The sequence below is a fragment of the Magnolia sinica genome, chromosome 6, assembly GCF_029962835.1.
Source record: "Magnolia sinica isolate HGM2019 chromosome 6, MsV1, whole genome shotgun sequence".
Classification (NCBI taxonomy): domain Eukaryota; kingdom Viridiplantae; phylum Streptophyta; class Magnoliopsida; order Magnoliales; family Magnoliaceae; genus Magnolia; species Magnolia sinica.
The window spans coordinates 97,579,500-97,701,395 of record NC_080578.1 but is presented as its reverse complement, the minus strand read 5'-3'; the positions used below and the strand labels follow the sequence as shown (position 1 = coordinate 97,701,395).

The following is a 121,896-nucleotide window of genomic DNA, read 5'->3' as shown; positions in this document are numbered from 1 at the left end:
ATAGCTCTATCTTAAGAGTAACAATAATCTTTAACAGTAATGCTTTGTTGTAATCCAAGTATACGCTCTTACACGGGACTATTTCCAATTCCAGTACAAACAAATTTACTTTTAAAAAAGGTATATTGTAGTTGCTCCCTATGACCAATTGTAAGTATTTCCTTTATGTTTGACAGATATCGTAATTAAAAAGTGCTTTCGTACAGAAGGCAGGTTGTAACCCATCTCTGGAAGAGGAACTCCACCCTCCCACAATCACCTTATCACCTCATAACAATCTTTGCATGAGTGGCTGAATAGGTGACCGTTCTTTTAAAGTCTATATCATATATGATCGCATCTGACACATATACATATCTCGACGTTTAGGGTCAAAGTTGTTCGGTTTGAATCGAGCCGCACAATCAGTTATGGCATGCTTGCACAAACCACACGTGACAAAAAACAAACTGAGAGAACAATTTTTTGTATGTTCGATGGGAATAAAAACTACTTGATTGTCATAAATATTTATCGTGCACCGGTGTAATATGAGTCAAAAAGGCCATAACACTTCTAGTACTACCGAACCACATGCACGAGAAGAGAACACATATACAACCAATGCTCGAAATGTTGCCAAATGTGGCACCCAATCCTTCAAATCAGGGCATAACATCTTTATCTCGAACTGATCCTCTTGATATAATGTCTGGGCTATGCGATATGCAAATGGGGGTTTAGCATATTGCCAAGAAGTCACGAGCTCAAGCCTAGCAGTCATGAATTCAGGATGAAACCTTTAACATGTGGATGACCAGTTAGACTAAAAGCCTGAACGGGATGATGTCTATCTTTGCTGAAAGAATGCATGATATCCATCAACAATTTATGCCTCGACCAATTATTGATACTAGTTCTGTCAGAAATTCGGCACCAGTATCTCCAGTGCCGCAGTTGTTTGGTCCACAACGGAACACACATCCTGCTTTAATACAGGAAGTGTGGAATGTTTCTCTACCTCCTTTTGTTCAAGAAGTGCGGAATATCCCTCAACCTGTTAAGGTCAGGCAACCTAAATAAGAGAATATAAATTATATTCCTAACGTTATGAATCAGAAAATACCTGTGGGGCAACCCTTTTATATAAATATTCATCACGATGGAGAACAATACCCGAGAGTTCTTGAGCCACTTCTTGCAACTGAACCTTGCCATTTGGACTCGCAATCAAGTGTTACCATTAGCTCAATAAGTGTTAGGCCAAGTTCTGGACCATATTACTAACCCGATCTATCAAAAGCCATCTCCGGAAGGGATTAACCAACAATCCCATTGCCGCGGCCCAATTTGATGTTTTTACTCAAGATAGCTCAGTTCAACAAAGATGGCTAACTTTGATGTTTTTCAATTAAGATGGCCGAGTTCGACAATGGCGGACGACTTTGATGTTTTTTGGACCAAGATGGTCGAGTTTAACCAAGGCAGCCGAATTTGATGTGTTTTTGTTTAAGATGGTTGAGTTCGACTAAGATGGTCGACTTTGATGTGTTTTCGACCAAGATGACAGAGTTTGACTAAGGTGGTCGAATTTGATAATTTTTCAATAAAGATGTCCGAGTTCGACCAATGTGGCCGACTTTGATATTTTTCAATTAAGATTGTTAAGTTCAACCAAGATGGTCAACTTTGATGTATTTCAATCGAGATGGTCGAGTTCAACCAAGATGGTCGAATTTGATGTTTTTGATCAGCTGAACTGTCACTTTTATTACGCTGAACGAGAAACCAACATTGCTTTCACTTTTTTTACTAGAGGCGAAGTGACGTCGGGGTAATGTTGTACCATATTTCTTACCATTCCTTAATAGCCAATAAGAGAATGACAACTGCTATTGCATAAATATGATATAACATGCGGTAAGATCTTCAAAGATATTTGGAACACTTCTTATGTTTCCACAATTGGCGTTGAGCTGGATAGTACATATCATCTAATGACAGCGCACGGGATGACCGAAAAGTCCAATAGGTGGAAAACGATCAAGAGAAGAGGAATGGTTAGAAGAATACAAAGAGGCAGAATGATATGAAAGACTAACATGACAACGATTTAATTGTCATAGTGACGAAAGTAAAGAACAGAAACAGATACATAGTATCTGCGTAGTAAAGAACCTCATAAATAGATGGTGAAATCAACAGAACAAATCGTCTCATACCAACCAAATAAACCAAATAATTTATATTTCCTTATCATAACTCTTGCTTTATTTTATGAGTAACAATAATATTTAATGGTAATCTTTAGCTCTATCTGAGTTTACACTATAACGTTGGACTATTTTCGGGTCTAATACAAACATTTATACTTTTAGAAAGGCATCTTGCAATTGCTCCCTATGATTGGTTGTGAGTATTTCCTTTGTGTATAGAAGATCTCGTAATTAAAGTCTATTCGTACGAAAGTCAAGTTGCAACTAGTCTTCGGAGGAAGAACCCCACCCTTCGACAATTGCCTGATCGCCTCGTAACAATCTTGCATGAGTGGCTGAATAGGTGATCGATCTTCTCAAGTCTCAGTCATATACGATCACATTTGCCGTATCTGCCTATTTTAACATTTGGGGTCAAACTTATTCAGTTTGAATCGAGCTATACAATCAATTCTGGCATGCCCACACCCATCACACGTGATAAAAAATAAACTGAGTGACAACAAATTTTAGCACGCCCGGTGAGACTAAAATCTACTCGATTCCCATAAATATTTATTATGCACCGATATCATATGAGCCAAAGAGGTCATAACAGTTTTAGCACTACAGAATCTCCTGCATAAGAAGAGTAAATGCAGATATAGCTAGTGCATGAGATGTTGTTGAACCCAACACTTAATCCCGTGTCTTCATCTCGGACGGATCCTCTCGAGATAATGTTGGTTGAATTATGTGATATGCAAATGGAGATTCAACATATTATAAAATAGTTATGAGTTCAAGCTGGTCAGTAACGAATTTAAGCCGAAACCTTTAGCAAGTGGGGCTCACCTTATGCTCATATTAGATTGTATGAAAATAACATGGCATAACATATGTTAGAAAACAATGAACAACCACTTAAAAATCTCTAAGAAGTAGAGGTCCATGTAATGGTTAGATGTGCCTAATTAATGAGGTAACTTAATTTCATAATGTCAAACTCTCTCTAATTGAATTTAAAGCCATACAAATACCAAGGTGGCCACATCTACAATAATAATTATATGGTAAACTTAGTTAAAAATAATTGCAGTGCAGTTAAAGTGATTTGTTTTTAAGTAACTTTCTTTTTTAATTTTCAAACTCACTAATTTTTTGTGGCTGATGGTGCACTCTAAATCTAATGCCATACAACCGCTTCTAGCGATGGAACAGATCAGGTTAGACCCTGGCGTCACCTAAGATGGTATGACCCTTACTGTAGGGCAACCTTCACGAATGTAATATGTATCCATCCTATTGGTCCATTTTTCCAATATCATTCCAAAAATAAAATAAATCCAATAATCAGGTGATTCATACCATAGAAAACAATGGCGATGGAATGCCCTGCAATTAAAAACTTCTTAGGATGTACCTTAATGTTTAGGTAGTGTTTATTTTCCATCCAATCTGCTGATAAGATCACGTAAGCCTGGATAAAGGAAAAAATCAAATATCATCTTGATTCAGAGCTTTCATGGCTCATTAATGACCAATCACCACTGGCCTATGGTATGGTCCGGATCTGCTTCATTTTTGAGATAATACCCTAAAATGACCCGTAGAATGTAGAATGGTCGGTGTGGATACGGAATAAATACATCAATTTTTATTTATTTATTTTTTAAAATTACACACGCACACACACCCCATGTACTCATGCCGTAGTGGAATTTCACCACCTATGGAAACGGATTGGCTACTCCCCCTGCCACCAGCCAGTGGCTGATGGTCGGTGCTCCGTGGGTCCCACCATGATGTACGTGTTTCATCCACTCCGTCCATATGTTTTTTCAGTTAATTATATGCTATAAGACAAAAAATGAGGTATATGCCAATCTCAAATGGACCACATTAAAGGAAACAGTGTTGAATGAGCGTGGACCATTAAAAACCTCTTGGGGGCCATAAAAGTTTTGGATCAAGCTGATATTTGGTTTTTCCCTTCATATGGTCGTTTATGACCTAATCAACAGATTGGATGTCAAATAAACAGTACAGTGGGCCTTAGGAGGATTTTAATGGTGGATATTCACTCACCATTGTTTTCCTGTGGTGTGGTCCACCTGAGATTTATATCCCTATCTTTTTTTTTGTACAAAACTCTAAAATAATCTGTAAAAATGGATAAACGGAATTGATGAAACACATACATCATAATGGGGCCCACAGAGCACCGACCATCAGCCACAGGGCTGGTGGCAGGGGGAGTAGCCAATCCATTTCCTAACCAGGCGTTGAAATTCCTGCGAGTCTACCACCGAATAAGAGTAAGGACCACCGTTTTGGGTGAGTCATCTGCTCCCCCGTAAGCGGTGGAGATTGGTTCACGTTGCAGAGGATTCGGCCTCATCCTAGCCACCCAATTTTATCGTACTTTCTAGCGGTCATTCTTGGACCGTCGATCACAATCTAAAGGTCTTCTAACGCGGGCGGGAGGTCTGCACGTCATCACCCCATCTGCGGTGTCAGACCAACGGTTCGGATGAAGGAATCTTAGTCCGTTGCACAGCGTACTGATTGCTCCCCGAGCTTAGACCTTCATGCACGCCTGCACGTGTACAGGAATAGAGCTGCCACAACTTTGAAATAAGATATGAGCCAAACGCACATTTTAAAATGAAACGCCTCTCTCCTATTCAACGGACAGGACTCCAGCGATGCGTAACCACGATTTGAAAATGGTGGTGACTCTTTGATCTCACATGTGGCGATCTCATACGGGTATCCGGACCGTCCATACTGTGAGATACATTATGGATTGAGCATATCTACAAAAATGAGTTATATCGCAATTCTGATCACCCAGAAAATGGCTATTCAATGGACGGTCTATATTCCAAGTCTAAAATCAGATGGCTACTATAGTATTCTAGCTGTAAGATTGCGGAATATGCTCCATCCACAGCCGTCCAAGAATTTGCTGTGGATATCCGTACAGCTACGACACGTGCATAGTTGAAGAGTGACCATTATTTTTAAATGGTGGTGAACTAGCAGAGGAGTCTGGAACTCCTCTTCCTTTACGACACTGCGTATATTCCATGGCTCGATTCGCTCCGCAATACCAGAAATCATGACCAGAGAAAAAGAAAAAAATTAAGAAACAGAAATAAAACTCTCTCAATTCTCTCTCTCTCTCTCTCTCGTTAGCTCGCTGAAATCTGAGGTGAATTTTCTACTATTTTCTCTATCTTTCAATTCATTTGCATCATCCTCATTCACGTCGTTCACATCTGTCTGCATCTCTCTCTATCATTTTTGGGCGTTTCTCGATTGGGTTTTGGAGGAATTCCTCGAAGGGCGTGATTATGGGTGCTGATTTCTGATCCATTTCTTGTGTTCTAAGACATTTTTTTTTCACTTGGATTTTTGATTCTGGTGCCAAAGATACGTTCTTGGGGGCTTTCTCCTCCTTTCGGTTGAAAATTTGGGATTTTTTTGTGGTCTACTGGAAGAAATTGGGTTTATGATGATTGATATCTTGCATTTCTGGATCTGGGTTTTGCAATTTGGGAGCAGATTCGTAACTCTGGGTAGGAATCTACTCTGCATTTTCTGTCGGTTGCTTGCTTGTAATTTCGTCTTTTGATGAATGTTGAAAATGGGGACTGATTTTATCAATTGATGAGATGGGTGGTGATTTCTTGTTCTGTGGATGGCTCCGATTTGGCGATCCAAGCCGTTGTTCTAAGTTTGCCTTCTTGCAGAAGTATATGATCTGTTGAGCGAGTGTATGCATTGTGTCTTGGGTGGGTGCTTGTTTTGGTGATCCAAGCTGTTGGTTTGATGGGACCTGCTATATCTAGACCATACTCCAAAATTTTCTAAGATCCGAAGACCCTAGCCTTTAAACCTTCAGTGATTATTTCTGTTGATGTTACCTGTTGCTGTGATGTTTTCCTTATAAATCGCACACTACCCGTCTGCCCCGTGCATAATATTTTTGGGGCATCCCCAATTCATAGTGGCCCTATCAGATCAAAGGTCTGGAGGATATTTTCATAGCACAGCGGATATCCAAAGAGAAGATTCACATCAAACCACATGATGAATACAATGCTTGTAGTTTTGTATTGTAATGGAATACATCATGTGATGTGTATAGAATGCTACATTACTTGGTCCAGCCTACAGCTTGTGATGCTGTTGTCTAACGTTGGATGTGGGCCAATGTGGGGCTATCCATGCAAGTGGCCCTGTGTTCATCTAGAGTCTGTACAGAAGTCCTTTTGGTTTTCTGTTTATGGAGGTATTTTTGTCCGTTGCCATATATATGAGAAATAATAGAGAGAGAAATGAAAAGAAATGATGAATGGAAAAAGTCAAGAGAGAGTGGGCATGCTAGCTTCCCGTCACATCTCATCCATTGATCAAGGGGGTCTCTGCTCGACTTCCATCTACACCATTGACTTTGAGGGTGAAGTTCGTCATTTCTTTCCTTTTTGATTGGATGTGGATGGTTTTGTGGCCCAAGTCGATTGTTGTTGTGGACACATAGGAACTTATTGGGTTGCGTATCAGTTCCTGTGCCCAAAGTTCGTAATGCCTACTAACTTAGCACCAATAACTCAGTTGTAGGTATGCAGTTCCTTAGCCTTCATTTAGATGTTACTATATTTGGTTGAAATTATATGACACATTTAATGAAATTTCCATTGATTGATGTATGGTTATAAACTATATAATGTGGTCGTAACAATGGGGATCCAAATAAAGACAAATCTAACTTCTGTTCCAATCCAAGTGCACTTCTCCAAGGAAAAAAAATCTGATAGTAGTATAAAGACCTTTTCATATCTAGAATATGAAAAAGCATTAATAGATTATCTCTTCATTTTGAACTCACCAAATCTCATCCAATCCACATGCAAAATGAATATTGAAGCAAGGGAATTAAAGAAGATTAGTTTTGTGGGTCTCATTGCAAAGAAAACGACCCTAAGGAGCCTCATCTTTAGGGCTAGTTTGGATATTTGGGAAAAGAAAAGTGTAATAATCATCCAATGATGATGTCCCATGGATTCCAAGAGCACCATTCAATCTGTATGGCACTTGCTACGCCTATGAGAATTTATTCTGGAAAAGGCAAATGATTGCTTCGTGTGTTTCCTTTGCTATCCAAACAAGCTCTTGAATCCATGGTAAATCATCATTGGATAATTATTATAATTTTTTTTTTCTTTTCTTTTCCCACTATCCAATCCGGCCCTTAGGGTTCTAGAAGAGTCTCACTTATAGAATTTAGCTCGATTGAAGGAACCTAAATAGTGGGTATCTCGTTCAATCTGATAACTTGCATATTGCGTTCTTTTCATCCATAGGGTAATGGCTGTATGCCCCCTTCTTTGCATGATAATTTTCAAGTAAGAAGACACTTCTACTCAAAAGCTATTGACTCAACTCTAACTCAATCTTTCTAATTGGAAGTTACAGTAAAAGAAGGGAGAGAGAATAAATAAAGAAACTAACCTAGAAAAGACTCAAAACATTATAAAATACCATGTATTTGAAGCTGTGTTCGAATTTGGCTTTTCTTGGGAAGTAGCTGTGGCATTTCAGTAGTAAAGAGGGAAGGCTTTGAAAGGAGATTATTGCTAGCAAATATGGGGTGGAGGGGGGGTTTGGGAACTGAAGAGTTCTTCTTTATACCATGCTTCTAGTATTTGGAAAGTGATTGTGTTGGTCAGGCATTTATTCAACAAAGGGGTCTCCTTCTCCTTGGGGGTTGGAAATCACATTTGCTTTTGGACAAATATTTGGTGTGGAGATCGAACGCTTCTAGAAGAGTTCCCCAGTTTAGCCCATATTTCTTCTAAAAGATTCATTAATATGGATAGATGCTACTCGATTGTTGGTGGGATTGTTGTGTGGGCTTCTCCGTGCCTTAGGAATTTGACTAAGGAGGAAATCTTGGAGTTGGCTGAATTGTTGTCTTGCTTGGAAAATGTGATTGCTTCGACTCATGATGATTCCTTAGTATGTCGAGCCATGCTTCGGGTCACTTTCCCGTTCGATACCTCTTCACCTGATATATGGCTTACCACATTAATGTAGGGAAATTTTCACACCGGGCTCGAGTGGGGTAACCTGTGGAATGCGGGGACACTCAGGGTGGGTGATCCATGTGAAACGGAACCCACGTGAATTGGGGCCCATGAGGGGGTTCGACCGAGGTCCTAACCCTTGCGATGTGGGGCCTGAGCTATGAGATAAAGGGATTGATTTGTCACTCTCTATCAGTTAGAGTTTTTAGAGCAAGTTGTTAATTGTCCTGCATCAAAGTGTATTAATGTAGGGGCATTTTCACATCGGGCTTGAGTGGGGTAACCTGTGGGATGCAGAGACACACTTGGAGTGGCCCGTGTGAAGCGGAACCTATGTGAAGTGGGGCCCACGAGGGGGTTTGGCCGAGGTCCTAACCCATGCGATGTGGGGCCTGGGCTATGAGATAAAGGGATTGATTCACCATTCTCTATCAGTTTGAGCTTTTAGAGCAAGTGGCTAGTTGTCCTACATCAAAGTGGTATCAGAACGGGAGGTCGTGTTTGAGACTCCTTAGTAGGGGTGATTAATGCATGGGCATTTTCATACCGGGCTCGAGTGGGGTAGCTTGTGGGATGCGGGGACACTCGGGGTGTGTGGCCCATGTGAAGCAGAACCCATGCGAAGTGGGGCCCACAAGGGGGGTTTGGTGGAGGTCCTAACCCATGCGATGTGGGGCCTGAGCTATGAGATAAAGGGATTGATTCGCCACTCTCTATCAGTTCGAGCTTTTAGAGCAAGTGGCTAGTTGTCTTGCATCACTCATCATCATCCCTTCCCGTTTCATTTGTGGTTGTATGAAACCTCCTCTCGGGTGGCGGCTTTCGTTTGGTTAGTGAGGATAAAGAGAGTGCTAATTGTTGATAATTTACAAAGAAGATTTGTTATTCTCTCAAGTATTTGTCTGATGTGCATGGGAGATGCAAAGTCGATCAATCACCTCTTTCTTCATTGCACATTTGCTCCAAAGGTGTGGGACCACTTTCTAAATGTTATCTACATCGCTTGGGTATTGCTGAAGTCTGTGACGGTTCTCTAGCTGGGCATGGAGGTGGGGTGGGAAAAACCGGAAAGGTTCTATGGTGATTGCTTATTTTTGCAGTTTTGTGGTCCATATGGGGGGATTGCAATAGGTGATGCTTTTGAAGTAGGAGTTCTTCATCTCACAAGGTTATCAGGGATATTAAAATGTAATGTGTTGGGTTGAGCCTCTTATCTGGCCTCTTATCTAAAGGTAGTTAAATCTGCCATTCTCTCTCTCTCTCTCTCTTGAGTTGTAGAGTTGGGTTGTATTCTTTTTACGCCTTTGGTATGCTTCTAATAAATTTCAGCTCTCTCTCTCTCTCTCTCAAAAAAAAAAAAAAGTATTACCCAGACTCTGTATAGGCAAAAGGTGCCAATGTCACGTGCGTTACCAAGTGTTTCAACATGTATGTTCTCGTATTGGTGTTTGATGTATGCCATAGATAAAGTACATCGACATATTTTATATTGCAGAAAAGACAAGGGCTGCAAAAATGCTAGAACGTGTTTATTCCAGTTTGCCTGTTTGGGTCACGTACTTACTAGGAGATTGAACATGTGGGTTTCTTTTTCTCATGTTTGGTTTCTTCTCTTAGATGTTTCTTCATCTGTTCTTTTCTTCTATCTTATATTTCTATGAATCCTAGCGATAAGAGCACGAATTTATGTAATCTTTTTTCCCGCTTTCCATAAATGGCTTTATCAGATTCATGTTCTATAGCGCTTCTTTACTCTTCTGAATTAATTGTGTGCTGACAGAAGAAGTTACAGATGCAAGGCACCTGTTAAACAAAGGGGGGTCACGACAGCTGTAGCTTCGTTTGCACCTTGGGATTTCTTGATGTCGAGGGGTTTCCAGTTTGGCAATCTCCTCCATGAATTGTGATGGGGGTTTGCAAATGGCTCCTGCAGTTGGCTCGGTTTTACAGCATGGAGGCAGATGACGATGGTGGTTTTGCATCAGTATTTCAACAACTAGACTAACATGGGTTCTTTGTGTGCTGATACCTAACAAGTACTTCCTACTGTAAGTATTTAACATGGATTAATCTTGGCTAAATTTCCCAAGAGCCAGAGCTACTTGCATTGTCCATTGCCTTTGGCTAATAGCATATGGGTTTTGAAAGGTCTGGCTCTTGATATTCTCTGGTAAAGCAAATCCAAAAAGTTCTGGTATAGTTGTAGTTTCAATATTTATGGAGGGTTTGGGATTGGGCCTGGGGTCTGTAAAGCAGTCAGCAGCACGCAAACTAAACTCCAGCAGCTTTCAGAAAGACTTGTGGTTCATTGCACGAGAAGGTTCATTAACTGATTTAGATGCTGCGTTGTTGCTGCTGAAGAAGAACGGCGGAAATATTAATTCGAGGAATGCGTTTGGCCTCACTCCTCTTCACATTGCTATATGGAGAAATAATGTGCCTATTGTGAGGAGGCTACTTGCTACCGGTGCTGATCCTGATGCCAGGGTGTGTTAGTTGTATATTCCGTCATATCAATGTCGTGTTTTCTCCTTGTTCAGTAATTCTGTAAAATTGTTTCTGGCTAGGTGCTGGCTCATCATCCATACCTCTTTTTTCAATGAATCAAGTTTTTTTTTTTCCCCTACAATGTTACTTAGAGCATGGGTACTGGTATCGAGTACGGCAAGGATTGAGTTTGGGGATTCCTCAAAAACCCAATTGTCAGGACATGGGTGTGGCAAAGATTGGTCACTCCTGGCAAGTATGATCATGTAAAAAATACTTCCTAACAACATCACTAGCTGAATTTGCTGCCCGGTTGGGATGATTCACTACAAAAATAAATAACTGATGTTTTTACTGTTCATATCTCAATTAAATGTGGATTTCAAGTCTGTGGGAAGCATATATCCTATCCTTGTCCCAGTGCCAAGTATCATTTATTCCTTGTTGCCCTCCCTTTGTTGAGAAACACTCCAGTGCTTTCAGAGCACTATAAGTTCTAGTGCCTTTGGTTGCATTGGGTCATTTGGACAGTCCAAGCAATTGGTCTGAACTGTCCGTTAAGTACAAAACACATTTCATGGGCTATCCTGCAAAAAACACACTGATCCAATGATCCAATCCATCCTAAATTTGGCCTTAATTTTCGTAGTCTCTCTCTCTCTGTTTTTTTTTTTTTTTTAATTTTTTTAATTTTTATTTTTAAAATTATAAATTATGCCATGAATGGGATGGTTAGGATTCCCAAACAAAAGTGATCCTTTCCATGATGGCCCTGACAAATACATGGATCAAATGTTGATTTAACCTATTTTTGTGTAACAATATTAATTTTTTTTTTCAGAGTTAACAAATTTTATTGAAAGAACTCACAAAGCAAGAAAACAAAACAAAGCGCTAAACAGCCAAACAAAAATCTACAGGAGAGTAGCAGCCGGGGTAGTCTCTACATAACCCGCCCACTCTTTGACTAAAGAAGAAATCCTAGCAATCACGACATCTACCCCCTCCACATTTCGGAAGCATCTCCCATTTCTAGAGCCCCAAATAGCCCACAACATGGCCAAAAGAAGTAAACGCCAATAAGCTTAAGACTGTCATGAAATGAGTATTGAACCTAATTAACTGTATAGCTTAATACAGTCATATGCTTAAGACTGTCAAATTGATGAGATGTTTGAATGATGGCCCATGAAATGCGTGTTGAACCTAATTAACAGTTTAAATCAATGGATTAGATCGTCTGTGTCCCAATGCAACTGGGAGCACTGAAGTTTTCTCCCCTTTTTTAGTTCCCCCCCCCCCCCCCTCCCCCTTTGATTATCTGAAGCATGTTTATTTTTCTACATGTTCAGGAAGAGCTTGCTGTGTTTTGATTAACTGGAAACTTCATTCTAGTTTTATTAGATTTGATGTTAGCTCCATTAGGCACAGAAGAACAAATGTTGCTTTGTATCAACTCATCACAGCAAGCATTACTTGGTGACCAAAAGCTAACGCGTGCATGCACACACATGAACATATATATGCATACATGCACATGCATATGCATACACTCATACGCAGGGATGCATATGTGTGCATGCATAAATGCACACACGTGCATATACATGAGGATCATGAAATTCTTATGTAACACAACAAATGGAATGAGTGCGAGGCTTAACCTAGTAAATATAAAACATAACATTAATAAAAAGGAAAACCAAATGTTTAGCTTTGAAGTTGACTCCCTAATTTCCATGAAGATAAAAACACGCCTCCAAAGTTCCTTTGGTTTGTTACAGGTCCAAATAGTAAATATTCTCGGAACTACTTCTATCACTAAAGGACCGGAATTCGACGTGGCAAAAAAGGTGAAGCACTTCGCAAGTGGCTCTAGCTTCCCCTTTTACACTATCCCATTCCTGCGAGGCTAGAGAATGAGAAAAGAAAATTCCTTTTCAAATCTATTTATGGCACCCAAACCACAAGGACCAGGTTTTTTGTAACCTTTCAAAAAGAAAAAAAGAAAAAAAAAGAAGACCTGGGTTTCTGGAAGAGTGGCCTCTGAGATGAAGCTTCAGAACTCCCATTGATGGTGGGCTAGACAAAGAAATTTTTTTCCCTCACGCCATTGCTTGTGTTGATCCTCAATGTCCAACTCAAAAAGGGATCTGAAGACAATATACTCACAAATTCTTTGCATGCAAGAGCCTGGTAATTAGAGATCTTCAAAGATACCATGCAAACTTGCAAAGGCTTTCCTTGTTCTCAAAGATCCATTTATTCCATTCCTTCCAAATACCCCACAAGATGACAGAAAGAAGCAATTGCAAAGTAATTCCCTTGACTTAGATGGATACTAGTCCAAATACTAAAAATATTTGGTCACCGATCCTTGGAGCACCCAAGAGATCTTGAAAAGCTCAAAGAATTCACGCTTATAAATGGTCTCATGCCACAATAAAAAAGATGCTGTAATATGTATGACTGCTAAATCTCTGTGGATATTATAGTTCTGTTAAAATTTAGTATGTTGGACTCAGTACTGTAGAATGGGTGTGACCTTTGAATTCATATGACTAAAATGTGGATAGCATGCTATGATCTGTATCGCTGTCTCAAACTCTTGGAAATGATTCTCCCGTTCCCAGCATCATGTCTGTATCAATGACCATATCTGGGCATAACACACATATCAGGTGCTGCATTTCTAATGCTTTTGAGATTGTGAGGTATATAGCTGCGCACTTTGCTATTTTTGGAGGAACCATGCTTCTTAGTTTTATTATAAGTTTCTCATACATTTTGTTTTTTTCTGAAAGAGGTCTCACATTAGTATGGCTATATATACTTGTATGATGAAAATAAGGTCATTTAAACAAGTGACCCACTTTTCTCTTCCAGGATGGAGAATCAGGATGGAGCAGCCTACACAGGGCTCTCCATTTTGGTCATCTTGCTGTGGCAAGTGCTCTTCTCCAGGCTGGTGCATCCCTTACATTGGAGGATTCCAAGTGTCGCACCCCTGTTGATCTCCTTTCTGGACCTGTGCTACAGGTTGTTGGAAATGGACATAATTCAGGTATATTATCAAATTTTGTTTAGTGCATGATTTTGAGGACAATAAACTAAGCGCCTGTTGGGATAATAGGGAATGGGCATAGAGGAATTGTATGATTCCCAACATGAGGATATGCATAGTATGCTCACTTCAGTATGTACAAATGGGGTCCGCTGTTCATTATCCAGACTATTGATCTGATAAGCCCTGTTGTGGATGGACTATGCATTAATTTTCTTCTATGGGACAATTGTGACCCTTGTGTTGGTGGCCTGCACATAGACAACCAAATTAAAAAGCAGCAGCAGGTCTTATTCAGTAGAGAAAATGCAGAAATTTGGATGGGTACAAGCTTCAGTCTAGGAGATCTTTTGGGCATAGACGATACTGTTGGGGCCTCTCACTTCAATGGTCCAGGTCATTTGAACATTGGTTCCACTTGTACAAACTGAAGACCCAAGGCTACTGTGCATATTTATGGGCCGAAAATCATATAATTCCATATGGGCATAAGCAAACGCACACCATAGAGGTTTTTTTAATTTTTTTTTTTTTTTAAATTTGTCTGCTTATATTTCACATGTCAATGCTCATGAATCACATAAGCATGTATGCATTCACGTGTATTTGGGGGTGGGCCACCTTCGTGGGGATGTTAGCGGTGTTGCCAAGCTTCTAAATGACATGTGGAACATTCAATATTCAATCTGGATTATCCACCCATTACATACCACTATTGGCAGGACTGACGAAAAATCACACTGGTCAGATGATCCTAACCATTTAATCAGTGGCATGAAAATGGACCTTCAAGATTGTAGAGAACAAAATAGGTCCAATCATCATCTGGAAACATCCATTTCAATAAGTCTCACCATGGATTGCTTATGATGGCAAAGAAGCACTTTGGTTAGATGATTCTAACCATCCACTATAGGCTTGTAAAGGAACATAAGGTTATAAAAAATGGTCAATGTTGTGATTGGCTTTTTTTTTTTCTTTTCCTGCATCAAGTTGCCCCTAGTGGTACATGGGCTGGGTAGATTGATAATGGACTGTCTGACAAGTCAATTTAAAGTTTTGGTGATGGTCTCTTCTATCAAATTCTATTTTTCTTCCGTTTTTAATTTAATCCCGTTGCTTTTAAAATTTTATTTTATTTTTTTTAAAGTTTTGGTGACACACTGACATTGCTAACAATCCAATGAAGGTGGTCTTTTTATGTCATACATCTATACTCCTGCCATCCTGATTTCCAATCTCCTTTTCAGTTGCCACGGAAGTCTTCAGTTGGGGAAGTGGCACAAACTATCAACTTGGTACTGGAAATGCACACATACAGAAGCTTCCTGGCAAAGTTGATGCACTTCAAGGTTCTTATACTAAGATAGTTGCTGCTGCGAAGTTTCATAGCGTAGCAGTTGGTGCTAGTGGTGAACTGTACACTTGGGGATTTGGAAGGGGAGGTCGCCTTGGGCACCCTGACTTCGATATCCACAGGTTTGAAAATGCTGCATCTCTTAAAACCTGCTTCTGCATCTTTTGGCGCATGTAAAGATCGGTGGCAATGCTTGTCTACTTGCAATTTTCTTATCAGGACAATTACTCTTTTCATACATGTCGGAGTGCTGATGTGTGTGTGCATGCATGTGTTTGTGTGTGTGTGTATATATCCCTTTATCTGAGTGCAGGTCCCTGGATGTTACATCCTTAACGCTATGAAGTTCATCAAGCAATCAAAATAGAATAGCTTAATGGTAGACAGGAGTTGTTGGGTTTGAGCCCAGATTACCTAAATACCTATACAACGCAATTAAAATAGAAGAAAAAAAGAAGAAGAAGCACTTCTGCAATCAATTTGAAATAATATCAGTCCTTTCTGATGGCATATGAATGATCCTTCAAAATAGCTTTGTAAGGCCCGTGGACTCTAGGCTTTTACAATTATAAGGAGAATGACCGAATGTCCCAAAAAGGTTTTTCAGTGATACGCAAAAGCAGATGAACTGCAAAATAAGAAAACTGAAGTGGGTTACGGCAGGAAAGCCTTCTAGTATGAGCTCAAACAATTTTAACATTGCACATGCGTGACTTGCATAATTTGGAGTGTTGATTCGGGAGTGGTTTTTCCCTCTCTTCTGCAGCCAGCAACCATTTAGAACAGACAACATCAAGAACTAACAATGATTGATTTCTTGCTCAAAAAAAAGAAAAAGAAAAGCACTAAGGATAATATTTGAAAGCTAACGTAGAAAAGATGAATGGATTTCTTGTTAATTGTTTTGTTTTTTGTTTTTCAGGAACACCATTCTGCCCCACACTGAAGGTGGGCTTTTGGTGTGGACATGAAGCAGCTAGAAATGTTATGTTTATTCTCCCACTTGACGTCAAAAGTGATTGGCATTACAGATTAACTGTATTCAAACTGAGAAATAGTTTAGTAGTTGAATAAAATATACTTATGTTTCTTCTTGCTCCCTTTTTCCGTCATTTACAGGTTTCATTTGCATTTAAAGATAATTGTGCATGCTGTGACTGGCTGCTGACTTTAGGGGCATTGCCTAGTATTTGTCATTTCTAGTTTTAAGCTTCAGAAGTCCGGTCCGAGTTAGTCTATTTGTTTGAAATCAAGCATGTTCATCGTTTTAAGACTCATTTGAGTCTGGTGCAACTTGTCAACTTGTCATTTGAGTCTCTTCTTTTGAAATCAAGCATGTTCATCGTTTTAAGACTTGTTTGAGTCTGGTGCAACTCAGACGAGTCAGCTCGGACACCCCCCCCCTCTCTTTTGAATGAGAGCAGATTAGGGGAGACCCTGGCCTCAACCCCACCTTGATGTATCTATGCTGCCCATCCGCATTTCTAGATCATTTTAGGGTATTATCCCAAAAAAGAAGCAGATCCAATTATCAGGTGGACCATACCATAAGAAAAAGTGGTGATTGACCGTCCTACCATTAAAAACTTCTTCAGGCGCACCTTAATGTTCCTCTAGTGTTCATTTACCATCCAATATGTTGATAAATTCAGATAAGCCTGGACGAAGGGGAAAAAATATCAGCTTGATCCAAAACTTTTGTGGCCCATTAATGGTCAATCACCACTGTTTCTTATAGTATGGTCCACCTGATAATTGGATCTGTTTCATTTTTGGAATAATTCCCTAAAACGGTCCAAAAAAATGGATGGACAGTGTGGATACATAATACATACATCAAGGTGGGCCCCACGGTAACCCCACAGTAAGGGTCGCACCGTCTTGGGTGAGGCCGGGGTCTCACCTACTCCCTGTGAATCACCCATGACCTGGGCGAGTCATGATTCGACTCGAGAACAAGTCGATCCGAGTTTCTGAGTGATAAAGCCACGAGCATGGTCCATCTAGTGCTTGTCATGGCCAAGGTATTCACTAACAGTAATGGTGGCCATAACAGCATGGCTCATTTACTGCTTGTTATGGCTGTTACGATACAGGCCTTATGGCTCTATAATGGTCAAGATTATTTTTTTTTCCCCTTTCAGAAAGGGGTTATAGCCCTGTATTGCGTAATGGCTCCCACTGTTGCCATTACATAACAGCATGGTTCATTTGCTGCTTGTTATGGCTGTTACGATACAGGCCTTATGGCTCTATAATGGTCAAGATTTTTTGCTTTTCTTTCAGAAAGGGATTACAGCCCCGTATTGTGTAATGGCTCCCACCGTTGCCGTTACATAACAGCCATTATGTAATTGTGTTTTAATACCTTGGTGATGGTCCACCAAAATTTCTCAACGCTGATCGCTAGATTACCTAGCATGGCCTGTGGCAAGTGGAATTGCTACTCTGATGTTATTTGAGCATGCTCTATTGATGTCAGTGTTTGCTTTGCATGCTCATAGGAATGTTTATATTGTTGGTTGGAGAAGAGAGCTGGCAGGCAGATATAGGACTGTGAATGCTTGTGGTAGGTTGTCTTTTCAAGTACTTATGGGTGTTCCCATATTAGCAGGTTTGTGGTTGTAGCAGGCATTTAAATGCTGATATAGATATTCATGTCAATCAGTTGTGGGTCAGCAAGAAACATTTGATACCTCTGAGCTTGTTACGTGTAAAAATCACATAACATAGGAAGTGTTTTGATTCTCCATTATTTACTGTCTCGGCACCCATGCACTATTTCAAAGGGCATTTTGTTCTTGACATGGTGACTGTTTTCCTGTTTATACTTTTCTTTTCATGAATTGTTTCGCATGCCTTTTGCAGCTTTATAGGAGAATAGCTGTTTCGCTATCTCAGCGGTTCAGCTCTCTCCTTGTTCTGTTTTTCTTTTGCATTTAATAAAGTCTACATCATTTTTCAAAAAAAAAAGAAGAGTAGTTCTTCTTTGTGAAGACTTCTCTCCCGCTAAAATACATTGGCATGTTTCTTGTTCCTGTGTTGCAATATTCGAGAGTTGTGAGGAGTAGCTGCTCTCCATATTGGAGGTGCTAATTTGCAATTGTTTGCAGTGGTCAAGCTGCAGTTATCACTCCTCGGCAGGTGACCCTTGGGTTAGGATCTCGCCGAGTTAAGGCTATTGCAGCAGCCAAACATCATACCATCATTGCAACAGAGGGCGGGGAAGTGTTTACTTGGGGGTCAAATCGAGGTAATCTTTGGTATTTTACATCTACACATGTCTAATATGCTGACAGCATACTGTGATTCTTCTGAAGATTTGGTCCAACTCGAATTTTTGGTGGCCAGAGAATCTTATATTTAAACCGATTGACATTCTACGTACGTAACATTGGATGCACATCCAATAATATCTGCCTGTTTGGCAATGATAGCCTGATTGTCTGTCATCATCATCATCATCATAGCCTTATCCCTGCTATAGTCTAGTTTCTCTGCCAGTACAGAATAAGAGCCTTGCTAATGGGCTTCTTTGAGGCACACGTGCTAGCATAGCACATATGTGAGAGATCCAGTCTGTTCATCAGGTGGTCTGCTAGGTTGGTTGGCTCATCCAATTGGTCTCACGTATAAAATAAAGATGCACTGATAAAAAAAATTGGCCAACTGTCCACATTTAATGTACACGTAACGTTTTTTAAATAGTGAATAGCTTGTAGCATAGCATTCACACCTTCAAAGAGTGATGTGTTAGTTATGCAGCTTGTAGTAGGAAAAATAGGGCAAGGAGTAAGTACAAAGAAATAATAACAATATCCATAAAAAAGGAAGATAAAAATAACAACCGAACTGATTTGTTACTGTTGCTCATATTATTTCTCTAAAGTCGTTGCAAGAACTAACTATTTTTTTTTTTTTTATTATTTATTTATACTGAAAATAGCAAGATGTAATAACTCATTGAAAACATTATTTGATTTTACTGTTTTAGTGAAAAATAGTATATAGCACATATTTAAAAAAGAAAAAAAGGGGGAAAAAGAAGAAAATGTAGTTGACTATGTAACTTATAAGGGAGGCTGCATGGTGTGTAGCATATGCTACTAAATGTGTACCATACCATTTGCTACATGTGACTTAAGCTAGTTTTATGTGCTGCATAGGATAGGCTATTTAAAACACTGGTTCCTCCTACCTGATGCATGCACTGGTCTGATGTGCTTGCATAACACGCACATGAGAGATCTGGTCTGTTCATCAGTTGGCCCACACTGTGTAGTAGGTGCCTTGGCTCAAAATGCAGGTCGGTCAGCGTACCTGGTCAGTCTCACATATATTGTAAGGATGAAATACTGAAACATATTGATAACAGTCCACATATTGAAACATATTTATAGTCATGTTGCAAAGAATTCTCCTTCTATTGAAGAGGAATCGGCCTATCAGATTTGGAAATACCAAGTTCCTCCAAAGATAGCTACTTTCGGTTGGTTGGTTTGTAAGAAAAAGGTCCTGACAGTGGACAATCTGAGGAAAAGGGGCATGTACATCACAAATATCTGTCTATGTTGCATGGAAAATGAAGAAACAGTGGACCATCTCTTTATCCACTGTCCTTTCACATATCGGATATGGACTGAAATTCTGCTCCGCTTTAAGATTCAATGGACTTTTCCAGAATCTGTTCGAGGATTGCAGCAGGCATGGCATGGTGTAAGCTGTGGAAAGCATAGGTCAAAGCTGTGGAGAATGTCTCTTTTGGCAGTATGGTAGGCTGTGTGGGAAGAAAGAAATGGGAGGTGTTTTAATGACATGTCTAAATCTTTAGAGGCTACTGTCAATAGGGTGATTCACTTTTTAGTTGAGTGGGCTTATGCTGTTGATAAACTAAAGGGCTGTAATCTTCCTTTTCTAGGGAGTAGCTGAGTCGCTATCCCATCTCTTCAGCTCTCCTTTTGTGTTGTTTCTTTTGCTTTCGTTTCAATAAAATTATGACGCAGGACAGCCCTAATTATGATGCATGCTCATGGAGATAATTAAACAGCGGAAATAAAAGGAATAAATGATCTAAAATTCTAACAATAATCATCAGAACTGAGAAAATCATAAAGGAAACATGCAATGGAGCGGGCCATCACTACAACCATGGAGTATGGAATTCAATTACTACTTAGGTTGGATCCGGCGAGGGATGAGACCTCCCGATCTTGCATGGTCACACCCAATCGATCAATGAAGATCACTAGTCCGAAGAACCAAGAAGTTTCTCGGATTAGGGATTTGAGAATTTGGAGATTTAGGGTTTAGATCGGTTCTCAAGATTTTGATCGAAGAGGAATTAGCCAAAACAAAAAAAAATAGAAGAAAGAAAGTTATTACCTTGAGGAAGTTGGAGGGGCACAAGAAGAAATTAGAAGAAGAAGATCAAGGGGAGAGAAGAAGCACCATTAGAGAGAAGAGAGAAAGGAGGCAACCAAAGGGTTTGCTTTTCATTCATCAATAGTTCAAATTCGTGTTTAGGGCTTTATCCCACTTAAATAAGCACATAAAGACATAAAATTACTAAAATACCCCTAGGATAAGCAAATAAAGATATAAGATTACTAAAAGACCGCTAACTAAGTCAAAAAACGTGCAAATAACATAAGTATGAGAAAGTTTGGGCGCTCGGTCCTCTTTCTCCAATCTTCCTTCACATGTGTCTTCCCTAAGTGGGGTCTTCTATATGTCTAATCACATGTGAAAGGTCTTCAGCTCCTCAATATTCGCCTATCCACAAGGACGGCACTTGTGGTTGGCGCTTTCTTCGTTGGTACACCTTGAATGCACCTGTGTCGCAATCAATTCCCCTCGGGTGAGAAAACTCGACCCCGACGAGTTGAAACTTTTGTAACGCTCAAGTAGATCTGGATCAATACCCTGCAATGCGTCGCCCGACAGCCACGTAGATTCAGACGATGGTTTGTTCTTCCACTTGACAAGATACCTTTGGAAACCCCCATCTCTCGTGGATACTATCTCGTCATCCAAGATTTCCTCAATTGCTTCTTTATGGGTAATGGGTGGAGGAGGGGGTGGAAGGGGTTTGGGTAGCAAACTTAGAAAAAGGCCATGAAAGGGATGATGTATCAACAATGGGAGTATGGGCACGGACTAGATCTTCCACATTAAAAGTTGGATTAATGCTCATTTCAGATGGAAGGTCAACCCGATACGCGTTGGACCCAACCTTTTGTAATATCTTGAATGGTCCAGCACTACGCTCTTGTAATTTCTTTGCAGATCCTTGAGAGAATCGCTCTGGCCTTATTCGCACCATTACATAGTCTCCTTCTTGAAATTCTTGCACTCTACGATGAGAATCAGCTAAAACTTTATAATCATCATTGCTCTTATTTGACCGCTGTCTAATATGTGTATGCAAATCATGAATATGGCGTGCGAATGCATCGGCTGACTCAGAAGACCTTTGGGTAACAGACATAGGTAAGAGATCTATGGGCATTCTAGGTTTATAACCACTTACAATTTCAAAAGGACTCAACCCTGTAGATCTATTAACTGGCCCATTATAAGCAAGTTCAGCAGTTGGTAAAATTAGGTCCCAAGTCTTAACATGTTCACACACTAGACAACGTAGAAGATTTCCAAGGCTACGGTTTACCACTTCAGTTTGACCATCTGTTTGTGGGTGGTAAGCAGTAGAAAATTGCAAATGAGTTCCCATAATGTGCCACAGTGTCTTCCAAAAATAGCTAGTAAATCGAACATCACGATCAGACACTATGGTTTTAGGTAACCCATGGAGACGCACCACACCATCAAAAAAAAGACGAGCAACATGAGACGCATCTGACGTCTTCGAACATGGGAGGAAATGCGCCATTTTAGAAAAACGGTCCACAACGACAAAAATGGAATCGTGCTTTTTTATAGTCTTGGGAAGCCCGAGCACGAAGTCCATACTAATGTCCTGCCACGGAGCATGTGGCACTGGCAATGGCGTGTACAACCCGGTATTTTTCTTTCTTTGTTTTGCCAGCTGATATGTTCGACACTGTCCTAAAACTTTGGCTAGTCTCGCTTGAGGTTTGGCCAATAGAAACGATCTTCCACGAGGGCAATGGTCTTATCACGACCAAAATGGCTAGCTATCCCTCCTGAATGAAGCTCCCAGATGAGGAATTCACGAAGGGACATACGGGGAATACAAAGTTTGTCTCCCTTGAAAAGAAAGTCATCTTTAAGAACATATTCACCCATAATATGCTGGTCACTAGAGAACGACGTGTAAGTACCCCCAAAATCAGGACATATGGGGTATTCATCTTTCAGTTGCTCAAATCTGACTACCTCTATACTCAAGGAGTTGAGCAACGCCACTCTCCTACTGAGGGCATTCGCTGGTTTGTTTTTAACCCCGACCTTATGTTTCAAAATAAACGAATATTCCTGAAGAAATGCTACCCACTTAGCATGCCTTGGGTTGAGTTTCTTCTGAGAATGCAAATATCTCAAAGCCTCATGGTCATAAAACAAAACGAATTCTTGCGGTAGGAGGTAGTGTCGCCAATGTCTCATGGATTGCACTACCGCATAAACTTCTGTGTCGTAAGTTGAGTATTATTGTTTTGCCTCAGTCAGCTTCTTCACCGAAATAGGCCACTGGGTGTCCTTCTTGACTCAACACTCCACCTATACCGACACCAGACGCATCGCACGCTACTGCAAAGACTGTAGAAAAGTCAGGTAGACTCATGACAGGAGCTTCCACCATCTTGCCCTTAATTTTTTTAAAAGCCTTGACGGCGGCTTTAGACCACACGAACTCTCCCTTTTTCATGCACTCGGTAATGGGAGACATGATCGTGCTAAAACCCCTAATGAACCGACGATAAAAAGTTGCTAGGCCGTGAAAACTTCACACCTCATGAATGTTCCTTGGTTCTGGCCACTCAACTATGGCCCTGACTTTTTCAGGGTCTGCCCGCATCCCTTCAGATGACACTATAAATCCTAAGAACACAACTTGGTTAGACATGAATGCACATTTCTTAAGATTAGCGTACAAACCTTCTTTAAATGTTCAAGGTGTGATTCCTTAGTGGTACTATAAATAAGAATATCGTCAAAGTACACCACTAGGAATTTTTCAATGAACGGCCTCAAAGTTTGTGTCATCACCCGCATGAAAGTACTGGGTGCGTTAGTCAAGCCGAAGGGCATGACCAACTACTCATACAACCCATCTTTCGTCTTAAACGCCGTCTTCCACTCATCTCCTGGGCGTATATGAATTTGGTGATATCTACTCTTGAGGTCTATCTTAGAGAATATAGTGGACCTGACCATCATGTCAAGCATATCATCAAGTCTAGGTATAGGGAACCTATACTTGACAATAATTTTGTTTATGGCACGGCTGTCCACACACATGTGCCACGTGTCGTCTTTCTTTGGCGTCAACAATGCAGGCACGGCACACGGGCTCATACTCTCTTGGATGAAACCCTTTTGCAGAAGCTCATCAACTTGCTTCTTCAACTCTGCATGCGCTGCAGGGTTCATCCTGTGGTGAGGAAGGTTCGGTAGAGTAGACCCTGGGACAAGATCAATGGCATGCTGTATGTCCCTCATAGGTGGCAACTCATTCGGTAAGTCTTCAGGAAATACATCACTGTATTCCTTCAGGACCGAGGTCACCTCACAGGGCAACTCTGATGGAACCTCAGGTGTAATTTCTCTAGCCACAAGGGCATACACCATAGAATCCTCCTTAGCCTCTTTTTCAAACTCTCTTGCGCTGATTATATGTAAAGACTTAGGTTTGGATTTCCCCATTTCTCTAGGCTCACTTGCCTTCTCATCCTTCTTTCCTAGTGTATTCTCAGGTGGCATGGGATTAAGTTTGATCTTTTTACCATTATACATAAAAGTACACGCATTCGAACGGCCAAAGATCGTGACATCATTATCGAATAGCCACGGTCTACCTAGGATAACATGCCCCACATCCATAGGTAAAACATCACACCACAGGGACTCTTTGTATGACCCAAACTCGATGGGGACTAGACATTGCTGGGTGACAGGTAGGGATGTCTTGTTAACCCAAGAAACTTTATACGGGTCTGGATGAGGTGTGGATTTCAGTTTTAAGTGATCTAAGGTGCTAGTGGAAATCACATTCTGACAACTTCCACTGTCCACTATCACCTTACAATTCTTTTTACCACACTTGGCAATAGTGTAGAAGATAGTGCTTCGACGCCAGTCAGCACTACTTCTAGACTGAGCTAACACACGCCTGACTACTGCAAGCGTTGCTTCTCCATCCACTTCTTCTTCATCAGTAAGTCCTCCTTCAGGGTGATACTCTTCAACTTCATAATCACCCTGGTCATCTCCACCCTCGTGGGATTCGCCTATAACTAAGGCTCTCCCACGGCTCTTCGTAGGACGCTGATTAGACGTGTGGCCAAGGTTGCCACACTCATAGCACCTCACTTGGCTCATGTTACTAGGACCGGCACCAAGAACCCCTTTGCCCTTGTCCTCCCTAGGCCTAGGCGGAATGGTCGCCTGTGCCCTAGGTTGATTACCAATATTAGGTCTAGTTCCTTGGGAACTAGATCTAGTATTGGAGTCTCGGGACTCAAAACGACGAACAACAGGAGCCTTAAGATCTTGCTCTAACTCCTGCACGACTTGATATGCTTCATCTAAGTCCGTTAAGGGCCGAGTAATAAGCTCGTGCTGAAGATCCGCACAAAGGCCCGTCTTGAAACGCGAGAGCGTTACTAGAGGATCTTCTCGGATATCACATCGCATCACATACTCTTAAAATTTAGCGATGTAGTCACCGGCAGACATTGACCCTTGGCGTAAGGATTGCCATTGGTCAAGGAGCTTCTGACGGTATGAGAGAGGAAGGTACTTCTCCTTCAACTTCTCTTTCATCTCATACCAATGTGTGATAGGGGCTCTACCAACTCTCTCTACCCTACGCTCAGTGTTGGTCCAGAAGAGCTTGGCTTGACCCACAAGCTTCATCTTAGCAAACCGCATTTGACGGTTTTCCGACATGCCATACCACTCAAAGTAGTGGTCCATGTCAGCAACCCAGTCAAGGAATGCCTTGGGATCCAAGCGTCCATCAAAACTCGGGGCCTCAACTCTCACACTCTTCATCGCACGCTCATCTAGATCATAACGGTCTTGATAACCACATGTGGTTCGTGCCTCTCGCACCACACCACGACCGTTACCACGATCTCTATCCTCACTACCACCACGTGTGGCAGCACGTTCTTCAATGATTCCTTCCACTTGGGAGTGCGCATCTTCCCCTACAGCGGGGTTTTCCTTTTGGGACGCCTCTAGTTGCTCCACCTTAGTCATGGTGGTGGTAATTTGGTTCTCAAGGCGGGCAAACTCACGCCTTTGACTCGCTTCTAGGGCGGTTATCTTTTGTATCAATTGAGCAAGTTGCTCAGATAACTGCTCGTTATTCATGGTAGGTTGAAGTCCGAAACCTCTACCTCTTCTCGTGGGCATATAATGAAGACTTGAACCAAACTCTACCTAACTAGACTACTAGGTGTTATGACTTTCAAGATGAATGCGATGAATGCAAAACTACTATGAACTGACACAATTAAGTTGAAACAAGAAACAACTCAAATCTGAAAATTTTCCAGATTACAAACTTTCTAAAATTGGAAAGTTTCGAAAATTGAAAACTTTCTAAACTTGAAACTTTCCCAAGTTAAACCTAAAAATCAAAACCCTAATTTGATAACTCGATCTAGACAAAAACCATGCAAGCCTAGGCTTTGATACCAAATTTGACGCAGGACAGCCCTAATTATGATGCATGCTCATGGAGATAATTAAACAGTGGAAATAAAAGGAATAAATGATCTAAAATTCTAACAATAATCATCATAACTGAGAAAATCATAAAGGAAACATGCAATGGAGCGGGCCATCACTACAACCATGGAGTATGGAATTCAATTACTACTTAGGTTGGATCCGGCGAGGGATGAGACCTCCCGATCTTGCATGGTCACACCCAATCGATCAATGAAGATCACTAGTCCGAAGAACCAAGAAGTTTCTCGGATTAGGGATTTGAGAATTTGGAGATTTAGGGTTTAGATCGGTTCTCAAGATTTTGATCGAAGAGGAATTAGCCAAAACAAAAAAAAATAGAAGAAAGAAAGTTATTACCTTGAGGAAGTTGGAGGGGCACAAGAAGAAATTAGAAGAAGAAGATCAAGGGGAGAGAAGAAGCACCATTAGAGAGAAGAGAGAAAGGAGGCAACCAAAGGGTTTGCTTTTCATTCATCAATAGTTCAAATTCGTGTTTAGGGCTTTACCCCACTTAAATAAGCACATAAAGACATAAAATTACTAAAATACCCCTAGGATAAGCAAATAAAGATATAAGATTACTAAAAGACCGCTAACTAAGTCAAAAAACGTGCAAATAACATAAGTATGGGAAAGTTTGGGCGCTCGGTCCTCTTTCTCCAATCTTCCTTCACATGTGTCTTCCCTAAGTGGGGTCTTTTATATGTCCAATCACATGTGAAAGGTCTTCAGCTCCTCAATATTCGCCTATCCACAAGGACGGCACTTGTGGTTGGCGCTTTTTTCGTTGGTACACCTTGAATGCACCTGTGTCCGCATCAAATTATCTGTTACTCGTTAAAAAAAAAAAAAACAGTCAGCTTGTGACTATTTTCATGGTCTCGGGCATGTTCATGGTGGGGCCTAGAGTGGGAGTCTGTTATGCATTTCACTATGAAACAAATTTCATGCTCTCATCCTTGGTATTTCAGTTCAGCTTGTGACTATTTTCAGGCTACAATAAAGAAGGGGCCAACCTTTTTCAAACCATTAACGCAATACCACTTTTATGGCTGCTAAATACCTTAGTGACTTCTTAAACCTTATGTGCAGAGGGTCAACTTGGTTATACTTCTGTGGATTCCCAACCCACACCACGACGTGTGAGTTCACTCAGGACAAAAATAGTTGCTGTTGCTGCTGCAAACAAACATACTGCTGCAGTTTCCGAGTCTGGTGAAGTTTTTACATGGGGCTGCAACAAGGAAGGTCAGCTTGGATATGGCACCTCCAACTCGGCCTCAAACTACACTCCACGGGTGGTTGAATATCTGAAAGGCAAAGTCTTAATTGGAGTTTCGGCAGCAAAGTATCATACAATTGTACTAGGAGCAGATGGGGAGGTAAACTTAAGCAGAAGTTGTTGGTTGATTTGATTACTGTAACTTACCCAGCTGCTGATTTTCGAATGCTATGGTTTTGATAAACTCCAAGTTTCGTTTGGTAGGCATTCGAACTGATGTGTTGTTTATTACATGGCTTCTCTAGGACATTTTAGAAACTTTCTATATTTGTTTTCATGCTTTTATTGGTTGTAGGCCTTCTTTTAATCATTGTCATGTAGCTCCGTTTAGAAAACTCGAAGCATTCAAAAAATTTGCTGAGTTGACTGAATTCAATCAAGACTTGAGTTGACTTAAAGGGATAGGTTGGAAAAAAAAAAAGAGATAGGGTACTTGAGAAACTCAATTAGATTCTTTTAGAACTGAGCAGAGGAATCAAACTGCAACGTTAGCTTCTTTATTTTTATTCATTTATTTTTTATTTTCTTCTTTATCTTTTTCAGTTGAGTTTCTCAAGTTCGAAAAAAAACTTTAGCTTCTGAAACAAGAAATTTCAGTTGAATACTTGAGAGTGTTTTGAAGAAGCTCGGAGTCGGGCCCTCATCAAGTCCAAGCAGAATTATTGGTTTTAGAACCTTACTGTATAGGTTTCAAACATCATTAAAGCTGATTTGTTCCTGTTGAAATAGCGATGCTTCATGTCAATCCATTTCAGCGTTTCCTCGTTCACATTAAGAATGCTGGAATAACCTTGGACGTGGTGTATCTCGTTCCACAAGAAAACTTATTTCTACCTTCTTAGCTACTAGGTCCGTCAATGGGCCGGACCTAGAGTGGCTTGTGCCCATATTTTGAACTGTCCGGGGCCTATTCAAAATCTTGATTTTGCTTGGCCCGAGCCTGGCCCACTATCCTTGGATGCAGAAATCTTTTATTGACATACCACTCCTGACCTAATCTAGCTTCAGAATCTTTTTTTTTTTTTTTTGAACAATGATATGATATATTATAAAAAGACCGAAGCCAAAGCATACAAATATACAAAAGTACAACACTCCCTAGCAAAAGCCCCCTCAAATGCAAGAAGAGAAGATTGAAAAATCTAAGCTTTCACCCTATCCTTCAAATTAAGAGTTGCCCTATTGAAAACTTGCACCAGGCTTCTCAATTTGTTGTTGAAGCAGCACTGATTTCTTTCCCACCATAAAAACCGAAGGGTTGCTAGCAAACTTAATTGCCACACCCTTTTTCTTTCTTTCCCCATCCCCCCACCATGCCATGCAATGAGAAATTCCTCTATTGTTTTCGGGAACCTTAGAACCCCGAAGCATTGGAGAAGAAGACCCCATACTTCCCTAGAAAATACACAGTGAATGAATAAGTGACCCATTGATTCCAAGCATTTACATGCATTTGCATTTCCTGAGATTTTGGGAATATCCACTTCCCTTCTTTTGTATCCGAATGTGCTCCTGCTGCTGCTAACGCTTTTGTGCAATTCAGTAGCAAAATTTTCTGCCAGTATGCATCTACTTTGGATTACTTTGGTATATATGTGATGCTTTTGTAACTTGGTGAATTCGATTTTAATGACTTTGCAGGTATTTACTTGGGGTCACCGACTTGTCACCCCAAGGCGTGTCGTTGTTGCTCGAAATATAAAGAAAAGTGGGACTGCACCATTGAAGTTCCATCGGATGGAACGGCTTCATGTTGTCTCGATTGCAGCGGGAATGATTCATAGCACAGTTCTCACAGAAGATGGTGCTCTATTTTATTGGATTTCCTCTGATCCTGATCTCAGATGCCTACAAGTATGATTTGATTGATAATTTCTCCCCAATTCCTTTGTTTTTCCATTTTCGTACTTCTATTTTTAGCTGCCCAAACCGTGGAATATGTTGAGAGAAACTATTTTGTTCTCCGCCTTTCATCTTCCTCCTTTTATTAACAAGAAAGTGACTGTGAGAGTAGCATTTCAAATCCTACTCCCAACATGGCAATGTGGCATATGTGCACCTTGCTGTCATTCATCAGGTTGCCCGCCATGCACATTTCTGTGGTTGTCGTCATGCGTCTCACATGATGACCATATACACATTTGACATCCATGCATTGCTAATGATGGCTGTTCGGCCACATTTTCAGACACATATTGGCTGGGTCATACCTACTGAATTGACTGGATCTTCCTACATGGCATCTTGGCATGTTTGAGGAAGTACGGTTTGAAACCCAATCTTTTAAGTAGCCTTCTGCTGGGCTCTTCATTAAATTCTGGCTTATCTTGATGGCTCTTTCCTGTAGCTGTATTCACTGTGTGGGAGGAATCTGGTGAGCATTTCCGCTGGTAAGTACTGGACTGCAGCAGTTACAGAGACGGGAGATGCTTACATGTGGGATGGGAAGAAATATAAGAATGAGACTCCCATTGCTACTCGCTTACATGGTGTTAAGCGTGCCACCTCAGTTTCTGTCGGTGAAACGCATTTGCTGGTGGTTTGTGCGCTTTACCATCCTGTTTACCCCCCTAAATTGGTTGAAATTCCTAAGAAACAAAGGTTAGATGATGGCGATGAATTGGAGTTAGATGAGGATTTTATTTTTAATGATACGGAAAAAGATAGTAAAAAGGCATCTGCCATGCACAAGGATGATTCAGTTAATAGATCCGTGCCAAGTCTGAAAAGCCTTTGTGAGAAAGTGGTGGCAGAGTTTCTGGTGGAGCCGAGGAATTCTATACAACTTTTGGAAATTGCAGATTCTCTGGAAGCTGATGATCTTCGGACGCACTGCGAGGTAATCATTTAACTTCCATTACAATGACCTGCATCACAAGTACTGTATTTCCTTGTTTCCATGATGATCTGATTTTAGGGTAGGGGTGCAACTCTGGTGGGTTGGATCAGCTTGATGGTCAACCCGAGCCCGACCCTACCCAACCCAAATTCCAACCTGAACCCAACATGAATTCCTATATACTGGACCCAACTTGACCCAACCCGACCCGACCCAAATACATGTGATTATTCCAAATCCCATCCAACCAGACCTGAATTTGCTCATCATAATCCCAACCTGATTTCAAAAATAGGACTGAGGTTTTCCAACCCTATCCCAAACCGGGGACCTTGACAACTTGACCCAATTGGACCCGAACTCGGGTTTGGCCAAGTTGCAACCCTAGTTTAGAGTGCATTTGTATGCACCCACGTGAGCAGGAAAAGATATTTTTGGTGGAATGAATAATATCAGCTCCGCCATGCATTTAGGTTGTTAATGAAGATGTGAACCACATTTGGTAGGTACCATTTTCCTCTCCTCTCTGCCAAAGCGACATGTGGAACATTTCCAATCCTACCTGAACCATAATGGATACCGTGTTTGGTGGAAAAACATTATTATCACCCTCAAATGTGGCTCTACGATGTGATTGGTCAATTTTTTGTATTTAGCACCCCCAAGGACCAATGTTTAAAGCTTATTTGCACGATCCTTTTAACTAGGTCCAGCTTTGGCTTCAATTGTGCTTTGGACTAGTGCACCCACTTCCACTTCCTAGCTGTTTATACTTGCTAACATTTTGAAATGGATGCTTCCCGACCCCCACACCTGAATCTCTTGCCACTTTTCTTCACTCTTCGTGCAACACCATAGTTTTAAAGATCACCTATATGCATGGTACCCTAACTTCCAGTACCGTACCAGCTTTCCTTCTGACATCAGCACTAGCTGTGTCAGACATCAGCACCATGAAAGTGGTAGACCTCACCATGAAGATAACCTGGTATGAGGTCCACTCATCAGGTAGGCAACACATTTGGAATTTGTGGAGAACTAATGTTCTGGCTCAGCATAAAGGTCTGGCCCACCTAGTGGATGGGTCAGTTTGACTTTTGAGAAGTGATTTCTACACTTTCATGGAACTGATGTTGTGCATACATGACATGTTTGTGGGACAGATAATACAGTACGAAAAAGTTGTCTCTGTTGCCTCTAGGTGCTCCGTTCTCATGTTTAAAGCGGCACAAGATGAGAATTCCTCTTTTGATATTCAAGTTTGATGTGGTGGGTCAATGAAAAAACAACTGTTTCTTTGTAAAGTCAAGAGTTTGGTCCTATTTAATGGAGCCTACCCAAACCATGTTGTCTCAGCGTGATTCCATATCGATGTTGATGATCTGATTGGGTTGTAAAATCGTCAGGGTGAAACAAATTGAATTGTAATTCATGATACCATTTTTAAGTTTTAGAAAATTAACAAAAGTAGGAAAGCTTTTAGAAATAGAACATTAATCATGCAAGAATCAACCATTTGCCAATATTCGACGTCTAAATCTAGCTGGAAGAATCAACCATTAGATGGATCCCCTAAGATTGCGGGGTTGAATGTAGAACATATGATCAAGATATTTTAGCCATTTGGAAAGATCTTTTAAGGTTTAGAATATTTTTTTAATTGGTATTTTCCTTTTTGGTTTTGAAATTTAGATGTCAATTGTTAGGATATGATATAGATCTAAAATCAGTAAAGTCTGGAATTGAAAGAGAGATCTTTATCTTTTGTACTTATAAAAACCTCTAAGGCCATATGTATTATATGGTGTAGGTGGATGAGATTGGAATAAAAAGTGTGAATTTTTGGAGGTCTTTGTTGTTGTTGTTGAGAACTGACGATATTTATTAAAGGGGAAAAGCAAAAATAGAGGCAAACAACAAACACTCAAGGTCCCTTAGCTTGACCAACAAACCAAATCCCCCAGTAGAACAATTAGCCAAGACCTTAAGCCATGAAACCTTAGCTATTACATTCAGCTTTGCCTTCCTAAACACTTTGTATGGAAGCCTGTAACGATTATTGAAACATCTGCCATGGTGCTACACCCAAATGGCCCACAAGCTGGCTAAAAGAGCAAGCTTCCACAACACTTCCTTTATGACCAACGGTCCCCTCATGCCAAGGAAGGAAAAAGTAACCAATCAATCCTAGCATCATCCATCATCATTGGTAAGGGTCGACAAACTGGTCTGAAATGGCCCTGGCAAAGATACAATGCAAGAATTAAATGATCCACTGATTCCACTCTCCCATGCACATTAAGCACACATTAGGGATGATCATGTTCCTTTTCTACAAATAATCCACCATGAGCATCCTCTTTCCTGCAGTGGGAGAAACTCCAAAAAACAACCAACATGTGTGCAAAAATCTGACATTTTCCTCTTCTTTCTCATCTATCTTGCTGCGTGTCATGCACATAGGACCCTTGCTTTTTGGGCTTCAGTTTTGATCCAAAAATTTGGGGGGCATGGTATATTAGGTTAAGGGGAAATAAAACCTCATTTTGGAGGGTTTTCTATTGTTCTTTATACTTCTACATAGCAGGAACTCTCAAATTGTCTTTTCGTTGGACATAGTCATCGTGAAAATGACTAACTATAGTTGCATGAAGCGTGAAATATTGAGACAATAAATTCTGGTTTGGGTGCGGTGAAGCATCTGTTTTGAAATGTTAGCAAGTATAAACAGCTAGGAAGCAGAGAGGAGGAGTGTGAGTCCAAAGCATGATTCGAAGCGGGAGCGCCACCTTGTTAGAAGGATCCTGCAACTAAGTGACAAACTATGTAAATATGTGTATTTGTGTATGTTCTGCTTCAAGATTCCCATATCTCAAAAGAAAAATCATATATTTGCCTTTTCTGGGACCTGCTAAATTCTACTTGTTCTCATCTGTTTGTTTTCCACTGATTGAAAGGTTAGGATCTTCTAGTCTGTTTGACGCTCTTCCATCCAAATGGAGCCTATCACATACACATGTAATGGTGGTACCTTACAGCTGTGGGGTCCACATGATGGATTCACATAATCCAACCCGTTCATCAGACGTGTTGGCTCATGTTGCCTTTAAGGCTGAAAAATCAGGCCAATCCATGAATCAAGTGGGCCACAAAACAGGGGACAAGATGGGAGAGAACACCCATCCTTAAGTGGCTTTTAAGGAATCTTCCATCTACAGTGGCCCAACTGCATGGAACGACAGCATTGGGATACTTTTTGTATCCTGATGCATCAGCACTAAATGATTCCTCTCAAATAACTGGGTAGGACTCTTAGCGCTGCTTATGATTGAAGCTAATGATATTGATTATGCAGGAGATGGCTATTCGGAACCTTGACTACATTTTCACAGTCTCGGCACCAGCAGTTGCAAGTGCATCACCAGAAATCCTAGCAAGGCTAGAGAAGTCACTGGATGCATGGTCCTCTGAGACATGGAGTTATCGTCGGTTGCCCACTCCCACAGCTACTTTTCCTGCTGTTATTAACAGTGAAGAGGAGGATAGTGAGAGTGGATACCATAGGCTGCGTGCCAATCATGAGAAACCTATGTTAAACAATTACAGAGACCAAAGAGCGGATGGTTTTCTACAACCTCAAAATGCCGCTGACGAAGCCATCTCCAAACAAGTCAGAGCGCTGCGGAAGAAGCTGCAGCAGATAGAGATGCTTGAGGATAAGCAATCTAGTGGTCATCTTCTTGATGACCAGCAAATAGCAAAACTCCAAACCAGGTTCACTCTTGAAAGTGCACTCGTTGAGCTTGGTTCTCCACTCGAGACGCAAGACAAAGCACCATCTTTGATCTCATCGGATGGGAAAGGAAGTAAGAAGTTGGAGACACCCAGAAAGCAAAGGAGAAAGAATAAGCAGAGGGCGTCACAGCCAGAACCGCACACTGGAAAGCACGAAATCTGTGCTGAACTAAACTCGATCAAGGGGTTCCCAGATGTCAAAACCCCTCAATTTTCTAAAGAAAAGGTCAGTCTTGCAAGCTTTTATCTCCTGTTATCTAGAAGTGTAGGTTTATTCCATGCCTTGAGTAGATTTTCACTGTTTTTTTTTGTCCTTGTTGTCATTGTTTTGTTTGCATCTCGTAATGGTTTCAGGCTTTTAATTTTTATTTTATTTTTGATGTCTATCCCTGGAAGCTACAACATTTAACTTAATTTTATTTTTCCTTTCCTATTTTGTTATGGCAATCCCAAAACTATTGATACCTGATTTTTCATTCTTTTATCACAATATCGTGTTCTCCTTTAAGTTTTAGAAATCAGATAACGTTGTTCTGCTCAGTGAACTAAACCATTGGGGAATTTATACATATGGTCATTGGTCATATTGTTCAAATGGAATGTCTGTTTTAATAAAAAACTACGATTTGTTAAAAGATAAAAATAGAGGCAGTATCCTTTAAGGCAATAGATGAGTTCCACAACCATATGAAGACTCTCATTATACCTTTTGCCAAACAATCAGCCAAGGAATCAGCTCCGTTGTCTCGAATTGTAAATCATGTTTCTTCATTCATCGTTGTCATCATCATAATAGCCTATTTCTCTCCAAAGGAGGGGGAAAAGAAATAAATTCATCATGGCCTTCACTTAGCTATTTGGGTTTGGCTTTTGAATCCTGTTTCATCAATCATTCCATCGAAGGCCCTATCCATGATAAACGAACATGATTTTATGCCCCTTATAGTTCTTCATAACTTTTTCTTTGATAAATTATGTAATATAAAGATAATTATAACATATTAAAAATAGCACCGATCCAAAATTCTTTTGCTCTACTTCAAAATTTAATGAATTTCTAGCATTTTGTGTGTGTGTGTGTGTATGTGTGTGTGTGTGTGTGCGTGTGCGTGTGTGTGTGTGTGTGTGTGTGTGAGAGAGAGAGAGAGAGAGAGAGAGAGAGAGAGAGAGAGCTTCTCTCCTCTTTCCTCTTACGGGCACACGTCCACATGTAGCCCATTGTGCATCTTACGGGCACACGTCCACATGTAGCCCATTGTGCATGTCACTCTCTTGGCGCGGCCTAGCCCTTCTCTAGGGCTTTATGAATAGGCTTTCCTCCCCTCATCTGGGATATATTTGGTGACAACATTCTGCTTGGATCCGTTGTGGATGTATGAACAGTTTTTTACATTAGCAATCAAAGGTATGATAAATCTAGAAGTTTTTAATACATGGGCATTTTCACACTGGGCTCGAGTGGGTGGCTTGTGGGATGCAGGGGCACACTCGGGGTGGGAGGGTGTAGGGTGTTTCGATTCGTCATGCTTTATCAGTTCGAGCTTTTAAAGCAAGTGGTTGGTTGTCTTGCGTCAGTTTTGTTTTAAAATAATAATAGAAACTTGATGATATTGTCTCCTGCTTGTTAGATGAACTCACAGAGATAGTGTTGCATGTGTGAGTGATCTTTTTGTGAAAGGCAATACTATTATTGAAGCACAACAAATAACAAACAAGGAAAAAACTACAAAGGAAACTGCTCCCCAACAACAAAAAACTAAAAAATCTAGGAGCCCAATCTCCAAAAGAAACTAACTCTAGAAAACACCCCTGCAGCCGAAGATGAGCTATTTCTGAAGCAACGATTGTTACGCTCAGCCCAGATAGCCCAGAACACAGCCAAAAGAATGATCCTCCACCTTCTTTTTCTTAGGGATCCTCCTAAATCCGTGTGCCATCCACAAAGGAGGTCTTCTGTACCACTAGGCATGACCCAAGAGATCCCGGCAAGCTTAAGGATGCTCGACTAGATGTCAGAAGAGAAGGGGCAGTGAAGCAGCAAGTGATCCACCAACTCTTCAGCCTTGAGACACAGAGGGCAAGCATTCGGGATCTGCATACCACGCTTCTTCAAGTTATCAATCGTCAAAATTCATTTCCTTCCTTTGAGCCATCCGAACACAACAGCTTTGGGCGGCACTCCATAGAACCAGACAACTGGTATGACAGGGGGAAGAGAAAGAGGAAGCCGAGAGGGACTTGTAGAAGGACCGCACTGAAAACAGACCTAAGGGCAACAGAGACCATCTTATGGAATCCTTCGGCAAACAGGGAAGGGGAATAGGAGCATCCTACAAGATAGAAAGAAGGGAAATAAATTCCTGAAATTCAAAATCTGCAAGATTCCTATGGAACAGGGGATTCCAAGACCCTCCACCACCATCAGAGGAGAAACAATCTTTAACAAGGAAATGAGGGTCCAAGGCAATAATGAACAGGGCAGGGAAAGATTCCGCTAAATATCGATTTTCTAGCCAAATGTCCACCCAGAATCTGATATTGGCTCCATTACCCAAAGAAAATGAGATTTTGTCAAACATAGGCATGGCAGAATTGGCGATTCCTTTCCAGAATCTCAGCTAGTCAAAGGCTTCCATGTGATTTAACAGAAAACCACCGAGTTTCTTTTGTCCTTGTCTTCCAGACGGATATAACTAGCTGAGACTTCCTGCAGCAGAGATGACAGAGAATCAGCCTCACTATCCTTCAAGCTTCGACAGAACGTAGGGCACACCAGACTACATTCTCCCCTACCCTCTGATAGCAGGCATTCACATCACACTTCCTTTTCAGGAATGTACTCAACACACATTGCAAGCCTCATCAGGTGTACCTTACATACATGTGCTGGCACAAAAATTAGCTGGTTCGCTCATCAGGTATTCCATGTATAAAAAAAGGGATATGAATGGATGTTTTTCCATTGTGTGAAAACTGGAAATATCAGCATTGCTGGTTAATTTCCATTGCAGTCTTCTTCTGCAGCAATAAACTGTTTCTAAGTCATGTTTGCGAGTGCAATTTTGAGGTACTGAGAACTCAAGCATCCCAATGTGGCACAAGTGTGTGAGAATCAATCCACTTATCAGGTGGGCGTACAATGGGATGAGATGGCGCAGATATCAGGTTGGTCAGGTAGGCCAGATCTGTAAAAAGGACATGGATGGTTAAAATGCTACCGACTAGTGTTGCTCGCCAGGCGTGGCCATTTGACTAGCCTGATTTTTGGGAGGATCTACTTGGTGTGGTGGACCTGAAGAGCATGGTATGTATATCGCAAACATGCACTTTGGGCATGCGTGAGCCACAAGTACCTGCAAGGTGTACTTTTGCACTTTGCACTTCTCCCATGTCGATAGGATCAAAGAATGGTGAGGTTGTCAACTTTGTATCCTTTTGATGTTCATCGTTTGATTGCAGATTACAAGTTCATATTTTTCTATTTTTCAGTGAATCTTTCTTTGTTACTATTGCATAGTTCTGCTGAAATTCTATAAGCTGGCAGTTTCTTAATATGGTGGCCTATCATGCATTTTAATAGGGAGGTTTGATTGCACATTACAAGTTTTACCTTTTTCTATTTTTCAGTGAATCTTTCTTTGTTAGTATTGCATAATTCTGCTGAAATTCTATAAGCTGGCACTTTTCTTAATATAGTGGCCTATCATGCATTTTGATAGGGAGACATGGATGGGAAAGAAACTAGTGACAGTCACACCATCGAAGAGAGCAATTTTCATAGTCCAAAAGATATTCTTGACTCCCCGCATAATAGTAAGAGTTCCCGATCAACTCCGTCTAAGAAGAAGAACAAGAAAGGTGGTCTGTCAATGTTTTTGAGTGGCGCTCTTGATGATGCTCCAAAAGAGGTTGCTCCACCACCAACACCCAAAACACCCAAAAGTGAGGGCCCTGCATGGGGTGGGGCCAAGATTTCAAAGGGACCCACTTCTCTCCGTGACATTCAGAATGAGCAGAGTAAAACAAAGGACAGTCAGCCAAATAGGAGGACGAGGGAGCGAGTTGAGGATTTTGCTGAGGGAGGAAATGGTGGACAAATTCATTTGAGTTCATTTCTTTCAGGGGTACCGTCGAGCCCAATAGCTGTGGTCCCAGCCCGGGTGTCGCCAGTATCTGATGGAGAGAAGAGCACTCCACCTTGGGTTACTTCAGGGACTTCGCCCGTCTTAAGTCGGCCGTCTTTGAGAGACATTCAAATGCAGCAGGTATGTAAATGTAGTGTCACCATCTTATAACATTCTCAGGGCTTTGTTAACCGAGCGGAATGCCATTTGCAGTTGGAAATGCCTGACATGTGTGCAAGGTCTCCACCGTTTATCAGGCAGATCCACTATTAGTATGCCCTGGCTTAATATCAGGCATGTCCACTCATCAGGTGGGCCATGCTTGTATGCTCACTGTGGATTGTTGATTATCCCTTTTTAAGACCACTTCTTCATGCAAATGCCATCCACTTTATGAGTGGATCCAGCTGATTTTTCTGCTGGGCCTATGTAACAACGACAGCACATTTTGAAATGGTGCTGTCTACACGTGTTGTTGCATTTCTGACACTCCTAAGACATGGCTCGTATAAAAGAACTCCTTGCTTCACATGTTGTTTTCTGCATTTCCGACAATTCAAGAGATGGCTCACATAAAAGAAACTCTGTGTTTAATTATTATGTTCTTTTATTTTTAATTTTTTGATTTTTCGAAGATGGTTCATTTATTTTTGTGAAACATTTTTACCTCTAAGAAATTGACTTTTAGGGTTTGTGAAAAGATTGGGTGTGCACAGCGTGCACTGAGAGCCAGCGTGCACATATATCCCACCATCAATAAATGGCGGGCGGAAATCTTGACACATTTCAATGTGGGAGATCTATGTCGACCGACTCTCTCTGTCTGCATTGTGTGCATCCAAGTTGCCCCCCATACTAGAGTTAATATTTTTTTGGTTTTCATATAAATAATCTAATATATGGTCAGTAAAATATATTACTTTCACGTTTTAAATATTTGTATGAATTTGTTGGTCAATCTGACTTTTAAAATCACCTTTTTCGACATTGCATACCTTGTAACCTTGTCTGTCACCAATACATGTGTCTGTGTCCAATTTTCAGTGGCCAAGGTACATAGGCTTGGGCACATTAAAGATGGGCCTGGCCTGATGAGCGGCCTGGATCTTGCACATGTACCCCAATGGCATGTGAGGGGGATTGTATTTCGAAACTGCATGTGAGCCACTGCAAATACCATTCCTTATTAACTGACAAGTGATGATGATAATGTTAAACTGACACGTATCACTATTTACTTGTGTGTGTGCGTGTCTCCATAAAGTGCTGTGGTTGTAAATGTTCCAGTCCTTTTTCCATGATTTGCATGATTGGGCAAAACTATATATATATAAAATATGAAAATCAATTTTCATTTTGGCATGTAATCTAAGAGTGTCATCAAATGCCCTTGCTATTACAGGCCTTTTCATTCATGTCAGCACTCAGTGCATTCAGGGCCCATTTTCAGCAATTCACACCATTCATTGGTGAGTGCCACCCTGAATAGGTGGACCTAAATCTTCCCCACTTTAGAATAGCTCCAGCTGCCATGTTATCAGGCATCTTCCCATTTCCATTTGGACCATCAGCAGGTTTTCGATTAACCTGTCTACTCGCAGCCAATTTTGGATGGTTAGGATTTTCTGATGCAGGAGTTCTTTGCTGCGGTACCCATCTATGTAGGGCCCACAGCCCACTAGATGAACAGTTTGGATTGCGGAAACGTGGGGCCCCTTGCATGTGAAATGCCAGCCTTAAAATTAAAGGTTCAATTTTTGGGGCCAGCGATGACAAACCCATGTTTGTTTAGATCCTTTGCAATTAGATTGAGTGGAGATGCCTCGTTTCAACACTTGAGGTCCTGGTAATCGATCCCTAGTGGGGGTGGCTAACAGCGGAATGTGTGTATTGACATGGGTGTGTACTAACAAGCTAACCCAAAAAAAGGAAAAGAGAGAGAGATCCTTTGCAATGTTCTTTTCTGAGTGGTGAAGCAAATGCCAGAGCAATAATCTATTCTACATCTACACAATCTCTACTTAACTGGGTTCTGTTCTTCTGTTGCTCTTAAGCAGGAAAAACACCACCTGAGCATTTCTCACAGCCCCAAAACGAGGACTGCAGGTTTCTCTGTCACTTCATCTAGCCAGGGTTCTCCATCAGAATCCAACGGCCCCAGTCGCTGGTTCAGGCCAGAGGTGGATGCACCCTCTTCAATCCGCTCCATTCAGATTGAGGAGAGGGCGATGAAAGACCTGAAGCGCTTCTACAGCAGTGTCAAGCTGGTGCGGAACCAGACTCAAGTGCCGTGATGTCTTCTCCGATCATCCTAAGGTGTAGGAAATTAGAGATTTTATTTCAGAGTTCTAGTTGGTTCTGTAAATTCCGACTGTACAGATTTCTGTAAATTCATTTATGTATTTATAGCTTAGATTTCTCTCCTCCTTGACTTTGTTTCTCTTAGGCTATCCTTGATGTCCATATTTTTGTGTATTTTTAGCTTATAGATTTTCTAGTTGCAGTAGTTCCGTTCTCTTTTGCATACTGGAACTTGATTTGCATATGGCACATTTGGTCCTTCTCTTTCTTGGATTCAGGGATCCTTTGTGCACACCCTCCGAAGGGGCTTTTGGGGCTGAAACGCTATTTTGATCTAAATGATGGTGGTTGTTGTGCGTTTGGTTGCACTTTGCGAACCTCCATCTCTACCACTGGACAAAATAGGCACCAAAACGTAGGCAGAAACCAATCCAATTGGATTTGCCGAGACGACTAAAGCAGGCGTGAGACCTAGGAAATACTAGAGATTAGTGAGGTGTTGATGTGGTGAGATTTGATTAGGTCATGTGCTGCTGTTAGAGATGGTTAATGTAGAGTGTGTTTGAAAGTGATTCCGTTGAGTATGTGCTTAAATGACATTACATGTGAGCTCGAATCAATCACATCTTGTCATGTTAGGGCCTCGCCTTGCTAAACTTAGTGTTTCACAGCCTTTGCAGATCTGCTTCCACTTCCGTGGGAAATCCCCTCCTGAGGACATTCGTCCACTCGGGCCATTAGCCCTTCAGTTCTGGCTATGAAAGAGGAAACCCCTTCCCATTTTAATTACTGTAAATAATTTCCTCTTTTTTGCAACACTGTAAGGAAATAGTCATTGGAGGTAAATGGGAAATGAAATTGGAAGAAATGCATTTGAAATCCAAATATTCCATTTGGGGAGTACATGGGAGGAATCAAAATGCATTGGAAATTTTCAATATATTCACGAGAACATGTGTGATATAATAAATTAACTTTAACATCTCAAATTAGTGTATATATATGATATTTAACAGAATGATTGTAATAAATCCATTGGAATATATACTTAGGCAAAAATGAGGAAATTTTGAACCTCAGGTGGTCGCAAACGTATGGATCATAAACATTTAATCGTCCAATTATATGGCCAACTTTTGAACAATTTGGATGATTTTATCTGTGATTTTAGTGATGTAGCTGATAATTGGATTATTTCTGTGTATGAGTGGCACTTCACCCGATGTACTGTGAATCTTCTCTCAAGGAGAGGATTTAATTTACTGGCCCATTTATTTCCACTTCATTTTCATGCATTTACTTCCATCCTAACATCCCTTTAATGCCATTTATCTCAATTTACTCCCTATTCCCCCATTTACCTCCATTTTCTCCCATCAAAAACCCCCTAAATGAAAATTAGGTTAATGTATGTTTTGATATCTGGCCAATACCATTGATTTCCATGTTAATGGAAACTTTTTGGATATTCAAAATTTTCTGGCTATTCTATTATTTTTATGGAGACTTATTGGAACCATTCAAATTTGAAACCTTTTGGACATTTACAATTTTCCGACTATCTATTTTCTTTAAGGAGATTGACTGGAACCATTCAAATTCAAAACTTCTTTTGTCCAGTGTATCAATTTTCTTCAAGACCTCCATTTGATCGAACAATTATACCGAGCAGATCTTTACACATGCCTAAATTGCTGAGAAAATGATGCTTTGAGCTGATTTGGCTACTACTGGGCCCATGTGGTGGTGATTTGGACTTACATCTAATGTATTAGTAGTAAATTCTTGCACGAAAGGGAGTGTTTGGATTGTAAGCTACTTTAGATAAGTTGCTTATGCCACAAGTAGTTTATCTTGGTTTCTAATTAATCAACAAATAAGTGTGATTAGTAAAAAACATATTTATTAACTAAAAAGTGGAAAAGCATGTTTGTTTTTCAACATGATAAGTTTTTATCCCTCAAGTGTGCTTGGTCCCCTTTACATCCACCATCTATCATGTGGGACCAACCTTTGATGTGGATCATTCATTGTGTGGGCCCCACCTTTGACGTGGGCTGTTGTAACACCCTGGCCCTCCGATACTTGGTTTTCGGATGTCCTTAGGTGTTACCTAGATAATTTTTTGAATAAGCATTTAGCCACATGTGTGTGAGCACGTGCAAGCCCGAAACGTAGAAGAATTTAGTGTAACCCTAAATTTAGGAGCTCGAACTTAAGTGAAGTTTGTGCACAACTCATCGATAGAATGAGACCAGTTATGGATTACCAGATCCTTAGTCCATTAATCTAGATATTGAATATTCAGCTCAAAGGTTAACCTATGAGATGCATACGACCAGTCCCTAGTGTCCGGTCAATCGAAATCTTCACTCAAATTTGACAAAGACTATAACCATCGAGTCTAGAATTGGTGATGAACCACCTCACTCAACCATTTAGACCCAAGAATAGTGACCTAGGAACAATACTGGATAATTTAGGTCTTGTTTATCCAACTGGCTAGGTGTCGGTTCCTATCGGTTCAACTGACAGCGCGCATTAACTTAGAATTTTAGAAAAAAAATATTTGGGGGTATAAATAACACCTATCCCTTTCGTTTCATTCCTTCATTCCAGGCCAAAGAGAGAGGAGCATTGGATCTCGGTGCTCCGTTCCATTCCTCTACAATCGCACAGTGTGAGTTGTTCCACATTCTCCCTGTCAAAAGATCTTTCAAATAGTTGAGGCAAGTCGTTTTCTAGCCGTTTTTATGAGTCTTTCTGCGAACTCCTATCCCCTTTTGGGTTTGAGCCCTTTTGATAGGTTCTTCTCGAGCCCTAAAATACCACCTCGTCGACACGTGCATAACGGGTTTCAGGTCTTAATAGTTGATTGGATGTGACCCATGCCCATATGAGAGTTGTGTTTGGGAAATGACGTCATGTGGGCCTCGGGATCATGTCGAATCCCGCCGACCTAGCCAATCATTGGATCATTAAGGTGAGTTAACCCTTTGAATCTCTAATCAAACCCTAACTTGGAAAAATTAATATAATTGCACCGAATTGAAGTTGTGATTTGAGTTTTCTTCAATTTTCAGCCCTAGGAACCATCTCAATCGAATCGCACCGTGATCAATGTGGTAGAATCGAGAAATCCTACCCCTAAGGTGATGAAATGCCCTTCAAGCTTTCCTTACACATTTTTAGTCTAATGATAACCTTAATATTTGAATAATCATGTCAATTAACCTTTGAATTCATGTAATAATCCTTGTAATCATCTTACATGCGTTAAATCTAGGCTGAATTGCTAGAACCCATAATATACTTAGCTCCTTGCTAGAATTCATAACAAGCTTATAATCCTACATATGATCACATAGCATGCTTAATTCTTGGATAGGTGATTTATACATGCGTATTCCTTAACATGCTCCAACACACTTGAATATGTTCCTTATCTTGTATGATTTACATGAACATGTATTATAACATGCTATGGCAGATTGTGAATGGGATTTAGAGGACCGAATTGCCTCACTTTTGACATTGTGGAAGCTGCATTTATATTGAAAAGGCAATATCAAACTTGTGATTATGTGGTTGTATCACATACTTGATCTTGTACCTTGAACAATTGGCCATCCTACCTTGGATTAAATGTAATTTCTAGTTGTATACTTACCATCACCATGGATCATTATGTCATTGTTGGCTTTGTTCCGATGGAATCTTGTTGTTGTCCTTTAATGAACTTAGTGCTTGGTAGGCTTTGTTGGGAGGACCCATTTTGTTGAGATTATATATAAGTTTGTGATGGTAAGGTCCGCTCATTGGACCAGGATGGGCCACTAGTTGCAAAGGCTTTGTATAATTGTGTTGTTTATGAATCAAACTAATAAAGGTTGGACTAATCATGCATTTATGACATACGGGCGCTATCGGGTGCCTAGTTGTTGTTAATGCATATACCTATAGATACTTTCGCTAGGGACTAGTGTATTAAATGAGTGACCCTTTGGTGGCGTTATTGGGGGATTATTTTCACTGGTTCATAGTCGACTGCTTGAACAACCCATTTGTGGGTAGATATTGTGGTAGCACGTACTTTCAGGTATTTTCGTTGGTTCCTAGCAACTATTACTGTGGGTGGGTAGTCATTGATAAGTCACACGCATAGAGGTATTTTCATTGGTGGCTACCCTAAAAGCGAGCTGGATGTATATCCCTAAGCTGATATGCATTCACACATTCATGCATTTAAACAAAATTGCATTGTAACAGTTATTATATTATACGTTTTCATTTATAAAACTATACTTAATTAATACATCATTGTGTAATCTTAGAGAGATTTATCATTGAGATGACTACTCGCATCTGTATGTGCAATTACACCCAACCATACAGATAACGCGGTGTAGATCAAGGCGAGTTCAAGCCGAGGGTGTCTGGTAAGAGTGGTGCGGAGCTAGCTGGCAAGGAGCCTTTACTAGCGTGGTTGAGTTGTGCAAGCCCAACCAATAGACTTTAGTTCTCTTTGTTATTTTTGACTTATGTATATTTGGATATTATGGTTTGTATAGTTCTCATCTGGGCAGATATTGCTTTTAAACTTGTATACTTTTAGATATTAACCAGCATTTTCATGGGTTTAATTATCTCGAATTATCTTTGATGTTGTTAATTAAATGCTACTTTGATTATTAATTTAGGAATGAATGATGAATGCAATTCAAGTTAAGAATCCATTCATCATTCAATTAACACTCTCGAATTCAGGATCCGAGCCTTCGTACTTAGGCCAGGTTTTGGGGCGTTATGTATGTCCATCATGTAAGTCCCCCTTAGAAGTGGGCCATTCATTATTAGAAGCCAACCTATAATGTGCACCATCCATTATATAGGGCACATCTTTGATGTTGGTCATCCATCATGTAGGGCCCATCATCGACATTATTGTCGGACGTGGATTGCGTACTAACCCACCCGTCTCTAGCCACGAATGGGCAACTCTATGGGTGGGCCCACTCTGATGTATCTATTTATCCACACCATCCATCCCTTCTCTCATATCATTTTAAAGGTATGTACACAAAAATGAGGCAGATCCAATGCTCAAGCGGACCACACCAAATAATAGGCTTGGGTTGCATTAAATGCAAGTCATCCGTGGTGTGGTCCACTTGAATGTTGGAACTGCCTTATTTCTGTGCTCATACCTTATAATAATCTGAGAAAAGGGATGGACGGAATGGATAAACAGATACATCACGGTGGGCCCACCCATGGAACTGCCCGTTCATCGCTAGAGATGGGGGGGGGGCGACGTAATCCCCTTATTGTCCATCATGTGGGGCCCACCTTCAATATCCATTGGCCATCATGTAAAGTCCCCTTTGATGTGGACCGTCCTCATGTGGGCCCCATATCTGATGTGGGTTGTCCATCATGTGGGCCCACTTGAATATGAGCCACTCATCATTAGAGTCGACCTTTGGTGTGGATTGTCCATCATATGGGGCCCACCTTGATGTGGCTGGCCCCACCTTTGAAGTGGGTTGTCCATCATACCCACTCATTTTGGATGTGGGATATTTATTATTTGAGGCCTGCCTTTGATGTGGACCACCCATTATGTAGGCCCACGTTAATATGTGTGATCCATCAAATGAGCCCCACCTTTGATGTGTACAGTAACAGAGATTAAATAGAACAGTGGAAAGTTAAAAAAGCTAAAGAAAGAATCTCACGGGATAACGAGCAAAGGTGGCTACACCATACTTGTTCTTTAGCTCCACCATATATGTCTATAAACTACAAGTCCAATTCAGGTATTCCCACAGCCAACTCCTATTTATCAGAACCTAGAGGTCCTGCTTGGAAATCAGCCAATGGTTTGGAACAAAGGCATTTTGAGAAATGTCCATTTATGTTTTGTTATTTTGTGTGGTTCTTATGTTTAAGGAATTTGTACATGGAGATACTTACCCTTTATATATACAGCTCATCATCAAACATTTGTTCTATCTTTTAACAGTGAAACATCCTTGGATTCTCAGAGATGACAGAAGTCAATCCATCTTTATACACATGCACACTAGAATGGAAGTAGAATGACATTTACACACACTTAACATTACTCCAAAGTCTTAAATCTTCGTAAAGCATCTGAAGACAGTGAATATACAACCCAACCAGAAAACCAATTTCATTGATGAGAAAGCAAGGTTTGTAAGTACCTCTCCACATTGTCCAGCCCACAAAGCTCCTTGACCACGGGCATGGTGGCTGGGACCTGCAATTGAAATGTGAATGAGGACCCATCATGGCCACTGCAAGAAAGGAGCTCTTTTCTGGCTTCTTTAATGGCTTCTCTTGTTGCACAATAAACTGAGGCTGCCAGAAGCAATGGGGGCTCCCCAGAAGCTGCAAAAGACAATTGGTTACTAATAATCACCATGTAACTTTTAAAGATCTCGCCCCATCTTGACAACAGGAAAAATAATTATAGGTATTCAGAAAAAAATCTGATCAAAATGACGCACCGAGAGAATCTTAATCTATTTTCTTTTGTTTCTGGAATTATTTGTAGAGGAAATAATCAAGAGAAAAAAAATCCACAAAGGAAGCTCACCAAGGGAGAACCAACATATAGCCAGGCACATAATAATTAGGCTAAAGATTTGTTTATATTAAAACCAGATAACTAAATGTTTTAATATTAAGTATTCTTGATTGATGGCAAGTTGCAGTGACAGATAATTTCCTACAATTGATCAAAGAAATTTTGGAGATTTAAGAGTGACAGCTTTAGCCATTTTACGTGTGGCTCTTTTAGGAGTATTTTGGTAATTCCATGATGGGGGAATCAACTGCATTTATTTAAATCAGAATGCAGATTGGACTGCCTTAATCTTATTTATCCTCTCCCCATTGAGAAGGCAATCGATTCATACTAAACAGTTATCCTGCTCAGGCATGTTTGGATATGTGAAAACCATGCAAAAGCAGGGAAAAGGAAAAGGTTTTTAATTGAAGTGGCCTTCTTTGTTGTTAGGATAGCATAGAAAATAGTGGATTCCAAGAAGTAATCATTAAAATTTTCCATAGTTAGGATTCTCTAGCACAAGATATGAAGTGACCTCATTCTAACAAATATGATATTTCCACTTGCTATCTAAACAATACTCACTTCAAAGTGGAACCAGTTTTTCCCTTTGATTCCATGTATCCAAGCATGCCTTTCACCTCAACAATCATTCTTCTTTAACATGCATTCTAGATGATTGTTAATTATGGAATGAACTGTTAAGAACCTAACCAATATGCCAAAAGCTCCAGGACTGAGCGAAGGCATCATCTTAGGCTATTAAATCTTTGGGATTGTAACATTCCACCATGCTTCGCAGCTAACGTCCACGGTGGCCCACTTTGTGGCAGCACCCACTCTGGCCTCTTTTATAGGTAGCCCTTTCCACACTCGGCAACTACACTCTGGTCGTCCAGGTAGCCCTCTCCACATCATGGTGGCCTTCATGCTGGTCCAAGTTGCCCTTTCCATAGGTCGCATCTTCTGTGACTTGAATATAGGACATGGTGTTAGCTCTGATACCAGTTGTTAAGAACCTAACCAATACGCCAAAAGCCCCAGGACTGATGGAACACATCAAGTTAGGCTATTAAACCTTTGGGATCGTAATCTAAAACCATAAAGGGAATGGAGTAACTGTAGAGGTCTTTTGCATTGTTGAAAACGTAAGCGAGGGAGATGGTCACTACACTGACTTTTTGGGGAGCTGGTGGGATCAGGTGAGGCCTACTTCCAGTCATGGTACAATCTTAATGGATATGCATAGTGTACTCAGATTTTCAATTTGTAGCAATGGGGCCATGGTTCATTGATACGAACCATTGTCTTGTTGAATAGATTGTGGATGTATCTTGCTGAGACATTGCTGGCCACCTAGCCCTATCCAGACACGAAATAACCACTTTCCAGTGATGCTTTAGCATTCTTTTGAAAAAGCCTTAGAGAGCTTTGCTAATGTCTCCAGTCGACCATTTCTAGGACTTGCCCAAAGATCTCCTTCATGCTATTTTTCAGGCATTCGGTTTTTCTTTCCTTTAAAAAAAAAAAAAGGATATCAAAGTAAGGAGATGCTCTCCACGAAGACAATGGATAGCAACCTCCAATTAAAGGGAAGTCTAAAGGGCACCATCTGTGGCAAGAACACCTGCTATGGAATTATAGTCTGACAAGAAGTTAGCCTAAAACCACCGCTGCTTGAAATTGTACGCACATGCTGAGACAGTCTTTGAACCAAACCTTGTTCTCTTCAGAATCCTCTGCATCCTGAGTGGAGGATGGTTCATCGCTCAAGCCAAGTGTTTTTTATCTCATCCTTTTACCAGACCTGCTATGTTCCCGATTTCCATCCACACCTTCACAATCCAAAATCTTCCAACATGACTAAATCTTCAACTGTCATGTGCACAGAAGTAGGTGTTGCTTTCTTCAAATTTCTACTACCGGTTGATCCTTGGGCAGTCTTCAGTGTATTCACTGTAGGTGGTATCTGCATTGGAGAAGAAGCTGAAGCTTTGCTAACGGCAAACGCCACAGAACAATCTTGATCCTTTAAAAAAAAAAAAAAACATTGATAATTTTATTGATATGAGGCTGAAGCCTAAAGAATACATACACCCACAGACTGCAAAAAATTATAGCTCAAGCCAACTACTTGGAAACTAAGCTATAACTTTTGCTGCTAACGCCCACTCCATTACATATGATTTAGCCCTCCAAAATACCTCCATTACTCGACTTTGACAATTCCTGGAACAACTCTCATTCCTTTCCTTCCATATGGGCCAAATCCCTGATAATAGGCTTAACCGCCAAACTTTCATACCAATTTCCCCTTTACCTCCACCATGCCACATCAATAATAAGCCATCAATAGTACACGGCATCGCCCATGCTACACCGAAGAAAATGAAGAAACTATCCCATAGCCTTGTTGCAAATGAACAATGCAAAAAAAAAAAAGATGGTTTGCCAATTCCTCGCCTCGATAACATAGTACGGAGACATTCGGAAGAATCATCGTTCTCTTTTGGAGATTATCCATGGTTAGCACCTTCTTCCTCCCCACTAGCCAAGCAAGCGCTGCAACCTTTGGTGGAGCACCATAACCCCATACAAATGTTGTAGGACTGATCTCCTCACCAACTCTCACCCTCATAACATCCTGTAACAAGATTTAACTGAAAATTTGCTGGATATGTTGTTAAGTCGTCTCATCAAATCTGATTCAGAAATCACAAGATTCGCATTGGACAACAACTCAAGATGACCAATAAACTCTTTGAACTGTACCTCATTTAAATTCCTTCAACATGGCAGGGCCCAACAAACTTCCTCACCTTGAATAGAGAGGCATCCATACGCCCTCAAATCTGCTTCACTTGCCACCCCCGCCAAATGTGGAAATACTACGCTTAATTTTTTTATTTTTTATTTTTATTTTTCATATATCTCCCAGCCATTTATCCTCCCAAAACTTAATCTTTTTTCCATCACCCAAAAAGAAACCTATCTCTAACCAAATTTTGCTTTTAACCGACTTGACCCTTGGCCACTTAAAATATTTATACTCTCAAGAGCACCGACTCTAGATAATTTGTAAAAGCCGACAAAATAGGAACGAAATGTTGGCAAACAGTCAAATGTGATTAGAAGAAGCTAGAGATGCTTGAAACTGCAGGGAGTCTTGAGTGTGACAAAATCATCCCAAGCTGTCAATGTAGAGAAAGGACTGCCATTCGAATCAAACACAGGAGGGTCATCCTCGTCTTTCAACTAGAATGAAGAAATAGGTGAACCAACATATCCTTGAACGCAGCAGAACTACTGTGAGAATCAGCTACAGAGATGAGGAGTCAAACATACATGCATACTCTAGGCGATCATAGACCAAGGTGATTGGCTGGATATGTCAACCACTCCTTGTCCATACCAGTAAGCGATGAACCTACATTGTCGACAATCCTTGCCAGAGATGCCGAAATAGAAAAGGGCACCATATTCAATTTCAGTTTGTGATAATACCACATGATAATGCATGCCTCTTGCATGCATATTGAGACACCATTCTAACTGGCTAATCGCATTATAAAAGGACCACCAACTCTTACAGTCCTCAATCTGTGGAGCTCCAAACAATGGTATACATGCCAGGCATAGGGAAAATGAGAAGGGTAAACATCATTCTGACTCATGCCATTATCTAAGAGTGGGCCACCATAGGATTTCTAAAAGTTGGATGCAAATCTATGAAATTAGTGTAACATTTTCCCGCCCGCAATTCCTCATTCGATGAGGAATTGAGTAAGGGCGGACTAAACTAAAGCATATCCTAGGGAAGCTAAGAGCTCAGATCGGAGCTAAGAGCTCAGATCGGAGCTCTGATCATATCATATCCGAGGTAAAGGAGCTAATAGGCCACTTTTCTTTAATAATATCGTTAATTAAGATTGAGATGATAGATAGTACTTCAGAGAATCTTATCTTAAGATTCTCTGTACTAACATCTACATGGGAACAATAGGGCAACCAGCCCCCCATAGGGGAGGGCGGGTTGCCAGCTCTATTCTTCCACCGGGATACTGTATGGAGGTGCTTTCTGTTTCTACAGGTTTGTGTTAAGTGTCAAAAATGGCTTGAAAAGCTTTATTTTGAGAAGCGAGCGTAGGGCTTCCCGGAGAGAGAAGCCCGAGCAGAGCGCTTAACAAAGTAATGTGCAAGCGAGCCGCAGCGAGCGCTAACCTGGTCGGACTCCGGATAATAATAAATCTCCGGGCCCCGCAGGGTCTGTAACTCAGTCCGCCGAAGGCGCTTCCCCATTCGCGCGCGCGCGCGCGAGCACACGTGTACGCGCGCGCGTATATAGTACGCGTGCACGTACGCCCGCGCGTAAGCGCGTACGCCCGCGCGCGTAGATAGTACGCGCGCCTGTCCAGAAAAAAAATATTTAATGCTGGCACAAAGCATTTTATTTTTTTTTTGAAGGCAAGCTGTTGGCATGTGGGCCAGATGGTTTCTGACTGAGGTGTCACACAGCCACATTGTCTAGTATGTGGCTAGTTCATATGGAGTACCTCGATTGGTCTGCCCCTCTTTACAGTGATGACTACAGGGGATTCAAATCCTCAATTTGACTGCTCTGATGGTGCAGTAGGTGTATTGTTGATGGTGCTGAGCTCATGGTTACATTAGCACTTAGCAGATGTCTTTGCCTTTGGGCTGTACTTGGAAACCCACTCAGTGCACTTGATACAGCTGCCGACCTTAGCCTTCTTGGCAAGGTCAGACCACCTTAAATAAACATTCACGAATGTCATCAGAAACGGGAGTCCCAACTGCTCCACCTCTTCAACAGTTGAGATGTCTCCAGAAATTGGCAGAACAGTGATGCCTTTTAACTCCAAAAGCGAAAACCCAGTTCACCATTTGTGACAATGCAAGCATGGGAGTCAAGAGAAAAGTTTCCAGCCCCTATCCCATGCTCAAAAGGCACCATTTGTGACAATGCAAGTGTGGGAGTCAAGAGAAAAGTTTCCAGCCCCTATCCCATGACTCAAAAGGCAAGTGGGCAGTTGGAGAAGCGCCGGATGTAGAAGCAACTTTCTTGACATAGGGCAAGAGAAAGAGAAAACTAGTCAAAATAGAACATGTACAAAGGACTTGAAGAAACAGCTCAGCATGCTGTGTCGCACAGGTTGTGTCGTGTTACATGTTGCGGTGATACAGGGCCAGGCTGGCAACTTGTTGTGACAACATCAGCCCTGTCATGGAGCACATGTTGTCGAAGACACAAGCTGTATTGCAGATATTCTGTCATGCCAGACTAACCTTGCCACAGACTATGTCACCCCTGGTCAATCCCATTGTGCAGAGTTTCCCCGCAACAGCAACACAGCAAAATGAGAATTTTGGGGAAGATAAAAGATCTTGCAACAAATTCCTCACGCAAAAAATCCCCTCATCAACTTCAGCCTCCCAACAAGCTAGACAGATCCCTGTACATGGGATAAGGCCAAAAAGCCATTGAATTCAAGCATATACCCCTTTTGCTGCAGCATAAACCTGCCCTAAACACTGCAGCTGAAAGATACAGCTGACAAAAATCATGGCTGCCAAAAAAGAAGAAAAAAAAAAGGGAGGAAAAGGGGGGTGTATTACCCTTTGCCATTGCCGAAAATTCAGGGAGGATTGTTGGGAATTGAAGACAGCTCAAGTGAGCAAGAAAAAGAGGCTTGAACTCTTAAGGTTTTGAGAAAAAAGAATTTCACACTTTTTTTATAGACAAATGAATGGTTAAAAGACTCCCAAACAATTTGAAACTCAAGGACAATCTCAGTAGGAGAAAACATTCATAAAATCCGGAGAATTGAGATTGTCGGTCAGATACAAACAGGTCATGCATGCTTAAATTGTGTTGTGGGAGGTTTAAAAAAATCCAGCAACAAAGATGGCTGCGAGAGGCTTTGGGTTCTGTGACACCCATCAGCATCCTGCAATAGGCAACCTGTGACATCTGTTCTGCTTCACCGATGCCCATGCTGTGACTGACATTTGGCATATGCCTGCCCTGACTGAGATCTTTGGGGATGATACGATACTACAGTTCAGCCAAAATCTTTATGATTTTCATCCACGATAGCATCCAAAGACTTCTTTAAGGTTTCAAAGTTCTCCCAGCAAACCAGAACAACCTGTTCAAGAATGATGGCTGTAGAGAAGCCTTAGCCACCCTTCCTTGAAGGGAGCATTTGTTGACAAGTAAAATTACACTAACCCTTGATACAAACATTCTACAGTTTCCAGATCACTTCTTTTCACATGCAAGATTTCATGCATTAGCAGATCAGGAGCAAGTCAAGCTTCAATGATCACTAATAACAGCTATTAATCCCCACTAGCTTAGATGGTTAATTAGATAGTTCATCATCACACCATGGACTATCTCAACCCCAATTGTAAGTAGATGGAGGTTTTAAGCACCCAGTCATGTGTCCTTGATGAGTTAGGGCTCTAGCAAAGTACCAAAACAGCCTCCGCGGCACCAGTGAGCTCTCTAGTTCATCTTCTGCAGCGCCCACGGTCCATCCGGATTCAAAAGTACACCAAGGAGGTCCCCACATCAAGTGCACATGTGAAAGAAGGAAAATGAAAAATAAAAAATAAAAAAATCAGGCATTTCAGCCGCTGCTGCAACATAGCGATCTTGGCGATACAAGACCTATCAAGATAGGGGGTGTTGCCGGTGACATGCTGTCAACAAAACCTAAATAGTCTCTGCGACAACTAGTTATAACCGCCTACTAGGAACGAGAAAACATGACCGCCTACTAGGAACGAGCAAACATGATTTGTATTCCTTCCAATGGTCTTTGAGGCCTATAAATAGGAGCGAAAACAACTAGAAAGGCATCAACAATGTGCCAAAATCTATTACTCTGCCACAATAACATCTTGAATGTCTGCGACATCCACATCGGACCACAACATCCAACTTCTTGTCCATGACACAACCTGCAACAACACTCCAATCCAACTGTTTTTCCTTTGCTTTCTTCGTTGCAATTACATATAAAACTTAGGAATGTCCACAAGGTGCAATCCAATACTGACTTTAGTGAGTAGCTAGAGTGAGGGTTCTTTTTCTTCTTTTTTTTTTCCTTCTGAGTGGTAATGCCCACAAAAATAAGGGTTGGAACCATGTAATTGTGCTTTATTTCAAGTTGAATAAAGTCAAAGAGTTTGCTGCTTTGCAACCTGAAGTGTGTGCTTACAGCAGTGTTTTGAATAGCACCCATAGCGTTAGCAAATAGCTAAATTCCCTACAGCATACGCTACAAGGGTTGTAACATATGTAGCGTCGTAGCGTACATTACATTTTTATTTTTATTTTATTATATATAAATGGTATTTGTATTTTGAATTTTGTACTTCATACTCGCAACTTGTGAGATTTTAATTCCTTTTCATACCTGTGACTTGTGGTTTCAATTAGACATTATTAATTAAAGCGGTTTGCTTGGAAAGTTTTTGATGTGACAATGATTTGATTTTGTTTATATGTGATTGGCTTTTGATAAATGATAATTAATAACTTGTTCGAAACACACACACACATGCACGCGCGTGCACACACATGTTTGTGTGTGTTTTTTTTCCTTACTATTTATCATATTTTTCTTATTTTAAAATAAAAAATAGAAGTATCATGTAGCTTACGTTACACGTTACAGAGTTGAATGGTACACAACACGCTACCACTATTTTAAACACTGGCTTGCAGTGGCACTCTCTAAAATGGTTTGTGAACCAGCAAGCTGTGTGCATTGAAGTTGTGCTCATTCATTATCATATAACTGCACTAGTACATAGGCATGTTGGGTTTTCCAGTATGACCATGTCCAACAACTCATGTCTGTGGTTGAAACCAGGCCATGTTTGCATCTATTTAGAGTAATTTATGCTCATTTTGAACATGCAGACCTAGAATGAGGCTGCATGTGGATGCACCAGCGATTGAACTGCGAACTTTCAGTTTAATCAAGAAAAAATGATTTTTTATCTTTGATGTTTCCTGATAATAATGAGTAGCCCTCAAATTGCAATTTGGTTATTTTCTCCTTCATAGACCAACAATTGCAATTCAATTCAATAGTGCATTCAAATGCTTCCTAACTAAACATAAAAGAGGAAAAGGAAAAAATACCTTTGGAGGAGAGAACACGTTTTTTGTGATGACCACTATTGAGTAACTCAACGTTGAATTCTTTTGGGATGGTATCAACACTCGGGATCTTGTATGTCCATGTTCCATCTGAAATAACCAATCCGTCTGAGTTCGTCACACATTCTTCGAGCATGAAAAATCCAATTCCTTGGACAAAAGATCCTTCAATCTGTAAGAAGTTAATTCAAAGGTGAGGTGTCCGGCTATTTACATGGATCTGCTACAGACAAGAATTGCTACAGAAGCAAGAAAGGGTAGAACCTAAGTGCAATTAGAAGATTGTAATGGCAACTAAGAAGAGGAAGTTCTGTGCTCATTAATCATTGATGCATTGACATGCATGCAGGCTTTCGTTATGAATCTTTAAGCACAGCCAGATAGCCCACCTACAAACACAACCTTCACATGTAATCTGTGGAGAAATGTATATGCACAGATGCATCCCATTTGAAGTATGCAACATCGCCAATGCAAATTGATGATGGGAGATCATGTTCGTCAATGCACCGATATGTACACATTTTTTAAAACCATACGTAGTGTGTGCAGTATCGATAGTATCGCCCAATACTATCAGCATTGGGGCTGGCCAATATGAACAGCCTGGAAGTCTATGGACTTCCAGGCATCGCACTAAATATCGTCAAATATTGCATTGTATCAGTGATATGTCAATACAATGTGATATTTTAAAAATATAGATATTATATGCAACTTGGTATTGATGTTACCTTTGATGGTGTTGTTGATACTTTCCTAACCGATAGCCCCCTTTCATTTTATATATATATATATATATATAAACCCTAAAAATCTCATTTTTCTTCAAATCTTTTACTTGTAATCCATTCTTGAGGTAATTTCGACCAACCTTCTTTCATTCTTTGGAGAAACAACCAGATTTTTGTGTGTAAATCGAGATCGGACAGCGGGTGAGCCTGATTTTCAAATGCTGAGATTTTTTTTAAATCCTTTAAAAAAAAAAACTGTAAATCACTTGGAATCACTAGAATTAAGATGAGTATTCATGATTTTGCATGTTTTGCATGGTCAGTCATGATTTCAACATCTGATTTGTGGATTTGGGGATCTGGGGGAAATTTGGAATTTAAAAATAAAAAATAAAAAATCCCATTTCTTTTTTTGAACGATGATAGTATTATAACTAAAAGGCCAAAGCCAAAAAAAAAAAAAAAAAATCATAATGGACCTTGATTTGCAAGTTATGAGTGTTGGCCTGTTGGGTGATCTTCATATTAATTACACTCTAATTTGTGAATTTGGAAAAAAAAAATGGAATTGGAGAAGATCCAATTTCACCCCTTTAAATTGCAATATGGAAAAATCACATTGGACATGTTGGAGGCCAATCTACAAATTGAAGCAGGTTTTTGGATTTTTTGAAATTAAAACATATTAAATGTGTATTTCAACTTCTTCTTTGGCTTTCAAATGTATTGCTTTTGTTTTCATAAATGTCTTCTTAGATTTATAAATGCTACTAATTGATTTTGAATATAGTTGTATCACTTTTGTCAGACAACACACAATTTAAGACCCTATACGAATAAACTTATTATGTGCATTGTTTTTTGTGATCTTTTGATTTCTAAGTATGTAATGATGTCTTTTTTAACATCCAATGAAGTGTCATTGAAAGATTCGAGCAATTTCCCAATATTTCCCAATGTTTTCCAAAAACAGTGATACATTATGCGATACATGAGATATTTCCCATGCGATACCTGATATGTTTCCGTATCCTGAGGGTGTGATACATCCGTTATTACCCGACACTGAAAACATTGATCATATGTAGGCAGCATATTCACTAAAACTACATCTAAATGCATCTTCATGTGTGTATATGGGATCCATGCACATGCAGAATTGTATTGCTTCAAACAAGACATGCATCTCCAGGCACACATACATTGAGGCCACTTTCACTGATGCACCAAGAGCATGTGTGCTTTTATGATGTGCCTTCAAGACACCCTGATAGCCCATCTATTATCACTTCCTTGAAATGCACTTGCATGCATGTGTGTGCGCACTTTGGAGGGACAGAAATGCACATGCTTATCACAAATTATAAGAACAAAAAGTGCATCTTTGGAGTGGATGCCATAGCTTGCAGACTAGATAGAAAAAAGTAAAAAGAAATAAAAAACTAAAGCAGGGTCAGTAACTAGCAGTGATGTCAAGCTGACCTGTCCCAAATCCACGGCAGGGTTTAGGCTCTGTCCACAGTCATAAATGATATCTGTTCGCAAAATTGATGTAGCACCTGTAAGAAGATCTATCTCCACCTGGGATACAACATCGGAGTTTAGTATTCGATGATGCAACTTAGATGTTTGGAGCGACTAGGATTCCCTGTGTGTGTGTGGCCCACCGACAGTGGATTGACCTGATTTTTGCACCAAGTGATCTTCAAGGCGAGGCCAACCCTTTCAATAGCTTGGATGTCGTGTGAACATGACAACTTGGTGGTATGTACCAAGCCCATTGCCAGCCCTACTCATTGGGTGGTTGGCAACAACATATTCAGCGATGCGACACCCTAGTTGTTGTGGCAATCCATTTGTTTCCTACACTACAGGCTGCATGATGAGTAAATCAACCCAATTATTAGACCCAGCCATTGATGGTTGGAGCACACAGATCGTTTGTATCTGTCACGTGTGCCACATTGGTACATGAGGAAGCATGTAGAGGTGAATGCAGAGGTGAATGCACACAGGACCATACTCAGATGCATTGGAGTCACTCAAGCTGAACGATTAAAGATCTAACCATTAGAATGCACATCAGGCCCACTAGAGGGTCATGATCAACAATCTAGCCATGGTTTTAAATATAATTTTATATGACTCAGTTTATCACCTTTTGTTCTGGATGATACGAGTCACACAATGGTACGGGGCCAAAACAGAAACGATGTTGACCAGGCAAGTCGCACTCCGAAACCGGTACTTAAATCCATGGATCTAGCAGATCTGGCAATCCAGCTTTAATATCTGACCTTCCAACCTTGACCACATCAACGATCTGTATTGACCTGATCAACCTCTGGAACAGATCCATGTATTTACTTAAGGAAATAATCATTACCCGAATTGGAAAATCAAATGGGCCTTTAAGGAAAGTTGGTGGTTGAATAACAATCCAAGTTCAATCCCTAGTGGTTTTGCCTTTAAAAAAATGACAATGTACAAAAAGCTATTAGTGAGAAACATTCATGTTTCAAAGATTGGTGAGGGACTAGAAATGATGAAAAGCTTGACCAATATAGAAATGCCAAAAAGATTGGTAAGAAGGACTAAGCAACTTAAGGTTATGATGACCTTTAAATAGAATAGGGCCAGAAAGATGTCTTCAAACTAGCAAAATGAGAGTGAGGAAGGGTAAGGATCTAGATCATGTTAGATGCATTAAGAGAGATGAGTAGAGGTAAGTAATCAAGGACAACAAAATCAATGAAAGGTGGAGAAGCTATTTTCAGAACTTGTTAAATGACAACTATATGAAGGGAGAATATATGTAATTTTTGTGTGTACATAATTCTTTGTACACTTGCAGAGTATGTTATCATTTACATTAATAAATTATTGTCATGTGTGTGTGTGTGTGTGTGTTGGTCATGTAATCTAACATAATATTATACGAAGGAACTCTAGATCGATCACTATTCTTCTCCTCCACGGCGACTCTGGACCTTCGTGCTTATTCGGATGCTGATTAGGCCGGTTGCGCTCTCACACGAAGATCTACCACTGGCTACTGTGTTTTTCTCGGCACTTCTCTCATCTTTTGGAAGTATAAGAAGCAGGCCACTGTTTCCAAATCAAGCATAGAAGCCGAGTATCGGGCGATGTCCGCTGCGTGTAGTGAGCTTGTCTGGTTACGTGGACTTCTTTCCGACTTGGGCGTTCCTCTACAGAATCCTACTCCACTCCATGTTGATAATCTAAGTGCCATTCAGATTGCCTCTAACCCGGTTTTTCATGAACGGACGAAGCAATTGAAATTGACTGTCACTTTATCTGCGAGAAATTTCAGTCTGGGCTTATTTCTCTTCCACATGTTGCATCCCATGATCAGATTGCCGACATTCTCACCAAGTCCCTCACTTCTGCACGTCACTCATTTCTAGTTGGCAAACTATTACTTGTCGATGACCAGCATTAGTTTGAGGGGGGATGTTAGACAGGCTCACATACCTTGTATAGCTAGTATACCTTGTATAGTTCGTTTCCATAGGTAGAAGATTCTGATTTTATTATTTTCCTTGTATAGATGACTATAATCTCTATATATTCAACCCATTTTGGTTGTCTCAAATACAGAAAAGCTTTCATCTCCTCTTGGGTTTTCACCCCTCTCATCTCTTCTCTACCTTCTATGTTCTTCTCTAAATCTCTTCTATTCTCTCGCTATCAGAGCAGAAATTTTCACATTGATCATTGCCACAGGTTCTTGCTAACATCAGCAACTGTACAACCAACGTCATAACATGTACACTCTGTACAGACAGTTTTCGATCAAGAAAAGTATGGATTGATGAAGCTTGATTTTAGAAGATTTGTCATGATTTTTGTGGCATTTTTCGGGCTGATATGAGGTACATTTGGACCATTTTTTGCATCCAACAGAAAAACCCTAGATTCATGTTTTTTTAGATTCCTTCCAAATCGACTATTATTTTTTAGATATTCCTTCGTAAGGTGGATTGGTTTGACCTTATTGGGCTATCCATAGCCTTATTTTCAATCAGTTGGGGTTTTTTGGTGATCATTTGGTGAATATAGCGGATCGGCTCCACCATTCTTGGGTCCTGGAGTCCTTGACTATATATCATAAGCCTCATTGTATATTCCAATTACATGTGAAGGTGTCTATGCATAGATTCAATCAAGTTGGAGATGTGCAATGCTGGGATTAAATCTGTGATGCTATTTTGGACCTTTGAGCTGTAGAGGACCATAGACCATATGTAGTGCTTGAACTAAAGTTATGTGCCCTTTGAGTACTTTATTTTGTAGAAAAAGGTGTTACATATGAGGTTTTTTAATATGGGTACCAATATGGAGGACATTTTTTCATCTTGGTCCATTATGGGGCCTTCAAAATCCCATACTTCGTTGATTATGACTGTCAAGTTGAATAGTAATAATTATCTACAATGGGCTCAATCAGTTGAGTTGTTTTAAAGAGATAGAGGCAGACTTACATGTATATTAAATAAAGCTCCCGATCCTACAGATAGAGATTTTAAAACTTGGACTAAGGAAAACTACCAAGTTAAGGCTTGGTTACTCAATAGTATGGAATCCTTTGTGAGTAACTCTATTATGTTTTTTTACCTCCGCCAAAAAGATAACATACTCCAGAGGTGTACAAAGAACTAGGCACATGCACACGTAAATTGCATATATTCTCCCTTCCCATAACAAACACTTTGAAAGCATAGGATAAAAGTAAACACAAACTTAGATAACATCGGAAACCAAACCATAAATACTTTGGTAGAGGATATTTGTAGTGAAAGAAGCTTTGAGAAAGATCAAAACAAGGCAGGCCCTTGGACCAGATGGTATATCAATAGAGGTTTAGAAGTATATGCTAGATACTGGGTAATTTTGGTTGACAAAGTTATTTAACAAGATTGGAAGATCGAAGAAAATGCCGAATCAATAAAGGAAAAGTACCATGGTACCTATTTATAAGAATAAAGGAGACAACTGCACTAACTATTGTGGGACTACACTTATGTGCAATACTATGAAACCTTGGGAGAGAGTCATTGAACAAAGACTATGGCATGAGACGAATGTATCAAAATTTAGTTTGGTTTCGTGCATGGTAAGTCGAACGTTGAACTTCTTTTCCTACTTGGACAAATGATAGAGAAATATAGAGATAAATGATCTTCACTTGGTCTTTATTGACTTAGAGATAGCATATGATAGGGTCCCCAGAGAGTTAATCTGGTAGGTGTTGGGAAAGAAAGAAGTTTCAAGAGGATATATTAACATGATTAAGGATATGTATGAGGGAGTGGTAACAAATGTGACGACCATTAGTGGAGAGACAAGTAAGCTCCCAATTACTGCAGACTTATGCTAGGGGTTGGCATTGGGCCTGTACATTTTTGCATTGGTTATGGACAAGTGGACAAGGATGAGGGAGGGCATAAAGCTTGATTATGGATGGGTTTCTTAGAATCTAAAGGATTTAAAATTAGTTGGACTAAAACAAAGTATATGGAGTGCAATTTTAGTAACAATAGGAGAGGAAACGAGAAATTAGTTAATATTGTTGACCAAAACTTTCCCAAAATGATCACTTTTGGTATCGTAGGTTGATAATTCATGAATGGAGAGATTGAGAAGGATGTCATCCATAGAATTCACATATTGTGGAATAAATGGAAATGTTCCTCTAGAGTTTTATGTGATCATTGTGTACCACTCCAATTGAAAGGGAAATTTTATAGGATTGCTATAAGACTAGACATGCTTTATGGGAAACAATGGTGGGCAGTTCACGAACAACATGTTCATAGGATGAGTGCAGCTGAAATGAGGACGTTGAGATGGATGAGTGGCAAGATGGGGAAGAAAAAAATGAATGGATTCAAGATAATTGAGTAGTAGCACCGTTAGGTAATAAGACAAGGGAAGTAGGCTTAGATGGTTTGATCATTGCGACGGAGACCAAGAACTATGCTGGTTAGGAGTGCGTTGGTACAAATTGAAGGCTCTAAAAGTAAAAGGACAGGGGGAAGGCCCAAAACGATGTAAGAAGGTATTCCGTAATGGTAGAAGTGGCCATAATGGTCACCACCATTGCCTTTACGATACAGGCTGTAACAGCTGTTACGACTCCCATAATGACCATTACGGTCTCTTTTTTTAATTTCAAAAAATATGAAAAACCTGTATCTGCCCTATAAGGGACTATTACGGGTCATTACAGCCTTTATAGGGGGCGTAACGGGCCGTTACAACCTTTTCGTCCGGGGGGGGGGTTATAATGGGCCATTATGGGAGTTGTACTGGCTATCACGAGTCATTATTTAACGGCTATTGCGACCCCATAACGTGTAATGGTTGCCACTGTTACCTTTACATAGCCGTTATAGCACACCATGGACATGATTGGAGGTTGTTAGAAATGACTTGATGACCTATGGTTTAAATGAAGTTATGGTTCTTGATAGAGTGGAATGGTGGATAAGGCTTAGATGATGATGATGTGATGATGATATGGCCTGTGAGGCGATAATCAAAGTTCTAAAGGTTGATCTTTCGAGCCTCAAAGAGATTAAAACAAGAGCTAAGGCCTGGGGTTGTACAGAAAAATGCAGACACGGACGAGTCGAAATGCACCAACTTCATACCGTCCAAGGATGATTTGTAACTGACAATTGGTTAGGAAATCAATGTTCTGACTTCGACTTCCGAGTTCAACTAGGCCTTTTCTTCAAACTTGATGTTTTGGCCAAGCCCATGAAGAAAAAACCAATATATATCTATAGGGTTAGTAATGAGAAAATAAAACAACAAAGCCATGACCTGCATTGCAAGAATATAATGGTTAAAAAGATGGGTGGGTTATAGTCAGGCTTTGGGAGAAACAAGAATAGGCAAATGGAAGAATAAAATTGTTTCTTTTTGTAATCTTGGATGGATAAGGTTGATTTTGACAAGGAATACAAAGAACATCTTTGAAAGAGAGTTTCAAAATCAAAGAATCACCTTGTCCACAGCCATAGATATAGTGTCCTTTTGGCAACCATGCCTTACATGCAGCCACATGGTTTCATGAGCCAGAGTACTGGGCCCCACCATGATGGACCATACCCCAAGCCCCCACCATGATGGACCATGCCCCAAGCATCTCCCTGGTTGGACAATCCTAATCCTTCAATTGGTGGCTTGCAATTAGATGGCTATGAAAATATAGAAACAGCACACGTTCTCGTAAAATATGCCAAGATCAGATGGTTAGGATCTTCCAATCTGGGAGATCCTGGTTAATGGACATAGGGTCAATCCAGACTGGGCCCATCAGGTCAATAGCCTGGATAATCAAACCATGAGCCTGCTTATAAAAATGATGTGTGGAGGGATCATATATTCCTCTTAAAATCAATTACCACTAAAATTTGAATTTGAGGGTTGTCCAGAAATAGACTTTCAGATTCATCCTTTAATAAAATTGGCCATGTTTGTGAAAGAAAAAACTTAAATAGATGAGTTGATCATCAGCCCAACATAGACTATTTCATTAGAACCCCAAGAAACCAGTGATTTTTCGGATTAGTTGCTCAATGCCAAGCTATACTAGTCAACTTGACCACGTAATGAATCAGATTGTTGGGATCTCTAAACAGCAATAACAAATAAATGGGCCATGAGTTCACCTCGCTCACTGCAGCACCATAATTAAGATATTTGGCAGACTTATGTTCAGGAACCCACAAAGTACTTGCTGATAAGTTCACTGCCTGGAGATTCGCCTGCAAATTAAAATAGAGAAGGAGACATCAATAAGTTCACTGATTGGAGATTAGCCTCACAAATGTAAAAAGGGACACAAAATGACAGGCAGGTTTTATATATATATATATATATATATATATCCAAAGGAAAATTGCCCTTATGGTTGAAAAGGTAACATTACTCATGGCTTAGACAATGAAACACAGACATGTAAAAAAATATTGTCATTATTATATCATTTTTTATATTGTTTAAAAATAATTATAACATGCTATCATTTTTTGTTATTTTAAATATTTGTGGACACATTGGCAAATTGACTTTTAAAAACCAATATGCACACCCATATCTGTATCCAACTGAAAGCAAAGAGCAAACGATGTAGGCTAAGAGAAACGATTCCCTTTTTGATTTTCTGTGTATTTGAGACAACCCTAAAGGGTTGAATATATAGATCTTTACAACGTCAATACAAGGTAAATATTAAATACAGAATCATCTATCTAAGGAAATTAGCTATACATCATCTATCTATAGAAATGAGCTATACAAGGCATGTGGCGTGTCTAACATCCCCCCTCAAACTAATGCTAGTCATCAACAAGTAATAGTTTGCCTACTAGAAATGAGTGACGTACAGAAGTGAAGGACTTGTTGAGAATGTGAACTTCTCTTGGATGAAGTGAAATGAGCCAGACTGATCATGGGATGCGACATGTGGAAGAGAAATGAGCCCAGACTGAAACTTCTCACGGATGAAGTGACAGTTAACTTCAATATGCTTGTTCCGTTCATGAAAAACCGGGTTAGAGGCAATTTGAATGGCACTCAGATTATCGACATGTAATGGAGTAGGATTCTGTAGATGAATGCCCAAGTCAGAAAGAAGTCCAAAGTCAAGAAACCAATAGACTGAATGGGTAGTTTAGTGTCATCCGCAGTAGAAATAGCCTGATTGCCAGTGTAGGGACAAATGTCGCGAAGATGGGAGACGGCACTGTTGAGGTCAGATATTGCATATCGGACCCCAGTTATTGCCTGGATTTACGAACATGGTATTGTTTAACGGCCCGATTTAATCGTGTTTGTGCTGCAAGGTGTATTTACGAGCTTAGACTGAAACAGGGTGCTGAAAGCACGGATTTAATGCTCTAAAGTCACCAAGTCAAGGGACGGACCTCAGGAGACTAAGATCGACGGATTTACACGCCAGATATCCGAGAAAATCGAAAAACTGAACATGTTGAATTTTAGCTCCCGGATCCCTGCGGAAGTGGGTAAAATGACAGATCAGCCCATAAAATCTTGATTTGGGGCCCACCTGATCTTTGGATACGCTTCGATTTTGGTTTCAACCCCGGGGTGGAAAAACAGATGAATGGAATGGATCTATCATACATATCTCAAGTGGCCCCACTGGCCGTGCCTATGCACAGTGCACAGTTTTCGCATAGTGGGCCCCACACATTATCCATATGGACAATCCAAACCGTCCATGAGATTCACGAGGACCCTATCACTCAGACCTAGGAGGTGAATTTCAAAATTCATTGGAGATCCGTTTTTAATCGTCCAAAAGCAAGAACAGACGGTGAGAAGATCTGGTACAATGGGCCACGCCAAACTTGAAACAAACCCACTTTTCTTGACTGGTTTTTCGGTTGGAATCAAATGGACGGCGTGGATTTCTTATTAGAACCCGATCGAGGACCCCACCAAAGATCAGCGCAAGCCCTGTTACGCGGACGTCCGAGAACTCTGGGCGATCTGATGCGTTGCACATCAAACCCATACATCAAGACGATGATCCAGACCGTTTATAAGCTTTATATGAGGATTTATACCGTCCCTACGTGATCGGATTGCTTAAGTGGAGCAATCTGTCTTCCCAAGAAAGAATTAAACGCAGCTGTTCGTGCGTTTTCTTGCACAGAAATAGAGTCCTGTTTGGCCGCGAACTGCAAAAGCTTTACGCATGAGTTCCGCACCGACTCCACCATTCCCACCAGCCGACCGACCCCTGTTGTTCACCATCGTCTCTTGGACATGGTCGGATGACAGTACCCTTTCTAACCTTCATATCATGTCGATTGGTTGTTAATTAGTTTTATTCTGTTGTTTGCTTTGTCTCCTGGGCAGGGTTTGGTGATGGAATCCATTCGAATTCATATATCTTTCATCAATTGAAAACTATATCAAAGAAAGTTCAGTTCGATTTTCATGATGGGACTCCAAGTCTAGTTGGGTTCTTGAAGCAGGCATAAGATCTCCCTGATCTCTACAAGTGGATCTTCTGAATCCCTAGTTTCCTACCTCTGAATTCTTTAAGTTTTAGATTAATAATTCACCATTATTATTGCCAATGTAGGGATGAATGTCGCGAAGATGGGAGATGACACCAGTCATATGATTGGAAGCACCTGAATCGAAGAACCATGGAGAAGATGAGGATATACCTGACATACCGGCCGCAGAAAGGGCCTGCATGATCTACTGTAGCATGGTAGGAGTCAAAGGTGAAGAAAGACCTTCAGCAGAAACAGTAGATGCAATATCACCAACAGACGGCTTGGAAGAACTGTCGCAGAAGTAGCAGAAAGAGCACGACCACGGCCATGACCTCGATCACCACGTCTACGGCCGAATGAGGATGCATAGGCACGTGAACAGCAATCCTGAATACCATGACCAGTCCATCGACAGTGAGCGCACTAATCTTTGCACTAAGTAAGAACCTGTCCCACTTTGTTACATCCACGACAAGTTAAAGGAGTGGAACCACGGTTTGGGGTAGAGGTGGATACAGCGAGTGCCAGGTCAGATGGTTCCTGAGATGGTCCTTGAGAGAGGACTTGCAGTCGTTGTTCCTCAGCTAATAGATCATTAATAACCAAATTCATTGAAGGAGTTGGGCTATGGTTCAGGAGAGCAGCCCTACAATGCTCAAATTCTGGACGCAGCTTCATAAGAAACTGTCAAACTCGCGCACTATCGCACATTGTTTGGAAAATCTTAAAGATATTAGGGAATTCAGGATCCATCATAGCCATCTCTTTCCAAATTATAACCATTGTAGAGTAAAATGTTTGAATACTTTTGTCACCCTGAGTAAGGTGAACCAGATCTTGTTCCAGGCGGTATAACCTAGCTGCATTACTCTGTTGATAAATAGTCTGGAGATGCTCCCACATTGCCTTAGCAGTGCGATGTGGCATGAGGCCAACAGCAATTGACTGATCGACCGAATCGAGAATCCAGGTAATAATCCGTCCATTTTTTATTTCCCACTCAGCCACTTTGTCGGCATCTATGGAAGTAGGGATAGGAACAGACTCATCAATTAGTCCCCACAAACCACGACCCTTGAGAAAACTCTGAAAGTGGATGGCCCGTAGATTGTAGTTGGTACCATCAAAACTACATCGTGGGGCCTTTGTACGAGATTCTTTGTCTATAGTTAGGAAGAAGGTACCTCGCAGCAGGATATCCGATTGCAGTGACAGGCAATAGATTAGAGATGTGCGCAGATCAGCAGGGATGGAGCAGGGACGTGCGCAGCAGTAGGGACGCAACAAAGACGTGCGTCGCAACAGGGGCACAGCAGGGACGCAGTAGGGAGGGGGCATGCGGGCGTGCACAGCAGGGAGGCAGCCGAGGCATGCGATCGGATACGCCTAGAGAGATTGGACAGGTGTGGGGAGATCGGATGGGGGTTGGGAATGGTCAGACGGATCTATTGACGCAGCAGGGATGCAAAAGGAGTGCAGGGGTGGTTCGGAGCAGGGTTTTCTGACGCAGGAGGGGCTGGATCTGGCAGGAGGTGGTGCCGGTGATGAAAGAGGTGCCGGATCAGGATCGATATGGCTTTGATACCATGAAAGCAAAGAGCAAACGATGTAGGCTAAGAGAAACGATTCCCTTTTTGATTTTCTGTGTATTTGAGACAACCCTAAAGGGTTGAATATATAGATCTTTACAATGTCAATACAAGGTAAATATTAAATATAGAATCATCTATCTAAGGAAATTAGCTATACACCATCTATTTATATAAATGAGCTATACAAGGCATGTGGCCTGTCTAACACCAACACCAATAGATATGTCCCTTTTTAGATCCAACAGATCATGATGGTACAGAAAGAAGCAATAAACAAAAAGCAAAACGTACAAAACATGGATTTATGCGGTTCATCGTGGTGTATGAATATGACCACAGGCGAAAATTGCAAAGATTTCACCACAAAAAGTTTTTATAGTACCATTGAAAACCACAAATAAATGAGCTGTTTTATCCACTTAACCCTAATCCCGATCAAAAGAGGTTACATCATATTGACTGAAACTATTGAACAAATTGAATCACCAGCGAAATTTTGGCAAGAATATTATTAATGGCTGTGGATGTGGGCTGTAACATGGTAAAGCTCACCTAGCCTTTGTTTTGTCATTTCTTTTGTTATTAAGGGCATGTTTGTTTTTCCAATTACCTCAGTGAATGAAAGGAAATGGGCAAAAATTACAATTTACTTGTTGGAGGATGTCATCTACATTTGACCACAATAATGACATGTTTTCATTGTTTGTTTTAGCTATGAAATATTGTATGGATTAAGATTTTATAATGTAAAATTGGAATGATTACAAATGCATTAACCTCTACGCTATCGCGTATGCATATGACCCTCATTTTATGTGCCCTAATACTAATTCAAACAAACATTGGGAAATAATGATGGTGGCCCACTTACATCACCGTGGAATTCGACAAAACAAACAGGCCATAAGGGTAGATTTGTCTTCTTCTCTTGTTATAAGGGTGCTTTTGTCTCTTCTTTTTTCTTTTTTTTGTTTTTTTTAATTAATATATATAAAGAGGAGGTGTGGACGTCCATACCAGAACAACCCTAACTCCATCTCTCTTTTTTTCTCTCTCTCTCTCTCTCTCTCTCTCTCTCTCTCTCTCTCTCTCCCTCTTCTTTTCTTTTCTTTCCCTTCAATCTACAAAGTTACATGGTATCAAAGCTACCTGTCACTTATTTAATCAATCTTGTATCCTTCTATCCTTCTTTTCTTCTCTTATTTTTTGGCCTTCTCATCCCTCTTGTGCTGAAAAGTTTTTAAGAATCTCTTTTTTGTTCTGCCCAGCGGCCCAGCCTTTGTAATGGTTTGTCCATGCAAAGGTGGATGATGTGTTCATGGTTATCATCTCTAGTGTGTGAAATCAAAACGTGTGAATGTGTGGGCTGTTTACTCTAATTAGATGCCGTATTCGTGATCAATTGTAATATGTGGACATATGGGCTGGTTCTTTTCTCAAGTAGTGTGCACACCGTGTGAAGCATGCAAGTTGGGTATTCGTTTATCACAGAAGGTCAGCCCGTGTTTGTGTAAGTTTGCAATATCTATTCTAATTCCTTGTTCCAATGGAGATGAATGATGATTCAAGAACTAGATTCATAAATCCACCCGATTTTGTAGGGATCCAAATAACCTCTATTAAATTAAATGGAACAAATTATCTTCAGTGGTTAAAATCCATTTAAGTGTTTCTAACCACCAAGGGCAAATTAAAATATTTGACTATCGAAAAGCCCGACGAAAGTGCTAGTATGTATGATCAATGGATCGAGGAATTTATGACATGGTTGTGGAAAAGTATGGAAACATCCATTAGTGCGAATGTAATGTTTTTGGATACTGTAAAGGAAGTGTGGGATGCATTATGAGAGATGTATTCCTCTGACAAAAAAATATCTCGAACGTATCAGTTATTTGAAGAAATATCTGAGTTTCGGCAAGGAGATAAATCACTAGGTAAATATTACTCTAAACTTGAAGGAATGTCGAATGTAGATCAACCTTTTACTACTGACTTGGAGAAACAACATCATCAATGAGAAAAATTTCGTGTAGCCAAGTTTTTTTTAGGTTTGAAGCATTAATATAAGCCAGTTCATGCACAAATGTTGGACGGTAAAGATATGCAATATCTGAATGAGGTGTATGCTCACCACCAACATGTATCTCTTAGCTCTTCAAGGAAAGACAACAACAACTCTGCTTTAGCCTTCTTTTTTGGCCGAAGCTGAGATGGTGTCCGTGATGGTAGAAGTAATCAAGGTAGTCATGGTGAAATGGGGAGAGGTCGTGGACCTAGGAAGTTCTCCCATTGTGGACTTATTAACCATTCTATTGAAAAATATTGGGATCTCCATGAAAAGACAACATCAACTAATTAAGCATCTTACGTTGGAGAGAGCAATGGCCCACATTCAGCTAGTTCTACTTCTGCAACTCAACAATCACATGTCTAGGTAGACTATTACGCTCACTCAAGATCAAGGTGTTCTGTATCCATTATGATTTGCCTGTAAAGGCAGATACGTATAGGTAACAGCCATGACCGTTACACAATACAGGGGTGAAATGGGTCAGTTGGCTTTTTGGGACCGTATCGGCCATTACAGTGGTCGTAAAGGCTGTAAAGGCCATTATTTTTCTCATTTCAAAAACTTTCCTAGATCATTTTACCATAGATTTCGACCACTCTTACTACAATTTTTAAGATTAAAATCGTAGATTGAAGTGATTTGAGCAAATAGAAGCTCCGAGGACCTTTTTTTTCAAAAAATTGAAATATTTATGCCTTTTTTTATGATTTCAAGTTCTAATGCTCGATTATGATGTGTAAACATTAGAGACATGTGATCATGTTGAGAAATTCACTCGACAACCCGATACAACACACTCACCAAAGAGTGGACCATTAAACTACCATAAGCATGTTCAAAACAAAAAATGAACACATATTTGGAATATTTACATTATTCTGGATTTTATAGATATTTTTTCAGAAATTTTCAGGTAAAAGAAAATTTTCAACCGTTACAAGGGTCATAATGGTTGTTACGCCCTCGTATCGGCCGTTACGGCCGATACCCATATTGGTGACCATTATGGCCACCGTTACCCATGCGGAATACCTTGCTCAAGAAGAATATTCCAAGTTTTTAAAAATCTTTAGAACCAGCCTACTCTTGCTGCTACGTCCACTCCTACGATTACATTCGTGACCTCAAGTATCTCTTGATTAGGATCTAAGAGCCCCTTGCTCCATAGTTATTGATTTTAGAGCATCTGACCATATAACTGGCGTGTCTTAGTGTGTTTTCCTCACTTAATACATCAATAACGGGTTCATATATTAATTTGGCAGATGGTACCCAGTCCAACATATGTGGCATGGGTACGGTTCTTCCAAGCTCTTCCCTTTCACTATCATCTGTTTATGTCCGTAAATTTCCTTTAAGTTATTTGTTTGTTAGCAAGTTCACTAACATCCTTAACATTGTGTATTCCAAGATCTAAAGATAAAGAAGGGAATTGGTGGAGGACATGAACATGATGGGTTACACCATCTTGATCGTGATGTTGTTGGCACAACAACGCAAAAAGGACATCTCTCCTTATCAGTGGCACTACTGTTTCGGTCATCTGCCCTTGAAGATTCTCAAACTAGTTATTTCTTTGAGTTCAGCAAACATCATCGTGTTACTTTTCTACCATGTACGGAAAAGTATATTTTGTTCCTTTCTCTTTAGTTCATTCGAATCAATTACCATTTCTTTGTTATCAGAGTTAGTTTTAAAGTGTGAAGTATGTGAGTTGAGTAAACATCACCGTGTTACTTTTCTACCATGTATGGAAAAAAGTAGTTTAGTTCCTTTCTCCTTAGTTCATTCAGATGTTTGGGGACCGGTTAGAATTTCTATTATGTCATGGTATAAGTTGCATTTATTGATGATTTTTTATGAATGACTTGGATTATTTAATGACAGACAAATTTAAACTATTTTCTATTTTTAAGACCTTTCATAGGGAATTACAAAATCAATTTCATTCAAGGGCCTGTTTGATTTTCCATGATCCAAGTAAATCCTAGTAAATAAGTAATTATTACTTTTTCACCTAGTTTGAAAATGTGAGAGTAATTCCACCTCGAAAATCGATACAAAAGTGTTGACTTAAATCTGTGGACCCCACCGTAATGTATATGATCTATCCACACCGTTAATCCATTTTATTAGAACATTTTGGGGCATGAGCCGAAAAATTAGGCAGATCCAACACTCAAATGGCCCACACAAAGGTAAACAATGGCCTTAATTCGTCCACCGTTGAAAGTTGTTTCCTTCACTGGGCCTAAATTGAGGTTTTTTCATCATCTAACCCATTCATAGGGTCACACGAACATGGATAAGGGGAAAACACAAATATCAACTTGATTCTAAACTTTTAAGGGCCCCAAGAAGTTTTTAGTAGTAGGCATTTGATTCTTGTTGCTTCTTGTGGTGTGTTCTACTTGAGCTTTGGATCTGCCTCATTTTTTTGCTCATGCCCTAAATTTAGTTGACATAACAAATGAGCGGTGTGGATAAGTCACATACATCACGATGGGCCCCACATTGATTTTGTAAATTTCTCGATTTAAGTGTTAAAAAAGTAAGTTGTCACATCTACATTGGGAAAATTGTGGTAATTACCTAGGTAAATAATTATTGCCCATTTACATGGTAATTACAATTGAGCCCAAAAATCAAACAGGCAATGTCTGTGTTTTATTCAAATAATGCTAATGAATATATGTCTTAATCCTTTAGTCGGTATTTTAAAAAAAATAAATAAGTATACTACATCAAACTTCGTGTGCCCACACCCCCACAATGAGATGGTGTTTATAGAAAGGAAAAATTGTCGCCAACTTGAGGTGATTTGTGTTTTATTAATTCACATGGATGTTCTCAAGAATTTTTGAAATGATACAGTAGTCATGACATATTTTCCAATAAATTGAATAGATCGTCTTTTTTAATGGGTCAATTACCTCATGAAGTTTTGTTTTCAGATACTCTGTTATTTCCTTTGCCTCCAAAGTTTTTGGATGTGATTGTTTTGTTTATCAATTGGAATCGGAGGATGCCAAATTAGATCTTAGAGCCACTAATGTGTTTTTCTTAGGAACTCCTGAACACAATCCTTCAATTCAAAGACAACATGAATTTGTAGATGTTACTTTTTTTTAGTCCACTCTCTTTTTTCTCAATGGATAGTAAATCTCTTGACATGGAAGCTACGTCTGTACCTATTGCAATTGAAGAAGACATAATGTCATCTTTGCCCTTTATTGTTGACTCATCCATTATTACCGTGCCTCGGTTGAAAGTCTACTCACGATGAAAACAAGGAAATAGCGCAGCCACTCACGATATGCCATACAATATATCTTCTTCTAAGCCTAGTGATCCAGTGAATTTTGCAGATAGGTGTAATGGTCCTATTGCCTTGAGAAAAGGTAAGTGTGTGTATTCCAATTATCCTATCTCCAAATATGTCTCTCTCCAATGCTTATCTCCCACTTCTCAAAGATTTTCCCAGCCTTGTCCTCTCATTCCATCCCTGAGTCATACTAGGAAACACTGTTGCAGAAAATGAAGAAAAAAATTTAAGGAGATATTGAGCTGTCATGGAGAAGTAATTCTCTCAATACTACTCCAGCTAACTTACGGATTTAGAATTTAGTGTTGGAAACTGATGAAGGGTGTAGGACATGTTATCTTTAAAAGTCAGACTTTCCAACACATTCATAAATTTAAGTATATAAAATTATCAGTTTAATAGTTTATTTTAACTATTTATATGCAAAAGAGAAACCACAAAATGAAACAATTGCATTGAGTTTCAGAATTTTGAATCATCACCTGGAGGATTAGATTGTCCCATGAAAGTGCACTGGTTTGCTCTTGCAGCCTTTGCTTGAGAGGCATAAGCCTTTCCACCAACATATCACAAGCAAGCCGAACCGCTTCACAGCTTGATTCAGATGTGGTGCTGCCTGCAGTGATTCCCCCTTGTACCAAACTCAACGTATCGGCCTGAATGACCCGCACTCGCTCCAAAAGGTCTTGACTTCCATCACTCCACAACCGACCAAGAGCAAACGCTGTCACTTGGTTCACTTTCGTCCAGAGCCCCTGTCCTAACTCAATCCCTCCGACTTCAACGACAATTGAACCATCATTAAGAACACTCACCTTCCCAGGCGTTGGCCTCACTGCCACCCCATACATGGCAGGTATGCAACTAATTCCCCGTTTCCTCCATTTGTTACAACCATTGAACTGCTTGATCATTTCTGCCCTGTGGTGAAAGCTTGAAGTTAAAACCAACTTATCCAAAATCGAAGGTAAGGTATACTCGGCACGTTCTCCTTCGCTACCTTCATAAAATAGCTTTAGGCTTTCGAACGTGTGCAGATTCTTTTTCCTAACAGAATCAGCTTCCATACAAAGAGTTGACGCAACATGCTCGATTATGGCTTCAGCGATAAAAGAACCCTGTACCTCTCCCGGACCCCGCATGGCTGACTTGCTTGAAAAATTTGTCTTGCACAGCTTAATATCGAAAGAGAAAGCTCCCCAGTTGTACTTCTTCAGTGCATCGATAACTTTCATTGGAATGATTGGGCTTACATCTTCAGAAAACCCTGCATCGATTAATATATCGGTGTGTAGAGCTGTAATCTTCCCATCGGATTTGAAACCCACAGTGTAGTTTATCTTCATTGGATGCCGTCCTCCTGACATTATCATGTCAGTCTTGCGATCCAAGTAAGCACGAACAGGACGGCGTAACTTGTATGCTGCAAGTGCACATGCAGTTGCAACCTGAACATTGCACGAGTCTGTTGATTGTGAGGTCATGACGGGAACCAAAAAAAAAATCATTCTTAACCTAATTGTATCATTTGCGATAAAAGAGGAATGCCTCATGGGACTAGGATTTTAAATATACTCTACCAGGACATGTCCATATGATGTGCATGTGCGAGATCCAGTCTATATCTGGTGGCGAACACTATGCTGGCCTATAGCCCAAATTTTAGGTCATTTTGGTCATCAAGTGGACAAATGTGCGGGAAGAATTGGAGGGTTGGAAAGTTTGGGGGTAGACATAACCAGCGTTCGAAATATCGGTATCGTGTTACGTATCGCACCCTTAGGATACAGATATGTATCAGTTATTGCATGGGATATATCGGTTGTATCACATAATGTATCGTTGTTGTTGGAAACATGGGGAAATATTGGAAATTGTGGAATTTTTCAATGACATTTCAGTGATTGTTAAAAAAGACATCAATACACACTTACAAATCAAAACATTACAAAAAAACAAGTGTACATAATAGGTTTTCTTTGTATGGGGTCCTAATCTATGCGTTGTCTAACTGAATTGATGCAAGTATATTCAAAGTTTACTCATATAATTTATAAATGGAAGACGTGTGAAAACGCAAGCAATACATTAAAAAGCAAAAGAAGAATCACTAGATCAAGTTACGTACATGTTTGATTTTATTTTTGGACATACAGATTGCAACTGATTTGCGAGAAATTGGAAATTTTTATTTTTTTTTCAATTTTCCACAACTCGGTCATTTTCCTCCAAATCTCAAAATCGAAGCTCCCAATCCATGATTTTTCATGAAAAACATGAAAAATCATTGATTTGTAACAATTTCACACTGATTTAACATAATTTACTAGAAAAAAAAAATGAATGGAAATATAAAAAAAAATGCTCACCAGATCAAACATGTGGGATATATCCCACTACTTCTGCGTTTCGTATCGCACAGGTGGGATATAAGATATATCGTGGGATATATCGGCCGATATCGTCGATATTTAAAACACTAGACATAACCCACCCCAGGTCACCAGAATCAGCATAATTTTTGGGCCACAATAATACATGCAAGGCCTGCCAGCTGAACAGCTAGGATCTTGCAGATATGCAGCCCATTGCTTAGTGTGGGAGATACTGTTTGAAATCTTAATCTCATGAATATCCATGGAACGGATGTAGAGCAAAATTTGTTGGATTGACCATTTTGGAGAAGCTCATGCAAACAAATGCCTTTATTGCTTATTTACAAAACACCAGTCATAATCCTATGCATTACCCAATTTTTTCAGTTTAGCTCTGAAAATTTGTGGATTTGGATCTCTCGACATCGAGGAAAAAAATGACATATTTGTAAAATCCAATTCTAGAAATTTCTTGCCCACTGAAAATTATACAAAATTGATACTCACCGGTAATGATCTTCGCCCCTTCCCACCAAATCCACCACCAACCCTTCTTGTAATCACACGGACATTATGGTGAGGGATGCCGAGGCATTTCGAGATGACCACTTGTGCATTCTCAGGGCACTGAGTCGAACTATAGACGACAATGCAGTTATCTTCGTCAGGTATTGCAAGTGCTGTTTGTGTCTCCATATAGAAGTAGTATTGAGACCCAAGTTCAATCTGAAAACCATCACTGCATATTAGTTGGTCTTCAGTAACATGTTTATAAACAACTTAGTAGCTTCTTTTACCAGAGATTTCCATGAGCCCAAACGCATGATGCACATCTATGCGTGGCTACAGTACTGAACTGGCAAGTATGTGGGACATCCAAACCATGAATCAGATGGCCCCCACCTTCTAGATGGCCTGGCCAAATTTCAGGCTGCTCCATTCATCAGGCAGGCCACACATGTAGGTTGAATGTGCACCATTGCAATTTTTTAACCATCCACTGTTTTCTGTACATGTGGCTCACCTCATGCTTTGACCAGCCTTATTTTTGGGCTAGATTAACTGCATAGTGGGGCCCATAAGATGGATGCCCTAGATGAACATCTCTCTCTCTCTCTCTCTCTCTCTCTCTCTCTCTCTCTCATGGTACTAGAGGCTAGCCGTTGTTCAATCAAAAATTTGAAATGCCTTGATTGCAAGTGTGGGTTTGGTAATCATTATGAATTAAAATGGTGCGGCTCCCACTTCGTCTACTTCTTTAATAATGAATTGCAATTCAGTCTATTGAGCATGGAAACACAGTCAGCTTTTTAAAGATGGAAATGTACTTTAAAGTTTTAACTGGAGTTTTGAGCCTATAGATACTTAGACCCTCATCGAGTTCCAGGTCTTGTTTTGGATTTCAGATCTTGGAAGCAAAGAGAAATAGAACTATATGAGTACCTTGGCTGAGGGAATCTTGTGATCAGCTTCCGCCATTCCTTTTGAGAAATCCCCAACCTGTTTCGGGCTCGGGCTGAGGAAAGAAGGGACCTCAAAGAAGCTGGATCTTTCAACAGCTTCTTCTACTGATAAAATGGGAGGATCAAGATTTTCCATGTCATAATCAACTGTAGCCTGATTAGCAGCCATGTCGGCATATCTTTGTGTTTCTGCAATCTAAACCAGCCATTCCATTAACTATGTTTTTCAAGAGGAATTGTAGAGAATGAGCCTCAAGGAATAATCAATTTTCTGAGGCTTCCAGTTCCATACATGTGGGTCTATGACTCAGTGACCCAGACCTTTGATCTGATGGTTCTCACTGTAGTTGGAGATGGCCCAAGGGCCTCCCAGATGGAGGATATAAGCCCATAGAGTGGTGGAGAAAAATACAATAAAAATCACTATCCTGAAGTTTTAAAAAAATCTGGGAGGTTTGGTAGGAATCAATCCATCAATGGTGGGGCCCATCAGATCAACAGTTTGGATCCCAAACTCATGTATAATGATTGGGAGCTTTAGAAAACCGTACAATTACTGAGGCTCAGTGCACTGCAATGCCTCATTTGTGGAACTCTAAAAAGACAAAATAAATAAAAATATGAGCCATAAAATCATATCCAAGATTACCGAGAGGAAATCCCATGTGGTAATTCAGAAACTGCCCATTAAAATTAAGAAACTGAAACTGAGAGAAGAAATATTAATTTACCACGAAACCAAGTGGTTGACCTGCATACTCAGTAAGATCATCAGCAAATAGAGGTTCACCAACAACCAAACCCTTACATCCTATGTTCATCCCTCCTCTCGGAATGTCTTTGACGGAAATAACAGTAAGGATTCTTTCAGATGCTGATGTAGACTTGAATTGAATCCCTTTTACGCGTGCCAAAGGCTTCATGCTACGAACGAATGCTCCATGAAGACAGTCCTTAGGAGAAGGAATGTCGTCTACATAAACTGCTTCACCTGCATGATTTGATCATGAGATTCAAGAACACGTCTTGCAAACTTGGATAAAGGCTTTTTTCATCATGTGACCTTTTGCAGCCTGTTGAAATATATACTACTGAAGATGAAAGTTTTCTAACATTAGATGAAAACAAATGTCTCCTGGGATTTTCACTTAAGGACCCATGGATTTCAAACAAAGAAGGAGAAATGTGATGGTTTACTCGTGAGGGTACAAATACCGTGGTTCTACCATGAGTAGGATGCTGAATAGATTGCTCTATGAATTGGTCACGATAGAAAGTTCCTACCGATTTCACAGTTTTAACCATCTGATTAATGACCAACATTATGCACGGTAAAAAAAAAAAAAAAAGGGAAGTGGTCAGCATTGAATGGGAAAAGGTCCACCAATGAATATATAAGATCATAAAATCCATGTGGTTTGGGCAGAGCCGTCCATCCACATTGGACCACCCAATGAATGGTCTGGATCATGTACCATCACATCATGTGCCCAATTTAAGACAGAGCATCATGCTCGGGTTAGATTTCCCTATAAATAATACAGAAAATAAGAGAATACAATTAAGTATTTCCATAATAGAAGCACCAATGTCTCCAACATATACATCCAACATAGGCAAATTTTCAAAATAAGGGTTTGATCCTAACCAGTGTACGAAATATCGGCATCACGTTATGTATCACATCCTTGGGAAACAGATACATATCGGTTATCGCACGGAATATATCGTTTGTATTGGGTAATTTATCACACTTTTTGGGAAACATGTGGAAACATTGGGAAATAGTTGAATTTTTCATTGAAACTTCAGGTATTGTTAAAAAGGACCTTAATACACACTTTTAAATTATAACATCTATAATAGGCTTCTTTTGTATAGGGTCCTAAGCTATGTGTTGTTTGACTAAACTAATGCAACTATATTCAAATTGAATGCATAACATTTAAAGTGTATGTGATGATTATTTCATCAAACACTCCTAAATTAATTTTATTTTTCGAAAATTGACAAGGACATAACAAATGAGTAGATCAGTCCTCATACATGCTTGATTTCATGTTTAGAGTGAAACATTACAAGCAATTTGGGAGAAATTGGAGAAATTTCGAATTTTCCCCAAATCGAACCACCTACACTCAAATTTCGAAATTAGAGTGTATGTGATGATCATTTCATCAAATACTCCTAAATACTTCGAAATTAGTCTCAATTGACAGCTGGTTGAAGGAAATTTTTGGGAAAAAAAAAAAACATGGAGAACCAATGGATATCAAAATCAAAGCTCTTAACTTCATGATTTTTCATGTAAAACATGAAGAACCAATGAATTTATAACCATTTGATGCTAATTTAACATAATTTCAAAAAAAGAAAAAAGAAAAAAGGAGGGGATCTAAAATTGAAAATGCTAGTTGGATCAAACATGTCGGATGTATCAGCACTACCTGTCCGTTTCGTATCGCATAGGTGGGATACAAGATATATTGTGGGATATATCAGCTGATATCGTCGATGTTTAAAATATTGATACTAACTACAATGTGGAATACTGTCTACACAATTTTACATGAAGCACAAAATATTATGAGAGGTGGATGATAAGAAACAATATAATGTACCAGAAGCTTGGATTGTGGCCCCTGCTTTTTCAGTAGGCTCACCAACCGGATGATACTCTTGGCTGGTTTCCACCACTTGCTTTGCTGATAATAGTGAATCAGGTCTCTCCAAATGATCACCACAATGATTACCATTTTCAGAAGCCTTGTGTGCCAATGAATTTGAGTGTCCATTGAGGTGACCATTGAAAATTTCAGCGCCACTGATAACATTAGAGATCTTTGGTTCCATCGAGTGTTCAACAAAGGGGCGAAGAAAATCAAAAAGAAACCCAACAGCCAAACTTGATCTATAAGGAATCAAAGTGCCTTCTTCAGGTACCATGGTTGCTCGTAGTATTCCAATTGCCTCAAGCAGAACAGCTGCAGTAATATGTTTCCCAGCTAAAAATTCCTCAACCTTCCTTGTCCGGATGGCATGTTTAGTCCCAAATGCTCCAAAAGCCAATTGTAGGTTGTCTAAAATGACATGCTCGGACATTTCATCGGTAGAAGCCTGAGCTAAGAAAGCGGCATTAAGATAAGCCACTGCATTTCCTAAGGGACGTGGTGCAGCTCTATAGGTCTCAAACAGCAGTCTGGAATTGGAGGAAGAGTTTCTTACTGGCTCCCAGATGGGGATATGAATGCTTAAAAGTAGAGTTCTAGAATCGCATGGAGGCCTCTTAAGAAAATCCTCTAGTCTAAGCAGTACAGTTTCAGAACCTGTATGTATGCTGACAGATGAACCAGCTGCAAGAAGAACTGTAGCAATATCAGAGGGGAACTCGTTTCTTTGTGCCAGGATTAAGTTACCACCCAAACTAGCAGTATTTCGGACGAATTGCGATGCGACCTTATTCATATGATCAGCAATTTTCATGAACACCAGTTTTCCTCTCGATCCAGACAAAGTATTTTCTTCTTCCTTCAGTGCTTCAATTGCCTTGGAAATCGAAACGGCAGCTCCAATTTCAATCCCCGTGCTATCCCTTCTAATCACCAGAAGCTCAGGAATTCCTCTTATATCAATGTATTCATCAATGTCATTGTATTCCTTGCAAATACCAGCACCAGTATTACCAGCAACGAGTTTCACTCGTTTTTCAACCTCAGATTCTTCAGACTTCAATAGGTTCTGAAGCTCTTCAACACTGACAGGACTGTACCAATTAAATGCGGGTTCCACTTCAGCACTTCTCAAATCATCTGAATTACTCAGTGGAAAGTGAGAAAAACTGTCCATGGATGATTTAATTTCATTTTTCAAAAACTCAGGAAATGTACAAATCCCATCATGACCGTAAATGGGTAATCTACTTGCATTTGCATTCTCCCCCTTTTTCCAAAAGGAATTCAAACCCAGATCCTCCATATCAACATCATTTGCAAAACTTTTGCAGACATCAACAATGGGTCGATAGCCCGTGCATCGACAGAGATTGCCTGCAGTAGCCTTCTCAGCTTCCGACACTGTAATCTTGGAAAACCCGTCAGGAGGGGTAGGCCTTTCAGTTTTGTTGGCATTAATAAGTGCTGAAAAAAGAGACATGCACATGCCAGGAGTACAGAAACCACACTGAGAAGCATGGAAACCCGAAAACCTCTGATGAATAGAATGGAAACCATCTTTGCTGTTCCCTAGGCCTTCAGTTGTTGTAATTGAGCAGCCATTTATGCTGCAAAGAAGAGTCAGACACGAACTCACTGTAAATTCTTCAACTTGTTCTTTTATAGGATCATACTTCGACAAAAGAACGACACAAGCTCCACAACCACCTGCAAAAAAATAAAATTTAAATTTGAAAGTAAAAAAAATTTAAAAAAAAAAAAAACGAAAAGGGAATAAAGAAAGGAAAAAAATACAACTTAAAACTTTTAATGCACAATTTTTTTTCTGTAATCCACCTAACCTGTCCTCCATTAAAGTAACCAGATTATATTAGAAATTTGTACTCTTACAATATATGTATCCAGAAAATTCCAACTAAAAACCATTAACTAACATTGCAAGGAATAACAATTTAAACAAATTCTCCATGCAGTGAAACTTACACAAGTTAAATCCAAACCATAACACAGAGCTCAAAATCCATCCACTCATGAAGACTGAAAAAAAAAAGAAGAACTTTTAAAGATAATGATATCACTATAAAGAACTTAATATACCAAACCCTTCCAAATACAAACTGAAAAATTCATATTATAAAGATAGACTCCAAGAGCAATAAAAATCCGTAAGAGATTTGGGAAATTACTGCTGAGCGAGTTCACCTCATGCATACTCCTGCAGAGCACTATACAGACTATATGCACCTTCTTTCTGTGTTTCCCAAATGGACCATAACTGTACTATACCTTGCATTCACATTTGTTCTTATCATGTATTTACTAGTCCTTATTTTGTATTCCCTAAAGATCATAGTCCTCTCTCTATATATAGGTTATCCTCTTCTTGAGAAATGAATCAGAACTTTATGGTATCTTTTCAGAAAAATCCACCTTAAAGGCTAAAATACATACAGTAACATCCGAGAAATCACAATTCTAAATTAGAAACTAAAACTGATCACTCTAGAACCATGGCCATTATTTGTTGTATTTCCATGAGACAGCTTTCTTCATGATGACAAACACCTTTAAGAAGTGAGAGGATATCATGACCAAGAATTGGAACTAGAAATTATTCTACTCATAGATATAATGATTTTTAAAGTATTCCCTTTGATCTTCAACACTCCTGCAGAAGCAAGGAAGGAGTGATGGTGATCTAATTCCTTCCGCATACTCTGCAAAACTGCATACTTCTCTCCAGAAGATTTCTCCCCCTGCCGCTGGCTAGCAATATGTGTATAAAATTGATAGTCTCGCGGTATTGTATCATTGACGTTATTTTTTTAAACAAGTATGTTGATTAACCAAGTATACTGATCTATGTGTCTATTTAATTGTGTTGGCTGATCCAATGTTTTCCATGTTGTTATTGCGTAATGTATCGCACCCTTGGGATACAGATACATACCCGTTATTGCATGGGATGTATCAGTTGTATCGCGTAATTTATCACTATTGTTGGGAAACATTGGGAAATTGGTCAAATTTTTCAATGAAACTTCAGGGATTATTAAAAAAGACCCAATACACACTTAGAAATTTTTAAATAATAATAATAATCACAAAAAAGAAGTGCACATAATAGGTTTCCTTTGTATATGGTCCTAATCTATGCGTTGTCTAACTGAACTGATGCAATTGCATTCAAAGTCAATTCATAAAATTTAAAAATATAAGAAGATATGTATGGAAACACAAGCATTACATTCAAAAGCAAAAGGAGTAGAAAATTAGAAATATACCTATTTATTTCGAATATATATATATATATATATATATATATATATATATATATATATATATATATATATATATATATATATTTTAACATTGAGCAGTTTTGTTTGCTTTGTCTTTATAATTTTTCCATATATAAAAAAATAAAATAAAATAAAATAAACCCCAAATTTCCAAAAATGTGTAGATCAAGTTATATACATGTTTGATTTCATGTTTGGACACTAAGATTGCAAACAATTTGGGAAATTTTTGAGAACTTTTGATTTTCCTCAATTTTCCGCACTAAATCCATAATTTTTCATGCAAAACATGACGAATTATGGATTTATCACCACTTGACACCTTTTACAACATATAAAAATGAAAAAAAAAAGAATCAACAACTCAAAAATGCGCACCTTTTAGAATCCAGTTCCAAGAAGCTTCCAACAACAATTTTGAAGAAATTTCGAAGATTTTCTTCTAACAAACTAGAGTGGACCAGCTGAAACCACCTTACAATGTACTAGGAAAAAAAAAAATTGAAAAAAAAAAATATGATTTTTGTGAGTTTTTGAGGATTTTCCTGAGAAAACAACACCAAATTTCTTTTTATCCCTTTCAATATCACACTTTCTATCAATATATTGCACGATACATTGAGAATTTATAAAGGAGTGTGGATATATCGCGATATATTGCATGATACCATGAAAAATGGATATTAAAGTTGGGTTTTGTATCGCCCAGTTGGGATAACCGATATTTCATGGGATTTATCGATGATGATATTGCAAGATACTGAAAACATTGGGTTGATTTACATATCAACCACACTTTTTTATTTTTTCATATATGAAAAATAAGTTTATAAAAAATAAATAAATATAATTTTAAATTTATATATATATATATATATGCACTATATTATAGATTTCGTGTAGCTAAAAAATTGTACTGTTTGTACTTTGACACTTGTATAGTATAATTTATGATTAATATAAACTCGATTTGGATATGATTGCCTTATTTCTATCAAACAACACATAGTTTAAGACCCCATACAAAGGAAACTTAGTATCAATTCTAGTTTTTACAATTTATGAGTTTTAAATGTGCAATCATGTCTTTTAACATTTCCTTAAGTTTCATTGAAAAATTCCTTCATTTCCCCAGTGTTTTCCTCATAGTGAGATATATTCCCCAACACATACGATATTTCCCAATGTTTCCAATATTTTTGTATCCCAAGGGTGTTATACATTCTTCGATGCCGAAATGAAAAACAATGGAAATAAAATATTCTTTAGCTGTCCGATGAAACAATGGATCAAGACATACAGGCTTTTCAACTGAGAGATTTCTCCTATATATAGAGACCTAAAGGCTTTACAACTGAGAGATCTCGTTTAATACAATTTCTACATCTCACTTTGATTTGGAGGTATTGAAATTGCGACATGGGCTTGCTAAAACAATGTCAAGGCTTTATCATCCCATCACTGAAAAGATAAAAAATGCACTTATTTAAACACGCAATTATACTCTCCATGTTGACACCAACTGTTCTATAATTGATACAAGAGCCCATATTTAACACACACTGATGAGCATGATTGTCGAACAGATCTATTCGCATATCTCGAGTCAATGATAAAATTCAACATTAACTGAGCAGTGATAGTCATCACCAATGGATGATCATGGGAACAAAAACTGAGAAATCTCCTTCAAATCATCCAAATTACAAATAACACACCCCTAGAACCTTGTAATTCATCTAGCCTGGCAAACACAAATCATATCAAGTGAAATCACAATTTTTTTCCCCTAAAATGGAGCAAGCATGACCATACCATGGTTTTAAATATCATTCAATCGTTTTTGGTGGGAACCGGTCCAATTCAGACCACCTATATAAGTTAAAGTTGGGGACTCGATTTAGAGTTGACTTGACTCATTCTGAATTGGACTAGTTGCACCGTATGGACCAAGTCAGACTGTTACAAACTGATACAGACCAATTCACACTGATATGGACCAAGTTGGATGGATATGAACAGAGTCGGGACTGATACAAACCAAATCAGGACCAATATGGACCAAATTAGTCTCAAACTTTTTTTTCTTTCTTTCTTTCTTTCTTTTTTTTTTTTTTAATTGGTTCAGGAAACTCATCTTGTATCAGATGAGACCCGTATCAGTATTAGTGGTATGACTTGGTTTGATACCGAGACGAGTCGCACTTTGAAACTGAGTTTTAAAATCTTAGAACATCAAGGACGACGCCAATTGTTACCTTTCAAAAAAAAAGGATGACGCCAATCGTGCAGTCAGGGAAGATGGTGTTTTCAATTTACATTAACCATCTTATCCCTTAAAAAGTGGCCTTGATTCCAAGTTGAATAAAGTAAGAAAAATAGAAAAGATACAAAACAAAGAAAAGAAGGAAGAGAATAAGGGAAGCATTTAGGTTTTTGGTGTGTTAAACATTGAGGCTGTTAACGGCTCAAGCTTGAGTTGGGTATTGGCACATCCGCATACAGACCCAAGTAAGAGAGTGAGGTTCAGGTCTTGTCAAGTTTGGGTAATGGTGCAAATTTTGAGGTACCAGAACCAAACCCAATTGTATTTGGTTACCTGTTGGGAAGATTACTGGCATGCGCCATTAAGTGAATTGGCAACAGCAATGACAGAACGAGAAGTAGTGGAAACAAACAATTAGAGCGAACGGGACTGTGTTAGTAGTCAATATTAGCAATGTATTAAACCTATATTATACGATGTATACTATTATCATACATATCATTCAGGTACCCAATTAGATATCCAGTTATATAGATTCAGCCCTTAACCAATGAACCCAACACCAACCCGACTACTAAACAGGTCATCCTGGTTCATTTGGGTACTAGCGGACCTGAATACCCATTGACAGCCATATCAAACAGTCTACACCCAATAAATCTATCACGTTAAAGAAACATTACATGAATGCCGAGTCAAACAAAAGAAAAGGAGGAATTAGTTCAGATAATACCATATTTCAAAACAAAGTAACAAAACTATCACTGCCTCGGTACCATAGGCTTTCCCATGCTGCTATTTCTTTTTCCTACCCAAGTATCACTCGTGTTTGACATCAAAAGGTTAGCCATGTCAGGAATAAGACCTGCCATGAAAATCAGGCCGATCCAGCCATCGGGTAGGCCACATCATCAAAATCAATGAATGAACAATGATCAGGCCCAAAATACAAGTTCGGCCCACATGATGAGTGAATTGGACTAATCATCATGCCTGATAATGTCCCATTGTGATTTACTTCCCCATTGTTCATGCCGAGAGACTTTCTCCAAACTACAATTATGTTACTTTCAGGTGGGACTCGAAAGAAACACAAGGAGAATTGATCACACATGAATTTTGTAGTCTTAACTTAGCAAGCAACCCCATCTTTCCCGTCAACGTGTCCCTTGGCTAGAATATTTTATCCATGTACACTAAGGCCCATATGAAGATCACCTATCACGAAAACCAGGCAGTCCACTCATCAGGCAGCCCACGCCATGGAAATCAATCGATGATCCATGGTCTGACTCAGGATACAAGTGTGGCCCACCTAATGAGTGGATGAGAGCATTTCTTGAGATAGGTGATATTCATGGTGGGGCCCACCATTTACATGGCCCCGACATCGACAGGGCTGCGTGAACATGAAAGGAAGCATAATTAACTAGTGCTGCTTCCTCTTGTTTAAACTAAACATAATCGTTCGTGATTCAATTCACTTCCACAACCAAACGCACGCTAACGACAATTATAAATTTCATCAAAATTCTAGTTTAGAAAACCAAAATAATTGCAATTTGAATCGATAGTGCATCCAAACACATGCGGCGACTAATCCTCCCTACTTTCCTAAACCAACATTCAAAACAAAAACAACGTAAAAGAGAGAGAAAATTCACCTTCTCCGCATCCGAGCTTGACTCCTTTGAAGCGGGTTTTCGTCCTGAGGAATTCAAGTAGAGTAATCGACGGATCCTCGACAGTTGAGAGCTCAAATCGCTCCCCATTCACTGCAAATACCAGCTTCTTCATCAAATGCTGTTGTTGTTTCCACTCCATCTCACTCACTCAGAGCAGATAAACAATCTATCTTCTATACTTTCTTTCTTTAAATGGAAGGAGATGAATTGCAGGATCCTCGGCCGAGGATTCTAACAAGTATATTCTTCCCTTATGGTGCAATAGGTGGGGCCCTTGCTTCAATGGTCCGGATTACCGTTCGTCTTCTGGGCCACATCATCGTTGATAGACCATTTCATTAAAATTTCCGTACGGCAAAGCTACCCACCCTTCCCAAATGAAGAAACGCCCAAGATTGGGGAATCCACTCCGTCCATCAGTTTCGTCAGATCATGTTATGATGAGAACCCAAAAAATTAACCAGATCCAAGACTCAAGTGGGCCACACCATAAGAAACAGTGGGGACTGAACGACCACCATTGAAAGCTTATTGGGGCCCAAGGAAGTTTTGGATCAGGCTGATATTTGTATATTCCCTTCATCCTGGTGGGAACCACCATATGAACGGTTTAGATAGTAAATCAACACCACGTTGAGTCCCAGGAAGGTTTCAATGGTGTTCGTTTCCTTCCCAACTGTTTCCTGTGGTGTGGCCCATTTGACCATTGGATCTAACTCGTTTTCAGAATAATAGCTAAGATGAGCTCGCCAAACTGATGGACGGAGTGGATTTTTCATGGACATCTTGGTGGGCCCCGCAGGGCTTCATGTTGCAGGAACTCCCTATAACAGCTGTGGTAGGAAACTCGCCTCCCAATCCTGGTGATGACTGTCTTGCGATTTGAGAAAAGATTTGGATCGTGGGCCATAATCAGTCAGATGCAGCTGATCAATGGTCTGGATCATTTGAACCGTGGGCCCCACTTGCTAGAACTGAAAACCCGAGTACGCGGAGTAGAGCGATGGAGGTTGGAGAAGGCCGTTTGTATTGTCCGTCAGAAATCAAATCCCATCATTTTCAGAGGTCGCAGACGAAGAAGATAGGTTTATTACCATACGTCTCTGACGTATTGTTTTAGGATGCATCCGCATTGTATCCGCTATTCCTTGGGTCGTTTTTCAGTGATCTAAACCGTTTATGCGGTGGGCCTCTCTTTTTATCGGTACATATAACCATTAATTTCATACTATATTATTTCAATGCTTCCATCCTTTAAATATTTTTTCATTGAATATAGACTGTAAACTTCAACCGTTGTTTTGTGATGCATTGAGTGAAGGGTGAGGATCTAAAAATCTTCGACTTCGGGGGAAGTGGCCATCAAACGGACTCGGACTCGGCAGCCACCCACCAATACCTTGTCGGTACTGATGAGCGCTCCGTGGGCTCCACCATGATACATGTGTTCCATCCTTTCTTCGTTTCGCCGGTTGATTTTGGAGCACGTGCCCAAGAACAAGGCATATCCAAATCGCAGGTGGACTAGACGAAACAGTGGTAACTGAAAGACCACGTTAAAAACTTTATAAGACAACAAAAGTTTGGGATCAAGATTTTCCCTTCATCCATACTTGTATGTAGAGGCGTACATGAGTCGAACTAAGCTCGGCCACTTGCTGACCTAGCTCGAACTCGGCTCGGCTCGGTCCTCGAGCCTGATTGGCCAACTCCACTCGGTTCGGTCAATAGCTTGGGCCAATTGGAGCCGACTTCGAGCCAAGATCGAGCTAAGTTCGCCTATGCAGCATTTTTCACAAACACATGATCTACACTTTCAAAATCTCACTATATGTAAAACAATAGCAGTGGTTTTACATTTATTTTATCAAACACCTTATAAGCAATATATAAATCAAGAAAAAAAATGGTATTTTTTCATATACGTACCTTCTTTGCCACCAGCCACGCTTCATTGAGTCATTTCATCAAACACTCGATGAGCAACAGCAATATAAAAGTAACCCAGTCACCCAACTAGTTTAATCCGAGTTCAATTCGAGTTGGGTTCAATTCCAGTAGAGTCGAGCTCGGGCAAGCTCAAACTTGGTTTGAAATTTTTTTGAGCTCAAAAAATCAACTCAACTCAGCTCAAACTCAGTTTCAAACCGAGTCAAATTGAGCTTTTTCGAGTCAAGTCGAGTCGAGCGATCTAACTGAGCTAACTCTACTTGTGTACAGCCCTACCCGTATGACCTAATTAATAAGTAAGATGGCAATGAACATTACAGTGGGCTCTAAGAAGTTTTTTATGGCAAGTGTTCAATCACCATTATTTTCTACTGTGGGGCTCATCTAAGCTTATCTAACCTCTGGATTTGCCTCACTTTTAGAGCTCATGCCTAAAATAGCTAGCAAAATGAATGGACGAATTGGATAGGGCACATACATTAATGGTGGAGCCTAAAGAATACGAATTAGGACTCAGTTTTCATAGACCTGTAATGGTGGCAATAGAAAAAAAAAAAAAAAACCATGGGGCCCACCATGATTTATGTGTTTTATTTATGCTTTTCGTTCCTACTGCGAACTTATTTTAGGTATGAGCCCAAAAATAATGTAGATCCAAATCTCAAACATACCATACCAAAGGAAGTAACGGGGATAGTGATGTACTGTTGAAACTTTCTTATAACCTACCGGCAAAATTATTTATCATCTCACATAAATAATGACAAACATAATAATTAGTTTGATCCAAAACTTATGTACCTACAAGGAGGGCCTGGAATGGACCAGAAATGGGTAAGTCTTGGCCTAGATTTTGAACCATTTATGACTGGGTGTCGGGGTGGCCCCTATTTAAAATTTTAATATTTTACCGGCTTGTTGACACCCTACTCACAAAGAGCTCAATTGTAGGCCTTCATTGCCATTGATTCCAGTGGCCTGGAGTCTACTTAAATTTTGGATATGCATTACTTCACAATGATGCCTAAAATGAGATGGAAAAATAGATCACGTTGTGGATAAAACACATACATAACATGTTGGAGTCCATGAAGCTTATACTCCGTAATCGAGCTGGGCATTAGAGGGCAGCTACTAATTTGGAGTTATAACGCGGTCAGTAGGGATGTGGATAAGGTATTATTACACCTGGACCTAGCTAGAGATGGACGCTCCTGTTAAGGCTATATAGGGCTCACCATGATGTATGTATTTTATCCATGCCATCCATCCATTTTGATGGATCTTTTTAAGCCCTGAGCTCAAAAAGAAAGCAGATCAAAGGAATTAGTGGGGATTGAAAGTTTAATGTTGAAGATCACACCACACTACTTCCAGTGGTGTAGACTTCCAGTGGTGTGGTCGATTTAAGCCTTTGATTGCCTCCTTTTTGGGCTCATGCCATGAAAAAAGATTTGTCAAAATGGATGGATGGCATCGATCAAACATATACGTCATGGTAAGGGTACCATCCATCTTTAGCTATGCCCCGGAAGGGTAGTATCTAATCACTCTATATTGGTTCTTTACTCTTACTCGGGCGGTAGACTCTCAGGAGTTTCAACACCCGGTTCGAGTACCCATTGGTGGTGAAATTCCACCAGCGTGAGCGTGAGCGTGTGCGGGTGTGTGTGCGTGTGTGAAAAAAAAAAAAAAGGTAAAAATAATAATAATAATAATAATAATAGTAGAAAGGTCAAAAAAATAATAATAATAATAATAATCCAACTCTACATTTGAGGGCTGTTACCGAATCCTGGTCCCCATCAACCTGTGTTTATTTTCAAATCATCGGATGTGACCTTGACTTAACCAATAGACTTTCCGAATTTATGGTTTTAGGCTTTTACCCATAAATATCCATTGGTTCGGATCTCTCTATCAGTATGACGTCATTGATATGGTCATCACAGCGTACCAAACCGTAGTGGATTAGCGGTTACGAAGGTAACACCTTAGTCGTGGGTGTTATCCTGTGTGGGGCCCACCTTGTTTTATTTTTTTATAAATCCACGCGGTCCATCCAATTTTCCATCTTATTTTAGAACGTGATCCCAAACCTTAGGAAGATAAAAATCTCAGGTAGATCACACCACTTGACACAGTGATGAATGACCATTAAAAACTTTCTTTGAGCTACATAAGTTTTGGATAAGCTTATCTTTATATTTTCCGTTCATCCAGATTTTCTTGACATCATCAAGAGATTAGATGGGAAAAAATTGAGGCAGATCCAAAACTTAAACGGGTTGTATGATAAGAAAAGGCAGGCAGGAAATGCCTACCATAGCCTCACCGGTGCTTCTGTCATAGACGTCCAATCCTCATTTTTAAGACCCATGTCTTTATAGAATGGGCAAAATGGATGGATTAGGTGTAGTTCACACAAGCATCATGGTGGGCCCCACCTAGCTTCGAATTACAGCTAATTCTTGCAAAAGGCTTTAGTAAGCTATCCACCTCCGTACTCAATCCTCATACTTAGGGGTGTACAAGAGTTAGCTGACCCGATTTGACTTGAAAAAGTTTGAATAGACTCGGTTCAAAACTAAGTTCAGCTGAGTAGAGTTGATTTTTTAAGCCTGAAAATGAGTTTGAGTTAGTCCAGCTCGACTTGACATTCAATCCCCATCGTTTCAAGTGGTGTGGTAAACTTAAACATTTAATCTACCTCATTTTTTAGGCTTATTGCCTGAAATAATTTGTTTTAAAATGAAATGACAGTGCAAATAAAAACGCATACATCATGGTGGGTCCCACATAACCCCCCACAAAGATTGTCCATTTCTAGCTAGGTCATGGTGAGGGTACCCTTCAAAGTGGTGGTTAAGTAGGAGACCTCACTCTACTGGTAGCTTCCAAGGACAAACTGACACCATTAGATATTGATGCTGTCACTTCCAGCTACGAAATCATGGCAAGATTTGACTGGTGAGGCCCCGTGCTGTCAGATATGACAAGATATGTCCTTGTCACACTTAGGGCGTGTTTGGATGGGCACGCTGGATGGGATTGGGTAGTATTAGGGTGAATTGCACGCCTTTCAAGATAGTGTCAGTGGATTACTTGCAATCTCATTGGATTGATGTATCCAGCGGCCGAAGTATGGCGTGTTTGGATAGGCGGATGGCAATCTAGAATGCATACAGTGATGGTGTTTGGACGGGCTGCTGGTCGGTGCTCCGTAGGACCCATATCTCATCCATGCCCTCCGACAACAAAAAGAAGTTATATCCCAATCTTAAATGGACCACATTACAGGAAACATTATTGAATGAGCGTAAACTTTGAAAAAACAATTTGGGGCCATAAGAGTTTTGGATCAAGCTTATTTTTGTTTTTTCCCTTCATTTGGGGCTGTACGACCTAATCAACCTATTGGATGTCAAAAAAATAGTACAGTGGGCTTTACAAGGATTTGAATGATGGATGTCCAATCAATATTGTTTTCATGTGGTGTGGTTCAACTGAAATGCATATACCTCTCATTTTTAGATCAATCCATAAAACGATCCGTAAAAATGGATGAACGGAAAGGATGAAACACATACATCATGGTTTTCAAAAAAACCCCTATTCAGCATTGAATCCTACAGGATTGCACCGTACGCCCAAACCCCCCCCCCCCCAATCCCGCGTCCAAATCCCGCACAATCCAGCTGGATTTTCATCCAGCTGCAAATCCAACGCCCGTCCAAACAAACAACTGCTGGGACGCTGTGGGATTCAAGTACCCAATCCAACTTAATACGGGCTACTCCAACGAACGGTGCCCATCCAAACACGCCCTTAGTGGGTACTCCCACCCCAAGGGACCGTCAAGCCTTGACAATGGCCTGGTAATCAATTACAACCTGCCATACTGTGTTTATTGGGCAATACCCAATTGATGTGAATTGCATTATAAAAGACTTTCATAAGAACTTCCAGCAACAAGATGCTAAGTGGGCTCATTGTTATATTTACAAGATACCGATCTTGTCTATTTTCATTCAATTTTTTAGATGATCATGATAAGATGGGCTAAAAAAATAAAAAAGTAGATCCAAAACTCAAGTATGTTGCATGATAGGAAAACGTTGGCAGTGAAATACCTACCGGTAAAACCTCCCTAAGTCTATTGTGATTTTTAAACACCGTTTTTATTGTTTATAAGGTTATTTTTACTCGGATGAACTAAAAACACAAAAATTAGCTTGATCCAAAACTTCTATTACCCTACCAATGCTTCCACATTGGACATTCAATTTTCACTATTTCCTATCGTGTAGCAACTAGAGCGCTGGATCTTCGTCATTCTTAAGCTCATGTCATAATATGATCTAGCAGAACGAATGGACAGGTCTAGTTCTTTATTATGGGCACCACCTAACTTCCATACCAAAGGCCTTCGTGGACATTTTGCCTCTATGCCCAATCCTTGATACATGGCAAAAAAAAAAGAAAAAAGAAAACCTTTAAAAAAGCTCGGCCCATCTCTAATAGCATATGACCCACAAATCAAATCTCTCCATATCAACACACCATTATTGAGGGTGACGAGGACCTTACCAACTAATCGGTGTTTAAATCTTTGATACTCTGTCACAGTGTGCGGATGATAAGCAGTCACTTAAAAATTGCATACTTAATTCAAATTCAGACATAAAAGTTATGGTACTTGTATAGATGCATAATGAGCCCAAATTACACATGTTTGATTGTCTAAATGTAGGATTGGTGGACATTTATTGGTCAGAAAAAATGAAAGCATCCAACATTCCTTTTTTAATAAACAAGTGTCCACAATCAGAGGCTTTGATTACTCACCCAATCTAATTCTGAGATTGAGACTTAGAGACAATAGTTTTTTACAATTTTATCGGTTTAATTTGAGTTTTTATATTCCAAGTATACAATTTCTTTGTGACTGGGTACCGAACATCATACTTTGCCAGAGTATCAAATGGCACATTTCCTAAATTGTGGTGGAACGGGCAAAATTATTGTGTGCGTTTTACATCATTTCTCAACAGTGTCTCACTTCCACCATACACAGTAATAGCACCTGTCTCCATCAGATTAACGGCCTAAATATACTATCGATAGAATGACTATCAGCCATTGAATTTGGAACCTTGACCTTTTCCTTTTCAAATCATTTGAGTGGCTAAAGATGAGTATTTGTTATCAATCACTGGGACTTTTTTGAGATATATGCCCCATCCAATAACAAGGACGACGATTTGGACCGCCTGGATCAACGGTTATGGATGCCATGTGTATGGTGGATGTGCTGTGGATTTACCACTGTTGAAGGGATGGTGCAAGAAGCACACCAGTAGTCTACGCCGGAATGGACTCTCCTTGGGCTCATTTGATTGCTTGTATCTGCAGTCTATTGCGTTCTAAACCCCGAATATGTTGAAATCCAATGTATCATGCTTGTATTAGTAAAGCATTAAAATCTTGTAGTATATTTGTGAAAGGCTAAGTTTGATTAAGTAAATCATGTATATAGTTGTACATAAGTTGAAGTGATCAGTCGAGTTTGGCACAGCTCGGTTCAGGCAGCAGCCAACCCTAGCTTGAACTCGGCTCGGCTCAATAATTGGGCTTGACTGGCCAACTCGACTCGGTTTGATCAGTAGCTTAGGCCAACTCGAGTTGAGTTCAAGCCTGTGCAACATTTTCTTAAATATATAGAATGCTTCTTCAATTTCCCACACTTTGAATGCAAAACAGTAACAACACTTTGTAAGCATTTCATCAAATATTCGGTAAATATCATCAAGATTAAGATATGAGGGTAGCCCTACAATGTAAATTTTTTTTTTTTATGATGATTCGCTTTTTCAATATTCTCTAGGATACTCATTGCGAGAATACCCTAATATGAGGGCAGTACAAGAAATAACACTTTATTGAGTCATTTTATTAAATACTCGACAAGCAACATTAAAATCAAAATAGCCAAGCCACCGAGCCGATTCAATCCGAGTCGATTCAAGTTGGGGTTCGAGCCAAGTCGAGTCAAGCTACAAGCTTGAACTTGGCTCGAAATTTTTTCGAACTCCACAAGACCAACTCAACTCGGTCCGAATCCAATTTTGAGCTGAGGCGAGTCGAGTGAGTTGACCGCGCTAACTCGACTGAAGTTTTGAAGGGAAAACACAAATATTACCTTGATCCAAAACTGAAGTTTTCGTCCGCACCCATTCAATCTCCATTATTTCCTGTGGTGTCGTCCACTTGAGTTTTGGATATGCTTCAATTTTGGATTCATTCCATAAAATGAGTTAGAAAAATGGATGAACGGGGTAGATAAAACACATATACATCGCCATCGACTCCAAGGTATGTTGTGTTGGGGTCACCACGAAAATTGGCGTCCATCATAGATAACCTATCCATAATAGTCCGTAAAGAATGCATGGATCAAATAGTTGTTTACACCTCTTCTCTTGTAAATAATCTTAACCATACATATTTAAGGTAACTGATCAAATGGTTAATATTTGTCTCATTAGTGTGATATTTTCATGATAGCCCATGAAATATGCATTTGACTTAAGGAACGGTATTAATCAATGAATTAAATTGTGTAAGTGTCTTAATGCAAGTAGGAGCACTGTAACTTATGTTGCTCTGAGATCACTGGAGCAACTCTCTCCTATAGTTAGAGGTGTGCATTTATGACCCGATCCGGCGGATCCAACCCGATTCAGCCTGTTCTGAACAGAACCAATGGCCAAGATCGGGCCTGATCGGGTTGTGATTTTCAGATCCAATTTTTTTCAGGTCGGGTTCGGATAGACCTCTATCTAGACCGACTCGACCCGGATACCCGAACCGATGGGACCTGAACCGCACCAAACAGACCTGGACCAATAGGTGGGCGGGTAGTATAAAATATATTTTTTATTTTTTACCCTAACTTTCCTAAAAATGATAGACGGTGTGGATAAAACATATATTGATCAGGTCATAAGGACCTAGATGAAGGGGAAAAATAAATAACAGCTTGATCGAAAACTTTCATGGCCTACATAACATTTTTAATGGTCAAAATTCATTCAACACTGTTTTCTATAATATGGTCCACTTAAGATTTCAAAATACCTCATTTTTTTTTTCTAATAGCTTAAAATGATTTATAAAAATAGATGGAGGGCATGGATGAAACACATACATCTTGGTGGGGCCCACAAAGCACTGACGTCCGGTGGCAAGGGGAGTAGCCAGTCCGTTTCCAGTACAGCGTACAGCTGTACTACGTCTGGCCTCCTCAAGCTACAGGCACTCCTCGAGCTCCGTGTTGTACGAACGGTTTAAAGGAGATCAAAGTTATATGGGCCCCACAGTGATGTATTTATCATATTTACACCGTTCATATATTTTTAGAGATGATTATAGAGTATTATTCAAAAAATAAATAATATCCAAAGATCATGTGGCCCACACCATAAATAGCAGCAAAGAATGATTTTCACTGTTAAACCATTCGTGTGGTCCACTTGATAGTTAGATCCGTCTTATTTTTTGTCTCAAGCCTTAAGACAAGCTTGGAAAATGGATGAACGGTTTTGACATAACACATACCCTATGATTAGACCTACAGACCTCGCTCACGTGGATTAAGAAATCACCCCGTATAGGCTCTGCTTGCGTGAAAGGCAAGTAGTTCGATTTCGTGCACTACACGTCAAAGATTTAATAAAAATGCTATATACGGTAGATTGAAAGTTCTTTCATAGCTACATGGGGCCCACGTTGATGTATATGTTTTATCTAAGCCGTTTATCAATTTTTACATATTATTTTAGCCATTGACTACAAAAAGTAGGTATATTAAAGGTTAACGTAGACCACACCATATGAAATAATTTAATTAAATTTATATATCCGATTTCTACCCAACCCGATCCGACTCGGTTTTCCTAACCGAGTCGAACACTGTTCAAGTCACGGAAACCATGCATCGGATCTGTCCGAATTATGTGACCCGGATCCAGGCACAGATCGGATCGAGTTCGAGTCAAGCCTTTGGGATTTTGGGTAGGGTCGAGTTGGACCTAATCCGATCCGACCTGGACCGATGCCCAACTCTACCTATAGTCACATGGGAGAAATTTATAATTGTACGACCCATATATGGCCCATTTATATTTTAAAGCCCACTTCTTTTTACCTCTCAAGAATAAGCCCCAAATGTACGGACGGCTTACCAAAGGTCGACAATGCCCCTACTTTTTCCTTCAAGCGGATCGGTGGTGCTCGAAGACGAGCGCTGATGCTCCTCGAACTCTGAGTTGTACGAACGGTTCAAAAGAGATCAAAGTTACATGGGCCCCATAGTTATGTATTTATTATATCCACAATGTCCATCCATATTTCGAGATCATTTCAGAGCATTATAAAAAAAATAAAAAAAAAGAATCGTATCCAAGATCAATTGGACCACACTACAAAGAGCAGCAGGAAAATTGATTTTCACCGTTAAAAATTTTGTAGGGTCGACCATAACATTTATTTTCCATCCAATCTATTCATAAGGTCACAAAGGCCTGGATGAAGAGGAAAAACAACTTTCATAATGATCCAAAACTTTCATGACCCCTGAAAGGGTTTCAATGGTAGACGTTCAATCCTCCACTACCTTTTATAGTGCGGTCCACTTGATAGCTAGATCTGTCTCATTTTTCATCTCAAGCATTAATACGAGTTCGCCAAATATATGGACGGTTTAGATATAACACATACCTCATAATAGGACCCACAAAAAACAGTGGGGATTACAACAGCAAAAAAAAAAAAAAATTAAAAAAAAAAACCAGGAACTTATGGCTACAGGATTTTCTATAGCTACGAATAAAAACCATAGCCATAGCCACTGCCCCTGTTTTTTCGATATGTCCTTTGATATGTATCGAAGGTCTTTTGATATGTACATCGATATATCGAAGGTCTTTCGATATGATCGAAAAAGGCCAAGAACTGTCCAGCAAGTTTGCCTCAAAAATTCTGCAATTTTCGATACATATCGAAGAGCATTCGATATGTATGAAGTTCATTCTACCTATAGCTACAGATTATAACCGTAGCCATAGCTGTAGTCCGTGCCAATCCCTACAAAAAAAATTTTATTTATTATTTTTTTTTATTTTTTTACATGGAGAACTTTATTCTACCTATAATTTTCTCTAATACATGTTTATATAAATATGTATATATAAGCATATAAATATTTTTTCTCTTTTTTTCATTTCTATCTTTATTCATTTAACAAGAATATCTTCTAAACCAAATTTAGTTACTTGACGTACCCTATATGATTTTGGGGTAGGAGAAGTTACTTTAGCCAACTAACTTGGTTATTTTTCAAGATTCCATTAGGTTGATTGTCGAAAATCCATTTCATTCACTTCGCGGTCAATTTCAATCAGTTCGCGGTCAATTTCATTCATTTCATTTACTTCGCAATCAATTCCATGCATTTCACGGTCAATCCCGGTGATTCCCCTTCACTTCACGGTCAATTCCATGCATTTCACGGTCAATTCCCTTCACTTCACGGTCAATTCCCTTCATTTCATGGTCAATTCCATGCATTTCACGGTCAATCCCCATGATTTCGTTTTGATTCACGGTCATTTCCATGCATTTCACGGTCAATTCCCGAAATCGGAATCACCAGATGTAACGCCTTGAAATTCGGGGGTCGAGCATAACTTCGCTCCCGAGTTTCAAAACATCACTTATGTAACATATTTAATGATGGATGTATGTTGTCTGTAAGAGTACATAAAACATGGAATAGATTAAGCCAAACTGCAAACATAATTCAGGGATAAGTGAAAGACGCAAGCGGAAGACTTAAAGAAACATATGTGTACATGTGCAATCCCTGAAATACGTATACATGTCAGGTCATACTTACAAGTATTGCTTTCAAAAATATAAGAATCAAAATGAAATCATCTATTCCAAAAGAAAACCTAGAATCCCCGCATATCAGGACATGGCTCACATGAACCCGCCTGAGAACTGCAAAAAAGAAAACGCGGCCTCATCATCCTCGAACTCCTGCTCTACCTCAGGGGTCGCGTCAACATCTACATCTAAGACAGAGTCTAGTTAGTTTTGAAACACCGCCCCAGAACGTGGGAGTGAGTGATCAACTTAGTGGAACAATACCGTAAAAGTTAATATGATATCAAATTAATCATGCAGTAATAATAAGGCAATACAATTAAACAACTCTAAAGTACTCTTGTTAATGCAAGAATATATGTATAAATGATGCATGCCCTTGCCTGCACTCCCTCAGCGTCTTCAACTTACGTTACGCGTGACAACTTCCTGCAGTGCCAACAACTTCCACGCACATGCAATGCGGTACATGAACATGATTACCAAGTTGTTATTAGTCCTTTTCATACAGCAGGATTAGGAAACTAAGGTACCTTCCTCATATCAATTTCCACATAGTGATCCATTCTAGGGTCGTCAGTCCTAGGCCATCTCATACGATCATATGGTTCTAGGTCACTGCAAAGGGCTCGTCACCAATCAATGCACGCCTATCATACCTTCTTTACTATTCTAAGGCTCGTCGCCTTAATGCAGTATCAAGGTATGCTCGAGGTCACTACAAAGGGCTCTTCACCAATCAATGTAAGCCGACAGCACGAATATAGTGTCTCATACCACCATAATCGGCTCACGAGTCTGGTGTGCCCACTGGTCACTACGGGGAAGCTCGTCACCCCAGCGTAGGCCGACAGCTCGACCACAGTGTCCCATACCACCATGTCCGGCTCATGAGTCTTAGCGGATCAAGGTACAATGGTTAACGAGATTTCATCGGTAAGTTTGGTACCCTAGATTCAAACAATAGCGTCCATACATGGTGAACATACATCGGATAATCGGGTTACTTGACGAACTCGACTAGCATGAGTGCACGTTGGGTTGAACGACATAGAGTGCGCAAACACTCTGTGTGGCCAAACCACTGCCGACAACTCTAATACGACTCGGGTTCGTCAAATCACGTCCTTCGTGGCGAAAGCAACCTCAGCCACGAACTCAAGGTACTCAAAGCTTACTATTTCATAGTCCCAAACACACTCCAAATACAATATGAATACGTATTAATGGAACAACAATTCAAAACATGTAGATGTAGCAACCAACTTAAATATAAGTCTCATACTTGAGCATTTCAACGAACAATAGAATGTGCACTTGCATGTAGGTATCATACATTTCAACCAATATGAGCAGTAGAGAATACGCCCGATACATAATAGGAATAATATATTACACATAGTTAAGATCATTGAGAATCCTATCTACAAACACTTAGACTACATAGTTCAACATTACATGTATTTGGAATACACGCAAGTAGTTCCTCATTCCATTTTATGCCAAGAAGTTGAACACTTAAATGCACAAGTACATACATGCAATAACTTAGTTAAAACACATGTTCATGTGCCCATGAGATGCCACGTATACAACGATTATACATTTACAATCAATAATCATGATACACGCACGTATCAGGAACGCAGAATAACATAGCATTTGGCATGTGAAATTGCACCCAATCAATCAAGAATAAACCATAATTTCACTATTTTCATAACTATACGAATGTAGTCCACACCTTAAACCAGAAAAAGCACACCGAACTGATTCAGACGATATGTCTTCGTCAACGGCGACTAGATAACCTAAGGCAAGAATAGAAATGAGCTACATCAACACATAGACTATTCGAAACTCTAAACAGATTAGGGTTAGATTAACTTACCCAAGAAGGAACTTAGAATCGCCGAAATAACGATTCAAAAGTGATGGTTTAAGGATATAGAGTAACAGGAAAGAATCTTAAGATGATTCACCAACTTCTCTCTCACTTTCTCTCTCTTTTCCTCTCTCTTTCTTAGCTAGGGTTAGGAAATTCGTATGGGAAAGAGAGTGAGGGTTTTAAGGTCTTTATATAGGCCTAAAATAGATGAAAACAGCTCCAGGGCCAAGGTATACTTAGGTTATAACCAAATCGGGCCTCTCTTGATCCAATGGAGCGCTTCCGGTGGTCTTTTCTCCACGTGCGGTCGGACTTAAGCTCACTGACCATGGATATAGGTCAGGCTGAGTTTTCGTACCGATCAGAGTTACCGAAACTCGATCAGGTCCACAAGCATTATGACATGCCTGGGCCATCTTCCTTGATCCGAGGGTGAAATTGGGTCAGAATCCAACAGTCAGATTGCTTAAAATCGTCGCGCAAGTGACACAACTCAGATTTCATAAAATCATATTTAATTTCTCAACGTTCTCACACTCTCCACTCCGGACTCAATCAAATCGACCCAGGACATCATCTAGACTTGATTTTTGAGATGATGGTCAAGTCCAACATGGTGACCATAACTGTCTAAGATCATCGCTATCGGACTTTCGACGCTCGGTCCAGGTCCAATCTAAAACTTCTAAAAATTTTCAAGAGCAACTGGATTTAGCGTTGAATCCCAGATTTCAGAGTAACATAGCGCTAACGATTCTACAGGTTTTGAGTCCTACAGATCAAATTTAAAGTGATTGATGCTAATTTCACAAGCAATCGAGTTTAGCGCTAATTAACCCACAAATAACTTCTAAAGAAAATAGAGGTAGTATTCGGGTCTTGGCACGAAATTTTTCGGGTCATCACACCAAAATAGCGATACGAGAAGGGTGGTTAAGCAAGTGGAGCGGCGGGATTGAATCCTCGGAACAAATGCCAACCCTCTCTCTCACTTTCTCTCTCTTTCCTTCTCTTTCTTTTCTCTTCTCTCACCTAGGGTTAGAAATTCGTATGTAAAGGGAGAGAGAGGGTTTAAGACCCTTATATAGGCCCAGGACTGATGGAAATGGCCCCAGGGCCAAGGTATACTTAGGTTATATCCAAAAGGCGTCTGTTTCAGTCCAATGGAGTTGCTCTGGAGGCCCCTTTTCTGCGGGCGGTTAGACTTAAGCTCCCTAACATTGGATCTAGGTCAAGCTGAGTTTTCGGTCCGATCGGATTTACAGATCGACCGTGGCGGACCAGTTTCAATTCAACGGTCACCGGTACTCGATCAGGGCCACAAGTGCACTGACATGTGTTGAAAATTTTCTCTGATCTGATGGTGTAATTGGGTCAGATTCCAACGGTCAGAATCCTTAGATTTGGCCTACAAGTAAACGACTCAATTCACTTAAGTTTCAGTTCGTTTTCTAAAGATATTCGCATTTCTCACATGCTTCGCTTCGGGCTCAAGTTGTGCGTTTTTGGGTACTGTTAGGACTTGATTTCCAAGATGGTTGTCAAGTCCAGTAATGCGGTCATAATCGTTTAATTTCGCGGTAGTCGGACTTTCGATGTGCGGTCCAGGTCTGATACGGAGTTTCAAAGTGCTCCCAAGAGTAACTGGGTTTTGAGGTAGATCCTAAGTTTTAAGGTAATGTAGCGTTAATGATTATACACATTTTGGGTCCTGCAGATCATATTTAAAGTGATTAGTGTTAATTTTACAGGTACTATAGTGTAACACTAGCTAATTCTCGTCTAATTTCTTAAAAGATTTGGTCCTGAGTGATTTCTGCCAGAGGTGATACTTGGGTCTTTATACAGATTTTTCCGAGACGTTACATTTCCTTGCATTTCACAATCATTTCCGTACACTTCATGGTCATTTCCATGCATTTCACGGTCAATCCTGGCGATTCCATTTTGATTCACGGTCATTTTCATGCATTTCACGGTCGATCCCGGCGATTCCGTTTTGATTCACGGTCATTTCCATGCATTTCACGGTCAATTCGTTTCACTTCACAGTCATTTTCATGCAATTCACGGTCAATCCCGACGATTCCGTTTTGATTCACGGTCATTTCATGCATTTCACGGTCAATTCCCTTCACTTCACAGTCATTTTCATACATTTCACAGTCAATTCGCTTCACTTCACGATCATTTCCATGCATTTCACGGTCAATCCCGATGATTCCGTTTTAATTCACAGTTATTTCCATGCATTTCATGGTCAATTCCCTTCACTTCACGGTTATTTCCATGCATTTCACGGTCAATTCCCTTCCCTTCACGGTCATTTCCATGCATTTCACGGTTAATCCCGGCGATTCCGTTTTGATTCACGGTCAATTCCCTTCACTTTACGGTCATTTCCAAGCATTTCACGGTCAATTCCCGTCCCTTCACGGTCATTTCCATGCATTTCATGGTTAAGTCAATCCCGGCGATTCCGTTTTGATTCACAGTCATTTTCATGCATTTCATGGTCAATTCCCTTCACTTCACAGTCATTTCCGACGATTCCATTTAGATTCACGGTCATTTCCAAGCACTTCATGGTCAATTCGCTTCACTTCACAGTCATTTCCATGCATTTCACGGTCAATTCGCTTCACTTCACGGTCATTTCCATGCATTTTACGGTCATTTCCGGCAATTTTGTTTAGATTCACGGTCATTTCCAAGCACTTCACGGTCAATTCACTTCACTTCATGGTCATTTTCACGCATTTCACGGTCAATTCGCTTCATTTCACGGTCATTTCCATGTATTTCACGATCATTTCCGGCGATTCCGTTTAGATTCACGGTCAATTCCATTCACTTCACGGTCATTTCTACACATTTCACGGTCAATTCGCTTCACTTCACGGTCATTTCCATGCATCTCACGTCATTTTCGGCAATTCCATTTAGATTCATGGTCATTTCCATGCACTTCACGGTCAATTCCCTTTACTTCGCGGTCATTTCCACGCATTCCACGGTCAATTCGCTTCACTTCACAGAATCGCCAGAAATGACCGTGAATCTAAACGAAATCGCCGAAAGTGACCGTGAAATGCATGGAAATGACCGTGAAGTGAAGCGAATTGACCGTGAAATGCGTGGAAATGACCATGAAGTGAATGGAATTGACCGTGAAGTGCATGGAAATGACAATGAATCTAAATGGAATCGCAGAAAATGACCGTGAAATGCATGGAAATGACCGTGAACTGAAGCGAATTGACCGTGAAATGCGTGGAAATGACCATGAAGTGAATGGAATTGACCGTGAAGTGCATGGAAATGACCGTGAATCTAAACGGAATCGCCGGAAATGACCGTAAAATGCATGGAAATGACCGTGAAGATAAGCAAATTGACCGTGAAATGCGTGGAAATGACCGTGAAGTGAAGGGAATTAACTGTGAAGTGCTTGGAAATGACCGTGAATCAAAACGGAATCGCCAAAAATGACCGTGAAATGCATGGAAATGACCGTGAAGTGAAGCGAAATGACCGTGAAATGCATTGAAATGACCATGAAGTGAAGGGAATTGACCATGAAGTGCATGGAAATGACAGTGAATCTAAACGGAATCACTGGAAATGACCATGAAATGCATGTAAATGACCGTGAGGTGAAGCAAATTGGCCGTGAAGTGCTTGGAAATGACTGTGAATCTAAACGAAATCACCGAAAATGACCGTGAAATGCATGGAAATGACTGTGAAGTGAAGCGAATTGACCGTGAAATGCGTGGAAATGACCGTGAAGTGAATGGAATTGACCGCGAAATGCATGGAAACGACCGTGAATCTAAACGGAATCACCGAAAATGACCATGAAATGCATCGAAATGACCGTGAAGTGAAGCGAATTGACCGTGAAATGCGTGGATATGACCGTGAAGTGAAGAGAATTGACCATGAAGTGCTTGGAAATGACCATGAATCTAAACGGAATCGCTGAAAATGACCATGAAATGCATGGAAATGACTGTGAAGTGAAGCGAATTAATCGTGAAATGCATGGAAATGACCGTGAATCTAAACGGAATTGCCGAAAATGACCTTGAAGTGCATGGAAATGACCGTGAAGTGAAGAGAATTGACTGTGAAATGTGTGGAAATGACTGTGAAGTGAGGCGAATTGACCGTGAAGTGCATGGAAATGACCGTGAATCTAAACGGAATCGTCGAAAATGACCATGAAATGCATGGAAATGACCGTGAAGTAAAGGGAATTGACCGTGAAGTGCATGGAAATGACCATGAATCTAAACAAAATTGCCAGAAATGACCGTGAAATGCATGAAATTGACCGTGAAGTGAAGGGGAATCGTCGGGATTGACTATAAAATGCATAGAATTGATCGCAAAGTAAATGAAATTGACCACAAGCTAATTGAAATTGTTCACAAAGTGAATGAAATGGATTTTTGACCATCAACCTGATGGAATCTTGGAAAATAACAAGGTTAGTTGGCTAAAGTAGCTTCTCCTACCCCAAAATCATAGATGGTACGTCAAGTAACTAATTTTGGTTTAGAAGATATTCTTGTTAAATGAATAAAGAAATAAATGAAAAAAAGAGAGAAAAAAATTTTATATGCTTATATATACATATTTATATAAATATTTACTAGAGAAAATTGTAGGTAGAATAAAGTTCTCCATGTATAAAATAAAATAAAATAAAATTGTATAGACTTTTGCGGAATTAAATTATGGCTACGGCTATAATCCGTAGCTAACACTTTGATATAATCGAATACAATTCGATATGTATCGAAAATTATAGGATTTTTTAGGCAAACTTGCTGGACAGTTCCAGACCTTTTTCGATCAATCGAAAGACCTTCTATACATAGGAAGGGACATATCGAAAAGGCATGGGCTGCGGTTATGGCTACAGTTATAATCCGTAGCCATATGTTCCAACTTTTTTTTTCCTTTTGTTATCCCCACCACCTTTGTGGGTCCTTTCATGAGGTATGTGTTATATCCAAACCATCCATCTATTTTATGAACTCGTATTAAGTCCTGAGACGAAAAATAAGACAGATTTAGCTATCAAGTGGACCACACTGTAAAAGGCGGTGGAGGATTGAACGTCTACCATTGAAACCCTTTCAGGGTTGCAGAAGTTTTGGATCATTATGAAATTTGCTTTTCCTCTTCATCTATGTATTTGTGACCTTATGAATAGATTAGATGGAAAATAAATGTTATGGTGGGCCCTACAATATTTTTAACGGTGAATTTTCACCACTACTCTTTGTGGTGTGGTCCAGTTGATCTTTGGGTATGATTTTTTTTTTTTTGATAATGCTCCGAAATGATCTCGAAATATGGATGAACGTTGTGGATATAATAAATACATAACTGTGGGGCCCATGTAACTTTGATATCTTTTGAACCGTTCGTACAACTCGGAGTTCGAGGAGCGTCAGCGGCCGATCCTCTTGCGGAAGTAAAAGCAGGGGCATTTTCGACTTTTGGGAAGCCGTCCGTACGTATGGGAATTATTCTTGGAAGGTAAAAAGAAGTGGGTTTACAAATGTAAATGGGCCATAAATGGGTGGTACAGTTGTAAATTTCTCGTCACATGGAGTTACGTATACGTAGGGACGTGTAACGATCTTCTATAGAATGCAGGGCCTTTGCATCACCAAACACTGTGGTCCGGGTTCCTACATTGGATGGTGTGGATCTCATCAATCAGAGCCATTCATGAGATATGAAACACTTCGAACATACCTGGACCAAAAATAATTATTGGACTAGCTATCAGGAATTTCACAATGGTATTTGAAAAATGGACGCTTGGCAAAAGAGTGCAACGGTCCAAATTCAACAAACATATGAGGCTTAATCGACACGTGTACTAACCTGAATTTTGGTTTAGTGAATGTTGACAGTGCGCATTACTTAGTAATAGTCAGATCTCTCACACGTGTGCCATCCAAAAGGTGGGACCCGGGCCATGCATGGTGCTTTGATGCAACACAGCATTATATTAGACCGAAGTACGACAAATGCTCATACAACGTTGCATGGAAACTGTAACATACAACGTCTTTTTTCTGCTAATTTGTCACTTTGGTGCAAAATCAGAGACGTTAAAATGTACCAAACACAGTGAAGATGACGTGGAAATATAATTGTCCATTCCTTAAGTGGGTCAAACACGTACATTAATTTGGACAACTGGCTGTTCATGTATTTCTAAGGTGTACTCCGTCCAAAAAGAGCACTCTGATTTTCTAGTTTAGTTATTTTTGAGGTGTGGACCACTAATTTAACGGAGAGGATTTTATAAAAAAAAGATATTTTAATGGGAAAAGAAGCACCGTACGTTAATGCTTCTGTGTTCAAGCGTTGTATGTGAGCGTTCATTCCCAAATATGCCGTTAAGATGTCCTAAACAAAGGGAACTTTTTTGTTAAGCGCTCACGCGCAAATAAGACAACAAGGTTTGCTCGATTACATCGAGACAAATAACAATAAGATACATCGGGATTCTAGCTGTTGGATTTATTTTATTTCAGCGATCCTGACCGTTTATTTGATAGGCTTCCCCTTGAGTGAGGGATTCCTGAAATCACACCCAGATCCATAGCTCAACTGGCAGACTGAGTGGAGATACCTCGTTTCAACACTTGAGGTCTTGGAATGGATCCCTAGTGGGGGTGGCTAACATGTAGTGTGTGTACTGATATGGGTGTGTACTAACAAGCTAACCCAGAAAAAATAATAATAATAAATATAAATAAATAAATAAACAAAAAAAAGAAAAAAAAAGGGATTCCTGAAATCATTTACCAATCTAATATTTCAGCCCTTTTCATTACACAAAAGTTATGGTGACCGTTCATGTTCATAGCAAAGGAGCCTAATAATGAAAGGGTTGAAATAGTCGAAATGGGACTTTGGATTTAATTCCACCACACAAAGTAAGACTCGCCATTTAAACGGTTTGGATAATTGGAAGGTGACCCGGATTCAAAGGTGAAAGTCCTGACATATGATATTGTAGTACGTCGGGGATGAAAACTGCTTACGTACAGTTCAGTATTTGTGCCAGTACATCACATACGTCCGAGATCTAAGCCATCCATCAAAGGGCGCCATTGTGTGGATTTGCTGGCCCAAGAATCTGGTCGTTCCACCAATCAGGCGGGCCATAGTTGTGGAACAACTGTACGGTTGAAAAATCTTGGTCTGGTGTCTTCTAAACCATCCTTCTGTTTGTAACATACTGGCCCACCATGATAAACAATGAAAACATCTACACAGTCATACCTTCTCGATGGACGCCTTGGCTAGCTATTGCATCTGTCTGCCATGGGGGTGGCATGTAGATAATGTGCCTTATAGATGGCTGCAAGCAAACACCTTAAGTGCAAATTAAGCATAATTGTTGCTAAAAATACACCTTTATGTCTAATAGTGCGTTTGGAAGCATGAGCGCATCGAATCATAAACATTTAGCTTAATGAAGAGGAATGGAGGAACACTAAGGTTTGGATTGCAAATTATAATAATAATGTACTATAAAAGTGTTATCATTATAATTTTACAACGTTCGTTTAAACACGTAATTTTGCAGTATAATGAAAATGGAATAGAATATAGGTAAATGATTTTTTTAATCACTATAAGTTTACAGTAAAATCTCCTATCCAAACATGCGCATCAGTATTTTTTTTCTTCTAATTTGATATTAAAGTCATGTAAAATAATCATTATTAAGAATAATTAAATGAATTTGTAATCAATACAAATTTAAAATAAAATCTCCTATCGAAACATAGATACATCAAAGTGTGTGTGTGTGTGTGTGTGTGTATTGATTTAATATTAAAGTCATATAAAATAATCATCATTATGAGTAATTCACAATCCAAACAATCGGGATATATTTGGATGCACCATCGAACTCAAACTACTTTAAGCTAAAGTAAATATTGCTAATTAAAAAATAAAAAAGAAAAAAATAATAATATTGCTAGTTAGTATTCAACTTGGGTTTTGTTTGTAGGCTTTGGCCTAAGCCCAACTCTAATAAAGAAGCATGAAAGGAGATGGGGAGAAGAAGTAGGGTTAGTTCAGCTCTGATACCATGTTACTCACAAGAAATTAGGGTTAAAAAAGGCTTTCCAACCCTCTTCTTTATTTATTGGCTACTGAAATACCCCCAAATGGGACTGCCTCGAATGGGAAGCTCAGATACAAAGCCGAAGTTGAATACTATCAATAATTGCAATTAGAGTGACAAATACCTGCCATGTGACTTCACTGCATGGTTCTAAAACTCGACTGAAACTTAGTTGAGTCAACTCAGGTCGGTGATATTTTGAGCCAAATCACAATGAAACCTATTTGGATGGTGGGCTTTTTAACACTAATGATGAAAAAGTTAGAACTCTAGAAATCAGGTATCCGAACCAGCTATATATATCGACTCGAGTCGAATAGAGTTTCAAGGGATTTTTGAACTATGTTTTTTTTTTTTTTTTTTTAATTAACAGAAATTAGAGTTCATTAGATTTTGGCCTATGAAAAGAAAGATCCAGTAAAGCTAGATACAAAACGATAAACATCCATGTCCCACGTGGTGATTTCATGACTTTTCATTTACAGTGTCCACTGATTAGAGGACTCTGATGATTACAAATGGGTAGTTAGGAAAACTCCAACCAACTATCAACATTCAATGATAAAACCCCTCCAACCAATGCCTATGATTGTCGGTATTGCTTGGTAGGTTAGAATAGATGAACAATTCAGAACTTGCATGTGTTTGGCGTGTGTGCATAGATTGAGTGTTGGATAACAAATAAAAGAGCATTCCAAAAGCATGTGATAATAGTTGATAGAATACGATAATCAAAGATAATAATTGAGAAAAGGTTTAGTGCTATCACTTGTACTGGACTCAGAACGTGTGGCACATATGTACCATTCATCTGTTGCGTCCCACCATATGGATGGATGAGTACTGAGCCACAAAAATTACACTTAAGTGGAGGTTTTTTTTTTTTTATTGATTTTGAAAGGGTGGTAACAAAATGTCCGATCAACAGTCAACATAAAACGACTAAAGTCCCCCAAATCTGCAGCTAGGACCATTCAGACAGTTTCAATTTTGGAGCATGTCCTGTCAGAGGTTGGACCTACCAGATGAACCGTCCACATCTCATACACGTGTTCCAGGTGCACAGACATATGGTGCTTGATATCTAAAAAAGGTATAAGCACCCTAAACTTCCACAAAATATACCCTAGATGGTTCGAACCCTAAGTGCGAACTTTCTAGAGTGACCAAAGAAACCCTAAAAACCTATTTTAGTTCTTAAAATAAAATGGGCATTTAGAACAATCAAAGAAAAGTGACATGTTGCTAAAGTACAAATAAGACTGAGAAATTAAAATGTGCATTTATGCTTTCTAAGTTGTTTGAATGCTACTAAGGGCCTGTTTGGAAAGGAGGATAATCACAATCTTTTTTGAGAAATTTCAATCTGAAACTATTGTAATCTGAAAAGGCAAGACTTTTGGTTTATCAAACCACACCAGGCCGAAGATTAAAATGTGCTAATTAAATTAGACCTTTTTCTGATCAGTCACATTTCACCACCCAATTAAAACAAAACCAATCTGGCTAATCCTATCCATTCTGATCAGGGCCACCGATTCCAACACGCCCAAAACCCAACACTTCACTACTATTTAATCCTTGCATTAGACCTTAACTAAGTGAAAACATACCACATACAGATATAATCACTCGTAATCAAGGAGAAAAAACATGCTACTAGCTAAAATTTCCATGTGGTGATCCAAACAAATTAATATCCAACCAAAAGGATTGAGAACTAGAAAAAAATAAAATCATTTCAACTTCTTGTGGAAGATCAAAAGAACATGTATTGATTTAGAGAAACATATAAAATGTAATTTAAAAGATATTAACTACCTATCTAAATTGTAAGAAAATGAAGGAAAATAAAATCCCTACTAACCTATTCTACCATGATTTCTAAATTGTTCCTGTGTTTGGATGCACCACCAAAATCATGATTAGCAGGATTTCCAAGCCAACGCGGTAGGCTTAGTAGTTGGGGTCTCATTTTCTGATTTTACATCCCCAAACAACAATTGAGATGTGCACAAAAAGCTCCAAAATATATCTCAGTTCCAATTTGATGGAACATCCAAACATAGCTGAAAGACTACATTTTACTTGCTATCATCTTCTTCTTGATCTTCTTCTTTTCTTTTATAAAAAACTAAGGCACATGCAAAGATCCATTGACGCAACGGATAATTAATGAAACCCCACCACTAGATTGTTTCGAAAGACTTCCCCCTTCGCAAGAAAATCCATATTAAGGCCAGCTTCTCTAAGAGCATGACTAAATTCAAAAAGCCCACAAGCTAGTATATCAATTCTTCCAACGAGCTCGATATTTTTCAGAAACCCTAGTTCATGGGTTTGGTGATACTATCAATATAACCCTAATAATCTACGTATATATACTTACATAATCATCAAGTGCCTTTGATGGTACTTAAATATGGAAATAGATGGCATGAATAATTTTTAATAAATGCAAAAAAATAAATAAATAAATAAATAATGGTATGGTTGCTATTTATTTTGGTAGATATCTTGGTGTGCAACTAAAATAATCATATGGGATTTTGAACAAGCTTCATGTAGAAATGGATCGAGAGACTAGATTGGTTTTGTTTGATTTGGGAAATTCGGTGTAACCGAGATCCACATGTAAAGAACTTATCTGGCTTTTGTTCTGATGGAAAGCTTGGTGTAAGGAATGAAGCCTGGTCCGAGATCTTTGCGTGAAAGTATGATAAAATACTCACGATAGAAAATTCAATAATAAATTTGAATAAGAGAAGAAAAGAAATCGATGCAAACATAAGAAGATCTTGGATCAAACCTCATTCCAAACACCTACCTTCCTTGACTTCTCCTCCTCCTCCTCCTCCTCCTCCTCCTCTCTCTCTCTCTCTCTCTCTCTCTCTCTCTCTCTCTCTCTCTCTCTCTCTCTCTCTCTCTCTCATAATTCCACAATCAAGGCCCCAAGGTTGAAAGGTGCCTTCTGCTCCTATGTAATGTTTGGAAAAGGATCCGGTGCTATCACTTGTAACTAATTATCAAGCTTTCTCTCTTCATAGACCTGGAACACATGTGAAAGATCCGCATCATTCATCTATCCGGCCATATAGTGGATGGGTCATGGCAATTTTACATGGTCTACAAATTGGTGTGTCATTTGCAATCGAATTTAAACCGTTTGTTGGATTCATCTAATTGCAAGTTGCAATCACACAAAAAGTTTCCTTCTATGGGTGGTCAAGATCATTGCTGCAGTCAAGGTAAGGACCATCTGTTGCATGACCCAGATGATGAACGGTCTGGATCTCCCATGAGTGGACTACATTAAGGAGATGGATTGGTTGGTAAGTAAGTATAATATGCAAATGATAGCATCAGTATGTATAGTATTGAATGGGTTGGTTGGGAATGGGAAGTGGAAATTAAGGATATGAGGGACAGGTCATTTGGGTGATAAAATAGGGAAAAGCTGTAGGAGGTTATGTTGTCTTCTTCTGCTGTGGCCTTTTTTCTTTGTATTTATGAGAGAGAGAGAGAGAGAGAGAGGCTTTTTACAGGCTTATTCTCTGTGGAAAAGAGCTCTGAAAATAACGAGAAGGAGAGGGGGCATGTGCCTCTTTGATGTATTTTAATATTCTAAAGCTGATCGAGGTTGTAAAAAGCTAACAACAAGGTGGTTTTCCATGTGGAGAGAGAGGGAGATGTATTTCTACGTGGAGAGAGATATGTATTTCTATGTTGAGAGAGATGTATTTCTATTTGTAGAAAGAGATATGTATTTCTATGTTGAGAGAGAGAGAGAGGAGGTGTAAAGTTTCGTTTGTGCAACTGTACTGCACTATCATATTGTGGCAGGTTTTCAACCCCACATCTTAAATGATGATCTTAACCGTTCATGTTCTTGACTCTATGCTACTCCGGCCATCATAAGAAGTGTTTGTTGAATGTCTGATTGTGTATCAAGGTTAATATTTTAATGGCCCGTATTCAAATCCATGATTCGAACGTTAGGATCGTCAAGGAAAGATTGTTATTAGACCATAGCTTAAATGAGACCAGTTCAGATCATTCTAAGGATGCAATGCTCGGTCGCAACTGAGGATGCAGAGTGTATCGCAATCCTAGGGCCTAGATGGTGAGATGGTATGATGATTTGATCCGTCCATATTCTCTTTACTACCATAAGAAACTATCCCATTATTGCATTTTAGAGATGATCTTCGCCTTAGATTTTTAGGGTTGTATGCGAGCTATTGAAAATTCTTTTCTATTCTTAATTTATTTAAAGATAGTGACGGTGGAAATCATCCAATCATCCGTTCAGAGAATTTTTCATGCACTTGCCTCTATAGGATAGATTCCATAAATTGGACGGTTCCGATCATTTCAAGCCTCATCGTGTGGGCTACACTGGATAGCGACGGACGCTTGAAATTTGTCGCGGCAGAGGCAAAACGAGCTCGAGCGAGAAAACCTCGCGGAGGCATGGGTCGTGCTTATGTCAGTATTAGTGGGAGGGATGCATGTGGGTGCGTGAATGCGCGCCTGCCGGAGACATGTGCACGTGCGCACGTGTGAAAGAGAAAGACGCGTGTTGCGTCGGACTGGAGTTCTCTACAACACCTGTTCTACCGCAGCCTAAAAACACACAAGCTCTGTGTACCCACAATTTTGTACGTGTAAAATCCACTCCGTCCATCAGATTCCATCCTCGATTCCACGAACTAGAGTAAATGTTCAGCTAGATCCACAACTGAGATGGGCCACACCACAGGGAACAATGCAATGGAATGCCAACCATAGGTTTTTGTGTAGGGCTTCCATGGTGTGTATGCGTAAAGTGAAGATTAAAATAAAATTTCAACCAGATAGAGCCTGACCTAAACCTCAGGAAGGCCACACTTGAGAGAAAATTTACATTTCTCCCATTGGTGTGGCCCATCTAAGTTTTCTATCGGTATGAAATTTCGAATGTGCGGTTCAGATAAGGATTATCGCCACGATGAATGGAACAGATTTATATATGCAACGTGGTGGCCCCACAGAACACGGGTGTGGACGTTTCCGGTCCTGCTGCGTGCATGTATGAGAGAGATGGGCTGTTAGAAGATAATTCCAACGGTCCAGATTCAACATACATGTGGGAATCAGTTCACGCACTGCACCATGCTGATTTTTGGCATATGGCATGTTCAAAACGCATTCTACGTATTGAACGGCCCCGATCTCTGACACGTATGCTATCTGACAGGCTCCGCATGGGAGCTGTCATGCGAGCCCCGCATTCCACCGATCTGCGAGAGAAACACGCGCGTGTGCATGCGTGTAAGCGAGCGGAATGCGTGTACTTGTCTGCGTGGTGCGCGCGCGCGTGTGTGCACGATAGAGAGTGGGCCATGATGCTAAAAAATGGCCGAACAGATGATCTATTAGCTCTTGATCATCATTGAATCCGGTCCGTTGACTGTTTTCTATCCAAAGAATGAGGTCTTTCAACACATCGAGTGGACCAAAAAATTACATCAAAGTGGGCCATCAGCTGTCATCTGTCTAACCAGTCCATTTTTTAAAATCTTATGGATGTGATTGGGCTGATCGGTGGGATTTTTAGGTGAAGTAATAGTCACCATTTTAAGTTCCATCAAACGGTCAGGATTTGGATCAGATACTAGTGAGCCCTATTCAAATTGGGGTCCTTGATAGAATTCTCGATAAACATGTTGATCCAGGCCGTTCACATTGGTAGTATACACAGACCATCATGACCCAAAAATAATATTGGTCCACTCATTAGGAAGATCAAACTTGTATGTAAGAAATGGACGCTTAGATAAAGAAGTCTATTAGTTCAAATTGATGGTACATTTGTGAAATAGGAATTATGTACTACCTTGCCTTAATGGAGGTGAGACTTGATTGTATTATAGGTTGCTATTAGATAAAAGTCGAACAACTTTCAAGACATGCTTTGTGTGAGTCCATCTTTGACAATGATATGTTATTCATCTAAAAATCTTCGGACCATGCTTGTAACGACCTAGGTACTGGTAGGAGCAGTACTAAACATGCAACTGCATTTGTTGTGCTTAGTCAATATTCTACTATTACTTTTAGTATATTGTGTGTTCACATTGTTGTAAGTAAATGAATGCATGGTCCAAATTAATTAAGCTTAGGTGGTCTCCAAATCCAATGAGTGGATTGCCATATCAACATGGTAGGAGCTTGGAGAATGAAAAAAAGAAGATTATCATATCGACGTAGTAGGAGATTGGAGAATGAAAAAAGAAGATTATCATTTTCTTCTTATAAGATAACTCTTGATGATAAAATTGTTTTATCCGTAGTATTAACATAATTCTACGAGCCTTAAACTTCTAAACATACCAAAAATGGTAAACTTTTTCGAAAAAGAAAATTATTAAAAAACGATAAAGTTGCTTGTGCTAACTCAAACACTCTTATATTATTCAAACATAAACATTTAGTTATAATTAAATTTTTAATTTCTAAAATAATAATAATAATAAAGTTATTAATTGTTACTTATAATAAAATTTGAGTTCAAATTGAATTAACTTTTAAAATTTTATATTTTTTTATGAAATAATTGTCAATGAATCGATTACCTTCCATTGAAAAGTGGTAAATCTCATTAATAGGTTACCAACAATATATATCACATAATAATAATTCCAATAGCTAATTGTAAAATTGGTCATTGAAAGTTGTGGGGTGTGTTGGCTGATATTTTATCTAGGTTGGACTAGTGTTGAAAGTCGGGCTGGTTGGGTTGGGTCGGTGCTCAACCCTAACCTAACCCAAGGTTCCTATACCTCAATCCTAACCCAACCCAACACAACCTCGGGTTGAGAATTCTCAACCCAAGCGGGCTCGGCCAAGTAGATATATGTTAATATTTTCATTATTACATTAGTCTATTATATTTTCAATGCGCGTCTTATTTTTTGTACCTATAATTTTATTAATTACATATGTAGTTATTTATAGTAAAGAAGTTCTTTCTTTTTTTTTCTAAACAAACAAGCTAAAATATATGACAACTACTCCTTTAAGAGTTGATCCCACCCAACTTTTAGCCCTAGGTTAGACTTTAGTCCCAACATCTTTCAGCACATGCATACATTTTAAAGCTTAAAGTGAAAGTGACTCCCACAGCTCTATAATAAAGAAGGGGATAGCAGTCACTTCGAGATATTTGCAAGTAAAGCATATGCATGTATACCAGGTGTTAAGAGGTAAGAATGAGATGCCACTTCGAATGATATTTGCTCTAGGTTAGACCTTTGGCCCAACTTCTTTAAATCCTAACGGCCATAACACCTGCACTTTGTTATACAAGTTTGGATAGCAACTTTAAATTAGTCTATCCTATAGTTATGTGGGTCCATTGGATCCTATTTTATGAAAATGAGTATGAATTTAGGTGGAATTTAGATCAAGATTAGAACTGGGCATGCCTGACTTGATCCGATGGATCCGACTCGATCCAAACCGAACTGACGGCATAGATCAGTGCGGATCAAGTAGGGTCATTCAGATCCGACAGTTTTTCGGATCGAGTTCGGATCAATGTCAATCCGGACCGATTCGATCCGATTGGATCCAATCTGATCCGGACTAGATCTATTAATAAGTATGTATATTTACTATTTTACCCTAACATACACACACACACACACACACCCTACCCTCTCTACCCACACCTGATTACCTGAACGCCCGCCGAACCCTGAATCCCCAAAATCCCTACCCTCTCTACCCGAACGTAGGCAGCAATCTACCCATCTCAATCTCAATCCGGCCACTCCAGACTCCACTCCGCAGCCCATCAGTCTGGAGTATTTATTTCGAAGAGAAAAAGGAAAAGCAACAGTAATAAAGACTATTACCGAAAAGGAAAAGGAAAGCTCTCACACAGTCAAGTAGGTATAATGGAAATATGGTTCTTATGAAAAGGAGATGGGAAATGAGAGCAATAGGCGCACGTTAGAATCACTGGTGAGTGAAAAAGTTCGTGTTTGAGTTATTTGATACTCTGGATGAGGAGGACGCTATATACGTAGGCACTTCGAACTTTCTTTTTTTTTGTTAGTTTGTTAGTACACCCCACTGGTTGGATCTATCTCTATGTTAACTTATGAATAGGTTGGATCTAAAAAATACATCATGGTGGGCCCTATAAATGTTTCAATGGTGGGTGTGACTGATCCCACAGTTTTCTATGGTGGGTTCACTTGAACTTTAGACCTATCACATTCTTTTTCTCATGCCATAAAACCATCTCTACAAATTATTGGACGGTATGGATACAACACATGCATCATGGTGGGGTCCACAGAGCTTGGTGACATCACTTCAGCAGCAATTTGGTATTGACCTTATCAGTATTTAATCTGCGCCCACATGCAATGAAGTTTTGTGCAGAACACGTCGACACAGTAAGTTGGTGTAATCGTGTAGATACGTGTCGTGCAAAGACGATCGGAGACGTGCCTTGAGCTCCGAGTTATACAAACGGCTCAAATGAGATCAAAATTACATAGGCCCCATAATGTTGTATTTATTATATCCATACCGTTTATCCATTTTTCGTGATCATTTTAGAGCATTTGAAAAAAAAAATGAATCGTATCTAAAGCTCAAATGGATCACACTGAAAATAGCAACGAGGATAATGATTTTCACCGAAAATGAATCTGAACTTTGCCCAATCCGATCTCACTCGATTTTCCTGACCGAGTCGGACTTGGATCGGATCAGGCGAGCAGTGGTTCGGATCGGTTCGAGTCAGATGACCCGAGCTCAGTCCCAAATCAGATCAGAGTTCGAATCAAGCCATGTAAATTTTGGACCAAGTTGAGTTAGATCAAATCTGATCCGACCCGATCTGATGCCCAGCTCTAATCAAGATAGTCTATTGAAACTTAAATTCATATTTATAGCATGGAGCTAGCTTTGCTAAGCCCACACACATCTACGAGTCATCTAATGCGCATGCTTGGCCCATTATTAAACTCCTCCACAATTCATGAAACAAATGTATCGTTGAAAATAATAATAATAATATCTATTATCATAGCACACTTAATGAATGGACCACCTTTATCTTTGAGCAATAACGTTCACATGGGGGTGGCGTGTGCGTTATCGCGCACATAATGAATGGCTTAGATATTTCACCCGTCCACCATGGTAGCATAGGCGGTGGTATGTGCATTAGAGGGCTTGTACGGACATGTGGCTCAAAAGCTCCCATGTCATAAACATTCATGTTAGGTAAGATCCTTAAATATTTATTATAATTAAAAATAAATAAATTTGGAAGTCCAATGCTTTGTATGTAAGTCAAGTTTCATCATTAGACTCTAATCCAATCTCATTATGAGTGAGAAATGTTCTAGTGCTCTTAGAGAGTTATAAGTCACAGTGTTCCTAGCTCTGTAGATTCACTTTGGACAGTTTAATAGATCAATCTGAACCACCCATTAAATCCAAAAGAAAACATTTAATGTTTAACCATGCAAAATTTGCATTGATCAAATGATCCAATCCATTCTTAGATCCATCCTTCTTCACAAGCGATGGATGGATGTTAACTCCTCCCTAACAAACGATTAATGGCCATTGATCAAGTGGTTAATATTCTTTAGATTAGTGATTTTTTTTCATGGTGGTCCACTAAATTTACGCTGGACCTAATGAACGGTCTAGATCAATGGTTTGGATTGTCTAAGTGTGCCAATGCAAATGGGAGCACTGTAACTTTTGGTATCCAATGGATATTTTTGGTATCAGCTGATCCCAACCCCACCTTTGTGGCCCACCCTGATGAACATCCTTGGTTTGGCACGTGTGTGGTGTATGAGTTTGGCACGTGCGAGTTCGAATGTCAGTCCAAGGTCATTCAACTCATCGTGACTTGGGGTGATCACATCAACTACAACGATATGATTGCTCCATTGTATCGTGTTTTCATGGGGTTTTCACATCAAAGATGATTTCCAAATCAGCTTTTGCTTTCTCTCTCTTGTTGATGGGCCAATCTCTCCTGGGGATTTGTGCGGTACACTGGCGGATCATGACCATCCATACTCATTCACACTGCCTTTTCTATACACACATCCATTTTCCCACATCCAATCTGGCAGACTAAAGATAGATTTTCCCCAGAAGTAGCTTGATTGCATACGTGGCATACCTATATTTCTCACCGCTGATTTTTTTTCAAGTACATTTTTGACCTAGGGATCAGAAGTACATGATAATATTTTAATAATATTTATATATTATGACCATTCCAAGATTTAAACAGTATTTTAACGGTTTAGATTGGATTATATTCATGTCACGTGTACAGTACCTGTGTGATGGCCTATGGATGGAAATGCTCCTGCAGAGTATCTAAGCTCTCCTCCATGTGTTTCTCCCGAGAAAAACTTTGAAACTCTGGCAGAGGTAGCGTGTTATATTTCACACGCATTCACTTTGGATCTGTGAATCCATCGTACGTTTAACATAAAATGAACCGTCCAAATAGTTAGAGATGCTTTAGATGGGCCACATTAGAACTTTTAGAATGAAATGATCTCATAACGATCTGATTGATGGACATGTGATGGTAGACGGTTTGAATGAATAAACAATCAACGGTTGTAATTCAACAATAAATATTCATTATTCATGCTTAGGATAATCCAATCAATTCGATCATAGGATTGACCTCTCTGAAGTTGTCCCAACACCTAAAAGAGTCTAAACAGTGTTAGATATACGACAGGGCTACAGTGCATGTGTATAAAACATCGCAGTCTCACAGAGTATCAAATCGTTCACCTGGATGGACCCTATGTTCGTTTTTGCACATTTTAGATAATGATAGAGGCTCTTGAACCGTACGTGGCACAGTTAAGGTAATCCGGACCGTCCAAATCGCTGAACGTATTGTGGGGTAGCAGAACCGAAGAAATTGTGTTGTAAGATTATCCTAACTATCTGATTTTCCACTCGAATTTGGACCGTTGACTATTTGATGGCCTTTACATAAATGGTTAGAATTCTTGATCAGCATGATTTTTTGAGATATTTTCCATCCACGATGGAAAAAATATTTGAACGGTCTAGATAGCTTCACATGAGCTTCACACGTGCGAAGGATGAGTCACTGCCATTCTCTAAATTGTGCAGAACTAACACAGGAATCTACTGCTTGAAATGAAATCGCACCCTTACCGAAGACCAGAGATGATTTTGACCAATGATTCCTCGCCCTTTTTAGCAGGGAGATGATACGGTGGAGCTGTAAGAACTGGAATATAGTAAAGTCATCTCGACCGCACATTTTACATAGTCATTTTCCAATCAAACCGCCCACCTAGTGGCCCACATCATGGATAGCCGACATGATGAAATTCATACTTACCCAACTTTCTTATCCATCAATTCTCTTCACTTTCATCCACTTAATTTCCACCATTACCTTAATTTCAATGATTCGGTAAACTTAAAGTCCAGTTTTAAAGCGTTAGGACCGTCAAATATTAGAAATTTTAATATAATATTTTATCCATAGTAAGATCCACTAGATGAACGGTTCTGATTGGGAGATGATTCTTCAAAGATGTATAGTTTTATGATAGCTCTACCATAATCCGGTACTTCTGGGTCTACCTTACTATCTCTGTCTTTTGGCCACGGAATTGGAACATCGACGGCCTTTGGTGGTTTTCGCCATCCAAGCACCACTTTTTTACTAGTGTTGGAGACATGCATGATTGGTTTTTGGGGTGGGCCCCACCCGACAATTTTATCGTATTGGTTCTCGTGACCTGACACGTGTACCGTGTCCGGGTGTACATAGTCTCGCGTCACAGGACCGAGTCTTCGCTCTGTCCTCTCAGTCCACGGAGGACAGACAAGGGATCAGTGATAGTTCATCACTATCTCTTAAGTGGTGGTGACTCATGTACCGTACACGTGGCATGGTCGTCTCCGATCTAGACGGTCCAAACCCTTGGACCCCAAGTGTACGGTGTAATATTCGGGAGCGGACTGTCTGTGACTCCGGGCACAGAGATATCTATGTGCCTGGGGCTATGTGGGGTCCACAGAGAAGTTGGTGACAAATCCACTCCGTCCATCTGTTTTGAAAGACTACAATAGGACAGGATTAAAAAAAATCATGAAGATCGAAAGCTCAAGTGCGCCACACCAACAAAACAGTGGGAAAGTAACGTCCACTGTTGAAACCTTCCTGGATGTTTATATACCATCCAAACCGTTCATAGAATTATTACCATTCAGATAAAATGTACGAACAAATATCATCCTGATATAAAACTTCTGTCACTGACAAGTGTTCAATCTCCACTGTTTATTGTGGTATGGCCCACCTGAGTTTTTGGATGTGCCTATTTTTAGAATCCTGTTCTATCGTGGCATTTCAAAACAGATGGACGGAGTGGATTTGTCACGGTCAATCCGCTCCCGTAATATTCAACATGCCTTTTAATGGACGTAAAGTGATTGTCCACCTTGCACATGCGGCCGCATATCCGAGCCGTTAAAAGGTTGACAGGTGGGGCCCACTTTGAAAGCTCACCTCGCGTAAAGATCGGACCACTTCAATGTGGGGCCGGCCAACATATATGCATGTGACACATTGGCCGCATGTGCGACATAGATGGTACCCTCATTATTCATTCACATTTATATGCAACACCACCAAGCTAGGTGGTGTTGGCTCTTTGAGGCCCACCGTTGTGTATGTGTTTTGTATCTACGCCGTTCATTCATTTTTACAGCTCATTTTGGGGGAGGAGTCCAAAAATGAAGCAGATCCGAAGCTCAAGTGGACCATAACACAGGAAACAGGGAACAACTGCCATTGAAACCTTCCTAAGGCCAACCAAAATGTTTAGGGCCTATTTGGCCCGGCGAATCCCATGGGATTAGGAGGGATGAGATGGATTTTGTAATGATGGTGATGTTAGTGGATTGGTTTAAGATCCATGGGATTGCTATATCCGGGACAAGTTCACTGGGTCTGCTCGGCACGCCCGGCATATCTTAGGATTGTACTTTCCAATCCATCCAACCAAGGGATGGGATTAATTTTAAGGTAATGATGGTGATGCTGGTGGATTGTTTTAAGATCCATGTGATTGC

The 121,896-nt window shown here is 39.8% G+C and overlaps 2 protein-coding genes and 2 long non-coding RNA genes across 13 annotated transcripts; 2 read left to right on the top strand and 2 right to left on the bottom strand.

Annotated features, from left to right (window-relative positions):
- The first annotated feature begins 5,239 nt into the window (after nucleotides 1-5,239).
- Nucleotides 5,240-40,613, top strand: LOC131249198 (uncharacterized). 7 transcript variants are annotated; one of them, XM_058249815.1, is made up of 12 exons: nucleotides 5,242-5,391; nucleotides 10,050-10,318; nucleotides 10,418-10,756; nucleotides 13,643-13,820; nucleotides 15,071-15,299; nucleotides 18,291-18,430; nucleotides 27,151-27,440; nucleotides 28,982-29,194; nucleotides 29,688-30,179; nucleotides 33,535-34,200; nucleotides 37,694-38,239; nucleotides 40,156-40,613. In XM_058249815.1, the coding sequence occupies exons 3-12, from the start codon at nucleotides 10,487-10,489 to the stop codon at nucleotides 40,390-40,392; spliced, it is 3,261 nt and encodes a 1,086-aa protein (XP_058105798.1). In that variant the 5' UTR covers nucleotides 5,242-5,391; nucleotides 10,050-10,318; nucleotides 10,418-10,486; the 3' UTR covers nucleotides 40,393-40,613. The 7 variants fall into 7 exon arrangements, with proteins under 7 accessions (XP_058105804.1, XP_058105798.1, XP_058105803.1 ...); XM_058249817.1 differs by having other exon boundaries at nucleotides 5,307-5,391; nucleotides 10,053-10,756; XM_058249819.1 differs by having other exon boundaries at nucleotides 5,314-5,391; nucleotides 10,062-10,756.
- A 2,426-nt stretch (nucleotides 40,614-43,039) lies between these two features.
- LOC131249197 (uncharacterized) lies at nucleotides 43,040-70,012 on the top strand. Its single transcript, XR_009172708.1, has 3 exons — nucleotides 43,040-43,382; nucleotides 43,483-43,551; nucleotides 68,859-70,012. It is a non-coding gene; the product is annotated as an uncharacterized LOC131249197 (long non-coding RNA).
- Nucleotides 46,363-86,987, bottom strand: LOC131249196 (indole-3-acetaldehyde oxidase-like). Of its 4 annotated transcripts, none has more exons than XM_058249812.1 (10): nucleotides 86,732-86,973; nucleotides 79,449-81,206; nucleotides 77,559-77,818; nucleotides 76,808-77,023; nucleotides 75,872-76,090; nucleotides 73,472-74,437; nucleotides 63,632-63,727; nucleotides 57,411-57,509; nucleotides 55,177-55,366; nucleotides 46,363-46,813 (listed from the first exon to the last, which is right to left on the bottom strand). In XM_058249812.1, exons 1-10 carry the CDS (start codon nucleotides 86,889-86,891, stop codon nucleotides 46,596-46,598), a joined length of 4,182 nt encoding a protein of 1,393 aa, XP_058105795.1. In that variant the 5' UTR covers nucleotides 86,892-86,973; the 3' UTR covers nucleotides 46,363-46,595. The 4 variants fall into 4 exon arrangements, 3 of the variants coding, with proteins under 3 accessions (XP_058105795.1, XP_058105796.1, XP_058105797.1); XM_058249813.1 differs by lacking the exon at nucleotides 46,363-46,813 and adding an exon at nucleotides 49,380-49,696 and having other exon boundaries at nucleotides 86,732-86,980; XM_058249814.1 differs by lacking the exon at nucleotides 46,363-46,813 and adding an exon at nucleotides 49,381-49,638 and having other exon boundaries at nucleotides 86,732-86,979.
- Nucleotides 86,988-107,379: 20,392 nt separating this feature from the next.
- LOC131249195 (uncharacterized) lies at nucleotides 107,380-112,181 on the bottom strand. Its single transcript, XR_009172705.1, has 2 exons — nucleotides 107,865-112,181; nucleotides 107,380-107,760 (listed from the first exon to the last, which is right to left on the bottom strand). It is a non-coding gene; the product is annotated as an uncharacterized LOC131249195 (long non-coding RNA).
- Nucleotides 112,182-121,896: the final 9,715 nt, after the last annotated feature.

Coding starts and splice junctions, on each gene's coding strand:
- LOC131249198 (XM_058249815.1), top strand. CDS start 10,487: ATGGAGGGTTTGGGATTGGGCCTGGGGTCTGTAAAGCAGTCAGCAGCA. Junction 15,300..18,290: donor CCTGACTTCGATATCCACAG/GTTTGAAAATGC, acceptor AATTGTTTGCAG/TGGTCAAGCTGCAGTTATCA. Junction 29,195..29,687: donor CTGATCTCAGATGCCTACAA/GTATGATTTGAT, acceptor TCTTTCCTGTAG/CTGTATTCACTGTGTGGGAG.
- LOC131249196 (XM_058249812.1), bottom strand. CDS start 86,891: ATGGAGTGGAAACAACAACAGCATTTGATGAAGAAGCTGGTATTTGCA. Junction 77,819..79,448: donor GGCCACAATCCAAGCTTCTG/GTACATTATATT, acceptor CAAATCATGCAG/GTGAAGCAGTTTATGTAGAC. Junction 76,091..76,807: donor ACAAGATTCCCTCAGCCAAG/GTACTCATATAG, acceptor GATGGTTTTCAG/ATTGAACTTGGGTCTCAATA.